General features: G+C 41.1%; 3 protein-coding genes and 1 non-coding gene across 6 annotated transcripts; 3 read left to right on the top strand and 1 right to left on the bottom strand.

Annotated features, from left to right (window-relative positions):
• Positions 1–34,541: 34,541 nt before the first annotated feature.
• On the top strand, positions 34,542–34,612 carry TRNAG-CCC. The gene has a single exon. It is a non-coding gene; the product is annotated as a tRNA-Gly (tRNA).
• A 2,564-nt stretch (positions 34,613–37,176) lies between these two features.
• Positions 37,177–45,743, top strand: PSMC1 (proteasome 26S subunit, ATPase 1). The gene is made up of 11 exons (XM_035327753.1): positions 37,177–37,281; positions 37,691–37,744; positions 38,518–38,614; positions 38,999–39,123; positions 39,677–39,862; positions 40,061–40,189; positions 40,808–40,904; positions 41,045–41,234; positions 42,748–42,899; positions 44,671–44,825; positions 45,433–45,743. Exons 1-11 carry the CDS (start codon positions 37,279–37,281, stop codon positions 45,565–45,567), a joined length of 1,323 nt encoding a protein of 440 aa, XP_035183644.1. The 5' UTR covers positions 37,177–37,278; the 3' UTR covers positions 45,568–45,743.
• A 2,328-nt stretch (positions 45,744–48,071) lies between these two features.
• NRDE2 (NRDE-2, necessary for RNA interference, domain containing) lies at positions 48,072–78,688 on the bottom strand. 3 transcript variants are annotated; one of them, XM_035327751.1, is made up of 14 exons: positions 78,308–78,686; positions 71,359–71,467; positions 69,265–69,489; positions 67,130–67,279; positions 65,238–65,700; positions 64,642–65,044; positions 61,233–61,366; positions 59,420–59,543; positions 57,036–57,211; positions 55,996–56,382; positions 54,003–54,931; positions 51,664–51,802; positions 49,589–49,660; positions 48,072–48,941 (listed from the first exon to the last, which is right to left on the bottom strand). In XM_035327751.1, exons 1-14 carry the CDS (start codon positions 78,384–78,386, stop codon positions 48,816–48,818), a joined length of 3,516 nt encoding a protein of 1,171 aa, XP_035183642.1. In that variant the 5' UTR covers positions 78,387–78,686; the 3' UTR covers positions 48,072–48,815. The 3 variants fall into 3 exon arrangements, 2 of the variants coding, with proteins under 2 accessions (XP_035183642.1, XP_035183643.1); XM_035327752.1 differs by having other exon boundaries at positions 69,265–69,486; positions 78,308–78,683; XR_004751278.1 differs by lacking the exon at positions 48,072–48,941 and having other exon boundaries at positions 49,646–49,660; positions 51,664–51,797; positions 78,308–78,688.
• Positions 78,689–111,117: 32,429 nt separating this feature from the next.
• CALM1 (calmodulin 1) lies at positions 111,118–122,395 on the top strand. The gene is made up of 6 exons (XM_035326928.1): positions 111,118–111,339; positions 113,942–113,972; positions 114,868–115,011; positions 117,103–117,209; positions 118,648–118,783; positions 119,018–122,395. Exons 1-6 carry the CDS (start codon positions 111,337–111,339, stop codon positions 119,044–119,046), a joined length of 450 nt encoding a protein of 149 aa, XP_035182819.1. The 5' UTR covers positions 111,118–111,336; the 3' UTR covers positions 119,047–122,395.
• Positions 122,396–144,179: the final 21,784 nt, after the last annotated feature.

Below are 144,179 nucleotides of genomic sequence, written 5' to 3' on the forward strand. Positions count from 1 at the left end.
GATGGTAGCCAAATGCTAAAAGAAAGATAATACTTCATAGATTAAATGGCAGCACTATGTAAGGCAATGCTTTTTTCATATCATATCTGTAACGGTCTGGGAAATTAGATTGAACTGAAATCCCCAGTAAAACTCCATAGCCCAGACTGTGCAAGAGGAGTGACTGAGATACGTCCCAGAGACATATTCAGTTAAACATCCTATGAAAAACACATTTTTATTTTGTTTGTGTGCATGCACCTGGTATGAGCTCTAAACAAATTTTAATGTGTTTGGTTTGCCTAATCCTTTTTCATGCTTTCACCATTGTTACTTCTATGCCGTTCTCCTCCCAGTTTTCAGAACTGTTTGCCTTGTGGTAGCAGACAAGTATTTTTGTAAAAATATTTAAAATTATCATTTCATCTGCTGGAGATAGATGTAGCAGAAGTATCTGTAGTAGGAAAAGGAGGGACAGTTTAATTTAACTGTCATCCTGTTAACAAACCCATGTCCAACTAGCACTTTGTGGTTATCACCACACAGCATGTCATGGTCACCTGAAAACTCACTGACAGTGGACAAAAATCTGATCACTCAACTCCAAGAGCAACTTAGTTTTTTTTTTTTTTTAAGAAATAGGAGTTAATTCTGCTCCAGCTTTAGCAATGTAATGCACATTCAAGCAATTCCATTTGCAGCAAAAAGAACAACCCCATCGCATTTTCCAATGTTACATGAATACCTGTATTAAGTATCTAGTCAGACATTCCTATTGTACTTGTACAATTATCCCTAAAGCAGCACTACTTTAGGCATGCATTTTGTTAAAATAGCTTTGATCTATAATAAGTCTAATACTCTGAGGATATGTCACAAAGCTGCAAAGTAATTTAGTTATTCTGGTTCTTGACAAGTTGGTTTAGACACCTTACTAGCACTTGCTGTAATAAAGCACCACAGTGCAGGTGGTTCCCTGCTGTATTTAAGACATTTTCCTTTGTTGTCACTAGTGATTATCTTCATGAATCTCCTCTGAGAACATTGGTTTCCAGTTCTCTTTACCTCATGCTTCTGGAGGAGGAGGATTAAATTTAACTATATGCAGTAATGAGTTACATCCATACTGGGATAAAGTATATTAAGTGTTTTGCATTTACATCATACTTACTGGTGTTTCTTTGGAGTGAGCTGTGTTCAGATTTGGTAAGGAACCATTCAAGCCAACTAACTGATCAGAGAGAAGTAGAAATTCTATCACACTTGTTCATTTCTAGCAGATATACTGAACTTGGGCTATGGGTAGGGGCACTGGACAGGGCTCTGGGTGTTGGCTTGTGAAGAGGGAAAAGGAGAATCCTTCTAGGACACTGAAAATAAAGGTCACTGCTGCAAGAATCGGAACTCAAAATGTCCACATGGCTCTGCACTAATTGTTACCCTAGTGCAAATGTTGTGGTAAAGACAGAGCCCAGTTAAACATCCATAGGCCTTGCCAGGCCATCTGTTCCGAGTATGAAACAAGTAAAATTCAGATCTATATTTACTAGTGAAACGTTTTGAAGCCAATGAGCTATGGAAATTATTTTTTCCCAGCAGCCTGGACTACCTTTGCTTATCAAAGTAAGATCCTCCAATTTCTGTTCACCAAGTACAGCAGCTGCATCTCTTCAGGACAAGACTCAGAAATCTCATCAATCTCAAGTGGCTTGGCTGAATGTTTTATTGGCAAAAATTATCTGGGTCCAGAGGAAAAGACACAATGGTACTTTGAGCCTTCAGAGAGCAGGCTGGCTCTGACAATTACAAAATGGGGTCCATAAGGGGAAAGAGGTAATTCCACTTCTCACTACATCACTCATTTGTGTTCTCTGTTCCTCATGTAAACACTTCAGAAGGAAACTGTTACTTCACTCATCCTCTTGTCTGTGAATGCCCTATTAACTAACAGGACTTTGCAAATATGCATTCATAGAGAGGCAACAGAAACATGGAGGTGAGTGCTGCATTGCCTATAGTTGGCACACAGTACCTGAAGATATGGAAATCTGTTTTACTGTGCTATAACATTTCTTCTCTGATGTCACTTGAAGACAACTTCTGTTATTTGTGGTAAAAGAGCAGCAGCTGTAAGCTTCCATGCCATTTTTTTTCCAAGGGCTAGGCATGCCCTCTCCTCTCCTTCAAGTGCTCTGTGTTTGTCCCAGTGTTTTGTAATGGATGTGAAACAACTCTGCAGTGTTTGGGCTCAGTGAGACATTTCTGAGGCTGGGATTATGCAGAAGTAAACAAATGTTTCCTGGCCTTACCAGCTACAGACAAGATCTGCAAAAGCACTTTACTCCAGCTCTGTTCTCACCGTATCACTCCCAGTCCTTTCTCTGTTACTCCCCATATGGCTATGGCAGGCCTAGGTGTCATGGTTGGACGAGATGATCTTGAAGGTCTTTTCCAACCTTAATGATTCCATGATTCTATGTTCACAGTTGTGTAGGTGTGCTACACTGCCTTTATTTCTCATGTGCAGCCTCCAGCCCTGCCAGCTTTGTTGCCCATTTGGGCACTTGTGCTGCTTCTTTCTGCACTCCCTGCACAGCTCCACCTGGGTGCGATGTTCTTCCTGAGCCTGCCTCTGCTTCAAGCCAGCTCCTGATTTCTTGCTTGGCACTTTGATTTTTTCCTTAATTATCTCCTCAGATAATGGAAGTTTAACAGAACAGTACACTGACAAGAAAAAAAAAGTTTTAATTGTCTCAGTCATAAAATTCAGATGTTGGCCGAATTTAACAGCAGAGCAATAAATAAACTTCTTATTACTAGCCTGGATACTGGTCTTATAGCTCCTATGGTTGCAGTATATGCTTAGTTTGCAACAGATCTAGCTTCAACTTGCACCTGTACCTGAGTGCTCAAGCTGGTCTCTTCCTTCTCCCAAGCAGTATCGAAGCTGTTGCACTGTAACTGTTTAAATATCTATACAAATATTGATATGTAATACATCTGCAATAAAAGAGAGGAAGGAAAAGACCTACCCTAGAGTAGCTTGTCATCTGGTAATCAGACTATGCTCCAACAGATGGGATATCTCAGGCTTCTGATTCTTCAGAACCTGTAACTCTTTCTGAAGTTCCTCATTTGGTTACCAAAAGGCATGAAAAACAGATTTACAGTTTCTTTTTTCTTTTCTTTCATTCATTCCTGGGCATGATGGGATCATAGATAAAGGAATGCAGTTTGATTCTGGAATCCACTACCAATTCCAGCATTGCCATCACAGTAGTAACCCCAATCCCCCTCAGTCCAGTGAGTTTGAATAACAACTTCAGTGTAAACATTGTGGCATACCCTAGGTACAAAGGTTAATATCAAATTTTTCTGGCAGGCTTCTACAGTCAGTGCTGGTGCCTGCCATGGATTTGCTTCTGTTGTTACTCAATTAAGCTGTATAAAGACATCCTGGGCATGGTGATGCCATCCAGCTCTGACATACATGGGTCTGGCTCCAAAATCTGTATTCAAGTCACTCTCTCTTTTGAAATAATGCCTTCTAAAACGAGTATTTTCAAGTCTGCATAGGCAAAGTGCTATCACAATGCAATCCTATTCTTTTGATGAACTTAAATTCGAAATTCCAATGCCTTTAAGGCTGGCATCACTTTGGATGTACTTATACATATATTTTTTTTCCTGAAGTGAAGTTAATATCTTTAAAGCATTTGTGTTTTAAAAGTAATACATTTGATGTTAAGAAGTAGTAGGGAGCATCCTGGGTCAAAAAGTTCAAAAACATAAATCCTCTAACTCTTTGTCTCATTCCATACACCGACCCACCCCCAAAATCCCAGAATAAACAACTAGGACTTTATTTATCTTTATGGGAAGAGAAGAATATAATACCGGATCACATGAATTGTGTATTCAAATCTTTATCTGCAAGTAGCCAGGGCAAGATGCCTTAGGGAAGACTGCCTGAATTCTGTTAATGGAGGATTATGAAATGATCTGCCTATCTGGGAAAGTTCTCTCTAATGTCTTTCACTTAACTTGTAGCTTACGTCCAGAAATAGTACAGTTCATATTGCTTAAAAAACTAGCATGTCTAATATTGAGTGTTCCTGTCCAGATGGACATTATTTTCTCACTTTGTTCTGTGTAAAAGTGATCATGTTGTAGACTTTCATAAGTTGATTGTAATATTTTAAACATCTACAAAAAGAGCACAAGAGAAAAGCAGTAAAGAATCAGGCCAATGGTATTAAAACTGGGATGTTTCTCAAGAAAAGTTTCCTAATCAAAACTCTCAAAGACCTTCAGTGCTGACCTATCTTCACCACCTTCACCATCTTCACTCTCATCATAAAATATTCTACCTGACCCAGAAAAGTCTCACTGGCTTGCCTGTTCCCCATCCTTCCAAATTTATAGGGAAAATACGTTTTTCACTTCTAATAAATTGCTCTCTAGTGCACCTATTTAAACACTTAGATCTCTTTCAGCTACACAGTTTGCGAAGTTGGTGGAAAAGTACTCATTTTTCTTGCAAAGTAAGGTGACATATGACACTGCTGCAATAAAATGACAATAGCAGTAGTAAAAAGAGCAAAGCTATTTTTGTCTTCTGATAAAGCATTCTTCATATGAAAAACTACCTAAGATTAGTTAGCTCTGACTAAATTATTAATCATTTCATTTTAAAGTGTCTGACTGTACAGTGGATTTCAGTTACTGCTTTGTTTTCTCGTATAATAGATCCACATCCTTCATCCAAATGATAGTTTTATTGCTTTGAAGCAGTCTTTTTTTTTTTTTTTCCCCCATTCTGCCCCACCTCGGCTCACTGAGAGGTGTTAGCAGGCCTAGAATGAGTTGCACAGAGGACATTAAACTGTGAGATCCAAGTATAAGGGCAGTATACTGGTCAGCAATATACTGATGTGTGGAATTTCACAGGCGGCTAGGGAAAGCTAGGACTTGATTTTGGTGTGTATACGCATTCTGCATGTCTTGTTTTATGGTTTGGTTTCTTGGTGGCAATCGCCACCACAGTGTTTGAGAGGGTAACGAAGAATCCTCCTCCACCGCTGTGAACAGGGCCTTCAGTGCGCTGGTGAGCCCGGTCGCAGCAACCGGAGGCTAACAAGACTTGAATGTGAAAAATATTGAGCTTAAAAGCTGTTCTTTGCATTACAAAACTGTATGGCAAATCCATACATTGAGTAACAGTAGGATATATCTACCTGCATACAGAAAGGGTGCAGGTGGCCCATTCAGAGGGATGTGAAGGTGTCTACTGCTCCTGGAGGAACTTACGTGTAACCTGACAAAGATCAAAAGCCAAGGTTTCCCAATATTACTCTGAAATAGTTTTTATATTTTATTTTATTACTAAGTAGCTTCTGAGCAGTATTAACAGGTACAGAAATGTGTCAGTTCTCCTGGAATACATTGTATGGGTGATTTGAGGTCTGAAAGGCTGACACTGTAGGATGAGACACTCCGAGGCACCATGGGATCGCTTTGGAAATTGTCTGCCTCCAGCAGGTTCTTGCTGTGTAGGTGTGCTCTAGTCAGTCTGATATCAGTACTTGGTTTCAGGCAAGCTTTCTCAGCTTAGGATCTTGTTCTGAAAAGTTCTTAACAGAAATACTAGTAGATCAATACTGCATTATTGGTTCTGTGCTATTAACACTCCTTATATTACTGCCCTAACTGCACACACAGTCCAAAATTTGGCTCACGGGTGATAAAATCGACAGATGACTAATGGAAGGAGAACAGGGAGAATTTAAGCTCATGGGGAAAAGACGTAGTGTTATATATTCCCCCCGAGTGCCAGCAGTGATATAGTCAGTGCTTATCGCTTCAGCTTTCTGTTTTTAACATGAGGGAAGGGGGAGGTTTTGGCACTTCTTCATTAAAATTTAGTCCCATGTTTGCCATATGTTGTAGTTTACTGTAGGCAAAATGATAGAGTGAGAAGTGTTAATGAGCATCATTAGTGTTACAGACTGTTACTCTGGACTTCTACTCCTTAATTTTACACCAGGGGTTCCCAAACTGGATTTGCTGTACACCACCAAGAACAGAAGCTCTGTGGCGTGGGGCCAGCCGTGTACCACTGTGAAGTGTTCTGCACACTTTATAATGTTACATGCACAGCTCGCTGTACATCATAAACTTGGCACTCCAAAATGGTACTAGGATACCGCTCGATGATCTCACCTAATTTTAAGATCTTTGGATAGGTTCCAACCCCCTAAGCTTATGGAATTTAGTTACATAAAATATCAGATATGTTTTTGAAGCCGGATGGAGGAAAATTAGGTTGAAAATTCATTCCATTTAATCAGTAATGCAGCTAGATCAGTGAGCTGCTCTGAATCCCTTTGAATCATTGATCTGACCTAATCATTCATGTAATTAACATAACCACTCCTGATATCTGATGCACACATTTTCTTATATTCAAAGAAAGGTGTAAACTAATGGTCCTGCAATTACTTCTGCAATGCGGGTCTGTCCTGTATGAGCAGCAGCTCCCTTTGCTCTCAGTAAGATGGAAACCCTCACGGTGTCCTTTCCAGAGAGCTTAATATTTGCACCCTTCTTTGTGCCTCTACCCTCAGCTCGTGCCTTCTTCTGCCATGCACTCTTCAGAAACATCCCATGACATCCGTGTGACTCATCCCAAGAAAATCATGACCTGTTTACTAATTCTGACCTGTTCACTGGTGAAAATACAGAATAATACCAAGCCTTTATTTATTTTTTTTTCTTTTTTTTTTTTTTCTTTTTTTGGGCCTGTTGTCATTTTTTTACAATGAACTATAGTTTCTGACAGTTTTCAGTCAGTTCTGATTCACCTTTAACCAGTTTCATTTATGCCATATTGCCCTGGATTGCCTATGAAAATACTGTGGAAAGATGTCATCAGAACTTTAAAAGGAGAAGATGTACGATCTCTACATCTTCTCCCTTAGCTAGAAGCTACATCTTCTCCTCCACAGCTTAGGCATTTTTAAATTTCATTACAAGGAAATTGCATTGCCCTGAAGGGACATGTAGCGCTGTCCCCAGACTAAATTGGTGAGCAAACACCTCCAGAGCCCCCTCCAGCTCTGGCTGGCAAGGCAAGCCGGTTGCTGTGCTCCACAGCCCCACGGGGGGTCCTTCCCCATTCTGCTGCACCCAGCGCAGAGGCAACCAGAGACAGCCCTGCTGCACAGGCACCCTGTCCCAGCGGCAGACAGCCCATGGAGGACGTATGGCAAGAAGTAATTGACCGGGGCCATGCAGCAGGTGAGTCCCAGCGGGCAGTACCTGGCTCTCCTGGCTCCTGGACCACTGCCCTCCCTGCTCTGCTGCCGTGCCAGAAACCGCCCTGCTGTCTCGGGCACGTTGTGACTGAAAGATGAAGATGAGAAAGACTTTCAGAGAGCCCTGGGGCAACCTTTGTCCAGCTGCAGATGATGCTTACAATGATTTCCTTCTGAGTCTACAAAGTGAACTATTCACCCTGCGAGGTGTGAATAAACAGGACAAGTGGTTTTTACACCAGGAAGTATTTTGATTTGAGTCGAGAAGCTGTTAATTTAAGGAAGGCAAGTGGGAAGGTCCAGAGACAGAAAATCGCTTTAGTTGTTTGTTGGATACTTATCCAATAAAATTACTTTTCCCTGCTGTAGCTTTATTATCCTATTTTATTTTTTTAAATATATATATATTTTATTTTAATTTTTTAAATATATATTTTATTTTTTTTTAAATATATATATATTGCTTCCCTAGGGTTAACTGGTGAAAGAACCAGATTTAAGAAAGAGCACACCTTTCCTCTGCAGCCCAATTATACCAGCCCTTCCTGGGAGGGGGGCAGAGAATGGATTTTCACTTTTTGCTAGCAATAGCCAGGCTTCTACAGGGGATGTAGCTGCAGTTGAATTGGATTTTGAATAAAACACTATAGAAAGCTGTAGAAAACACTGGTTTCAGCCCCCCTCCCTCCCTAACAGAAGAGTTAGGAAATGAATTAATCCAAAATCGAAGTTACTTTCTGCTCTGTTTCATCATCCTGCATAAATTTAACATTAATTATTCCTCAAATCATAATGTAAACTGTTTCAAAGCATCTTTTTCCTATGTATTTTAAATACAATGATGATTTAAAAAAAAAAAAAAAGTGCAGGAAAGAAGCCAGAGTTTGTGCATACTCAGGATTAGTGATGAGCAAGTCTTTCAGTGCTAAGCAAGCAATTGGGGGCCCAGCCCTGTAAATCAGTTATGCAGGGATTTATACAACTCAGCAGCTGTACACCTCAGTAACCACTTGTGCTATAAAATGCACATGACTCTTAGGAGCCAGATCCTGCTACTCAGTCATGCTATTGGCTTTTTGTCCTGTGCGTCACCGATCCTGAGGCTGACATGGTGTTGCCCTGTGAGCAGCAGACAGCTTCACGCCTGGACTGCTGGATGTATTTGGGCAGGCACAGATGCAAATAGGAGCTCACAAATCCCCCTCGGCACCCACTGCCCTAATGTTTTTTTGTCAGCCTTGTCTTAAAAGTTAGATTTGGTTGCGTCAGGAGCTGCCCAGGAGCAGCCCCAGGTTCGAATCATGCAGAGCTGACATTTCAGTGCAGCCGCAACAGCAGCTGGTGAGGAGAGCAGGAATTACCAGGGCTTAGCCCCTCAGAAACACCAGCCAGTGCCTCGGGAGTGCTTGGCTGTTTTGGTGTTGATGTTTCCATATGCTTTACAGCTTGTGTTAAGTACGCTCATACAGGATGTAGGAAATCTTTATGGAGACTGCTCAAAGCACTGCACAAAAAGGATGGCACAACGTTTTCCAAAACACATGCTGTTTTGACATTTTAATGCTAAGAAGCTTGCTGGAGGAACCCCAGAGTCTCCCACAACGTACTCACTGATTTAGGGTCCCTGAGGCTGTAGGGAACGCACCACACCTGCTTCTCCTTATGGCTTCCAGACATGTTGCTTCATTACAAGATGCCTCACGTTCAGTCTTGATTCGTAATCTTGATAGTGTGGATGAAGAAAACGACATGCACAGACACCTCTGCCTCTGCTCTCTGCTCCCTTCTCACTGACGTCAAGGGCTATCACTGGCACTAGGGAAGGTACATAGCCTTCGTGATATTACCAGTCATCACAGGCAGTCCCTCTCACATCAGGGATCAGCTAGTTTAGACATTATCTCTTCCTATCACACAGGATGGCTAAGACTGGCTGAGACGTTTGTGCTGTCAATACAGAGCACTAAAACTCACGATATCAACAGCTGGAAGTTGCCAGCTGAAATATGAATCACTCCTGGTGAAACGTGGCCCAGTCTCTCGGGATTTGGGGCTCGTCTGTCTGCCGATTTTTAAGCTGATGGTGAGGTGCTCAGATGACTTGGCAGTGGGCAACCTGCCATGCAAGCAACTGAAGCAGCTAAATAAAGGGTGAGTCAAAGATTCTCAATAAAAATGAAACATAATGGCTTAAATCAAATTTAACATCCAAATACTTCCTGCGAGCTGGAGCAATTGAAGCATGACACAGAAACAGGAATGACTTTGTCGGATATGGGATGTATCAGGTCCTGAAACTACACAGGCTGGACTGTAGGCAGCTAATGAGGCAACGCAGGTGAAAGCTATGTGAGGCTGGCAAGAAGCAAGTCTTCCCCTTGCCTCCAAAACCTCTGGTTTTGTGCAGGCTGCTCTATGAATATTTGGAAAAGGGGAAGACTTCTTAGACAAATGCATCAGAGTGCCCTGTACTGGTCGCAGCAGTGCCCTGTTCCCTTCAGAGGTGCTCCGACCAGGTCCATTCCCTGCCATACACCCACCCCTACTTGCTGGAGTCCTTTTCTGACTCTTAGCTGTGGAAGATGTCTCCTAAAATATACAATAAATGCAAAATCAAAGCTGATGGCCCCAGAAGTACACAGACTCCTGGGTTGAGTGAGGTGGAGTGTGAAGGTGATCTGCGACACTGGGGGAGATCTTGTATAACAGAGGTGTGCAGGAAGGGAGGCAGCAGGAGCAGGTGCCAGATTGCACAGGTCAGATCACATCGTGCTGGTGAAGGGTTCAAGGGCAACAGCTTCCTCATGTGGGCCAGGTGAGAGGCCAAGGTGCTGCAGATGTGTTCATCTTGTGCGAAAAACTTAGTTGATGCAAAAAGCAAGTGTCCTTGGGCTTCTGAGAAGTGGGACAATGAGGCTTGCTGGCAGCAGGTACGGTAGGAGGAAGGAGGTTTTGAGAGAGCTCATTCTGTTCTGCTAGCTTTAATCAGGGTGCTGGTGTGGGGAGATGAGGCTCTAGCCACTGTTTAAATATAGAATAATTACGGAACGTACCCAGTGATATAATGGCTGATGCATTGATCCAAACCACTGGGCCTGTCTGGGCAATTATTTCCTACAATACCAATAATACTGGATGTTCTTTAAACAGAAAGGTTCAATTTTTTCCTAACAAATAGACAAATGAGTCACCCGTTGGGTCCCATTTTATGAGCCTCAGAATCCTCTTCTCAGCATCTATATTTGGGCATACCCATGACTGAGCCGAGATTTTATTGGGACTGACAGAACTAATCTCCAATTGTAAAAACAAGTGTTGCCCAACAAGATGTCTCTAATCAAGCCAATATCCTTGGAATTGACATCTTATTTAGGTAGCCAAAACATATTTATCTGGTCAGCTCTCTCTGTATCTCCACCTTGTCAACTCTCTTGGTACCTCCATCTTCCACATTTACCACTGAGGAAAAAGCGACGTGTCTGGCCAGCAGCAATGGGCAGCTGTCCCACCATCAGCACACGCTCCAGCTTGTGCAGAAATTAGTTGGTTAGCTGGTTTGTTGCCTGTGCAGAAGAAGAAAGCAACCCTACTTGCTTTCCACTCGCTGTTGTACTTTGCAAAGGTTCGCTGTAATTGTGGGATTCTTGACCCCTCACCATCAGAGCAATATTCAGAAACAAAACTCCCTGCCATCTGTTCAAGTGAGCCATATGCAGTAAACAATTTCAAACAAGTGCAGAAATGATAACACTGAATACAAGAATATATCAGACTATTTCAGCAACTAAAGATCACAGCTAATATTTCCCTTCAGCAATTTAAGGCTACCATGGTTTGTTTGAAAAGCAAGAATAATATAATGTAATCCCCAATTAGTCATCAGAGAATATGATCATGATTAATTATAGCTTTGCTGACTGACAATGGCTTTTACACCTCCCTTGAAGTACACTGACTCTTTTGAGTCTATAGCTTGCTATGTATGAGCTGTGAATAGACTTCTAATGAGGCTTGTTGTGCTCGAGATTTGGAAGTAGATGAGTATTTATCTTCCCACCATACAATGAATAAATCAGTGTACGTTTTGACTATGTGGCTTTTCCATGGTTCTCTTTTATGAGTTAATTGAGTTCTGTCCTCAGTGAGGGTGAAACAGTATGTTACATTTTTTGTGGTTATCTGAGTTCATAATAGCTCTCCTAGTTGAACAGCTCAGCTGTTAAATAACCTTTACTGAGCAACTGGAAGAGGCTGGAGGAAGCATTCTTGTGATCAAACCCACCATCATTGCCTGTGAACACCAGATCCATATACCTCACAAACATACTTCAGCCCTGGACTGACCGAGACATGTAAGGCTTGGGAGGGTGGGCTCCAAATGGAGATGTGAAATTTGTGTCTTGGGGCACAGTTCTACTGCTTTTCTACATGTGATTAGTACGTCATGCACTACGGTGTATCAGATACAGAATGATGAAGCCTGGATTTTATCTAGGTGATGTTACTTCAGAACAGAGGTTTGAGAATGTTACTTAAGCTCTCTATAATTCAGTTTCTCCATCTGTAGAATGGTCTGCAATGCCTTATTTTGTAGGATTCACTGAGACCTACAGAATAAAAGCACTGGTAATAAACAGCATTTATGCACTAAGCATTAAGTGCTTTTGATTTATCTTTATGGACCTGAAAGTAATTACAAATTCTGGGACAGGGAAATTATCTTCCTAAATGAGTATAACTGTTAAGACAGTATAGTCACTTCTACTCCCTTCCCGTGTGTTCTGCACTTTTGCCTGGTGATTTGAAGACTTTGAGTCTCTTAAAACAAATACAAAAGCTGAAGAGAGTAGACAATAGAGGTGTTTTTTTCAGGAGAAACTCTGGTAATAGAGCCCAACATGACTCGATAGCAGAGTACATTTCACTTTGGAATGAACATGCTGAGCTGTTGAAGCACTGGAGGCACAAACTCTACTCATTTCAGCTGTTATTTTAATGATAGTTTTGAAAGGCCCTGGACAAAACCAAAAACCATCCAGAAAGGGTTGTTCTGATCTTCAGGAGCAGGACGCTGGCGCGCTGGTTATAACCTAACAGAAGTCAGAGCACTTTGCTCCCAAACAGGGACTCCCAAATGAACCTTGCTGCTTTGGTGGCACTGTGTCAGGGCTCCTCTCTTTACAAAGTGCTCTGATTCATCAAATGAGGGGAATTAAGTCAGACCGATGAAGCCAAGACCTGTGAAAGGCTCACGGTGAAGTCCAAATGACAAGACTTTTTTCCCTAAATTTGCCTCTGGCATGATTCCTTTGAGAGTTTTATGTATCAAGAACCTCTGCAAGCTGTGGGAGCACTTGGTGTCTTTGCAGGATCTGGCTCAGGACACAGTATGTTAAATAAGCATCTTGTGCATCTGGCTGTAATCTTCAAGGCACAAGCACACTTGTATGGGAAACAGGCTCACAAAGCACACTGCGATCCTTGGAGCTGAGAGAATTTTACAGGAGAGGTCAAGCTGAGACCCATAGGGATGAAATCATGGACCAGTGTTTGGTCTGCTTCTATGACCATACTAGTAACTTCGTGAACTGAAAAAAGTAGTTTCCTTTTCTTGATAGAATATTTGCCCATGGTCTCAAGAACTTAGGGACATCTAACCAAATATAAGCTGATTCTGTAATGCTCTGCTAGTACAGGACCTGCTGGCAAATTTGAGAGAAGAGTGATGAAAGGAAGAAGGAAGGAAGGAAGGAAGGAAGGAAGGAAGGAAGGAAGGAAGGAAGGAAGGAAGGAAGGAAGGAAGACAAACAAAGCAAAAACCATTCTGCTCCTGCTCTCTGAAGACCACTTTTGTTGTCTCTTCTCTCTGATCTGAAGGGAAGAATTGCAGAGAGATCAGGTGTGAGACCTGGTAGTTCCCAGCTTGCTCCCAGGACACAAGCACCACACTTGTTCCTTCCCAGCTCAGCCGTGCAGAAGATGCAGATCACCGGGGAGCGCTGGGGTGCCAGTGTGCCACCGTTTGGCTCTCCGCCCCAGCTTCCATGTTGTAAACTTGCATGGCGTCTTGCTTTTCAGTAACTCATCCACAATGTAGAAGAGGAATTTGGGGATTTTAATTTGATGATAGCATTTTAGTCTCCTGAAGTTTACCGACTGAAAGGTATTGAATAAGTACCAAGGATTTTAACTGTTAATAAGCAGTGAGTTAATTTGGCTGGCATAACTGAATGTCTTACAGCTTGCCACAGCCAGATGTAGGGTTCGGATGGCATTTGCTACCTTTTGGCACGGAGGAGGATTTGCACACCTTGCCAGTCCCCATCTGATCCCCTGCACCCTGAGTTGCGGGGGTACACCTCGCTTGGGCAGTGCCAAAAGTGTCTCTGAGCGGCTCTCCTTTCTTCCTTCAAAACAGAAAGCCAGCGAGGCAAGTGTTTTTCTGAAAAATGTGTTAAGATTGTCTGCCGTAAGGTAGGCGTGAGCTGCTACGGCTCTGCGGGGCTCCTGCAGCTCCCGGGGAGGGGAGCAGCCACACGGCCCCGGGGGGCTGTGGTGGGAGGCGGCAGCGGCAGCTGGCGTGCGCCTTCATCTCCGGGTCATCACTTACCTGCAGCGGGACCTCTGCAGGTGCTCTCTCTGCCCTTTAGGAACATGAACCAAATGAAGATGCTGCTGACTCTTGCAGCATCCCCAACTCCTGTGGCGAGCAGCTGTGTAAGGCTTGTACAATAAGCAGCCTTGCCGGAGGCGTGGCGTGGCTCTCCTGCGGAAAGGTGCAGCGATGCTGCCTTCATCCAGCTGAGCTCCTCTGGGTCCTGCCCTGACACAGCAGTGCACCATGCTGAAGCACATGCTGGGTCCCGGTGACCCCCTAGGCCATTAGCATGGGCTTAAATGCTCTGTTGAGCCGGGACCAAAATGATGTCATTGAGATACAAAATGCTGTCTCTTCCTGATGGGTATCGAAATGAACGAGCCCCGAGTGATAGATGCACGGCAGCGATGCGGAGCTGCTCTGTAACAACCAGGCGTTATGGGAGTTGTGGTCTGTGAAATGAATCGAACGGTTTGCAAGCCTGATAAATGGAGAAATTGAAAATGGGATTTGTAATTCAGAAAATAACTGCATTAATTAAAGAGGCACGTACAACTGGAGATTCCTTGAGTAGTAAGGAACAGAGCAGAGACTGACAACCATAACAGAAGAGAGGGGAAAAGCTGACTGGCGGTCACATTACCATCTGTTGTTCCAAAAGTTACTTGAGCAGTGTGGTGAAAAAATGCACCAAGAAAAGAGTAACTACAGCGAGCCATGGTACAAACCCGGGCAGTAGCTATGTTATTTCCTCCAAAACCAGTCCCAGATTATGAGATTTGATTCCAGCTGCTCAGCTCTGGCAGATTACCAGAGGCTAATGTCTATTTTGTATTTACTTTGGGGTGTTTCCTGCCCCGTACCAACATCACTACTGATCCGCACACGTACATGGCACTAAAAGCAAGGCCACAGCTGCTAACTGGGCTATGAGTGGGACTTTGATCTAGGGGAGTAGCAACATATCCATCATCTGCAGACCACAAACACCAGGATTCTGGGTAACTTTGGTGAGAAACTGTTTTTAGCTGTTCTTACCCTACCTTTTCCTCTGTGAATAGAAGAAATATCTGCTTGTGGGCAGATAAAGACCAGGCCACACAGGGCAAACCTGAGTTAACAGCACGTGTAGCAGGTGCTGCACCACAGGAGGAAGGGTAGCTGGCTGTTCCCAGGTCCGTTCTGTCCAGAGTCCAAACTGGTATGCTCCCAAAACACCTGCAGGCCAAGCAGCAGCATCCAGATGCCCCATGGCATTAACCAAGCTGCGCAGCCAAAAAGCGGCTGCTGCTGACCCACTTTGAGGAGGCCACCGTGGAAATGACTCCAGGCACCTTCAGGGCTGGGCAGCGACTGTGTTTAAAGCTCGGTGTCTCAGACTTTCTGTATGGACATGCCATGGGTATCTGCGTGACGCTGGGCATGTGAATACTTTGAGGCCTGAGAGGAAAATTGGGACCAGAGGGCCTGTGTGAGCAAGACACCCTTCAGTGGGGGGCAGAAGTAAGGGTCAGACCTCATTCGGTTGTGAGATTCTGGGGCGGGGGTGGGGGGGGCAGAGTGAGACCCTGACCATGTGTAAGGGGAAGGAGGGCCATTTTTCAGAATTTTAAAATTCAGAACTTTGGGGAGAGAAGCTGTTTTGCCAGGAAGGTTAATTCTACCAAACCCTCACAACAAAGGCTCTGATATTATGCCATGTGTAATGGCATGGTGCTTGAAGGAAAGCCAAACTCCAGAGGAGAGAAGAGGCAGCTAGAGAAGTGCTAGCAGGATGCCAGCCACTCTGCCCTGCTCACCTGCCCCAGGGAATTCATGTAAATATCCATCCCATGCTCACTTTTGCAATGCACAAAATAACCACAGTTCTGTGATTAGCCTGGAGCTTTCCTCTCCATCCCGTGAGGCTGCTGCAATGCACAATGTGTGTCTCTCTCCTCCCACTGCTGTAAGACTATTTTATTTCAGCAGAAGTCATGCATTCAGCTCCATTAAACATAATGGCATCAGATTGACATGAATGCTCTTTTTAGTTATCTAAGTAAGTGCTAATGCCTTTGAGCAGGGAAACCCTCTCTCTAAAAGCCTCCCTTCTCCACGTTGTGCCAATGGATGGCACCATTAGCTACAGATTGCCATGTAGCTACAGTCTGGGGGGGCAACTGTGCCCTCCTGATCCCTTTTTGGCATTCCTGTCCCCACCCAGCTCCAGAGCTCTGCAGCATGTAAAACTTCCTCCAACTCTTAAGAAGGAGACCTACAAGCTTGGTAATATTATAGAAGACACAGCTATCTTTCCAGCATCAGTCACCTATTCTTTGAGCTCTTTATCTCTGCAAAAATAGAGCAATAAAAATCGACACCACAGCGTGTTGTGAGAATTAACAGATGTTGCAGAGCGGCTGGGGGCCTCGGGTGCAAGATGTTCGCAGCACGGTTGCCCCAGTTGGTGAGTCAGCGCAGTCCTTCCGAGATGCTTCACATCCAACTGCTCTCCCCAGCTGGCATCACAAGTGGTGGCAGCACGCACGCCTGCTGGGATGTACTTGTGCTGACTTCTTGGAGCGATCTGTGGAGGTGTGAAAAAGACATAAGGTGTTTCACTGCGGTTAACCCCGAAGTGCTCTCACATCTCCCACCTACGGACATCTTGTGCTACAAAATCCTGGAAGCAGCTGCGCTGCATCATGCGCCTTCCTTCGTGCCTCTCTCCATACTGGAGGCTGGGAGGTTTTTGCTAGGGGAAGGAGTTATTCCTCCAGCTTCTGTCTCAAGTTCATACCTTGGTGCTAGGACAGCAGCAGCATCTGCTGCAAAGTCAGGAGACAGCAAAACACACAAGTCCTGGTGTTAGCACAGCTGTGCTTTTCTTCCTAACCAGAAGACACCCAGCTGCTGCGGTGGGATGCCACCTGCCTGGCCCCAGCTTAGGAAAGAGAGCGCTACCTGGCGAGCTCAGGCTGATCTCTGCAGGGCAGTGTACAAAGCAGAAAGGCAACTGGAAGGTTGGGAGCTTTAGTGCTGCCCTTGTCATGCTGTATCACTGTCTTACGGCTTCTTTTGGGTGCTCAGCCATACAGACACTGCTGGTCACAGGCTCTCTGCCCTCCCTGCACATGCCTTCTAGCTAGGCCCTTGCCAAAAACCAGCATCAGCTGCCTGTGCAATGGGTGCCCCTGGGGTTTGCTTGCCGTGCTGAAGGAGCTGGGGCTGATGCTCATCTGCCCATCACTTGGCCTCGGCACAGGTCAGTTCCCTCCAGACAGACTTCAGACTCGCTCTGTGCCGTGGCTTAGACGTGCTGCATGCACTCGAGATGAATCAATAGGAATAATGGACTGTTGAGTGCAACAAAGGACCTCAGAGTATCTTTGACATTTGCTTTAATTTTAATTTTCCCTTTTCTAAAAAAGAACCAGTGTAGTTTCCATTTGTTATCCTGGGCAAATTTAGAGCAGAGTGCAACATGTGGCCACTTGTGCTGGGAGCTTAGGCTTGGTATGATAAATTGGCAAGGCATTAATTAGCAGCACAACCCTGTTCTCTCATCTGGGGATGTGGTTTCTGGCTGTGGCTTCATGTGAGAAATCCAAATTAAATGTAAGTAAAATATCTGGAATTTGCAATCCGAAGTGCTTGAGTAAGAAGCTGTTAGGCACAACCAGAGGCAAAAAGAGGGCACCAGGCATGCTGCAGTAACAAAACCACCCAGGCAGTTTGCAGAGAGAAAACAACCACTGAAATTCCTTGTCCCCAAAGGGTAAAAGGAAGGCTCTGCAGATTGAAACACAAACTGCAGGCTAGCTGAGCTGCTGCCAGCTTCTAGATCAGATGGGCATGTTTCCCCACCAAAGCCCCACTGCTGCTCCGGTGACTGCAGTGACTCTTTGCATCTCCTGTGCCTTTTTGCTTGGCGTGTTAGTCTTGTGTATTTTTGGTGTTGTGTACAACAGAGGTTACACCTATCAGAAGCTATGGGGAATATCCCCATCACAGAGCTCTGGCTCTGGAGGATGCAGTGGGTTAAATGCCCCTTGTGTGGCTGCCTGGGATTGTAGGGACCAGGTTCCACGACCCAAACAACCCCTTCCAGCTTTTCAGACTTTTTGGAATACATGATTGCGTGGGAGCTCTTTGATTTTCATACAGAAGGAGAAGTTTTGTTTGGCTCCAGAGCTAAAATTTCATGAGGACAGAGGCAGCTGAGCCCCAGCTGTGCCTGGCCTGGGCTGACAGGTGCTGCAGCTGCCCGCCAGGGTGGCTGTGCTTGGTGCAGGCCTTCACAGCTCTGGGGAGTGTGTGCCTCACCAGTGCTAGCAGGGAAGGATTGCATCACTGTAGCCCCTTCTCTTCCCCCTCATGAACCTGCATGACACGGGCAGGTGGTGTTTTCCCTCTTTCCTTGTGCATTAGGACTTCCTGTAGGAAACCAAGCCATCACTCACATTTCCACAAATGTGCTTGTCTCCTGCAAACCAAAGGCCTCTCGAGGCAGAATTTGATTGTTCCGAGTTTCACTAAACAGGTAATGCTCAGACAGGGATCTTTGCTGTCTGATTTAGCCTGCCAAAACCAAGCTGCCAATCGAACAAAAAAGGCTTCTTCATTACGTAGTGTTATGCTTCTTGTGGCTAGAAATGAGCTTTCATCTCTCAAGGAGCACAAAGGAATAGATGCGAGCGTCTTGTGGCTGTTCTACCTGCTAATTTCAACATTTTTCTGTATACACACTGTCCTCTATATTGGAACATGCTAGAAGGTAATTAAAAAGCACTCAAGGAAAAAGCCTTAATGAAGCTGTACCAGATCAGATCAAGTAAAAGCCCTGACGCTTCTAGCAGAAGTCCAGGGGACTTCATGCAACAGTATTTCTGTGCAGCCTTTCAGCCTCTAGTGATTTTTCTGCTTAAGGATTCCCCACACCAACTGTGAGGGAAGAGAAACCACAAAGAGACACCCTGTGTCCCTGTAATCAGGAAAAGTAGCAAAGAAGTGGAGCCCAACAGCGTAACTTAGAGGGCAGTGAGCAGTGGAAAGGCAAGTGTCAAATGCTATCTGCTGGCTCACACATCAACCTCAGTCTTGCAAATCCCCCTATACTTCCAAACATTGTCATCTTGCAGTTAGGAGACACACTTGTGTTGCTGCTAAATGAATCCAGTCTCAAAGCTAACGTGGTGTTTTCATTCTCTGGGGAGGCTGCTAATGAGGGTACTCGCTGTGCTAGTGTTTGCCAAGCAGCACCAGGCTGGTTGCAGTGAAAGCAGGGCTGTGTGCTGGGAAGTAATATCTAGCACCTTGCAAGATGGGGTCACCACTGTTTGCTTCCAGCTGCAGAGAACAGGGCAGGCAATCCAGGCAAGTAAATTAATGACCTTTCCTTAACAAACTACCCCAGCTGAACTCCTGAAGCAATTTACACATTAGGTGTATAGCAGTGGGGAAGTAGAATTTCAGACTATCTATGTATAAGGGTTAAAATAGTAGGATAGTAGGGGATTTGTAGCAAAATATGACTTAGTAATTAGATAGGAAATTAATAACTGAGCTAAAGGCAGAGTTCAGACAATGAACTGAAATATGTTTAAAGAGGATTTTATCTATATGGCTGGTTGTGACAATAGCTGTCCGATAACATAATCTTCAGGCAGCATAAAATGCTTCTGGTCCCATGCACCTAAGCCTAACAAAAAGAATTTACAGCCATTAACAGGCTTCCACTTTATAAAACAAGGAAACTTGAAATATTTGTTTTAGTGATGCTTCTGGACTCTCATCAGATCTCTCAGCCCTGGACACAGCTTACTGCAGGCAGGGCTCTTACAGTCAGCCCTGGTGTAGATTTACTTTCACCAGACTTAATTAACCTAATGGCTAAAACCTGTTTTGGTCCTGAGCATTGCATTCATGCTCAGGCAGTGGTAGTTTCTTTTCAATTAACCTGTGCAGACAAAGGACTTGAGAGCTTCTCCGCTGTACCAGGGATAACACAGAGATGGCCAAAACCAGTGAGTTGTCAGTCTGTGGCCAGCTCCTCTGGGGCTGATGCTCCTGCCCTGGGGTACTTTGCAGGTGGGATGCTTGGCTACCATGTGCACTGAGGGTAGAGTTTAAAGAGAGATGCGGTCAAGGAAACTGAGCTCTTCTGAGTGTTTGGAAGTGTATCCCTCCCCTAAGGTGGACAGGTAAGGATGAAATCCAGGCTGTCCTTGGCATGTATAGAAATTTTCAGTCACCAGGTTGTCAGCGGGTATCTCCAGCCATCATGCATGGGGAATGGAAAGGAGAAGGAAGAAAGAAGCCTTCCTGGTCCTCCTGACCACTTGGCCTCTCAGGTTGCTGTGTAATACTGTCCTTCAGGGGCCAGCAGTGAGCTCTCAGTAGGCCCGAGTCTCTGGGAAGCCTGGCTAGGCTGGTCCATAAGACACATGGCATTATCAGGATATATCACCATAGAAATGAAACTCGGGGGTTTGTTTTCCTCCCTTACATCTCTTTTACCATGGAAGGAATAGAACAGTTTACAAACCCAAGACACTATAATCTGAGTTAAGGTTAAGGGTTCTCCCTGAAATTTTATCCTCCTCCAAGGAGTCTGGCAGCACAGCCAGAGACATCATATTCCTGCTCATTTCGGTTTTAATTGAGGACGTGTCAGACCCAACACTCCTTTTTTTAGTTTGTAGTGTATGTAAACTGTGACTTGCCAATGTTCTTAACACAAGCTAACGATGAAAAAGAAATGATTGTCCCATCTTCTTCTATTCACTCTTACACACCTCCAGACTCTCGCTGTCCCCTTCTGGAAATCCCTTCTCTGGCTATAAGTGACAGGAATCAGCTGAAATCCATTTGTATGTCAGCCAGCAGCCAGGCAGCAGGCTACTGGGAAGCTCTGCTCCCCCTACTCTCCCTTCATCACTTCAGCTATTGCCACCATCCATCCAGCCAAAATGTTCTTACTGTTTTATCGTTGCCTTACAAGGTCCCCAGTTTGCTCCTGGAGTGAGCAATACTCCTTGTCGCTGTCAGCACTGTTAGTTTTATTGGAGTATTGAGGATATTGAAAACTTTCCTTGGAAGTCTCAGTCCCTGCATTGCTGTGATCCAGGAGCACCTGAGCTTCCTTTTATAAAAGACAGTATGCCATCATGGTCACAAAGGAAAGCCTGAACACAAGGTTCAGGTGCACTCTGTAAAGCAATAAGGCTGAGGGCAGAGAGACCATTAAAATATGTTTTTAAAGTTTATACAAAAGCTCATGATTCTTATTTTGGTGCTTACAGCATGGCTGGAGATTTGGGGTTGGCATTTCTGTGAATGTTGCACACAGGCACTGCAGCCAGCAGTTATTAGCAAGGGGTTGGATTATCAATGGCATCCATAGAAAAATCATCAGGAGAAGATAGCAGAAAGCTTTGAGAACAACCTCTTAAAAGGGGTTTAGCATCCCTAACGGGAGAGTGTTTGGACTCTGCACCAGCAGGAATGGAAGGTACCCAATGCGATGAACACACAGAGCCTCAAGTGAAGGGTGCTGGCTGCCTTTCCCAGCAGCTGCACTGCCTTTGTCCAGAATCTTTGCCTGCTTGGCCTGGGATGTCAGTGACTTCTAGATACTGCAATTCAGATCTGGCTGCTGCCCAGAACTGTGCTCACATCAGTCTCCCGCTGCTTGTCCAGTACCCGAGCGAGTTGCCCTGCTCCAGAATCAGTGGAGGTGCCTCACCTAGGAGCAATACAGCCCTGCCTCTCTACCTGCCAGGTCTGGATTGCTCTCTGAACCTGGCTGTCATTCCGCAGTGCCCAAGTCTACAGAACAAACTGCCAGGGGAACATCACACATTGACCTATTCAGAGAAAGAAAAACAGATGAAATGATAGTTTTCTTGGAACTGCTATTTCAGGATGCCTTGTGGCCTTTTCGTTTGACAAGCTTAATAAAGAATGCTTATGTCGTACAGGAAATCTGGTTAGTCTCCATGAGTGGACTTCTCAATTGTTAATCTCATTTGTGCCAGAGACTAAAATCTGGCTACCATGATTATTGTCAGCCTGTTGATCTAATATTCGTAATCATATCCGTAATTATATAGCCAATCACTTTTTAACTGGCAGTAAGATCGCTGGAAAATACATCTGGTTGGAGTAGTAAATCCACCTGCTTTAGAGATTCCTGCTTCTAGTTTGTCTTTCAGTTGATGTTGAACTACTTGCAGACTTTCAATGAAGTCCACACAAGCCATAATTGGCAGTGCTGCCATACACTGTACAGATTTGTCATTTGCCTACCAGTTGTTCTGATACTATTTATCCTGCTGTGATATAGCCGATAACCCAGTCATGAACTGAAAGGCAGATCAGCCACTCCAATTACCCTGGGGAGACGCAGTTTGCAGTTAGTCAATAAAAAGAGAGACAGTCTCCTTACAAGGCAATGAGTCATATTAACTTCTTTCAGGATTTCGTTGTATTTTAAAGTCAGTATAATAATAGTTTAGTGTCTAGTATAAGTGAAAAAGACAGCAGCTATACAGGCTACAGAATATTCTGGCTAAAAAAAAAAAAAAAAAAAAAAAAAAAGATTCTATATTAAGAGTTTTAGCTAATTATCATAATTATTTACAATAACATGTCCAGTTCTCCTCTACCTGGGTATGGTTCATATTGGTACAGGGCAGTTTTTAGTTACCGTAGGGGTGAAGGCCATGAATTTAGATCCACAAATGGGTAAATGCTCAGCAGGGATTCAGACACCCACCAAAATCATCAGGAATCGCATGGCTGTGTATTGTTTCTCTTGTCATCTGTCAGAAATCATGACCCTGAACTGAGCCCTGCATGGGCTCCCTTGGGAAACACATGGAGAAATTGAGGATCTTGGAAAAAGCTTCACAGGTGTTCTGCTGTGTTTGAGATACGCTGTGTCTTATCTGTTAGCCGAGAAGTGTGGCATCATTAAAGAACAGACCAGATAAAAAACTGTAGAAGCTTTCACTCTCTTTGATCAGAGCTGGTTATTGAGGATATCTGGCTTTCTGGAAACACACTGTTGGTGCCTAGGTTTCAGACATTCTTAGCCACCTCTGGTGTGAAATCAGTTTGCATGTAGATAATAAGGTTTGCATTTATCTGAGCCCCAGATTATGCCTTTGCTGGGATGATCGCTTCTAAGGGCCCAGGAGTTGCTCCAGAGGAACAAAACTTATATCAGGGAAAAAAATATATACAGATGTAGTGAAGAGATAGATGAATGCAATTTGTCACCTATATTGTAAAGAAGAAAACCATTCCATCTCCATGCCAAGTCCTACTTTCAGAGCAGAGTGGAGGTGGAGTAACAGTGGAAATCAAAACCAATGGGAGAGAGCTCTTGTCTAGCTTGTGAGGAAACCCTGATACTTCCCATTTAACTGCTACAACACAAATTTGACAGTGCTTCTAATTTATAAAGTAGTAACCGGGCTCTGGTATGACCAGCGAAAAGCCTGGACTTGTGTCCAGGAAAATGCCCTGAAGTCCTGAAGCTTCAAAGCTTAGGTTGAACAGAACAAAGTATGAAACAGGTTTCCAGAGCTGCCAAGGAACAGACAGAAAAATCCGTAGGTTCACCTGGAGTGTTTTCTCTAACCCTACCGCAAGAAGCCAGCAAGATTCTGCCCCCAGCAGAGCTGCTGCATAGGCAGAGACAACGCTGACCAGATGGGCAGGGACTCTCGGGCCATGGCCCTACACACATAGGCCTTGTTGCCAGGCCTTGCTGGAGGAACAGTGCCTCAAGGGGGACTCAGGAGATCTGTGTAAACAAAATAACACCAGCCCTTGACAGCTCCATGTCTGGCAGGTCTTCATGCATGTATTCTGCATCCCATGTGAACCTGAAAGCATGTCTGTTTAGTCTGGAGAAGAGGAAGCTGAGGGGAGACCTTATTGCTCTCTACAACTAGGAGAGGTTGTAGAGTGGTGGGTGTTGGTCTCTTTTCTCAGGTGATAACTGGTAGAACACAAGGAATTGGCCTCAGGTTGTGCCAGGGGAGGTTTAGATCGGATATCAGGATGAATTTCTTCATGGAGAGGCTGGTCAAGCATTGGAACGGGCTGCACAGGGCGGTGGTGGAGTCCCCACCGCTGGAGGTATTCCGGAGATGTGTGGATGTGGCACTAAGGGACACAGTTTAGCGATGGGACTCAGAAGGTCAAGTTGACAGTTGGACTTGGAGATCTTGAAGAACTTCTCCGACCCAGATGATTCTCTGATTCTTATGTCTGGAATCAGTTAGAGCAGAGGGACCCTACAGGCAACAGGAGGAGGGATCTGCATGCTCAGAATATAGAACTTTAATATAGTATCAACAGCTTCCTCTAACCATCTACATGCAGAAAAGGGAGAGGGGGAACTCTGAGACTGTGAGACCTAAACCTTGCAGTGTTCTCGCCTATTGGAAGGTGAACGGAATTTATTTCACTGAATTTATTTTATTTATTTTTGAAATACATCCTCTTTTGAACCTTATTCGTACTTTATGACCCAGTTCTTCATTTACAGAAGGACCATCCTGAGCTAAAACGACCACAAAGTAATTCTTCTTGATGTGGGAGTCCCAACAAAGCAGGCTTTGGCAGAAGGAAACAAGGTGACACACGCTGCTGGGAATTAGAAATGCACACCATGGCCTGGCGTACAGAAACACTCAGTGCCATGGTGAGACATTGCCAATAGCATGTGCCCAAATATTTGCCTCATTGTTTTTCCAGATGTATTTAGAATTTAAATTTCCAAAACTCTGTCTAGAAAGATACTCCACAAACCACAAAGTCACCTCTACCTAGGTGTTATTTGGGCACCTGCCATGCGCGGGGGGGGGGGCAGGAAGATTGTATTCTGCTTCCTTCTGTCATTCTGGTATTCCTAATTACATACTGCCTGGACCTTCCCAGTGGTTACATTCTTCAAGTGTTTACAAATTACTGTACTGTTCTTCCCAAGCCCTGCCAAATATATGCCCTGATATGTGTTTGGATGTTGCTTAGCTATTTTTTCTTTTCTGTTTATAATTGGTTTTGCAATGGTAAATATTTCCCCGTTGGCAATTTGCATTAACACATCCCATTCTGTTATTGTTTAGCTCTCACTTTATCATGTAGCTAGGGTGGAGCTAAATTGGCCTATATTTTATAAGTGTCTCGCTTATTTTTCTCTGTAACTGTGACCTTTCTGTTTAGGGAGACAGTTGACTTAGATTGTATGACCACTGCATAGATATGCACCATAAATAAGAGCAACAGCAAACAATAAATGAGTAATACTGGGGAAAACCATGAAAACCTACAGCAAAGTGCATCTCTTCATGATGACAAAAGCACACATAGACCTCTGCTGGCAAGCTCTATTTGAGAATCACTGAAATGAGAAAAAGCATCTAAAAATGGTCAACTCTTTAATGAATTTTATTTCTAAATGTAAGACCTCACTTGTGTGTCTGTGGAGGAATATTGTCATGTTGTCACGGCACTCTTTCTCACAACGCATGATTTGTTTTTAATTTGTATTTCCTACCAAATATACTACTACTGAAAAGCCTAGGTGGCTGTTTTCCACTACTTTCCTTGCAATCCATAGACTGGTCATTGGTAGCCTTTCCCTCAGCTTTTCCTGCCATAAGCCCCTCTCAAATCCCATCCCTGGACTCACAGTTGAACAGTTACGTTATACTTTGCACATACGTGCACGCATACGTAGCACGCTTAGGTGAACTGAGTTGTTAATCTTTGTTCAAATAAAGCAGTTTATCATCATAATTGTCTTTAGCATGCTAAAAGTATGTTAAACAATGTTGTTGTCTTTCAGCTCTACCTGGTGAAGGTATAAAATTAATCTTAAAGGCAGGTCCTGTTCTTGATACTTCCAGATATTGGTGGGTTTTTGTTTTTGTTTGTTTTGTTTTTGTTTTGTTTATTTGTTTGTTTTCTACAGCATAAACAGAAAATATATTCTGGGTCAGGTAAGACTTTCATGACAGACGGGGTTTGAGAGAGAAGTAGAGAAATATGCTACTTGTTTTACTTTTAGCCCTGAGTTGAGTTCGGAGCCATATCTCCAGGAAATCATGAGAAACAACTCTACAATTTTTGAACTTGCAATTGTTTTTCTACTCTGAATTCTTCATCACTAGGTTGGCAATATATGGTAAACATGCTACCTCTAAAACTGATCTCAGGGAAGCACGGGTGGATATAGCACATGCACTCACAAAAACAGATATTGATAATAAATAGATACAGATAGACATTGGTTATATCTATTGAATAAATAGATATTATAGATATTGATACCATTGGTGATGGGAAGACATTAATTTCTCAAATTAAATTGTACTCTTAGATCCAATGATAGCTACAGTTCTGCATGATATTGCCAGTGGTGCAACACATGTCTAACACACCGTTTTAGCTGGAGTTCTTTTAGTTTCACAAAAGGACCATTGTTCCTCTGAGTGGACATCCGCTTTTTTCATCCTCAGGCTGGGAAGGTGGTTTGCCATAAGCTGACATGCTTTTGAGAGCTGATAGCAGAATATGTTGACATTGCTGTTTCACATCCCTGCTTCATATCTGATTAACTGCAACACTTCCTCAGCTTCCACTTCCATGAGGTGCCTGCAGCCACAATCGTGCCCATCCCATGCCATGTCATGTATAAACGCATGGGGTCTGGGTCAATATTTGGATGTGAGACCTTGGCAGCAACATACTGCCACTGCAGAGAGTTGTATCTAGGTGTTCAAAGCATGATGAAAGCAGGAAAATAATGGAACAGAAGACTTTGTACCTTGCTGTTGATCCACATATAGCCTGTGTCAGTAGTGGATGAAACACTTCACAAATGGATGCTGGCTTGAAATCAGTTATAATATACATTCCCCACTGTCAAGATAAGAACAACAGCCTACTGCAACAAGCTCTGACTGGAGAAATGTAGCCTGTAGCTACGGTGTACTGTAGGTATGTAAGCTCCAGAGATAGGTCATCTCATAGGTTACACCAGCTTCTGCAGATTGAGAAGCTTATTCTGCAAAAAGTAAAGTCTCTTCTACCTCTAACTTGTATAATTTTACAAATCTTTGGCTTAAGCCCTGCTCTTGTGTTAGCAGAGGCATAGACAAGTCCTACCAAATGCTCACAGCACAGTTGCAGTCGGTACACTGATGCAGTGTAATACTTCTGACATGAAGAACTCTTCACATCAGCCTGTTTCCAAAGGATTACAACCTCTTCATGTTACCATTCAAGAAATTATTAACACAGATGATTGTATGTTTCAAGTACAGATAAAAGTAAATTGCATACCTTCTAAAACAAAAGATTGTGAAAGAAGAGGTGACATCCAAAATGTTAGACTATGACCCCAGAGCAGTTTGATGTTAATGGAAAACAGTATAATCCTAAAACTTAGCCCTACATGTCTCTAAACACTTCACATGAAATTATGGAATATATTATCCTGATAGATGTAACATTACAGTATGAGGGAAACTGCAGTAAGTAAAAAGAAGGAAACTGAAGAGGAGAGCTATTTTTTACAGCAGAGAATATGGACAGTGACACTACCTGTAAACCCGGATCTGAAAACCTTTGCCAAGGTTGACTATATATGAGATCGCTATAGGGGAGCATTTGTATCAGAGGGACAGATGCTTTTCAATAGGCTTCAACAGAAGATAAAATACAGTTTCAGAGCCACAGCACCACCATACCTGCTTCTGTTTCTCTTAAGCTTTTCCAGAGGAGACTGGCACCTCCAAATAGTCCTGGATTCATCACCCTGCCCATTTGTTCAGAAAGGCCCATATAAAAGAATATCCAAACAGGAATTCATGCACTTCTCATTTCTCACACCACATGCCAGAACCACACTCACCCCATTGTATTTAGGGCCTTCTCTTTTTTTTTTTTTTTTTTTTATTGTTTTTTTTGTATTTTGTTTTAAATTTTATTTTTTTTGGATAGACAAGAGTTCTGCACAGCCTATATAATAAGTGCTGACACTTCCACAGCAGGGCTTTGGCTCTTATTTTCAGCTATCTTTCAATAAGGGTATCCTTTGTGTGAGTGAGCATAGGAGAATTAGAAAAAACAGTCTCTCAGCAGCTGAAGAAATCATCTGCAGATACTCTTTCTTGCAAGTGAGGATGACTGATTTGAATAACTCAACAGATTCAATTTGCGTTATTAGCAGTAAACATAATTACATAGGTATATCAACCATACCTCCAGATAGTGCTGCAATTAGAGGCTGATTGAGCAGACTATGCATCACGGAACTGAAGCCACAATTATTCAATAGAGGATGTGAACATGGTGAGACGCTTGTGCAGCATTAGATTACGGGGCTGCAGGAAATGACAGAGAGGAGTGATTACATTAGAGCCAACAGATTAATGCAGAACCAGTACTTCAGTGAGAAGCAATTAAAACCAACATATCTTCATCTTAATTACAGTGGCAAGGTGGTGAAGCTAGTGACTCCTGGGTTATTAGGGACATTAGGACTTTTCCGCTTGTTTTTCTTGTGTCTCAGTGACTTCCCGTTCTCATACACCGACAATAGCTCTCTCTGCTCTCTCCTCTTTCTGCTTCCCTTTAATGGTCTGGTGCATTCAGTCCACTTAGGCTTTCATTGTTAGATTCAGCCTTTCTTTCTGTCCACTTCAGTGGTCTCCAGGACTGTCCCTAACTGCTTTCCAACTTCAAGCCTCTCCTCCAAGCTACTGCCTTTAATGAATCCTTCACTGGCACCCCTGCGCTGATGGGCTTTGCCCTCCAGCCTCCCTCCTGCATGGCATGGGCTGTGAGGAGAGGAGCCCTGCAGAAGAGGCACGGAGCTTCTTTTGGGTTGTGTAAAGCATAAGCACTCACAGCTAATTATAACAACTCGGCCTTTCCATGGGGAAAAACACACAAATCACCAGCAGTTACTAACTGGATGGAGCACACAGCCTTGGCAAACATCTAATGCTGTCTAAGAATATCACACTGACACCCTGAGTAGTCAATACAATTTTTAGGAAGTATTTTTATGTGTCACTAGAAACATTACTGACTGTCTGAGGAATGAGAGGAAAAGCCTGTTTCATGTTTTCCTCTTTCCGTGAAAATGATTTCAGTGTTTCTTCATCAACTGACTGAATCCTGCAGAGTGGCTCTGAACAAACTTAATTTATGTCAATGTTGATGGAATTAATGATAAAGTATTCAGTTTGTTAAAACCATCCTAGACTATTAGCATATCAATAGATTGAATCTGAAGAGTGTTGGGTGATTGTATCTTTCCAACATCAGGAACTATTGGTAGGTCAGGTGAAGATCCCTGTATCCCATTCAGACAACTTATCTCCATATTTCATCCCTTCCCTTTTTGTCGTTCCCCCAAATTTAGTAATTTCCTCATCAGGCAGTCTGCTGTATTCACTTTCACAAAGCTACCAGAAGCCCTGCAAAATACAGACTGGCTAGTACGTTAGCCCTTACAAACACATCAACTAATTATTATATTTGCCTGCCACACAGCAAAACGTCCCCATAGCAACTTCACTCTTTGCTTGCTGCTGAATTACTAAAGGATCTTTTCTTACAGAAACAGGAGGACCAACAAGCCACGCAGTGCCTTGTATTTTGCCAACCACTGTTTCAAAAGCAGGGAGAAAAGACATTTTCTTCTTCCACTCACTTTCATCTGGGTTTAGGATGCCACTTTCCTTTTACACAGCTGTCACTCACTGGAGCCCTCTGGGCCGGACTCAGCTATCACTCTGGGGAATGTATTTGCCACCAGAGCCGATGAGGTGAATCTGATGCTGCTTACACTAAGGGAGAAGTGAGTTCCCTTCAGCTGCTGGATGATAAGCCTGAGGCAGTCTCCTCCACCTACTGCCTGCCTACTAGACTCTGAGATTTAGCCGAGGACAATGGTGTGTTTCTCTGAGACTTCCAAATGAGACCATATGAAGACACAGTGTATTACAAACATTACTTTCAACGTAATGACTTGTTCTGCTGTGTTCCAAAACCATGTATAAGCAATTCTTCAGGCAAGTAACACTGAAAAATTCCTAAAGTTTTTATTATCAAAATTTTCAAAAGTACACATAGACCTCAGATGCTTTGATTTCTGCTTCTCCAGCTCCAAAAAATTCCTGCCCCAAGAAGTCTGGCCTTTGGTGGCACTCTGAAACAACACAACACAGATCAGTGGGAGCTGTTGCACAGAGGAATGAGTACCTGAGTATAAAGTGGTGCAGGTGAGTCCATGGCTGGATGCTCAAGTGAGCTATCTGCATGAATAGATACTGCAGAAAAATAAGTTTAAACACAACAGTTGTGTCACTAATCAACACAGCCAGCAGGGAAATGGGTTGGGACAGATATTTTACAACATGCCATCACGCCTCAACTCCTAGAACAAAAAGGGGCAATCAAAATTACGGCATCCTGTTTACACTGCTAGTAAGTGTGGTGTAATTAATCAGGGTCCTGAGGGTGAACATTTGCTGCACTGCTCAGATATCTCCTCTTAAGCTAAAAACGAAACACATATTTATATTTGAAATCCTGCTATTCAGCTGTTGATAATTTTTCCTCATTTCCTGATTTCCCTCTCCCAAATGTACACATGTAAGTGGAACACCTTCCAACTATGATGCGTTGGAATGAACTGTCCCCTCTGCAGATTAGAAATTCTTTCCTCTACTTGATTCAACTTGGCTTCAAGTAGGTGCTGCCCTTCAAATAAATCTTTGATGTATTAAATTTATTTGGGGGGGTTGCTACTGGATCAAAACCCAGCATTGCTTAACTTTATTTAAAGGTATTGTTGATCTGGAAAAACAAGAAACTAGTAAATTAGGGAAAACTAGTAAACTAGTAAATATCTGGTTAGATATTTTTCTTTGGAAAGTGTATTTTTTTTTTCCAAAAGTAAGACAGCAGAAAGGGTTTATTACTTTACTCAATAAAAGTTTTGGGGAAAAGTTTCAACATTGTCAACCCATTCCACTTGTCTTTTTAAAATAAGAAGGGTTTTGTTATTGTCTTTGTATTTCTAAATTTTACTTAACTTATACTTTAAAAAGTTTTTTTTTAAAAAAAAAAAAAAAGTAAAAATGAAATAAATGCTTCAGAATTTTTCTAAATTTCCATTTAAAATTTTATAATTTATTCTCTATCATTGGTTTTGTTAGAAACAGGAAATAATCTGAAACCTCTCATATTTCAAAAGCATAAGTACCCTGGAAATTTAAATTTTAACTAGATCTTTAGACTTCATAACAACATGAAATAGATTTTCTTTGACTAATAAGTGTTTAAAAAATGGTTTAAAACTTCCTAATGAAGAGGAATTTTTGATTAGCTGGTAACCTCTTAATCTAAAAGAATGAGACAGATTAAAGCATGCTCTCAGGCAATTTGGGTAGCACAAAGAATTTTTTTGAATAACAAATGCAAAGACTAACAAATGAAGTCTGATGGTGAGAGTGGAAATAACTTTAATGGGTTAGGAAGCCTTCCCCAGAGAGTTGCTGGGTATGTGTGCCTGCCTTGCCTGCTCAAGTTAGGAGGGAGGAAAGGTCAGTCTGGTAATTATTATAAGAGACCCTGCTGTAAGCAGCAGCATGTCAGGACAGGAAAACCAGCTGCAGGTGCAAGGGGCGTCCCCAAGCTCCTGGGGGAAAGCGAGCAGGTACCAGGGAATGTGCTGGCAGCTGCTGCAGTTTGTTCACTGCAGTGCATGAGTTAACCTGGCTGCTGACAGCACCTCAGCCTGCGCCAGGCAGAAGGACCCTGCTTAGGTCATGGCCCTGCCTATGCTCACTTGCCCCTCTTGACTTCCATAGACCTGGTCCAAGGTGTTTTTCACAATCTGTTTAGATGCTGGTGAAATTTAACGGTCTGTTAGGTAGCCCTGTAGCCCTTCATGACACTCCCTCCTAGTGGAGAGTTAAGATTCATGTGCCCAGTACGATACCTCCTTTCCTCGAGGATTAAAAGAAGCTTAGTTCTGTCTTCACATAAAATTTTATAGAATACTCCCAGCTTAAATAATAAGTTTCTAAGTTGGTTGTTGCAAAAAATAAGTGCATAAAACCTTACTAGCCACTTTTAAAGAATGCTTCCTGTAACATTTCTTAGGTGTCCTTCTTTTAAACAGAACATCAGTAATCAAAAATTCAAATCAAGACTATACGTAATGGTGTCAAAACATTTTCTTTTTAGTATATCTAAACATTCCTTTATTGCAGGTGCAGCCAAGAAATCAAATTTCACAACAGTAAACTAAGCATAAGGTTGTTTATGAATACAGTAACCATCAACTGAGGTTGTGTGAACAGAGGGCTTCATGTTCAAGGACATGAAGTTCACCCAGATTATTCCCAACCATGCAGAGAAATTGTGGTTTTCCAGTTCTTCTGGAAGTCACACTGCCGGGGATTTCTCTTCATCTCCTTTCCATCATGTAGCATAATCTATCCACTTCGGATACTTCAACTGGAGCAGGTAAACGTTCTCACAGGAGTCTTTGGGACCACTGGTGGGAACGTGTTTTGATGTTTCAGAGGGCTAAGCCTATAGCTGCAGCCTAACCCTCCATTCTCTGACAGCTGCTTGATGTTAATCAGCTGCTTGATGTTAATTCACGCAACATAAAGCTGCTCTAAAGCTGGGGAGCCATCTCGGGGCTCTCCACTCAAACGAGCTATCTGCAGGTGGCTGTGAGCTGCAGTTTAGTCTTTCCTCCTGAGTAATAGCGTGGTGATTATATGTAGGGAAAGAAAGGCAGGGCAAGAGCTCCTGACACCTTGGGGATGCAGCAGTCCCTGCAGACCAGAGCAGGCTGAGAGCTGCTCTCACCCACGCTGAGAGCAAGGCAGCTGCAGAATATCCCAGGGATGGGGAACGCACAAGGACCACCACCATTAGCGGCTTGAAAACACAATGCTGTGGCAAGGAAGAGCACAGACGTTCTGACTAACGAGACAAGTCATGGAAGACTGAGGGAATCTTTTCTAAGGGAATGCTATCTTCATTTGTACATACCCAATAATCCATACCTGATAATTCATACCAAACGGGCTTTAGGATGGGGGTAGGGACAACACTAACAGGCTTCCACTCCTAATTTAAAATTAACAATGTCCAATGAATTGGACATTGCACATGTGTATGTGGATGTCAGGAAAATAATGGCCATGAAGGTGACATTCCCATTTTTTAAATGATAATATTAGCCTTGGTGATGGGAGAAGGACAAGGTAATCATGCTGCCTAACGTAAGGCACTTATGTGAGCAGCTTGGTTTAAAAAAAAACATCTCCCTAGTTCGCTGGATGGGCAATGTCAAGTAAAAGGCTCTAATAGACTCTCCCAGAAGGTGATGGTTCTGAACTGGTGGAGAAAATTCTTGGTTGATTCAGAGGGGAGCCTACAGGGAGTAAGCACCCTGCCTATAACTCCCCTTCATGCAGTCACGTGCCAGTCAGCAAGTGGTGGGAATATCTTCCAAACCCACTGTCGTAGCTGCAATAACAAGACTGATCTTTTTCTTATCTGTAGGTTTGTTTAAATCTATGGAAGCATTTTAAAAAGCTTTAGGTGCCTTGACATGTATTAAGAAACGCAGACTAACCTCAACAGTACAAGCAATCCTAGTGATTTCCTCAATGTACAAAGGGAAAATAAACCTCCTGCTAGCTACTAATCCCTGCCCCAACATTCCCCCAAACCTCTACTGCCCTCTTCTTCCTCAAATGCTTGGGAATAAAGATGCGGGCTTTAAAATATGCCTAGAAAATCAGTGGTAAGTTTATTACAGAATAAAGAGGGAGTAAAAAACACTGTAAGAAAAACACAATGCAAATAAAATAAAATAAGATAAGATAAAATAAAATACCCTCCCAGAACAATGCTCAACATTTTTGATATGAAGGGGCAGCTTGTTGATGCTCCTAAGGCTATGTTCACTTTTAGCAAACAAAGGACTGTATTTTTTTTTGGTTACCCCTGCTTCACTCTTTTTTTCTTTCTAGTGAGGGCAACACAAAAATCAGACTTTGATCATTAAGTGTATTTATTCTTCACATTTTCCTAATTTGACATTATCCATGCTCTGCCTCTAAACCAAAACTCTGGATGTTGATAGCTAAGACATGCAGCCAGGTTACATAAATGTATTTCTATAGCACTCACAGTTAATCAGCACTGACAACCCCAAGAATTCAAAACCATTAACCAGATCACCCCAAACCAGGAAATTGGTTTAAAAAACACAGTATTTCCCTTCTGTGATTCTTGTTTTCTGCCACAACTGTTTCACAGTGTGTTTTTCATTTAATGAGCTGGGTGACAACGTTGACAACATCCTTTTAATGTAACTCTCATATACAATTTTTTATAAAAGCTATAAAAACTCATTGCTATCATAGATGTGTCTTCTGAGTTCAGAAATGCAAACCTGAGCTTTTAGGTTCACCCCACACTCCTACCATACTGGTGAGCTTATGAAATAGTTCTCCCACTTCAAATGACTGCTGGGCTACAAGCCACTAAAATCTGGGTTTTATAAGAAATAGTGACGAGAAACCTGACTCAAAGCTGCACCGCTGGTGTAGTGGTATCATGCAAGATTCCCATTCTTGCGACCCGGGTTCGATTCCCGGGCGGTGCATGGTAATTTTTTGAGTTCAGTTTTGAGCCGCTCAGTACAAGAAGGACATCGAGGCCCTGGGGCATGTCCAGAGAAGGACAACAAAACTGGTGAAGGGCTTGGAACACAGGTCCTGAGAGGAGTGGCTGAGGGAACTGGGGTTGTTTAGTCTGGAGAAGAAGAGGCTCAGGGGAGACCTTCTTGCTCTCTGCAGCTACCTGAAAGGAAGGTGTGGGGAGCTGGGGGTTGGCATCTTCTCACAGGTAACTAGTGATAGGACCAGAGGGAATGGCCTCAAGTTGCGGCAGGGGAGGTTCAGGTTGGCAATGAAGAGACATTTATTCTCCAAAAGAGCAGTCAGGCACTGGGACGGGTTGCCCAGGGAGGTGGTGGCATTGCCATCTCTGGGGGGTGTGCAAGGAAAGGTTGGACCTGGTGCTTAGGGACATGGGTTAGTGGGTGACATTGGTAGTAGGGTGATGGTTGGAGCAGGTGATCTTGGAGGGCTTTTCCAACCTTAATGATTTTATGATTCTGTGAAACCAGTCCTACCTATCACAGGTATAGTTGTAAATAAATATGGGTACACCTGAATCTAAAGTGAGATTGAAGAGAGGACAAGTGTATATATTTTAGTGAGAGGACATTCTTTTATCTATACAGTGTAAGGTTAAATAACTTAATAAATAAACAGATATGATCCTGTAAGACAGTAAATTCTATAACGAATGTGTTACAAAAGCACAGTGATGGCTCCAGCAGAGACGGCAGGCACTTGGGTGCTGCAGGGGACAGGTGGGAAGCAAAGTTGGTGGGCCCGAAACAGGGACGGGGCTGCTGTGCCCAGCTCTGTGCGTGCAAGCGGTGTAAAACAGGCTCATCCCCAAACAGGCGTTTGGTTCTGGGTTGAGCACGTGCTTGTGTTCAGTCTGTGCTTTGCTGTTGAGAATGTCAGTGGAAACACCGAAAGTTACTACAGCTGTTCCCCAGGAATGTTGCAGACAGGCAGTATGTTTACTTGGGGGATTTTCCTTCTGCTTGTAGGAAAAGCAATTCTTACAAGAAAAAAACCTCTGTACTTTTATACTGAGTAGCTGATGGAAGAGATGAAAGGAAGCATCAGGTCTAGAGGAAAAAAAAAAAAAAAAAAAAAAGCCTGCAACTTTGAATACAAATTCAAAGAATATTTACCACTCTTTCTCCTCTGCTGCACTCCCACACAGATCTGCTCACAGCAAGGAGTCCTAACAGAAAATTCACTACAGTGTCTCTTTATTGGCAGTTAAAACTCCTGAAATTTAGATTTCATTCCTAGATGTACATTTAAAAAGCAACTCACTTTCTTTGATTTGTATTTCCATTCTTTCATTACTGATAAGGTTTTCTGCAAATAACTGTAAAACAAGGTTGGATGCCTTCATTTATTTTGAAAACACAGATGGAAAAAATGTTACAGGAAAACAAACTTTTGGAAGAAGAGCTGCTGGGTTTTTATACACAAAGTTAATCCCTGTTTATATTGTTGGAACAATCAAAACACATGGTAGCTCACACTACAGGTGGAGAACAACCAGTACCGGTAGCGCTCTGGAAACATTTGCTGCAGGCAGTACCCAGTGTGCTAGTCCAGACACGGGTTCAGTAGAAGATCCTTCCATTGATATTGCAAAACATTACCACAGTTTATGTTCCTTTTTTGTTATTGTTGTTCCTTCTATGATTCAATTTTTTATTTATTTATGTGGGCAATGGGGAAAAAAATATTTATTTATGGGGAAAAACTCTGGGGACCTAGGAGTTGGACTTGATGATCCTTGCGGGTCCCTTCCAACGTGGATACTCTGTGATTATTTCCATATGTCAGGCTACTCTCTGTAGTGTTCACATATCTGTTTTCACAGTACCAGGCCACACACTGAGAGCAGACTGTGGTATGTCTGCAAAGGCTAAGACATGACTGACGTGTATTTAAAGCACCTCCCGTGGCACCGGCCCGAGCAGGACAGCTTCCCACGCCGCTGTGTGACGGCGGGGGCGAGCTGCCAACACAAGGCTTTCCACCTGTGGCACAACATGACCCGAGTGCTTTGAACTTCCAAGAAAGACCCCTCTTGTCGTGGTTATGTAAGAAGACCAAGACACACTTTTCCAACCCATTCAGAAGATTTAATATAATTTTCTAAGATTTAGTATCATTTTTATGGAGGTTAACGTTGTGGCAGCTGCTTGATGATGAGATGTAACGGGTACCATGAGTTTCTAGTTCTGATGTGAAGTAAAGCGTAGGAATTTCTGAACAATATCTCATGAGGGGAGAGCTGAAAGCTCCTCTGATTTCTGGCACTGAGGGGCAGAGCACACCGCTTCACACGTTTTAATCAAAAGCTGCCGCCCCCAGACTGCTGAAAATGCCACGTCTGTCCGTTACAGGATGTTTCTTCTGTTAAGAAAGCCAGAAGGCGTTACTGAGCGGCAGTGCCTACACGGGCTGCCGGGAGGAGCCCAGCGCCCTCCAGGCGGGCACCACACGCCCCGCTCCCGCCGGCGGCGGGCAGGCAAACGGCGGCCCCGCCCCGCCCGCTCCGCCTGCAGCTTCTGACCCTCGCCGCGCACCGTAGCGCCGCCGCCGCCCCGTCCCCTGCCGGCTGCCGTCGGGCGCGGCGCTTCCGGTGTGGCGCGGAGGGAAGATGGTGAGGGGGGGACGGGGCCGGGGACCGCTGGGCCGCGGCGGGGCCGGGACGGGGGCGGGCGGTGAGGGGGGGCCGGGCCCTCAGCGCCCCGGCGGGACTCCGGAGCCCTCCCGAGCCCCTCGGAGCCCTCAGCGCGTTTTGCCGAGTCACGGCGCTGTGAGGGGGGCAGCGCGGAGGGGCCGGCCCCGGTGCGGTGCTGTGCTGTGAGGGTCAGGGCCGCCCGTAACGGCGGCCTGCCCTGCCGCCTGCAGCCTCTGGCTGGCCGTGACAGGCGGCTGGAGGTTTGTTTATGTGGGGGGGTCTGAGCGGGCCTTCTGCTTACACGGAGCTGTGCTTAGGCTTCAGGATTGCCGTGTTTCTACGTTTATTTGGCCCTTGTGATTTTATTGTTCTATTTTATTTTATTTAGGGTCAGAGTCAAAGTGGTGGACACGGTCCTGGTGGCGGCAAGAAGGATGACAAGGTAACTAAACCCAAATAAATGCATTTTCTTACAGATGTGCTGCTGCAGAGACTGGCTGCCCGGGATTTTGTCCAAAATATGGTTCTGTTTGGATGAAATGTTTTGGCTTTTCTGGATGCACACAGGAAAAAATAGGTTGCTATTCAAAAATAGAAAAGGGGACTTCGCTGTAACAGAAAAGTGAAAATATTTGGTAGTAGAAATTTACTTAAAAAATAAAAAATAAAAGCCCTGTACATCTGCCTGGGTTAGGAAAGCCTTTAAGGTGGAAGTAGCTGGTTTTGATTTGAAAATGGCACCGTGCGGGTACTTGCATGAGGTCTTTATGTAACATTGTGGAACCTTAGAGGTCGGTTTCCTTAGGAAATAGTAGTTGTGCATATGGTGAGCTGTATACAAGCTGGCAAACTGAAGGCATGTTATGTATAGATTAAAACACAACAGAAGTGTTCAGCTTCAATGTTTTCCTCCTCCTCTTGTGTATGAGTTGTTTGTGATTTAGTTCAGGTTTCAGCCTTCTGTGTTCTATATTCACTAGAAATGGCAGAAATCTAAAATAATATAAGCAGTAGACAAAATTTTAAAATCTTCCTGAAAATAAGATTAATGCTTCTTTTGGGCTTGTCTCTCTATACTGTAAAGGAAACAATTTTGTTACGTAGTCGTTCAGTTGAAGTTGAGCTCTCAGTCTGTGTACCTAACCTCTGTGTGCGTTTTTTCATTGATTTTATTCTGATTATTTTTTTTCCCATGAAATTCCCTTTATGGATAAGGACAAGAAGAAGAAATATGAACCTCCAGTTCCAACCAGAGTGGGGAAAAAGAAGAAGAAGACAAAGGGACCAGATGCTGCCAGCAAACTCCCTCTAGGTGAGCATTCTACCTGTCCTGGCAGTCCTGTCCCCGAGATGGGGGACAGCCCAAGACAAATGGTTAAACCACAAGGCCGAATGTAGTTTTATTTCATATAAACTTAAAAATACAAAATAAAATTATTGTTATGCAAGATGCATTCCAGGGATTCCCATTTAAGAGACAGACATTGAAATTAGGAGAAAAGTAGGGGAAATATCATTTGACAGAGTTTTTGACTGAGAACTAGGGGAGCAAGATTCACTTAGTGATGTTACTTACTGATTTCTGACAATGCTTTCTCTACAAACAGCAAATAAAGCAGAAATACTGGTAACGAGTTAATGGTTCACACCATGTCAATCCTGACCTAAAATGTTGTGATTCTACTTCTGATTGCAGTGACTCCTCACACACAGTGCAGACTCAAACTGTTGAAATTAGAGAGGATTAAGGATTACCTGTTAATGGAGGAAGAGTTTATCAGAAATCAAGAACAAATGAAACCTTTGGAGGAGAAACAAGAGGTGAGCTCTGAGTGAACTGTTAATACAAAATGAGTGCTCCAATGTAATCTACTTTATACAGAAGCAATGGAAAGAAAGTATCGTGAATGTGTAAGTCAATCTAAATACATGTATTAAAATCCTTCAGTGCATCTCAATTACTGTTCGGAAAGTAGGGTATTTTTCTAGTGGGTTAGTGCTTTTAGTCCAAGCATAGATTATTACAGATGAGACAGCAGTGATTTTTGCTTCTTAGTGGTCTGTGAAAGTACAGCTCCCAAATGAGAAAGAATATTTTAGCTAGGTATATCCATATGCTAATGTCCATAGAACTAAAATAGCAGTGAATTATGTACTGGCTGGTGCTTTTATGCCTTTTGGGCCAGTGAAACAATAGCAAAAAATGTTTCTGTTGTTTGGCTTGTAAAGTGAACTGAGAAATATAATGAATCTCCCAAATGTGCTGTCTGCTTTTAACTGTGTTGTACTTTAGCTGAAGGTAACACAACCAGAAATTAATTAATAGTAATGTTTTTGCCTGTGTTCTTGTTTTTTGCATCCTCCTTGACAACAGGAAGAAAGATCAAAGGTGGATGATCTGAGGGGAACACCGATGTCTGTGGGTACCTTGGAGGAGATCATTGATGATAACCATGCTATTGTGTCCACCTCAGTGGGATCAGAACACTACGTCAGTATTCTGTCTTTTGTGGACAAGGATTTGCTGGAGCCTGGCTGCTCTGTTCTTCTAAATCATAAGGTGAGTTATGCGAGATGATAAAAGAAGCACATGCTCTTCTGCAGTTTTAACTGGTCTCTGTTCTGAGGATCGCAGGATCACAGGGTCTGAGGCTAGTGCCATTTATTTCACGCATTTAACTGCATGGATGTTGGGTTTTGGTTTGATCTTGCATCAACGCTGCTTGCTGTCTTTAAGAACTCTTAATGCTTGCATTAGGTTCATGCTGTGATAGGAGTCCTGATGGATGACACGGATCCTCTAGTTACAGTGATGAAAGTTGAGAAAGCTCCTCAAGAAACATACGCTGACATTGGTGGCCTTGACAACCAGATTCAGGAAATCAAGGTATTTTGTTGTGCTAATTTGTGCTGTTAAGTAAACTGTAAGCATAGCTGTTAGGCCAGGAGCCTGAAGGAGCAACAGCAGAACCAACTGATTCTGCTGTTGCAGGATACAGTTGGCTTTCTGGGCTGCAAGTGCACATTGCTGGCTCATGTTGAGCTTCTCATCAACCAACGCCTTCTATCAAACAACCAACTCAACTCTTTTGCTTTGGATACACATCCAAAATCATGAATGCACTTAAAACATTCATCCATAGCATCTGGTAGCTCATACTGGAAAGCATCCTTTAAGGAAAGCCTCCCCCCTGAAGTACTCCATGAGTGTTTGGGAACCAGGAACTCCTGAATTCAGCATGTTGTGTTTAGGTTGAAGGAGGAGGGACTCACTGTTTCAGCTTCACATGTGGAAGAGAAGCAATAGGAAGACCTGTTTAGGTAGAATAGTTGCCTGCCTTAGAATTGCAGGCAACCAAGATGCACGTTTTGAAGGTCTGCATTGCAATTATTTGCATTCTTTTTGCCTATTACTTTTATTAATGCAGTCCTGAAGAACCCCACAGATCTTCTCTGGAGAGTGCTCACTGTTTATAAAAACACGTTTGTTTTTGTAATGACACAGGAGTCTGTGGAGCTTCCCCTCACCCATCCTGAATACTACGAAGAGATGGGGATAAAGCCGCCCAAAGGAGTCATTCTGTATGGCCCGCCTGGCACAGGTACATTAGAGTTCTGTACTGAGCTAGCACAAGAAAAATAAATTATACTTGGGTAGTGTTAAACCACTGCCAAGTCTGTCACAAATTTGATGTTTTTTTTTTTTGCCTGCAGACTACTTACAGTATTTCTTTGTAATTAGGTAAAACTTTACTGGCCAAAGCAGTAGCAAACCAAACTTCGGCAACCTTCCTGCGAGTTGTTGGTTCAGAACTTATACAGAAATACTTGGGTGATGGTCCAAAGCTCGTGCGCGAACTGTTCCGTGTGGCTGAAGAGCATGCTCCGTCCATTGTCTTCATTGATGAAATCGATGCCATTGGTACAAAGAGGTACCGTGTTCTAGCTTCCTATTCTGTACTTCACGCAGAGGTATTATCATAGAATAGAATCAGAATAGCCCGAGTTGGAAGGGACCCATAAGGATCATCAAGTCTAACTCCTGACACCGCACAGGTCTACCCAAAATTTTAGACCATGTGACTAAGTGCACAGTCCAATCGCTTCTTACATTCAAGCAGGCTGGGTGCAGTGACTAGTATTGCCAAGGATGATAAAAGGCTTACTGGAAAGTCATCTTTTGCAACCATATTGATACCCTGTTTCTTAGCTCTGCTACCATTTCTGTAATACTTTTGATTTAAGCAATTTTTTACAGGAAGTCAAATATTCAGACATAAAACATATTAACATGGAAACGATGTGGTGTATAGGTATGACCAGAGACTTAACCTCTTTTCTCTTGCAACCTGTTTCCATGACATAGTGTCTTGCATAGGAAGAGGCACCGTGCAAGTGTGTATGGCATGCTTTCAGTGCAAGTGCAAACACCGGAACTGGCTTTAGGGATTCAACAGTAAAGCAGTGTATTTAACACTGAGTACGCCCATGTGTTCTTTGACTTCTTACATAGCTAGCTGAACAGTTTTAACAGTGTTTAGAACGTTCTGTGGGAAGTTATGGAGTGTAATGCCATGGATGTGGAACTTGATCAGCATTGCTTATGTCAAGCTAAGCTGTTGTTCAGCCTGTAGCCAAGCTGTATTTGAAGACTCCTTAGGCTGCTTGGAGCTGTCCAATTGTCTTTAAAGCAGTCCCATGTTCTCCTTTAAATAAACAAAATGATGCTCATATATTACTACACAGCTGCCAGCCTGAATCTCCAGTATAAAGGAGCTTCTGCCTCCTGTATTTCAGCATATGTAGAACAGATGGGACAGATGGGGAAGTGTGTAACACTCAGAATTCTTCATAAATGCTACGCTGATTCAAACTGTTCCTAAACATGGGTGAGGCTTTTTGGAGGCAAAGTACCTAGTCTGGTATTTGCAAAGTGAAGTGACTAAAGCACAAAGCACACACTGCATCCCCTTGTACCTGTGTTTTAGGAAGGGCAGAGTAAAACCAGGAGCCACACTAGTAAGGCTGAAAGGCACACAGTTGTACCTGTGCGTGTAAGGGAAAAAACAACTGTCAGGCTTTATGTTCTTCCAAGCTGGGTGCGTGTCCCCTTAAGAACTAGTTTTTTTCTTTTATATTTTTGTTCATCTGGTAAGGATAAAAGAGATTTCCCAATATATTACAGACACTTGAAAAGAACAGACTTCCCTCATGTAATTGCTGTTATTTTCCACAGCTACAAGAATAGTTCAGTGCCTCTGTACTTACCTAGATGTCACAATTAGATTCTGAAAGCCTGCTTTTTGCTTTCTATAGGCAAATTTTTAAAATTCTGTAGTAACATGGGCGTTTTTAAAAGACTGTTTTGTATATTTGTGGCAGTTAATGTGAAGTATGTTCTTAAGTTTGTGCAGTGCTTTTTCTGACTATTTTGTTGTCTTAAAGGTATGACTCAAATTCAGGTGGTGAGAGAGAGATCCAGCGGACAATGCTGGAGCTGCTGAACCAGCTGGATGGGTTTGACTCTCGTGGGGACGTTAAAGTTATCATGGCCACAAACAGAATAGAAACACTGGATCCAGCTCTAATTAGGCCAGGTAAGAAACTTCCCAGTGTGTATGCTTAATGCACTTCCCCCTGTGAAAGGACTTGTCACACAGCTTATTAAACAAATGGGATGGTCAAAAGAATTCATGTTAGTGGTTTGTCTGTATTCACTATCTCACCTGTGCTGCTAAAATCAGAACCCATTCACAAATTTTTTAAATGGAAGAAAAATCTAGGTAAGAGACATGTGTTGACTCTTCTTATACGTATAAATAATTAAAATATTCTTCCTTTATAACAACGTGGCACAGGTATTTTCTTAAGTGATTGTTAAGGTGGGTACGTAGTGGAGCAGCAGCATTTTGTTAACACCTTCAGCAGCTGGGTGTTACCATTTGAATTCAATAGGTGAGACCTTAAGCTGAACACTGGGTGGATTTTGATGCACTGAAACCAGTCTACTTCTTTACTGACCTGTCATTTGTGGGATGAGTGAGGGAGAAACAGTACCTTATTTTTATATAAGTGTTACATGTTGAGCCAAGAGCTTGAACAGATAAATTTTTACTGGCCATTTAAAAACAGTATTTGTACCAAAACCTGCGTAGATACATGTGGTGTCTTTTATACGAAGTTCAAAAGCAACAGAGAGATCAAGGGAATAAGCTAAGCTTCCTGGTAGAGTCCTTGAGTAAATCTTAAGTATTGAAGGAGCTGTAAAGATACTTTTCTTCTTAGGTAACACAAGTAAAGTAGAGAGCAAAGATAATTCTAGATTAATCTGATAGAGAATAGATCTGAGTGGGCAATAGACTGTATGGAACCAAGGAGCTTATAAAAAAACCTCCCCAGTATGAAGTTGCAGAGGTGAGATTTTTCAATAAGCTGGTTTTGTCCCCCTCTTAGGCTTATCCCTCCAAATCAAAAACAGTTGTTTGAGAACTGAGCAGAAAATACTGTACTGACGTTAAAAGCCAAGTTAGGATGGTCTGAAATTAAATGAAACGAAACCTTTTACGCTTATCATGCATTTAAATTACCAGTGTTTCTGCAAATGTGGCACTTCTGGCAGCTTGGTAAACTCTGTTACCATTGTGTGTGTTAGTCTGGAATACTGTATGTGGTACCATCAACCCCTATTAGTAAAGACTGTAAAACTAGAGAAGAACAAGCATGTTCTGGAGATGGAAAATATCTTTAAAAGAAATGCTTATTACGTTGGAACCATAGGAGCTGGAACAGCTTTCTGGCAGTAGGGACTTCAGGAAATATCTGGTAGGAACTTCCAGCAGAAATTATACAAAGCCTTCTTTCTTCATATAGGTTTTACAGTACTACATAACGCTTTTCTTTTTGAGAAGTTAATTATATAGGAAGGGTTCATGTTGCCACAGTAACTTACTACTTTTGGTGTGTATGTGGCAGAAAATTAAACTCCATGCTTCAGAGCTAAATGTAATCTCAGAGTAAAATGAAATGTGTTACAACAATATAGGTTTTAGATTAACACTTCTCTGTGGTATGATGAATTATTCTTATATTTAAATGATTCAAGGAAGCTATAGTTTTTCATGCCTCCTAGACAACATACCTTTTACTTGCAGTTATGCAGGCTTTTACAAAGCAGCAGTGCATCTCTTTTGAGTTCCACCTTTATGTTCATAACAAACAGAACAGTCTGATCTCACCTTCTACTCTAAAACATGATTGATTGTGGCAGGTACCATCAGTATAAATTTGCAATGTTCTTCCTGCTCTTTTTCCAATGGACGAATGCAACAAAAACATCAACAATTAAGCATGAACTTTTCTTTTGTGCAGGACGTATCGACAGGAAAATAGAGTTCCCTCTACCTGATGAGAAGACCAAGAAACGAATCTTTCAGATTCACACAAGCAGGATGACGCTGGCAGACGATGTGACTTTGGATGAGCTGATTATGGCAAAAGATGATCTCAGTGGTGCAGATATTAAGGTGCGTACACCACCATTGTTCATAATTCAAAACCTAAATCCCAACTTTAACTGTCTCCAAAACTTTGTAAATTAGAAAAGGAATATGGAATCATGTGGAAGCATCCAAGATATTGTTAATCATGCAAAAGTCCAGGATAAGAAGCATTTTTAGAGACAATGTTGCACACAGATAAAAATACAATTCTAGATTAGGAAGCTTCAGACAAGCAGACTACTAGGTCTGAAGTAAACAGAGGTCTTGCTAGAGTTAACACACGGCATTAACTTTCCTTTGTTACCCCACTGCAAAAGTGTAACAGTGCTGCTAAGAACTGGATGCCTTTGTCCTGTGGGGAGCGGGAAATGGAATTATTGTGAAGCTGCCTTTCTTTTGTCATGGAAACACGACTTTATGGAAAGACATCTGGCTTTATCCAGGTTGTGTTACATGCTTCAGCACTACTAAACAGTATCAAAAACTTAATTTTAAATTTGCTAACAGTCTTCCACTGCTACAGTGCTATCTTCCAGCCTGAGCAGAATTTTCATATAGCTCTAGCTGTCTTCTGAGGCAGTGGCTGAAATAACTGCAGATCAATAACTTATTTTTGCTTTCTCTGTTGTAGGCAATTTGTACAGAAGCTGGGTTGATGGCATTGAGGGAACGGCGAATGAAAGTAACAAATGAAGACTTCAAAAAATCAAAAGAGAATGTCCTCTATAAGAAGCAGGAGGGAACCCCAGAGGGACTGTATCTTTAAGTCATCTCTGCCTATTCAGGAACTTTTGGGAACTCTTTCCTGGTTGAGATGACTGTTGTGTGTAAAACCACCTAGTCTAGCTAATTCTCGTTCCTGAAGAGGTTAAATTCTGGTGGATCGTGGTTTTCAGTCAGTGTAACACTTTGTTTCCCAATAAAACATTTATTTGAACTGAACTGCTTTGGTGATAATTAAAGAGTTACTTACACTGTTGTTGTGTCCACCAAGATGTGCTGGCACACCTCTGTATGTAGTGAAGAGCACATCAGTAGGTTCCCCACCGCTCAGTCCTTGTTAGGCAGGGCCCTCTTGTACAGGCACTGCGAATTGCCTCTATCCTTAGAAATAAAATACCTTTTTTTTTCCCTGGGGTGGTGGGGGGCAGATCATGCCTAACTAACTAGTACAAAAGTCACCTAAGTACCACACTTTCCTAGGTAATATATACATAAGAATTAATGAAAAGAATAAACCCTTGAAGTGTATCTGTTACTGAAAAGTACCCTGTAGGTAGCATTTGTGCTTCCAAGAAACAAGATAAATTACTCTGTGATCTTAGTGTAAAGACCTAAATATATTTGGGTAACGTACTTAGAAGTGCCCTTTGTTAATGTTACAACTCATTAATTTCCAAACACTATATGCTTGATTTTAAAAGTTGTTTGTTTTTTATATAAAACCTGTATGTTTGGTATACAAAATGCAATTAAGTAGTGCACAGTCTTTGCTGTGGAAACTTTCAGTGGGAAGAAAATCTGGACAGTAACAGAAATTTGGAAGTTACATATAAAGCAATCCCTTTGATAACTGCCAGTGCTGTTAACAACAATGGCAGCAGCAAGGCCAAGAGATGTTGTTTTTCCATTTTAAAATTGTGGTTCATTGTTAAAAACAAATCCTACATATGAAGGGAATGTTTATCTGGATGACAGGAACCCTGAAATAGATCTGGTTTTCATCTGGAGAAAGGAAAAAAACAGCAACATTTATTACCCATTCCTGTAAGTCTTATGAGATCTGTCTCCCTGGAAAAGTCACAAAAAGCCAGCACTTTTTTAGACAAGCACTTTCTAATCATGACAGTGGGCCTCATCTGCTTGATGCGCTCAAGAGCTTTAGAACATGCAGTAAACAAGGCTTTCTTTTTTACCTGGGACACGGCTGGTAAGGCAGGCTAGAAGCAACAGCCACAGAGAGGCTGGTGGAACAGAAGGAAAGCTGCAAGGTATTAAACAAGATCAAGAACTGTGTTCTGGTATACTGACTACCACAAAGTTAACTGAAGAAACATTTGACAAATGTTTAGCTTTTACAGCAGAATTTAACTTCTGCCACCTTCTCCAACATTTCTAAAATAAAAAAAAAAAAAAAAACGAAGACAAAAGCAATGGAGCCAACTTATTCACCATAGAGAGAAAAATCTTGTGGGGTATGAATTAAAAGGCAAGACTTACTCCAGGAGAACTACTAGGTGAGCAGCCCCTGACCACCACAAGTGAAGGAAGCAGCAGGAGTGATGCACTGGGAAAAGCTGTGCAAAAGAGAAAGAGAGGAAAGGCCCCAGAGGAGGGATCACATGGAACACAAAGGTGATTGAAGAAGAGACACACACACAGGAGCACAAACATGCTGCCCCTCATCCCTACCTCCATGTCCCTTCCAGGTCTTTAGAGGAAATGGCATTCTGCTTTGACAGGAGAGCAAAAGCAAATTAAAAAAAAAAAAAATCACTTCTTGATGTCACCATTCAATACACAAAGTAACTCCTACCTCCAATTCAGAAGGTCTCTCATATTGGAAAGAAGCATGGATTTTAAAGATAGTAATCTTCGGAAAAAAAAAAAAGTTATTATGTAGCAAAAACAGCATCACCTACAATCACCAGGATATTATAAGGCTCTTAAAACATGCTCTATTACCATTTAAAAATTTTGCATATTGCCTGTAACATTTAAAATACTGTAACAAAGATGAATAAATGAAGTGCAGCCTAAACTAACATGTATCTTGTGCTATGCTGCTATTAGGCAAAAATGAGCTAGAGGTTGTGTGACTTTCCCCAACCACAGTTTTCCATGTAATCACATCTCACCAGCTGGATGACCCACAACTGTTTTAGTGCTGTTAGTGACAGTTGTTTGTTTTCTTCTAAAAAACAAACCAAAACAAAAACCTCTGAAACAGTTCCAGGTACTCAGTAGCTCTGTTTCAGATGAGGATCTAGTTTTTGAGTTCTTGGGTGTCTTGAGTAGGAACACTAAATGAAGTCTTTTACATATTTCAGTATCTTGTTTTACAAAATAAATATACAACAATTATATTGCTAAATTGTTACCATATTTCATGTTATTTCTCTAGAAGCTGGCCTAAAGATTCTTGGAATTGAAGCTACTAATGAAAGAGTCATGCTTTGACTATCCCGCCTTCTTTGGCGAGGATTAAATACAGAACAGACCTCTACTTCTCTCATGATGATTGCCTATATTTGGGTCAAAAGAGAGTAATCAATTACAAAAACTTTTTTTTAAATAGGCTGCTTAGAGATGCACTATGGATAAAGTTTCATCATTGATATGTTAACAATCTTATTAAATTAAGAAAGAAAATAATTCAAGTTCCATTTGAATTTTTAAAATGAAGGTATATTTTTCATAAATATTCATATTAAAATGGTCATCTGTCAAAACATACAAATACAAGTCCAAAATAGGTGCCTGCACAAGCAAAGATTTGGCCTTCACTGTTTATGAACAGATGTAACTGTTGTTTGACTCGGTAGTTATATATACACACACATACCAAGCTGAAGGAAATTACTGAAGTCTGCCAGCTGGAGGACAGTGGAGCATCCACTTGGCAGATGTTTATTTCCTGTGCTGTTCACCAAACCATAATTGGCATGTACTGAATCTCTATTGAACTCCAGGGAATGTAATTTCAAACAATAGAATAAGAAATGTGGGCAACATTCAACAGGAGGGTATTTGCAGGAGGGTATCCTTCTGTGGGAGCCAGCAATACTTCAGAGAAATGGATGCATTTCTGTGGGCAAAATGCAGTACTTGATCCCAGAATACTCACAGCTCGTAGAACTCCATTTTGATAGCAATTTGTATAAAAGCTTTTAAAAAAAAAAAAAAGTACATAGTACTCAAGTCCCAACAGAGCTCCAGCTTGCAGAAAGACAGATCTAAGTGTTAGTTTTGGAACTAGCTTGTGTACTTTCTTCACTCTTACACAATCTTCTTTTAAACTTCTAACAGTAGATCCAGCTCTTCCATAGGTACCCGCACTCTTAATTCTTTTTCAGTCATTAGATCAAGTGTCTCTTGCAGCTGATCAGGGAAGTACTCTATTGCATCCATATACAGTACCTGGAAAGGCAACGTTAAAGCACAATTTTTCTATCACAGCAAGACATATAACAAAGAGTATGTAGATATGCAAACAACACTGCAGCAAGAACACAGGAAATATCATGCCCTTCTTAAAAATAATACAAACAGAACTAGTACATTCAAACAGTAACGCAGATGTGTAACCAAGCCTTTTCCAACTGTTACTAAATAATTGTATTCAAAAAGATAAAACTCATAAATCAAGAGGAAGAGGTGCTGGAGCATTTGCAGCATACTCAGCCATCACTTGGGAAGTTGTGTGCTCCTAAATAACTTCTCTTATCATTAAACACATCCAACTTGCCTGTATATTTCTGCTACCAACACACTGATGATGAAATATGGTCTGCAAGGCACAACTACTTCTAGATACATGAATTCAGCATCTCCTTTTTTCATGCAACGTAACACCTTTCTGTTCTGAAATGCAAACAGCACTGACCACTATGTTTGTCTCCATTTCAGATTTTTTTTTTTTTCAGAAAATATTATAGTTGCTTTTTGGAAAGCTCTAATTTCATGTAACTTATTATGATAACTACTAAATTATAACTTTTTTTTGTTTAATACAGAACTTCAAAAATTACAGTACCGATGACAGGCTTATTTTTTTCAATGCTTACCTTTGTCCAAGGACAATTCTGAATGGCTTTATAAAACAATCCTTTACTTTTTTCTTTTTTTCCTACTGAAACCTGTGTGAGAAAAAAATGTTCATATTTCAATACAGTAATAGCTGAAATAATAAACAACTGTATCTGAGAAAAAGGAATTCCCGATGAAAAGCTCAGTGTTCCTGTGCTGAGGAGTCCTTCCTATAATAATATCCTGTGATGGCTATATGTTTGATAGGTTACGCTGATGATCACCTGTGTAATCAAAGAGATGTCCTTAGGGGGTTTCAGGGATTTACTCCCAAGACAAGTAGAATAAAGAGCAGCAGAAGGAGCTTCTACTGAATATTTCAGCTGAAGCCAGCACTTTTGCCTTTATTTGACAGTAATACCACAATGGGCAAGAGTGTGAAGCACTACCCAAAACTTAACACCATACAAGAGTATCTTTAGTACCGTGAAGGTGATATTATTTTTGTGCACTGAAGAGACTATACACATATGCTTTCTCACTCAGGATAAACTTGTTAAGGTTGGATCCTCTTATATACAGAAATGGACATCTCAAATTAGCATCCATCCCTTCCAATCCCTAGAGTTCTGTGATTCTGTGATTCTCCCTCAAAGTACTCATTCAACCATTTGAAAAAAGTACAGAGCACACAGCTATCAACGTTAAAAAAAAAAAAAAAAAAAAAGGAGGGGTAGCAGAGGTCGGAGTGCTGAAAAGTCTGCTTAGCTTCAGTCATCCCAGTTATGTATAAAAGTATCTACCATTTCTGGTGAAGAAATCTTTTGAATCAGGTTGCTTTAAAAAACTTTACAAACACGGGATTTCACAGTCACTCCAAAAAAGCAGTAATTCCAAGATACCAAAAATATATTAAATGTGTCGAGATGTGTGGAGAAGAAGAGATCTTCAACCACAAATTCACATTTTCTCTTGTTCTGACCATTGCTAAAAATCAGCAAGTTCCCTTGTCAGTTCTTAAAATCCAAAAATTCTTTTTCATATTATTGTGATATTGGCTGTAGAAACTGTTTCAGTGTCCTGATCTCCCTTTGCTGAACCGCGATACATCTCACTTACTGGAACCCCCCCATTAGAGCTGTGCTGAAATTTGGCTCAGCGCTGGTGAGGCCACACCTGGAGTACTGCATCCAGGTCTGGGCTCCCCTGACCCGGAGAGGCACAGACAGAGTGAAGGAAGTGCAACGAAGGAGCACAAAGATGGTTAAGAGACTGGAGCATTGTTCCTATGAGGAGAGGCTGAGAGAGCTGGGACTGTTCAGCTGGGAGCAGTGCCCTGTGCCAGGACAAGAGGCAAGGGGCACAATCTGGAACACAGGAGGTTTCATCTGAACATCAGGAAGGACTTCACTGTTTGGGTGACTAAGCACTGGCACAGGTTGCCCAAAGAGGCTGCAGAGTCTCCCTCCCAGGAGATCTTCAGAAGCCATCTGGGCATGGTCCTGGGCAGCCTGCTCTGGCAAGTCCTGCAGGAGCAGGGGGGCTGGACCAGATGGCCTCCAGAGGTGCCTTCCAACCTCAGCCATTCTGTGATCCCATGAAGTTACAAAAAAAACAGGATCTAGCTTTGACTGAAATATCAGAGTCCTTACAATTTCCATACAGAATACTGAAGTAGGTCTAAAACATGAGTACAAGTCATCACCTATTTACATAAAAATCATAAAATCCTAAGTCCCTTCCTTAGATTTGCTTCCTTTTTTCTTAAATTTTGCTCCCTTGCCCACTTGCCTTTATATTGTAAGACAGACCAGAGGAAATCCATCTATTGATATCTCACAACCTAATTTTTATCTGTGCAAGACGGCAGCCACAGTAACTTAGGTGTACCTGTATTAAAACCACACTGTCAGAAGCTATCACTCCTTCTGATCCGCATGAATTACATTTTCTCTAATATTCCAAAAAATAAGCAGCATTACAATTCACAAATGTATCACCTTGAAAATCATATAGCTATGACACCATTTAGTGTTTCTTTTTTAATACAGCATTGTAGCTGTGCTCATAAGAAGTTCCAGGTATGGTAGTAAAACTGATACACTCTTCTTACCAGAAAGTTCAAATACATCCTCCACAGCAGCGGACAATGGGTACCATTTTCACTCTGAATTGCATGTTCAAATAGAGCAATAATCCTATTTGTTAACCCAGTTTCAGGAATAGTGGAATATATTTCACCAACATCTGCCCTGAAACAGAGAGGGGAAAAAAGAAAAACAAAATCACTTAAACACAAGATAAAAGACCACATTCAGATGCAAGAGGGTAAAGACCAACATGCTGTCTTCTGCCCACACAGCACTGTACATAGGCAATTTTGCATTTCATGCTGCTAACTCTGAATGTTATAAAACTGATTTTTAGCACTTCCTAATCTAATCAACAGTTTTCTAAATAGTAAATTCCATTAGAAGTACATAAATGAGATATTTTGTGGAAATTACAGCATGTTGAAAAATTAACCCTGTTCAACTGGAGGAGATTATTTTTCTGCTATCATATGATCTTAAAACACTTATCTTAGTGTTTTCCAGACACTGTATCATGCAAAACTTGGCAAAGCAGCTCAAACCAAATGTGAGTCTAGATCAGGAAGCCTTCTTTTGGTACCCAGGCAAGTCTGCTTAAATTTACCCCTGGCACCTTTGTATGTCTTGTACCAAGCCCTAGGTTACAGCTCTGGATGTCAACTGTGACTGGAACAGAAAACCATTTTATGTTTGACCCAGAGTTTCAAATCCCACAAGTTCCAGGCACAACACAAAATGAGGTGCATATTCTTCACTGAAGCATTACTTGCTATCTACAGCTGATACAGACCAGCTTATTTTTGATGCTTGTGTTGGAAGAAAGAGCCTGGAGCACTCATGGCAGCATCACCTCTGTCTCTGCATTTTCCTACCCTGCCAGCTTGCTTCGCTCAGGCTCAGTGCTCCTAATTTGTGTCTTTCTTCAAGGGTCATGTTTCCTTTCACCATAACCTTAGCCATGGCAGAATATGACGTAATGTACTCTCCATGGAGTCAGACATTTGGAGCATTGTATCTCACCTTGATTTATATATGCTACTGTTTTACCCTTGATGCTCATTTCTTTAATGCATTCCATGCATTTAAAAATACAGAAATAAGAAGCAGAATAGGAAAGTCACACATACTACAGACCTTTGCTTAGTTTGTCACAACATTATAAAACATTATTTTTAATTCATGACTCACAGGCCATTTATCTCCTTTGCAGTAATTCAGCTGCACTCTTGCAACATCCAGCTTGTCCCTATACAAATGTAATTTACAGGAACAGCCATGCTAGCAGAAAACAATCTGGAAAGGAGCTAAATGTCACAGAGAAAATCACCACTCTGGAATTTTAACATGGGTTTCCTGTAACAAGAATGAAAACCCATCATATTGTCAGTCTGTAATTAACAGTAAATCAAATCACAATCCTCCTTTATATTTGATGGCAGTATAATTTTTATTACAATTTAGGATCACAAACCCTGACAGCTCAGGAATGTCCCTGCTATGAGTGCATGCCTGCTGCCAGACTGTGACGATCAAAGCGGTGGGCATATCATCATTTTAAAGTATACTGATAATTTCATAAAGTGCTATTATAGTACGTTTATAGCTATGTAAAGCCTCCAGATAACATTTTCCTAGAAATCTCTGTTGCTATGTGCAGACACAAAGAACCAGGATGCCAATATTGTAGATATGTAGGTAGCACTGCATAGGTAGCTCCTAGCAATGGGTTGACAAGAGACTGAGGTTTAAGAATAAACACATCTCTATTCCTCATATCTCTTACCCCTTTTTCCTTTCCTGGGAGCATAATACCTCAGCCTGGACCACACCACAAATTCAGGAAGTTTCCAGCCTCTTGTACCTAGCAACAGCCCCATATAAAAACCAAACCCTCAAGTACTCACTATGGAAACAGATCTGCCACCCCTGTATTCTGCAACACAGGAGTAAAGTAGGGCAGTGAGCTCAGCCAGAAACTGATATAGCTCTGTTTTACACTCCTTTTTGCTGTACATATTAATATGCAGCAGTTTCTAAGCTCATCATGTCTACTCTGGCCATCTAAGCAGGCTCTTAGTCATTTAAAAATCATGTAAAGAAGCATGTACCATCCTGATGTCAGAGCCGAGCAATCAAACACAAGCAACACACAATTTGAGCCTGCAGAAAGGACATGAGACTATAACCTAGGCCTTTAATTTTGTTCAGGATTCTGTCACCACCTCACTGTCCGGTCTCGAACAAATAACCCTCCCTAGTCATAGCATCTTCATCTGCAAAATAAGAACAACAGCATTTTCTCTCCTCTGTTAAGTGATCAGACAGAAAAGGGTCATCATAAGGAGCTGCAAGATATTACCTCTGGACATGCTCAGTAAGTTTTTTTCTCATCTGCTCTGCTTGGATTGCAAACAGCCACGGCTCTAAAGAGCTGGTAGACCTTGTGACACCGTCAAAAAACCTTCGTGCTTTGCTAGCACTGTGAGACTTCCTTTGGACGTGGACGTACGACCTCCAGAGGGACTGGTTGCTAGGATATCGCCTCAGTGCCTCCGTTAGGGCCTCTCGCAAAGGATTCAAAGGATAAACGCTAATTTTCACGTGGAACCTGAGTAAATTTGTGTGCAGCAGTGTGACAGCTTCAAGAGCACTGGGAAGATTTTGAATGCCAGAATTTGCTCCGGTATTTTCACATTTCTCTGGAGCAGGAACCTGAAGCTTTTCCGAAGCCTGTGTATATATTAATACCGCAGCATCAATCCCAACAGTCAAGTACTGGAACACTGCATAACAACCAACCAAGTTAACCAGCTGGTTAGACTCACCAACCTGATCCCGATCAGAAACCGGTGTTTTACTTAAATAATCTTGCACTGCATGCTCATAAGTCTTACGAGCTTTCAAGACATTAACAGATAACACTTGTCCTTTATAGGGCACATATGGTCCACTTTCAGTCAATTTAGTCAATATATGAACAGCGCGTGATGTGACAGCTCCTTCCAGGCTTTCCAGTAGTTCCACTTCCAGCTGAGCATAAAGCAGACTGAGGCTGCACAGCTTGGGACTCTTCAATCCTCCTGTCTCTGCTGTGCTCAGAGCTGTGTCAAATACCTTCCTAGCATCATCGATGTTGCCAAGCAGCCATTCTAGGTAGGCATACAGTTTCCAGAGAGAAAGGTCATTTCGGTTGTCAGGTGCTTTAAGGAGATTCTTGGCCAATTTTTTACTTTTCCTCCCTTGTGCTTTCAGCTTCTTCTTGTTTTTTGTTTGGAGACACTGAACTACCTGCAAGGAAGAATAAATAGAACACATTTCTTTTTTCTGACCTCTCTCAAAAAGAAAGGGAAAAAAAAAAAGAAAAAAGCCAAGCCTCACAGCATTTTGATTTCATTACTGCCTTTGTTTTCAAATTGTTCCATATTTCACCACTGGCCAGAGCTGTTGCTACTGAGTACCGTAAGCTGTCAGAGCTGCCTGTTGTCAGCTTCTTCCAACATACCCAAATTACACAGGGTTATCATCCTCATGCCTGGCACTGACATTAAATAGTATCAAATTGCACTTGTTTTAAAGGCCAACTGATCCAAAAATGGAGTTGCTAAGCTGTAATGGTTGAGAAGTACTAAATAAAAATTCTTATCTAGCTAGATGCAGCTTATGACCAGCACAATTAAACCTCCAAGTAGCTTTCACAGCAGAAATCTGCTGGGGAGAAAAATCTGCAGATTTCACAGATCTTCTGATCAGGTGGTGTTTGGGCAAAAGGCAGGGAACTTTTCCATACGGAAACACAACACTAAACTTTCTGAAGTGCTAAGACAAACTTCAAGTCTTGTGGGCATCTATTAGAACAGTTTCACTTAAATCCAGATTCAAGTGATAAGGTGTTATTTCCTTCAATAACACTGCAAAAGTACCTTGTAAAGGAAGCAGTGGGTTTCTTGATAAGGTGCTCATATTATGATATGGGAGATTATGTGCTTTCTAGAGTACTTTGATGAAAGTTCTTGGCTCACTCACTTTACCTTGTAAAAAAAGTGACTTGCATCCATTCCTGTCTAGCATATGAAGTATCACACAGTAGTGGACAATATGTTAACATTTATCTAAGACTATCTAAGAAATACTTTACTACATGAAAATATGCTTCTATATAAAATGTACTGAAGAACAGGGTTTGTTTTTTTACCTTTTTTTCTTTTGCCCCCAGGGCAATCTTAATTGACACTTACTGCTTTGAACACTCAGTCCTGTAGGACATAATTTTTCTGAGAAGTTATTCTAATTAAACATAAAGACACAAGAAAGTCACACATCACAAAAGCAGATATATGCAGACTTCTCATTACCTTAGATATTTCATACTGTAACCAACAAATGGACAGGTTAGATTTTTCCTTTCCTGAAAACAGCAGGTATAGAGCATGAAAAACATTCTGTATGAACTCCTCTCCATCTTTATAGTGGCCGATATGCTGTCTGCCTCTTAGCATCGTGTCCATGTGACCAATAGTGTTGAATCCAGACAGTGGCACATCAATAGAAGTCAGTGGCTTTTCATCGGAAAGTACATTGTCAAAGATGTTATTTTCATCCATGGCAATATAGAGGTTGGGAGGAAAGAGCTTACTTATACATGGCACTCCTAGGAATTGCAAAAATGAGTACAGTAGTTGATGTTGAAGGTCTGGATTAGAAAGCTGGATCATGGATGGTCCGAGATCATCAAATAACACCTTTAAGACAAAAAAAAAAATCAAAACTCAATTTGTGCAATCAAGTAAAATGAACAAACCTATGTAACTAAAGAAGCTTTCGAAGTTAATAAAGATAATTGCTATTAAATATTAAGGGAAAAGCAATGCATTTTCCCAGTCAGATGGTAAATTTGCTTTCGAGAGATTTCTTTGCTCTAGATTATCAGAGACCCATACAGAAAACTTACACAATAAAAGTCTAAAAAGATATCATTGATTTTTCAAATAAAAATGTGTTAAAAGGGCCAATCAATATCTGACTTGACCTATCTCCCAAGGAAAAAAAAAGTCTAAATATCTGACTTGAAGATAAATTCAGGCAACAAAACCTTTGTTTATTTAATGCGGATATCATCTTAAACACAGCCTGTGATATTTCCATATATAGATGAGAGAAATCATAGAACAGCAAGGATAGGCTATTCACCTATAGCCCTTTCACCTACAGCCCTTTCCAAAGTTTACCATGAGGTTCCTATGGATTTCAGCAGTCTCAGCACAAAACCTCAGGTGAATTTTGAATTCCAAACAAATGCAAACAAGAATTACTCCTCTGAAAATATCTGCTGGCAATGAATCCAAACATAAAGGTAATTTTATTATCTCCCCCTGTTTTATTATATTAGAGTGACCTGTCTTTCTGGATCTTCACAGTCTTCTTCAGTTTGCTTTTTGGTTTTGTCTGGCCTCCAAGGTAACCAATGTCTTGCTTCACGAGAATATTCAATATCCAGCCAAATGTGCCACTTGGGAAGAGTTTTATCCTTTATTTCTTCATCTTCATCTATCTCTTCTTCATCATCATCATCTAAAAACAGATCAAAACACCCATACACACTATTATTAAAGAAAAATTAATCTACCACATCCAAAGACTAGACTTTACATATAATTTAACTATTTTTAAAATGTCTGTTTTTATTAATATTGCATCTGTTTACAAAACAGCTGAAAATTTCCACATCATAGTTCTGGGTTTCAACATCATCTCTGTAAGTGCAGGTTTCCAAACTGTTTGAACCAGTGAATCGGTGTCAGCACCCAAACTTTATCACAGAAGAAAAAGTAAATCCTCACCAGGCTGTGGGGCACTTAACAACAGCAGTTTACAAGCCACAGCCAAGAGCCAGCAGCTACCTTTTTATGCAGTTTAGTTTCTTCACTTCATATCTGGGCACGGTATCTCAAATCTGCTCTATGAACATTCATATGCATAAAAGATTTTATTTACGACATTCTTCTGAAAAAGTATTATCACAATGTTTAAACATTGCAAACTACGATTGACAATGCTGCTTTAGAACATCTGGTATTTTTCAAAATTTTAAGCAACACGCAACAGAAACAACTAATGTAGTTAGACACATACAAAAATAAGTGTTTAATCTCATCCTACTTTTCTGATAATCCTTTTTGAAACTTAGATGTTATTAGCGTATGTTTCCTGTGACAGCTATATATTAATTCCTTGCTGTAACTGATAAGCCCTTCTAAGTTAATGTTTAGGGAAAGATTGTAGAGACTTCCTTGTGGCTCAGAAAAAATATAAATCATCAAAATGTATGGTTACCTGCACTATTTTTTTCATGCCATTTTTACACCATCTCCAAAATCTTGTTCCTGACATTTGTCATTAACTATATGAATCGTTCCCAATTCACAATATATAAATTTCAGGTAAAATAAACTGCTGGCACCAATGTTTTTACTCACTGTGCTTTTTTTTTCCCCTGGTGATTTATAGCCATTCATTTAGCCAACTCCTCTATGAAAAGTGACAGCATTTCCACAATCTAACCAATGATTCAGCTGTAATCTTTTATTAGGTCTGTAAGACTGTCAGTTTGGTGTTTTTTTTTTCAAACCTCTGAGCTAGATACCAAGGGGAAAAGCACTGATATCACAGAATCAGAATCATTTATGTTGGAAGAGGACCCCCCAAGATCACCTAGTTCAACCTGTGACCTAACACTAACAAGTCCTCCACTAAACTATATCACTAAGCTCTACATCTAAACATCTTTTATTATCGTACATGCTGGACCTGCCCAAGACCGACAACTCTTCTCTATAATGAGTCTTCTCAGTTTGTGAGCAAAATGGCCACAGTCACCAGCAGTGGAAGTGCTGACCTCAGTTTAGGGGCAGGTAAATTCCATCTTAACCCAGGGACATGGGAAGCACAGGGTCATTTCTCACTTCCTTTATTAAAAGCAGAGCCAAACTTGCTTCATTAGCAAGGAGCTTCAGCAGGAGCAGCAAAACAGGGCCAGCTCATCTTTGGTCAGACCTTGTTTCAACCCCCTGCTTCCCTTCAAGTTGCATTTGTTTGAGAACTAGTTCTTGATATTAGGGGAAGCATTGTAGAAGAGAGGACAGGGTGGCACTAAACAGCAAGGAGGTGTTTTCTGCATCACTTGCTGAGACAACTGCCTTCAGTTTTGCATGTTCTCTATCCAAGAAGCACTCCAGCCAGATGAAGAAGCAATTCCTTCATTCTGTGTCAAGAATGAGAGAAAGGGAAAGTTTTCCTCTCACTGTTACTGTATTATTTGCTATAAGAAACTGAACTCTTTCAGATATATGCTCCCAGAAACAGAATTATTAAGTTTGGAAACTTTTAGGCAACTATCATCTAAATACTACAATCCCACCTGCTGTATCAATACGCAGAAAGAGTCTTAAGGAAGGTAGCTTCCTTCCACTTCAATACATGGGTATGGGTCTCAACCAAGTACTCACACCTGTAGCCCTTCCAGAGCAGGGTGGAGGATGTGCCATCCTCTCCCTCAATTCTAATCCCTAGGAAAGGCTATAGTATTCCATAAACAACATGGCACATAGAACACTCAAACACATTTTTCCCTGTCAAGTGTGATATAGTTCTCCTTGATCTTGGTAAATATTTTAGAAAACTTGTATGCAAAAACATGAGAATAAACAGCTTCTATCATTCGAAACAAACTGGTTAGAAGAATACATGGATATAAAACTACACATATTGACACGGGCATACCAGGTTTGTCAACAGCAATCCAGCCACCCTTTTCTTGTTGGTGCATCCATGCCCTCCAGCCTCTTGCTCCTTTTTCTCCAATTCGTGGTTCTCCACTATCCCAAAAAGGCTCAAAGAACTCCACCTGTTGTTTTTCAGAAGGGGAAACCAAAACAAAACATATTTAGAATAATTTTTACTGTTGTACAGACAGTGACTGAATCAATACTGGTTTTCCACACCCCTACAATCACTTACTGGGGAGCAGCTTCCGTATCTAAAGATTTTGTTAGATGCTACTTCAGAAGCTGCAGCAACACCTGAGTACTTTGGTTATGCTTGTGGCACAGCACAAGTGTCATCAGTTCTTCTCATTAACATAAAGATTGTTTTTAAAACAAACAAAAATTAAAATTGTATTAAGCTTTTACAGAATGCAGAAGACTCTTGTGCCAAATATCCTATACAGATTCTTCAAGGTAAGGATCTGAAGTTCCCAATAGTGTGGCTTTCAGAACCCAATTCTCCCTTCCTCCCATCTTTTCTGGGACCATGAAGAATTTCATTAACTGAATGATGATTCAGACAGTCATACTCCTATAATCAAATCAAAATGCTACACTTGGACATAATCGTGAGTGGACTGAGGACAAGAGGTAAAGATCAGTAAGGCCTTTTATTTCTCAGATTTCAGATGATCGACAACTTCAGGGCACCTTCCAGTGAATCAGAAGTTCAAGGTTCTAGTCCTGACTTTGTCACTGCCTTTATACAATCTATCATCTTTAGATTTATCAATTCCTCCCCTGCTTTATGTATACTTCACTCTAATAACCATTTCTCTCCTACTTTATGCTTCTGCTGTGTACCAAACCTTGGCTTGGACATTGAGATGTGACTCAAATACAAATATTAACAACAAAATTTACTCTAAGAAAAATCAGCATCACTGTATGAGAAAATGCAGGGTTTACAGCAACTGCAAAATCTAATTCTACTCCTTATGGATTTATTCTTTACACAAAGTGAGAAAGTAAACTGTGAAAACAGTATGGAAACAACAAATTCAAAACTGAGTCATGATTCTATAAGAGGGAAGAATTAAAGATGTTCCACCAGCTGTAAATCTGGCATCTTATTATTTTCAAGAACTGCACTTTCCAACTAGACTTTGTCCTTTTAATTTAGGTTCCTTTCCATCCTGCCTTCTTAATAGATTTAAACACTACAGGTAATCTTACACTTCCAATCATTTGAAAAGACTGTAGCACCGTGTGCTTTTTTGTTGTTGTTGTTTTGTTTTTGTGTAACTATGCCAAGTCTTCCATCCTGCATGATAATTATAATTAAAGTCTACACTTTTGGCATTTTAAGAGGACATTGATATTAAACTACAAGATTGCTCCACTGGCGGGCAACAGCATCTAGAGGGCATAAAACAGTGTCTTAGTAATGGATGCTGGAGAAGGTGGGGATAACAAAAGGATTTTTAATATTGGGGAAAACTTTTAACTTTGGGGAAAAGAAGCAGGAAAGCACTAACTACCAAGACTTTGGTGAGCCAGCTGAATTTTCTCTGCCATTTTAGTAAGAAAGAAAACAAGAAATGACTGGTCATTGCACTTCCATTATACACAGAAGCAGCAGCAATTTGGCATGTAGTTCCACAGGACCCACAACTATTTTTCCAATGCAGGCACCACCTTGAAGAGCCACAAAGTCAGTTGCAATTCAAAATATTTTCCTTATGTCCTTAAAATTCATCAATATTTTTCTGCTGCAGCATTCTCTGTAATGCACAAGGACATAAACCCATTTAAATGGAAATTGCTACCTGTCCCTTTGTTGGCAGATCTTTTACACTGTCAGGTTTAAAGAAGGTGAAGTCAATCAGAGCCTGAAACAAAGACACCGCTTTCTCAGAATGGCCAGCCTGCCTCAGAAAGTGGCATTGCTGAATAAATATAGCTGTAAAGAAAAGGAAGAAGTTTTATTATTTCAAAGAAATTTTGTTGTTAAGTATTTTAATAAAGCCCACAAATATACAAAAGACATACATGAAGTGCCATGGAGTATAATTGTTCTGGAACAGTGTTAAAATCCCAGACATAGGCGTAACTGACATAAAAGCATGTCAAAATTATTGTAGTCTGTAGATAACTTCAAGTCCTCCCACTTTAAATGTGCCAAACAGATGCCATTTTATTTTCCTTTATGAACGTCTGGTCTTTTGGCCAAAGCATTACTGCCTGAGATTAGAAAATCATCCTGTCCCTTGCTCTTCAACAAATTATTTCTGTAATCAGGTATGTCATAGCCCTACTACACACTGAGCCTCAAATCCCAGCTTATGCAGAAAAGAATAACCTCAGATTTTCTATTAATATGTTCGCAATGACAATTTTAGGACAAAACAAAAGAGCTAGAGAAATAACTTATTAAAAAAACAAACTCTAATACTAGACAATGCAAGGACATTTCAGGGATATTCCATTACTCCAAGTGTTAACAGAACAGCGGCTGTTTGACAAAGTGCTTTAAATTATAACCTTAATTTTTGCAACAAATAAGACTTAGATAATTCATTGATAGTTTTGAAAATAGTTACTCAAATGCTGCTTTGTTTTGGTTTTGAAGGTTTTTAAACAAAGTATGTATGTGTCTAGATATACACATGCAACTACATAGGGTTATATCAATTGATTATAATGATTTTATCTCTTTACATTGAGTGGCAAACACTTCACTCCTCATATTCAGATTTACATCAGATATGCGCACACAAAAACTTGAATTCAGCTAAGATATACAAACTAAGCGTTTGATTAATCTTCCTGCACCGTCATTCCTTCTGACACCAAAGACTTAAATACCTTCAGAAATCTCATTAAACAACAAGAAGTGTGCTAAGTGCCTAATAGAATCTTCCAAAGTATTTTAATCAGTTTAGGCACTTATTCCATCAATTTTGGTATCCAATTGCCACTGAAAAAAATTGTTGCTTCCCAGTTCATCAGCTTCTAACTAATGAACATTGATTAAAATGTTCTGAATGAAGAGAGTATCTCATCAGGACTTGCTGTCAAACTGGGGCCAAAAATAATTAATAGCATAAGACTTTCTGCATGACAAAAAAAGAAAACTATCTGAAGAAATGCAAAGATCAGTGTTTTCTTTGTGATATAAAAGCTGAAAACAACATGCATACATATTTTATTTGGTCCTTGATCTTAGGACACCTCTAGAACTGAACCTAGAAGGTATGGACCTTTCTGCCCAACCGGTATGTATAATTTGAAAAACAGGACTGCCTTTCCACAGCAGAAGTAGAGAATGCTTATTTTCACTTGCTTTACATTAACAGATCCTAGTAAATTTAAAATATTACAAAATAAAAATGTTTGAAGACTGATCTATTATTTTAAATACATTTTTACCAACTTTCTTAAACTTAATATTTAAAAAAATATATTGATACTGTTTTGAAGCAGATAGTATCATGCACATAATTGAACACTAGATGGCACAGTCCACCACTAAAACTTAGCTCTTACACTTGATCATTATCAAAGGTTGATGATAGGAGCCTACAAACATCTACAGTGCTACCCCTAATTTGTGAAACTCTTAGTAAATTTATGTTAACAAAAAAAAGTAATTTTCTTAGTTCAAACTTACCTCAAGAATTACAAATAGTTGAGGAACTAAAATAAATAATTAAAAAAAAATCAGACCAAGAAGACCTCCCTGGAAGTTTCTCCACTCCTATTATTTGAATTCTAAAGTGTGGGTGGGGTGGAGAAAGATACGATAGAAAAACAAGAAAAAAAAAGTTCTTGACAGTGCTTCTAAACAATTCACTATAGTGCTAATACAGGACAAGAAGAAATTAGGAGTGAACAGAAACAGAGGAAAAGTTGAGTTGTTTTTTCAACCACCTATATAGGTAGACTTGCCAACAAGCATGTTTTCTGAAAATTGTCTATCAATGTAACGCATTAAACTAGATAAAGGGACCCTACTGAAAAATGATTTTTTCAGAAAACATTTAACAAGTAAATACGTTCTGTGCAGAAAAAAAAAATTATCCTGAGAAACATCCATTGTGGTTGAGTGGTTGATGTACAAAGTGGTTGAAGTATTAGAAGTCAAAGACAGTAATTAGAAGATACCAGGCAGTACAACAGCCACCTGCCAGTAGGGGACTTCTCCTTTACGGAACATTTTCCAGTGCTGAATCCAAAATGAATCAGAAGACCACTATAAGAGATCTGAACAACTGAAATTATTTTGTAACCCAGCATCGGCATCATAATCTTAAAAGTGAGACTGGATGTTGCTTAACAGATAGCATTATTGCTCCAACAGCACTTTCAAGATTTGAACAAAAATAGAAATTTCTTGGACTATGCCACAGATGAATAAGCATGAACTACAGCATAACAGTCTCTTCTAGCTTTAAAATGTATTTTAAAAGAAAAATAATCCAGATTCATAGTGACACTAATATTTTCCTCCTCAGCGTATCCATAGATTAATGATCACAATGACCCTTTGAGGCAGAGGAGCATAATTGAAACGGGATATGGCTTTCATTTGGCTCCAAATAAATTGAAAGCCTGTGCCAGAACTGAGCACAAACCTGTTTCTTGCCTGGATCCTGTCCAGCATCCTAACCATCTGACTAACTTTCCTTCCAGGCGTAATTATATAATAAATTTTAACTTGCAGATAAATGCATACAATAAATGCAAATGGCACAATTGTATAGTATTATAGTTTAGAATTCTGAATACATTAATGGTGACTCTCACGAAAATTCCACATTACCCTTTTCTTTTCTAGATAAAAGTAATTAAAAATAAAACGTTTGAACAAGAGATAATTTCTATCACAACCAAACTTTTTTTTTTTTTTTGAAAACACTTTTTCAAAGCTAAAAGCACCTCTCTTGGCTGCAGGCTTCAATTCTTAAGCCTTGCCATTTGTACTGTAAACCACTCAGGACATTACACTTGGATGGTGTATCACAAACTCATCTGGGGAAGGGAAGCATCTGCTGCATCCATATTTGGTTGGAATGTCTGCTTCAATTCTCAGCTAAGAAAACTAGATGCCAGCATTCTGAAGAGAAAAAAAAATTCCTATAACAGATAGGAAAGTCTGTTCTTACAGAGAATGCAGTCAACTCGTACGAAGACCTTTCTGACCATACCACAAAAGAGAGAAAGAATCTTTCTTACCTAGCATAGCTTCTTCTGTGCCTGGCAGTGGAGGATGTGATACCATGCTGCCATCCTGTACAGCTGCCAGTGTAGTCAAGCATTTTCCGTAGAGCCCATTGATTTTTGAAACAGAAAAGGTACTGAACTGACTTTGACAGAACAGAAGATATTTCTTCCACAGCTCTGGGTTATTGGGATGTATGAAAATTAGCTTCTGCCATTCTTTGATCAAAGCTGGCGGTTCCCAGAATTCTGTGCAAACCTTCAACCTGGCAAGTTTCAGGTCAACATTACTTGGATTGCTTTCAATTGCCCTCTCTAAAATAGCTAGTTTCTTTTCTAAGATTAACTTCAGGGATTTTCTTCTTACTTCCTGCTCTCCCATACTTGCATAGGGGCTAGGTCCTCTCATTAATTCATCCTTTAAACAAAACAAAGATCATAACAACATTAGGAACAATCATCATGAGAAGAATGCTGACATTTCAAAAAATGAATTAACAGTTCATTCTTTTCCAGTAAAAGATATGTAGTCCTAAAAAAAGGAAACTGAAATATAATGTTTGTGTATTTATTACTTAATAATGAGCAATCGTGTCTGTCAAAAAACATACCTGAAAAGAAACAAATTCCATCCAAGCATTAATATCTCTTGGGTTTTCTCTGACTTTCTTGTTATATTCTTCCACTTTTGTCATTAGAATGGGGTTAACATTTATCCCAGACTCCTGAAATGCCTGCTGGGTATTTTCAGGCTCATGTTCTGAACCTTTGTATCCTTTTCCTTGTAGCCACACTGTAGTTGATGGATCATAAATCCCAAGAGGGTTTACCTCTGTTGTGTCAGAAGGATCACTGCTTTCCACTTGGAAAACTGGTATAAAAGCAGCTGAGTCAGATGGAGAACTTTTACTGCAAACAGGAATCCCATCTGTGTTTAACGTCTTCACATTGTTCTTTGAAAAGTAGCGCTCAGGTCGCCTCTGTGATTGCTTCTTTTGGGATGCAGGACTGTCCCAAGTTATACATTGTTTCTTTGCATCTATGCCAAGACAGGACTCTCCTTTCCTTTTATATCTTAAAAGGAGAAATACAATTAAACATATTCTAAAATACATGTAGGAAATAACTCCTTTTTGAAAGTATGAAACTATGAAACAAGTACTTTAATTCAAACTGACCCAAATAGCATATGCAGAGAGCTTCAGAAGTTTAAGAAATTGGGATATTTCTCTTTAAGTCTTTAATTTATTTATTTTTGCAGTGCCATCAGAACTTCTATCATTTTAAACTTTCTCTAAGTTCAACGATGGCCGTCCTACTTCCAGAAGAAAAATTATTTTTTCCTCCTATCGCTTTAAACCATGTAGACATGCCTGGACAAAGATCAACAGACAACATTATTTAATGCTATTTAGATTAGATTATTCTAAAGTGAATAATTAGACAACAGCTGTTCATCTGGTAATTTAGAAGGGGAAAAAAACAGGTTCATGAAGGCCACAATAATCCTGTGGACTAACAAAGAAAAATACAATTTTAAAATATTACCAAGAATGTCGTTTCAGTGGCAGAGGCAGTGATGTGCAATGCTGAAATAACATTTTTCATCTCAAACAATAGCTGACAACCCAAAGTTGGCAGAAAAGTGGAATGGATTGTAACCAGGCAATTTTACTGCACAGGTATACATACTACAAAAATAAAACCCATAAATCCCTCTTCCTCCACAAATAATTACAGTATGCACAGTAAACACTTTTCCTTGAGAAAATGAAGAAGAAGGTGTGCATGCATAATACATAAGCCCAGCGTGAACTCCCTTGGATGGACTTCTCTGTTAATGCTGGGAAAAGCTCTGAAGGGTTAGCATAATACCAGTAACCCACTAAAGATGTTGAACATGCAATTTCATCTATAGCAATGTGACATGTAGCAATGCATCAAACAGACACCCTTTGGTATCACGTCTGTGCAATCTAAGACAGAATCCATTTGCTAAGAAAGTATTCGCACTTTTTGCAAAAATCTCAAACTAATCAAGTAAGTAGATCTCTTGACATTTCTAATATGGAAAACACAGTACCTTCATTTCCCTTTTACACACAGGGAAAGATCCATAAAGAGATCAAAACGTATAATGACCCAGAGATCATCTGGAACAGAACCTGGGATTTCTGACCTTGAAGCTATGCTTTTGCATCTGCCCCTTTTGCATGATGCCACCTCCAGATGGCAGTTCTACAAGTTCCCATGCCTGTGGTCTACTACGTAAAGAATGTTTTTAAAAAGTACTTTATTCCCATTATTTCATGGCATCTTCTGTCTTCAATGACATTTCCATCCAGTGCAAAGCTTAATTTTGAAATAAGCTATTCAGATATTTTCTCATCTTCTTCATAAAAATGTGAAATATCAACCATTTCACAACCAGTCTCAATTTAATGAATCTTGAATTAGTGATTCCATGATAGCTTGAAAACCAATACAAACCGACATATTGTACCTTGCAATGTCCCCTCGATACAGGGATTTGTAGGCCCAGTTTGCAGGATCTGATTTCTTGTCTATTCTGAAGGTTTCTGCTGTGAAAGCCTGGATATCATCAAGCCAAACAAAGCGGTTGTTGGTAAGATTTGATGTTTTATCACCTAGACTGAAGAAAACGCGAAGTACATTCTAATTATTTGTGCATATTCAGCATTTACAAAACCATGAAAAACTGTATTTCTGTAGTTCATAATAATTGAATTTACTCAAAGTCATGGTACACGATCTGTTATTGCAAAGTTAGTCAAACACTGGGAAAGAAACAACTGGAAATAGCCCAATAGGGCCATCAAAATAGAACACAAACACTCCTTGCATTTCCAAGAATTGGACTGAAAGACAATAACCAGGTTTAACCAATTAATTTCTTGATAAACTATAATTTAAAAACAATATATTACTTCTAAAAAAATTTGCTCATCTTAGTAAGATGCCATATTTAAGAAAGAAGATGATCTGTAAGAGGGTTAGGTTGATTTGCTGTAATTATAACCATGCATTTGATAAAACTATGTGCACTATGTGCAGTTACATAAATGAACTTAAGCAGAAATTGCCACCTACATGAGAACTGCATGTAACTATGAATTTCCAAGCTGAAACTTAGCGGTTGAGAAGCCTTGAGAAGCTTTCAAAAATTTCACAAGACCTATTGCACTTGGCAACTTTGTGGTTCAGTTTCCAGAAACATTTTCCCAAAAACTCAGTACTACCTCAGGATTAACAATTTATGGAGAGAAGTGAAAATAGGCACCCTGAAAGAACATCAGCCCTTTTGTTTGTGCAAAGCGCTGGAAAGTCAACCTAGTCTAAGAAACAGCCAACAGACCAGGTTCAGCACAAGTCCATCCCATACAGCCTGCACACCCTTCCAGCACGGTCAAGAGTGGCTGATTGTGCAGAGCAAAATTGTCTTAGCATCCCTATGATTTTTACTGTGCTTCCTTATAGTTATGTAAACTTTAGCTGCCAAAAGCCAACAACAATCTTCGTACGGGTGGAGACAATTGTGGTAAGAGGCATCAGAAATTCCTAAGGTACCACCGCTGCTTTTCCACGGGGAACCAGTAGTATTATGAGGCCATAGCATATGGAGGTGCTTATGAACCTGTGCTCTCAGCTCTTGCAATATCTGCCTTGGAAAAGTAGAAAATACAGGAAAAGTCAAAGATGGCCTGGAGTACACCCAGCTTTAACAATAGTTCTTCAATGTCACCACATCCTCATTCCTTCCACAGGAGCAGCTGCAGAATCAGAGAGAGGCAAAATGGCTGCTCAAGCTGACAAACATGATGAGAAACAGGGAAAGGTGACTTACACAGCCGGTTAGATTGAGCCACTTTGACTGAAAAGATCAAAAACCCAGAGACTGAGAAAAACACATGACTATGTATGTGGTTTGCCAAAACAGAATACTCAATGTGTTCGTAGAACCTCTTTTACTGCTCAAGGATCATGCTAGTTACTAGACACCTATTATTTCCTGTAAAAATGATACCTCCAGTAATTACACTATACTTTAGAGCTCCTAGAACTAACAAAAAAAGATCTAGTAAAACAATTCCCATTGTTCAAATACTCACCCAGATACACTATGAGTAAGAAGTATGAAGCACATGGCATATAGCAATAAATCAATGGACATTAAAGAAATATTAAACTAATATAAGCTTTGTCTTAATATGAAGAAAAAAGGAAATGTGAACTCTGAGGAAGAAGTTATATTACAAGACAAATACAGCTGTATTATTGCACTAATTAAGAATAATGTTTAATGCAAGCCCTACCCAAACTCTACAAGTAAAGCAAAGATCTATGATAGGAAACAAGATGCTTACAAGTACTCAAAATACTTTTAAAGTATTTAATTATACCCACAACACGTTTTGTTCTGAAGAACAGTATTTTGCAGAATATTTTAGTCACAGCTTCTCAGAACTGATTTAACAGTTCATCATCTGAAGCTTAGAAAAACACACCAGGGGCAAGAATCTCATTCATAAAGTTGAAGAGCCAAGTAGAAAAAAAAAAAACAAAAAAAAAAACACACACAACAAATTTACATTTTGCATAGTATTAATAAGTACATACTTTGCTGCTGCTTCCTTTTCGCGATTTCTGCCACTTGCTGTCGCTTTGTCCTTGACGTGCTTAGTGTCCAAGTCTGGTTCGCTGCTACTGGAGTCCCCTTTGGCTTTCTTTTTTGTCTTATAGTGGTGATGCTTTTTCTTTTTCTTTTTCCTTTTCTTACTTGACTTTTTCAGATTCTCATCTGAATCACTTTCCCCTGACAGCTCTGATCTTGAAGAAGTCCTGCTTGGAAACAAGTATATCTATCTATATATACTTAGATATATGAGTAGTAGAACTGTAAAAAGGTATTACTGTAAGAAAGCTCATAAACATTTTACCCTTTACTTTTACCTTGCCTGTCTTTCTGGACAAGAGAGTTAACAGCAACCCATAAAATGTAATATATAGTAGAACTGCACAGTGAATACCAACTATATTTTTCTCAGCTTCCAGAACTGCTGAAAAACAGTCTTAAATTTTTAATTGTCAAAGACATTTTGATGTGGGATCTGTGCAAGTATCCGTTATCACCACCAAATTAAAGAAAATAAATGAGCTGATAAAATTTTGTAACAATTTTGTGGAGACAACTTAGGTCAAGCTAAAAAAATGGTCACCTTTCATGATGACCTGCAAAGAAAAAAAAAAATCTGTACCTTTTCCTTGTTTCATTATGATTCACATAAAAAAAGTATTTTCAGAATCACTTCCAGCTTAGAAATTCAAATCCTACTTCTTAAGGAACAATTTTTGGTGACTACTGAATTAATGCTATCGTATAATAAAATGTAGTAACATTATATAAATATCATATAATAAAAAGTAATAACAAACACTACATGTGACAGACAAGTGACTTATTCAGAGATCACACTAAGAGTGGAACAACAAGGCTCTGTGTTCTTAATGAGTCAATAAAAGGAAATGCATTGTTTCAGAAGCAAAGCACCTCTAAAAAGAACACAAACCAGTGCCTTTATATAAAAGTATGAAGAAAAAAGAATGCTTGGGAGAACCCATTAAAATGTCTTAAAAACAAGCAAAAGTGAAAAAAAACCACAATCAACTATCTTAACTATATTAATTAGTTTTTATTGAAATGAGAGTGTACCCCAGTAATAGGAAAGAAAGAATTTTTGACATTCTTTTTCAAAAGTTAATTAAATACGATGGGTTTATTAGATCATTCTATCTGAAGGGTAATTTGTAAATTCCTTAGTGACAATAAAAGTAGAATATATGAATGATAAATAGAACAGTCATGGCATTTCATTTAAACAATATATGTAAATGTAAACGTAAGTATATGAAACAATGTATTCAACTATGATTTTTATTATAAAGACATCCTGTCTTGCTGCCACCAACAGTCAACATAAACACTGGAGCTTATTTCAATTTAAACATGACTAAGTTTTCAAACTTGGCAACTGCAACTGGATTATATTAATTATTCAGTTTTAGTTATAGTCTAGATATGTCAAGTACAGCAACTGTTCTAGTGAAGGTATTAAAATCAACCAGTTCTTCAGCAAATGTGGTGCTCAGAACATTTGTAAAATTGAATATTTTTAAATTTGTGAAAAGAATATAAGCAGCCTCTTCAGTGATCAGCACGTTCTACACTGCTGCAAAACTTGATACAGGTATTATCTCATTAATTCACGTCTTCAAATAGTTTTTAAAAAGTAAAAAAAAAAAAAAAATCCTGTACTTGGCTGCAAAATGGTTGACATAAATGGTTTTCACAGAGAAATCACAAAGATGATGCTTAATCTTTACATTATTTCAAGGGTCACTAAGGACATTCAAAAGCTAATGAAGAATCATCATCACTCAGCTCCATTTCCCTGCCAAAATAACAATGATTTAAATGTAGCTGTGAGAAAAAGAAAATTTGAATGTAATTATATAAGTATAATTTCTCATTATTTTAAGTTAAAGGACATGGAAGCATTATTCATACTTTTATATATGACTCAGCTCAGGCCTTTATAAATAGTGAACAGTGGAATGAAAAGCAGCACTAAAAGCTCCTGATTTTACTCTCACATAACAAAAGATAAGCAGGACATAAAAAAGAAGCTAAACAGATATTGAAGTATATTCTACCTTATTAGTGGTGATTTTCCAGGGGTAGAATTTGCAATTTCTGTTGTGCGTTGATGCACTAACAGTGCATCTTCTGTAGAGAAGCTTGGGTTACTCAGCCAGTCCAGGTCTGCAGGTGAAGAGAAGTGTGAGACCAGTACAAATAAGCTTGCTGTATTTTTTAAAGTTAGGTGTTAATCTAGTCAGCAGACAGTTAAATTTGCAGCAAATGTCACTGAGTCATCTAAGAATTGAGCACACTGGAGAGCAGTCCATGAAATTTCCATTTAGCAGAACAATAGGTTTCAACTGGGTAAAATATTTAAGAGCTGGGATTTTCCTGTGACATCAATATAAGCTTTTAAGACACTGTGTAGCAATACTTAGAAGTTCATTCTGAAAGCAGGTAATACGTTTCATATACTGCTATATACTTTTTTTTACTAAAGTTTCTTTCCAATATTAATTTTTTAACATATAAGGACTCTAACTTAGTATAACTGAAAAAAATACAGGACATAACTACTTAAGAAACATAGGTAATGAATGAAATGCAACATATGTAAATTTAGAAATTACAAAATGTACTTTACTTGCTGCATGGAAAATATTTTAAACACGATTTTATTGATAGGGACACCCATTACTGATAAGAATAGTCAAGTGTTTTATACAAGGTCAAAACGCAGCACTGGATTCTCAGTTCTCTAACCACTGAGATACCATTACTCTTGGATGCAGCATGAGAAAAGGCTAATTGATGCTCATGTTGATGCGTTAATCAGCATTTAGCATCGAGATGACAACCATTTCAGCTATCAGATGAGGTCAGATGTTGACAGGCTGTAGAAAGTGGACTTTTTGACCTAATTTTACCAATATTAAAACTTTTATGAAAGAATTCTAGAAATGAAATCTCTATGAAAACTTAAGTGTGTGAACTTTTCTTACATTAAACAGAAATTGTTACTTTGCATAAGCACAGAATTTATCAGCAGCCTCTCTGGTGCCATTCCATGGGAGATAACAAAAGAAACAAATTTTGTCTCCCTGCCCATTCTCCATGCTCTTCACAACCGTTTTTGCCTCACTGTTCTTCCTGTCACATTCTTGTCTTTGTGCTTTTGACCACGCTGACCTCTAATCCTTAAATAGCATGAACTCATTGTCTGCCAAGCCATACATCTCTCCTCCTTCAAAAGTATTTCTTTCAGAAATATCTCTTCATACCAAAATTCTTTCTTCTGTCTCGTGTCTCTGTTGTCCACAAAAGGATTTAAAATGGAGCAGGCTGTAGAACAGTTTGCTAACCTAAGATAAACTCATCAAGTACATATAATCAAGCAAAGCTCCAGTTGTCACTTCCCAAGAGCTGGCCCTAGCCAGCAAAGAACAAGCACCCCTGGGGAGGGCTGCCCTCGCTGGGCCATGCCTCCATCTCTGCACAGAGAAGAGCTCGAGGCAGCACACTGCAGAGCACCGCCAGGCATCATGCTTCCATTACCAAAATGTAAGATGTAGAGGGAAAGATAAAAATTCATCTGTCTAATCTGTATGCATATGATTGTATCCGTGTGCCTGGCAATGGAATCACCACACCTATGCTAAATGCTACCACACAGAGTTGCAAATCTGCACCAGAATCTTTTTATTTTTTCCTTCCAGGGAAATACTTAAAATACATGAATGCAAGTTACAATAACAATCAAGACCTTAAAACCATTATTCTTACTTATTTAAAACATGATAAAAACCTATTATTTAATTCAGTTGAATTTAAATTAATCCACTGTGGCACAAGCCCCTTCATCTTAAATATGTGTGTCTGATTCTAAACCTATAAATCCACCACAAAGCATTCAACCAAAACTTTTGGTGAGCTTAAAGGGGAAAGATTTATACTGGCTAATATCCAAGCAACATGTGACTTGCCTATCAAAATCATTATTCCCCCTACTGGGGAATAAAGCGTTCTGCAATAATAAGTTCGCATTTCAATCCTGCAAGACATGTATTAAGAAACAACCAAGAATCAGAATTACTTCTTACAAGAATTTTATTTAGCTTTTTTCATGAAATCCCAAAACGTTTCTCAGGGATAATTCTGTAACCATACCATATGCGAAACACACAAGACTTATGTAACTTCCTACACCTGATAACTGCATAATTGAGTTAATTCAATAAATGTCACATGCTAGGGTGCTGCCTTATGTTTATTAAATATGATGCTGATTTAAAAATGGCTATCTTCCATATATTTAATTATTTCTGCTCATTTTGGTTTTGAAGAAGCGATGTAAAGGAATGCGGGAATAAACTGTAACCCTACCACACCTTTCTACTGGTTACGCTCCATCTTCCTTATACCCAAACAAATTCAGAGATTAATCAGTCCCAAGCACTCCAGATTCAGGTAAATACAACCAATCTGTGCATAAGGCTTTTTATTCATTTACAGAAATAAAGGAGAAATTCAATACCCTTACAAAAATATCTTTGTTTTCATTTGCATAGTATCACCCATAAGCCTTTGAGCTTTTTTGATAAATTACTGTTTCACTTTGCAATGTGTAATAAGTCATTTACTAGCGTTATTTATTTTGGCAGAAATTAATTTGTTGTAAGGTAGTTCTGTATTGATTTGAATGAAGAACTATGCTTCAAAACCACTTGAAATACATTAATACCAATACTCGTGACATTTCTTAATAAAACACTGGCTTAAGCTTTTCAGAAAAAAAGACTAAGCTAAGGCAGAATGGTTAAATAAATTGTTTTAAGCATACAGAGTTGTTGGTGATGAAATTCAGATTTAAAGACTTAGGAGATCCAGACCATTAGTTTCTAAGACATGTTTAAGATCTTGACCTAACATCTTCTAACATGCTGTACATCTCAAAATAGGTTTTTCGTCAATTTCAAGAGCATAGTATCTGGTCCTCCAAAGATTAATGCAGATAATGCATTTTACAATATTACTTGACCATGTAAACACTTTAGATACAGAGCAGCCCAAAATAGGAAAAAAAACGTCTGCATACAACAAGTATGCTAAATTTTATAACCTCGAGCGTTAAGGCACTACATTCCAAGCAACTTCCAAATGAAGATATGGATCTTTAGCAGGACTAGGAGCTTCAGTCTTAAGAATTGAAAAATAAAAACCCACAGAGACATTACTTTTTAAAATGGCATTATTGATTACATTGACAAAATGAACAGAGAAGAAATTAAACAAAGAAAGTAGTAAAGCTTCAGCTGCTTTAGAAGACAATAAAAACAGGGGCTGATCAAGCATACAAATTTCCCCGAGGCACAAAACATGCTTGGAGTCTACAAGTCAGTTCAAACAGAGCTTATACTTGATTTGGCAGAAGAGTAGGAAGTGGTTATATTTATATTGCTCTGCTTTAAAGGCTGATCTAAGACAGGAACCACATTTTTAAATAAAGAGGGAGTTGGCAAAATTTTCACTTTCCTCCCTCAAAAGAAGTCAATAAATTAATCTCACAGCTTACAAAAGAATGAAGCCTGGATTTCTGAGTTGTCCCCTAAATCCTTTACACTCTCTCCCACTGCCGCAGCTTCAGGAACTATCAGAGTTCTCCAGTCCCTGCTGCTTTCCCACATCCCCTCACCATCAGCTGGGCAAGAGGCAGCCTGTGCTGTATCAGTGTGATCTGTGAAGATGCTTATTAGTTGGCTAACATGCATATGCTCAGTGCCAAGTAGTTCAATTCACGTTACAGCCTCTCTCAACAGTGCCACTTGCCTAGATTTATGTTTTCTAAGCAAGTGCAGATTTTAACAGACCCCTATTTTTGTGACTTTTCTCTCCCATTCACAATGAATTTTATTGAAAGGGTTAAAACTCCTGAGGGGGAAGAGAGATATTGAGGAAGCAGGCTGGCAGATAGGTGCACGGCAAGCATGCACGAGAATGATTTCCATAGGAAATTTGCATTAAATATAGCAAAATAACATGTACTATCACCATTAACTTTTATTAACAAACTTCTAAGATTTTATTTTGACTTAACTTCACCTGCAAGTATCTGTTATTCCCCTACAGATGTGAAGTCCCTCACTAAACCTGGTACAGTATGCTTATGGCAGTAAGCACAAGCAGAGTAACGTTTATTTTTAAGTTCAAATTATTGTTTTAGTGCCTCACAGGAAATCTCACCTTGAGAACTGAAGTCATAAACATTAATCCCCTGATGGCCTAAGCTTGGTTCTACTTGAGCAGATGAAATCAAATTGCATTTTTAAAATATTGAAAAATCACACTGCAAGAACAAACCCCCCTAGCACAGCCAATATGCCTCTGTGGACACACCAGTGCAATGTTTAGAATTCTCCAACTACAGTGTTTTCTGAACAATTTAATCAAACTGACCTGATACTCTGGAAAGAACTGAACAAATTTTTCCATTATGCAATATGCAAGTCCAAATCTCCTTGCAAAGCTCCAGTGAATCAGTCAGGTGGAGACAAATATCAAAATAGATTCCAAACTTTAAAATTCTACCATTTTGTTCTTTTTTCTTGTCAGACATCTAAGAAGTTTACTATTTTCACAGACCAGATCTATGTTTCTTACAGAAAATAAAATACATTTTTTTGGTAATAATATGCATGCACATATTCTTCCATTCTTCCATCTGTATTAATGAGCACAAGAGTAGAAGTAAACTGATGGCACTTTTTTAAACCTTCCCAAGTTATATATATATATATATATATATAAATATTATATATATATAAGTATATATAGTGCATATCTAAGGGCCATTTTTAAGAGTTTTATGAAGACCTTCAGTTGCCTTTCCAAATGTTGAAAATGTGCTTTTGGCTAAAATCACTGTATCACATTAACTACAGAATACTTTAGATCGTAGGCAATGCTGTGCTGTGCATAATGCTTCCTACTGTCAGGGGGATTAATTATTACCATTGCTCTGTTCAGTATGGCTAATGACAAATTTGTCATCTATCTTTTACCAAAAAGTAATTAAACCTGATAATATCACTGTAAGAAACTATACACAAAATTACTTTGCGCTCTAGAGATGGCTGCAGCTCAGCATTCTAGCAGGATAGAATGAGTGTACTGCAATACTTCTGTTTCAGACAGCACATATATTTATAAATGATTTATTAAAGTTTGTAAGAATATTAGACAGAGGTCAGAAGAATTAAATATGACAAGAGCGTTTACATTATTACCGAAAATTTTATGATAAACCTACAAAGCTGTCCTGAACAACTGCTCAAGGCACCCCAGTCTTGCATATCCTGTTAAAAAACACATATTCGGTAATCTCTGTATTATGATGGACTTCGGCTTCATCTCAGCTCTGAGGAAAGAGAGTCATCTATCAGACAGATACCAAAGTTGTCCATCAAGTTCTCACAAGCTGAACGTGTGAAATTTGATATATGCCACCATTAATGTGGTTCTGAGTTAATACTTAATTTTTATAACTTATGCAATAGTTAAACTACAAAATTGCGTAAAACAAATTGAACAAAAGGTGGTCCTTAAAGTTTTGTCAATAATTCTGAAATAAAAAGCTTCTAGTAGACCAAAACATATCTCATAAACAATGCTAAAACTGCAATCTAAATCTGAAAGTACATCTTAACATCTTTTTCTGTGTAACTTGATCTTCCAGACAGATGGTCTGTGGTGACACAGACTGCATAACAAACCTGAAGGCTCTACTTCCAGTTTTAAAATGTAAGCAAAGGCCTCGCTACTAGAGCAACATTACTGTACACCTGCTCGGCACAGCAGCTCCTCTTCCTAGAAGCTGTAATTTGGGATATTATTATGTCCACTGTTCCCTGTACCAAGTGCCGTTACCAGAAAGGCTCCCCAACATGGCTAAAGCATCTCTGTACTGGCACGCTGAGTATCAACAGGTGCAATGCCATCAGGGCAAAATGCACAACTTGCTAGGAGGTGGGAAGAATATACCCCAGCGTGTATTCCTAAAAGCTTCTAAAACTCACCATAACGACTGGACCAAACACACAAGAAATTTATGCCAGAAATTATCTTGGAGTTTTCTGTTGCTGTGATGTCTAGAGGACAGGCAAGGGCAGTGGAAGCTGGTAAGCAAAAAACATAGTTCAAAACACCTCCCAGTAGAATTAATGCATGTTGTGACTGAGTGCATACTTTACAGAGTTTCTCAATACACCACGTAGCATTCTTTGCTCATTTAATAAAAGCATAACTCATTACACAGCAACCATGGCAGTCAAAAGATCAAGCTGAATCATATTTTCAGTCATAAAGTTCCCAAAATTATCTTTTACAACTATAACTTGACTTAATACGGAAATTGAGAAAACTCTATTCTTTTCTAAGTTATATAAGGCTCCGGGGGGGGGGGAGGGTTGGAGAGAGAGAATAAGAGAATAATAATAATTTACTGCATGAAATAAACCCCACCTTCCCCACCACACCCGTGGCCGTGCACACCCTTCCCCAGGACGAGCGTTTCCACAGCCACGCCTCCAGCAGACAGCTGGAAACAAACCCGCGCACACCCCGCCCACACCTCAGGCGTCCCTACTTCAGGTTCTCTCCAAATTTACACCGCAAAAAAAGGCACTTTGTTCAGCAATACGATAACTTTATTGGAAGCGGCAGCGCGTACTAAGTTTCTCTCAGCCTCCCCTCGAACCGCGCAGCCTCACGCAGGGGAGGGAGGAGCTGGCGGTGAGGGCACTCCGCCCCGTGCAGCAGCGCGCCCAGAGGCGGGCCTAGCAGGCGGGGACCTCCTGTGCCGTGTCTCCGGCTCCCCGGGGACCCTACACCCAGCCCAGCCCCGCCAGGGTGCCGCTCACGGCCGGGCCTGTGGTCGGGGCAGGAAGCTCCGTGCGGCGGCCACTGGAAGCGGAAGGGCTTCCCCGCGGAGCGCTGCCGGGAGGAAGGGTTCCCTGAAGGTTTTACCTTTTCTGGAGCCTTCGCTGCTGCCGGCTGAGGTCTCCCCAGGCTCCGCGGCACCGGCAAAGGCCGGGAACAGCGCCATAGCCCCGCTCACCGCCCGCGCTGGCTGCCCGAACTGCCCCGCGGAGCGAAGGGGCAAGATGGCGCCGCGGCGCCGGGCCTGCTGGGAGATGTAGTTCGTCTGCCTTGGCTCCCAAAATGGCGGCCGGACCGGCGTGGGTGCTGGGCGCGGAAAGTGTCTGTGGTGGGGGCGTCGCGCATTCTCCGGGCCTCCGCTGATGGGACTGAAGGAGGGGATTACTGTTCAGCCCGCGGGGAGGAGCCGAGGATGGAGTTTCCATAGCCAGAGGCAGCTTTTCCTTCCTCGTCATCCCATTTTCCCTCATGTAGCACGCTGGGTGCGAAGCCCCAACTGAAGGTCCAACTGGCCAGTGAACCTGCCTCACATGGCGGTAGTTCAGGCTTAAGGAAGAAATGAACTCCCGCAATCAGCAATTTATAAGTCCCCTGACCAGTGGGGACATCATTCACATTTAATAACATCATTGAATATTCCCTCCGTAAAGGAACTGGGAAAATAACGTACAGTTCTATGGTTTTGACTACTTGGGCAGGATGTTACACTTGAGTTGCATATTGTATAAAATAGTATTTCCTTTTTTTCCCATTAGGCTTCATTCTGGCATCGTAAGAAACAAAACAAACAAAAAAAACCTGCAGTCTTACACACCATTATGATAACTCACCTCAGTTTTCATACTTCAGTCATCTGAGGAGACAAGTTTGTTTTTTTTCTTTGCATACCAAAACCATTCCACAATGACCTCATTGAATTTTTCTAGTTTTTCTAACTGATACAATAGTACCACTGCATGGCCAGAATTTCATGTAGTAATCAAGCGTACAAACGATGTACACTTGTACATTGTTGTCTGTACACGTTGTAGTGTACAAGCAATACAAGTATTGTATTACTTGAAATTATAATGATTCTGGTTTTGGCTCCTTTCCCAATGCCTTATACCAATTCTGTTTTTCTTTTGGACTCTTTTGAGCTACAATATCTTTTAAGAGCCTATTCCTTAGTGGCAAAAGATTCTCTGTTACCGTATGTATCGCTATTAGGATTAGTTTCCTACCAACACTAGACACAAGCACTTTGCACTAAGCTATTTTTTTCTGTAATTTTATAATTTATTTGTGCAATACTTCAGCAACCTTCCTCAGTCAGCTTTCCAGCTGATTATCCTGAATACTTTGTGCCATCTGCAGACTTCGTCAACTCTACATTCACTGCCTTTTGCGCCTTTTTGTAACGTTGAACTGTCAGATCCCACAGAATTCTCTGAGTGACTTCTTCCTTTGGAAAACTAGAAAACTCTTTCTTAATCGTTGTTTCCTACCTTTGATTTATTTTTAATCTATAAAGTATTATTCATTTTCTAACAACAGAAGGGAAGAATGTGACGCAGAGGGAGAAGAGGATTCAGAACAAAATAGTAGTCATCATCACTGATAGTCTGGAAGTCATCAAACGTGTGTGGTTAAGAAGAGCAGGGCCTGACTGCCAGCTTGGAAAGAACTGACTTTAAAATTTATGTTCACATAATGATGTTTAGCAATGCTTTTGTTCAAGTGTGTTAACATCTGTCACGTTTTGAAGTAAAACATTAGAATGTGCAAATGCAGTGAGTAATATATAGAAACATATATCTGCCTAAAACCGATACAGAAGATAGAAGGAAAAATCTAAAATAATTACATTACCAATTTGTGACTAAACTCTGAAGAGACAATTTCAAAAAGAATTATTTTGTCACGTGCAATTTCTAGTCCTTTTCCTGAGAAAAGAAAGCCTATGTAATTATGCTACTTGAACAAGCATTTGTCCTTCTGTCTGCCTGGCACAATTTCTCCAGGTAGTTTAGAACTCATAACCAATTTCAACCAAATTTAACAGAATGTGACAGATTATTACATTACTGCAAATTGCATGACAACAGGTGGCAATCTAGAGCAGGGTTTTAAGTGGTAGGAAAACTCCAATGTGCACAGAGTTCTTAATGTGAGTCTAAGCTACTGGAAAAGTTCAGTCAGAACTCTCCTGCTCATGGAAATATTTGTTATAATCTTATTTGGATAGGTAATGAAATATGTAAAAATTGACTCTGTAAACTTCAGAACTAGGAAAACTAAGTACTTAGGTTTTTGTGGAGAAACCAACCAAAACACCTCTTGATATTGAACACCTAAAATAAAAAGTTACTTGAGCCACTCAGGATTGTTATTTCAGTTCTATCCCAGTAACAACAGATCAGCAAACTTTTTACAACATAGACAAAAACACAGCAGGTGTCCTCACCAAGAGTTCCTTGTTAGTAACTAACTAACTAGAGGAATTAGTAAGTTCCTCTTTGTATTTTCAGTCTGCTTTTTACATTGTGCCCATCTATTTAACATATTGGAGTGTGGTATAGTTAATGCTTTTATTAATATAACTTTTTAAGGGTTTTTATTATAATTATTTGAAAAGCCTTATGGTGGGTAATGTACTGAGATGCCAAAGAGATGTGACAGTTTTCAGTAGATTTGGATTTTGAGTTCTTTTGTATATTTTGACAAAAATCATAACATTTAAGGGAAACAACTCTCATCATCTCCATAATATTTTCATTATTCCAGTAAGTTTGTAATAGATATTTGTAATTCTGACTTCTGGAAAATGGGTGCCATGTGAAGCAGTAGTTCAGAGCCCCTCACCAGGGCCTGGAAGGCCACAGCAGGCCAGTTTGGTTCTTGGCTTCACATATTCACAGTTTGCTCTGTCACACTCTCCACACTCTAACTTTATCGTCTGTGACATCATTTCTCTTATATCTTTCATATTTTCTGTTGCTTTCTCTATGCTTTCTGCTTCCTCTATAGTAAACCCTGTGGTTAGTTCTTCCTTCCACCCTGATGACTGAGGAATCCCTGTAAGGATTAGGTTAATCTCTCTAGGCAACACACAGAGACCGTTCTCTTTACAGAGGCGAGTTTGTTCCCATATGTAAAAACGTACAGAACAAGCCTTAGAGTACAGCACTATAAACAGTGTAATTTAAAGCACACCCAGTGGGTATCTTGAATAAAAGCATTAGAAATAAAGCCAACCATTTGGAATAAAGGCCACCCTGCACTGATTTAAAGAAATAAACATCCCTAAAATACTGTAAAATTTTCTAAGACTGTAAGAGCAGAGGTCAAATTAGGGAGGACACAAAATGAATTCTGACCAGAGTGAGAGGGATAATTGGATTTATTTATATGCACTCTCTTCACCTTCCCTGAATGACTCCTGCATTAATAGACTAGCAGCTTCCAGCTCTGTGCTCCAGCAGCCTTCCCAAACCTCATTTACACAGCACTGAGTTCTGCTAGCATCGTGTGATCACGCACTTCTATCATTGTAAGGATGCTCATGCAGTTTACTTCAGTAAGAAAATGCCTGGTTTTAATGACACTTTTACAATTTTCCAACAGTGAGAGAAACAGGGTGAATGTAAAACAAGGGTGTTTTAATTGTTTCTCTCTGCAGGGAGACCTATGGAACACAGTGAGGTTTCTAATAACACAAGTTCCTTTTCTGATGATGTGCCAAGTTTCCAGCCTTCCTCTACATTTTCCCAATCTCTTCTCAGGTTTCTTTCACTGAGAAATCCTTTTGTCTATGCCAACACTACTCAGATGTATGGAGAAGCACTGCGTATTTTTACCAAGGGATGATTTTTTATTGAGACACACCCAGCATGCAGGAATGCAACAGCTCCCATTTCAGCTCTGCCAGGTGCTGTGCACAGCCACCGGGCTATGACCCCAGCACCATCCCGTGGCGGGTCTTGCCAGGAGAACAAGATGGAAGAGATCACCTCCTGCAGGAGCATCACGTGTTTGGGACTTGAGTGATGTCCTGATAAGGTCCCTGTAGCTATTTTATTTCCTCTGGGAGCGCACTCTGTCTGCCCTTCTCTCTGGGTGCTGTGTGGGCTGGGAGCCATGGGGGCCACCTGGGGTGCAGAGCAGGGCCTGGCAGCCAGGGCCTGTCCCACTGCCCCAGCCAGGAGCAGGGCAGCTGGGGGCACTGGGAACAAGACATCTCCCTGGGGACAGGATGGGCTGGGGACAGGCCGGGATGTGGGCACACGGGTGGGCCTGGCTCAGCCGTGTCCAAGGCCGGGCAGGGCTGGGCTGTGGGGAGCTGGAGCCTGGCCCTGCTGTGGCCTTGCTGGGGCAGGGGCTGTCAGCCATGTGTGGAGTGATGTGGGGTCCTGGGACAGGGGCCAGTAGGAGAGCCCCGCTGGGGATAAGCAGGGGTAGTGAGGCTTCGCGGTGCCCTCCGGCCCCTAACACTTTCACCCCACCCCATTCCCCTTCAAAGCTGCTGTCATACTTCCCACCTTCTTGCTGCCTCTCCTGGCTGCTCACACGAAGGGGGTGAGCACTGGAGTTCCATGAGCCTGGATGCAGCCTGGCAGCAGCCAGCCCTCCTCCCCACCCATTTCTTTCCCGGGTAACCCAACTCCTGCCGTCAGCATCCTGCAGCTCTCACATCTCACACTGGTTTTTAATGGTGACAGCTCCAGAAGACATCTTATAGGAAGTAATTCTTCTTAAATGTTTTGATATTATTCTTCCAGTCCCCAAAACTGACACATCAAAACTGTAGTTTGATGCAAAGGCATAATAATTTTACATCTTTCAGAAACACTTTTACTGTATTTTTAAAAGAGCTGACTCATGTTTAGCAACAGATTCCAATTATTAACTTTCTCTTCAGATTTTAATTATATAGTGTGTTATGTGTGCAGTTAGTATCCTAGGTGAGAATATTTCATACTACTGTTATTAAATTTGATGTACCATATTTTAACCACAAAATACCTATTTTGCAGGTCAGTATGTATATGCTTTTTAGAGTCTTTTATACACAGATTTTAAAAATCATGCTATTGCTCATTAAAAATATACAATTCTACCACCTTTTCCTCTTACAATGAATTCAATAATACATGAATAAAATCTTAGCAGTTTACATTATTAATAGAGCAGAGATATAAAATTACATGGAAGCGGTACAAACATTTTTCCTTCAACAGAGAAAATTAAATAGAAAATAGGCACATATAAGTTGATCTTATTCATACACACATTATTGCTAATATTTATACAAAGGCTGTCAGGCCATCTTTCTAATGCTTTATTTTAACAAATCTGGTGATTTATATATTTACTCTTCCAGATTTTTCTATGTTTCTATTCTACTGTTACAGATTTTTCTATCTGTAAAATCTTCAGTTATGATAAGCATTGTTATCAAATGCCTGCTTGGGTAAATCAGCTTTAAAAGGTATGTTTGTGATAATTGGATCAGTGCAGTAGTACATTCTCATTCTACTCTTAAAAACCCTAAATGAGGCTTTTGCATGTGATTATTCAAGTTGCAAAGCTGTGCTGGCGCTGAGCTCTGAACTAATGCCATGGTCAGACTGACCCTGTATGCATATATGAAATATATATACAGTGTTACATCATACAAAACAAAAATAGCAACCAAATTAAGCTGAAAAACTTCTATTTCAAAGCCATACTCTAAAAAGGCCCACTAGGTTTTTAGGCATAAACGTCAGACTTGTCAAGTTGTAAGTGCACATATGCATATGTGAATATAAATCTGTATTTCTAAATAGATTACAAAAGATTAGGGTCTTGATATCATTCCCTCTACATTTACTGATAATTTTGTTGTGAAAAAAACTATGCCCAGAAGAAGATGGAGGTATTTTGCACACACAAGCAGAGCATTCTACTTGTGAGCATTTTATACAAGCTTTCTCAAGGTGAAGACTGGAGGACTAGGTTCAATTCTTCCTATAGAGTCAAAGACAGGCAGTTTTATCCATTTTCCTTTTATAGAGAAACAGAGGCAAGGAGTTTGATTCCTGAAAAAAAATCCATTGGGGGTGGTTGGGTATTTTTCTACATTGTACCCTGGAGGCCCACTATCCTTCTTTCTAAAACGGCAGAGCTATAGATCTTGCTGTAAGAAAAATGCATTTCACATACTTTTTTTTTGTTGTTGTTATTCTCAAATCAAAACAAATAAGTGTCACATGCCATGCAGACAGAAAACATCCAGCTTATTGCAGCATTTTGAGGTGGCTTTGTGGCTTTCACAGATGAAGCTTCCAGTTATTGAAATGGTTTGTTTGGTTGGTTGGTTAGTTGTTTTTATTTGTTGTTGTTTATTTCTTTTTGGTGTCTTGGAATCATAGGATCAGATTTTTTAATTTGAGGGAGTGGTAATATCCCTGATGGACTATTCAAAATGCAGCCTACAAAACAATTAGCATGCTTAAATAGTCAATATTTTAAAAATAAAGAAGCTACACTGTCTACATGAAGGGATTTCCATGTTCTGTTATCCATTCCTTCGGAAGCAGTTTGCAGTTCTTTAAGATTACTCATGGGTTTTGTGATTTCTCAGGTAAATTCCTTGCTAATTTGTCGTTAGCCTGTCCCCCCAGACAAAATTGATCTGGCCATTTATCTCTTGTCTCTAACCTTTTGTGAACATATGTGTGGAAGGCATCATCTAAGTCACTGAGTTCAACTGCAGAAATCCCTACCTTTTAAGTCTGTTCTTGGATTCCACCTTGAAATTTGGGCTTTTTCTACCCACAACTCCTGTTGCAAGACCGTTCCAGAACCTTGATTTTCTGATGCTTAGACACATCCTGATTTCCTGTGCAGTCTCATTCATGCTCTGTTTATATCCATCTGCTTCTGGGCCAGCATTGTGCTATGTCTTAAAATAACTCTTCCTTCACCAGGGTGCTAACCTGGGTGTAATTTATGCACAGACAGTAATCATATGCCACTCAGCCTTTCTTCCTTTAAGCATTTTTTTAAATCTATCTTCATAAGATTGGTTGTTCAGTCCACTTTTTGCACACCATGACCAATTACTACACTTGGGCATTTCAAACCTATCACTTCCTCTGGATAAATCCCCTATTATACCAGAAAATCTTGTTATTAATCCCTAAGAATATGGCCTTGTATTTTATATTAAACTTAATGTTACATCTATTACTCCAGCCTGCTAGGCCACCTGTTTTCTAGGAATGGTATTCTTGATACAGCTCTTTTTGAGCAAGGCCTCTCAGTTTTTTTAATCAGCAAGTTTAATTAGCATATGCTTATTTTTGTGCCACTGCCTTTATTAAATAAGATTGAGCCAAATGCTGGTATAAAGATCCCCACTTGAAATTTCTCTCTGGTTTCATAGGGCCCTTTTCAGCACAGAGCTATTGTCATCCTTCTTTTAGCAGTTCTTTATCTAAGTTACATTTCTTGTGCTATTTCCCATTTCAGCTAAGAATGTAACAAGTACTGCATTTTCAAGTGCTTTACTGAGAAGGAAATCCATTGGATCTACAAGGTTTCTGTTCATAAAAATTCAGCTGTTATTAAAGTACACTCCTGATCTATCTTTAGTAAACTTGGACTACATCTTATCCTGTCTTCCCTTTATATTCATATTGTTCACTTTTTCAAATTTTGTTTAAAGCATTTTGTGTTATTGTGGACTAACAAAATAACTGCAAAGTGAAGCTTGCTGTATAGAACCACCACATTGCAACAGATGGATGGAAATTTCTGCCACAAGCCATAAAATTTCAAGTACAGGTTCTTTCATTAGTCAATTATACTTCCCCAGCTGAGCAAATTCACCTCATAGTTTAGTTTCTGTCTCATGGTTCTTTTCATTTGTGTCTATGCTCATCTAAAAGCACTTTTATCTTTGACCTTACTTTCTACATCTTTGTCCCTCCTGAAAACTGCAAAACGTACTCTTTAGGTTGGGAAATGTAGCTAGATTATATGTAACCTCAGTGCTTTGGGGATTTCCTTTATTCTTGTGCTAGTTATGATGTGCTATCTGCATTGCTAAATAGTCCTTTGGTTTTTTCTTTACTCTTTGGAAAGATCTAGCCTTGGGTTAGGTTTGGTGAATCCTTTATTCCTGTACCTCCAAGCCTCCCACTCATAGATTTTTTACATTCATTTCATTTCCCTTCTCCACCCCATATAGACCCTTCCCTTGTTTTTACCCTCACTGCTGAGGTGGTTGCTCATCCAGCCTCCATACATGGAATGTAAATTCCAGACGGTTTTTGCATCTCTGAGTTAGATAAATTCCAGATCTCTGTCATATTTAAGCCACTGATTTATTCAGTCCATACAAATACCTCTACAAATTACCAAAAAATGTTGTTCTGGTATTAAAAAAGCCCTCAAAAACTGTAATCATTGAAACAGCTTTGTTTATTCTTCCATTCTATTTGGACTTTTCAAGCAGACGGGGATGGAGAGGAGACTGTTCTGTTTTTACTTCAAATGCAACCAGCTCTCTCCACAACGTTACTACCTACCTAAAATTAATCTGCAATAGCACCAGTTTGTGCACAGTAAAAAATTGATTGGTTGCCACTCACACAAACATCTGGTCTGCACTGGTATTAGTAGTGCATGTTTTCTATTGTACATCTTCATTTTTGTATCTCTTTTCAACCTCATCAGAAATATCCCTCATCCCCATGTTTCACCAGCCACTGAACTGTGATATTTGCAGGAGATTTTCTGTTCTCCAGTTTCCATTTGTGCTGCAAAATCCAATTAATTTACCTGCCAGCAAGATGCAAACTTTTCTCCAGACTTTTCCACAAAACTTCAATTTCTAAATAATTTCACATAGGTGTCCGTTATTGGTATTGCAAAGTTTTATCACCAGACAATATGTATAATGCTCGAGCTGTATGCAATGCCACCTCTCTGACAGAATGCTGACTGCCGTCACTAGAAAATCAATACAACCAGAATCGAAACTGGTTGATATACACACAGTAAAAACAATCTACAGTGTAATGAACTGAAATCCCGCTGTCCTGAACTATTACAGTGCTCTTTCAGCACACTGAGGCTTATTATGCCTACAAAAACAGCAGCTTAACATACCTACGTTATGGATATCATCACTAAGTCACAATAATATATTAACTGGGACTAATCAACTATATATTTATTAAAATGAAAAACTCTATTTTATAAGCAGATAAAGTCTTTTTATACAAACTGCAATTATTCTACTGAAGTGTTGTTACTTTTGACCTGAAAAACAGCAATATGCTGTACAACCTTGAGAAGAGAATGCATAGGCAAATACACCCAGTAAGCACTATAACAGCATTAGGAAATCTAATTTTCATGTAGAGAAGAAAGGACATTAATTTTATTTTATGGTCCTCCTTCAAGGGTACAACCATGCTTCTTCCATACAATTCTTTTTCACCTTACCTGTCCTTCAGTGTTTTTCTACACCCATTAAATTACATAAAAGAAGCTCTTTTGGCTTAGAAGGCTAGGAAAAAACAAACAAACAAACAAACATACACACAAAAACAAACAGCTGTATATGCATTAAATGTACTAAGAGGAGAAGTAACGGTGATGGTAATTCAAGCCTAGTTCTTAGGGCGACAAAATAATCTAGGACAGAATGACATGAATATGCATGTATCTTCATCAGGGTATGAGTGGAAATGTATGTCTATACAATTTTGTATTTGATAGCTTATTTTATACACACATACATGAGTACAGCAGTTTGAATTTTGCAGATTTACAAGAAAATTAATGATGTCAAAAATCTGCCACTCAGTCTGTACCACAAACCTGTATGTACACAACTTCATCATAATGTTTGTCACAGTCTTCTTCCCTACATGAGCAGGAGACCGGAGCAGCTTCGGAAGCTGCTTCCAATCTGACTTGTGCTACAATCCAGTATGTATTCTCTCTCCCTCCAGAATTTTCTCTCTCACACACTATTTCATATCCAAACATGCACAAAAATGGAAGATAATCCTTTGTCAAATAGCTTGCAGTATAAATCTGTCTCCCATATATACATGTGTCCTTTTTGGTACACAAACTCTGGATGGCCATCACCACACATGACCAGTTGCTTACAGATGCCCAGTCACATGGGTTCTCTTTCTTTTTCCACTTACTCAGCATTGTACAATGCTCATTTACCTCACTTTCCATCCCACATACTCTCTTCCCCCTCAATAAATGTTACTTTCTTTTTTTCCTCCCCTCAGATTCATCATCAGTTTCTCTCAGCTCATCAATTTTGTTCAAAGCTGCTGGGCTTCCATGAAGCCTGAGACTATATTCACAAGTGCACCCATTATCTGAAATGCTCTTTACCTTTCTGGCCATAAGTAAGTCCTTTTTGGTCAGAGGACTTCTCACCTATTTTTATGACTTCACTTTTGGCAGCATATGAAATCCACCCCCAGAAATACAAGGTTGGACTTATCACTGGGATGGAACTAAGGGATTACTGAGACAAAGGAAACCACCACTTGAGCAGTACAGGCTAGACCTTACACAAGAAGCACTACATGTACGTCAGATGGGTGAGGGAATGTGATAAATACACAGAATGTGAAAGGGTATCTTATTCTTCATTTGCATCTGTCTATCAGTCTGGCTCTGTTTACTTTGCTTCCCAAATACTGTGTGCCTCTCTGCAAAAGGAGCAAGGTGGGAGACGTTCGAATTGGCCTTGAGAGATAAGACCTCTCTAAGTATGTAATCATTCCTGAGAGGTCAAGCAGTGGAAACTTAAAGCCCATAGCCAACAAAGAAGTGTAGCAGATCTTGTAATGAGTGACTCCATGAATGAAGAAGCCAGATGATTGATGTCTATACTAGTGTTGTTTACTTAAAAATGGCTTTAAGTTATACTTCAAGTAATGTGGATCATTCTTACTCAAATTCTGCTAAGTCAATGTGTCTTAAATACATCAAGCATACTGCTGACCCATCTCTAATAAGTCTCAGTTGTGTTTCGAGGTGACTGGAGTGGTTCTAGCATTTCTTTTCCCAGTATAGATTAAAACACAATCCATATTTCCTCTTCGATTTACTGTGCTGGTCTCGTTTGTTAACAAATTTAGGATACAAAGTGGTAGATCCAACCTCCAGCATTTATTATGCACTTAAGTGGAAAAGAACATAAGCAGAAAGGCCCAACTGTCTTCTAGATTGTCTGTAAAGGTCCCTCCTAACCCAAACCATTATTTGACTGTATGATTTACAGATCATATTAACAAACTAAATATTAAAAACAAAACAAAAACTAAGCAAACAAACAAACAAAACACCATTCTTCTGTAATATACAATTACATGTATAGTGTGATTTGTTGTAGCTTTTTCTAAACACGTAGCTTGCAGGCAGCACACTCCCTGCAAGACTGACATTGCTCAAGGCCTTAAAAAACTGCCTTCACTATGGTCCAGGCTGATAGAGAACAGAACAAGTGTTACCCATAGAATATTAGTTGACATTGGAGAACAACACTTAGATAGCAAAGCTTAGGCACACAGTCCATTTTGTTGTCCTCCACTGTTGATTTTCATTGTTGATGTTGTTTTCATATGTTATTTTGCTCCTGACTAAAAATTTGAAGAAAAATAGGTCATTTTGCTATTTGAGATGTTATACTGGGTATAGGTTAAAATGCAAAAGGAAGGAAACAGTAAAATTTACTCTATTACAGTTTAAAAACCTCTGAAAACCTATGAGGCTTGATCCCAGATTGTTATAGGACTGAAATTTTTCATGTTTTAGACTACTAGACCAGAAAAATAATGTAAAGGTCCTTTTAGTATTGGCTCTATTTTCTTTTTTAAACAAATGAAAAGCTTTGCTTTTCTGAGGAAGAAGTACTGGGAAAATTACCCAGTAAATTCACAGTACCCCAAGTATATTATTCCTCTTGATCATAAGTCACCAGAGAAAGAATTGGGTTGTGAGGGGCACGTAGAAATTGTGAGAAAGTGAGACTATGTGAAAACTAATCACAGCACAGAAAAGAGTAAAAGTCAGAAAAATGTAAAAATCAACTGCATTATTTATACTGTATAATTTAGTATTATTTGTCCAAAATATCTTGTACCATTGGAAGGATATCATTTAAATACAGAAAACCTCTAAAATGTTTCTATGACAGTTTATTATTCTTCTTATTTTACTTTGATAAGCAGCCATAGTCCATTAATTTCTATCTGCTCTTTTCATTATGATCTGTACTACGTATGAGCTGTTCTCTGTATAATTTAGCCTAGCAATTACATTAGGTGGTTACTCCAAAATAGAAATCTGATATATTAAAGAAAATGAAAAAATCCATACACAACTAAGTAGAAATTCAGCTAACGCTGAAATACTTAGCTGACCATATTTAAGCAATTTATTAATGACTAAGAAATTATTATTACTGTTTATCAGTATATCCAGAACAACTTCATTAACCTTTAAAGCGTAGCCAGCCATGGCAGACAAGCTTTGCACTTGAGTCATTGTATCTCCCAGGACTCATACCCTTTGATTCCTAATATTTAGGACTGCCCAAAGTCATTATATCCAAATAACACTGAAACAGTATTGCACCACCTTTGCTATCCAAAGGGTGACAGTGAGTTTTAGAATGAAGTACTCCTTTTGAGCTAAGCGCAATGCCATTCTATTGAAGAAAGTGCAGTGCATGCTCACATCAAAAGCTTTCTGGCACCTGCACAGTGAAACAGGGAAGCTGCACTCCACCCCAAACTACGTTAGGGCCCTTGGCGAGCTGTGTAGTCTCATATGAACCTAGGAATCTCTAAACACTGTCAAAGCAGCCCTCATTTGGGAAGAGCTGCAAAGCAGGCTCTGTGAAGTTCATCCTAGTTAGTTTATAGAAAAATTACACCTCGGGGTTTTGAGTTGGTATCCCAAATTTCTTAGCAAACAAATCAGTAGCAATATACCGGAGAGGAAAAAACTCCAATGTTTTCATTACAGACGTGCTTGAACAGCCGTAATCATTAACAGAGGCCACACTGTATTAGAGTAACACCACTCAAATATGAGTCCCGAAGAGTTTAAGACCTAGACCAGAAAACACTCTATTTTAAAATGCTAAGATCAGGGTTTTTCTTCAGCAGCTAGAAGTAATTACTTTTTATTGCTACTCAGTAAATAACTATTTGAGAAAGGTAAATTAATAGGATTAGCAGTTGCAGACAAGCCTGGAGATAAGCACATGCAGATAATCAGCACGCTATGCGCTGTGAGTTGTCGGGAACACAGACAAGTTGGGGGGAGCAGGGAGAAACTAAAGAGGAGGAACGAGAGGGAGGAAAGCAATAGGAAGGGCTAGAGTTAGAAAATGAGAGCTGCTGAATGCCATTTGTAAATTAATAGCTGTAGCCCAGCAGAGAGTTTCCTGGTAATAGAATTTGTTCTTCTCAGGTCAGGAGAAATACGATCTTTTCAGGTGATCTCTGTTGCTCAGGGATCTCTTTCCCTGGGGTTGCCAGCTGTGTTTTGATAGCCAGATTGGCTGGGAGATGTCTCCAGTGGCAGAGATATCTTTCTGACATCTTTTTTCCCTGTCTAGGAAACAGCTTGACAGCCATCAGTTCCTCTACTTGTCAAGGGAATTTCTTTGCTCCTTGGCAAAGTGCCTGCTCTCTATTTATTCCCTTTGTTTGGATTTCTTTCCTTTTTTTTTTTTTTTCTTTTTTTTTTTTTTTTTTTTAATGAAGTTTTCTGCACACAAGCATTCTCACCCTCTAAAACAAAATCACCGTTAAAGCTATCATATGCCACTCCTAGAATTGACTTTGGAAATAACCTTTCTCCCTCCCACCCCTGAATACCATTTTTCCCCCTCACAAGGGTACTAGATCAAGAGGAGGCACCAGCAAGGACAAAGCAGGGATATCTCTGCAATTTCTAGCCTTCTGACACTGTGGCTGTGGGACAGAGAGGCCCCTAAGGCCATTTTGTTTGTAGGCTTTTCCTCATTGAAGGCACTGACAAAGGTCCCTGGGACCCCTAAGGCTCTATTGTTTCCCATTCCAAACGCGCCATGAAGTGTATGGCCTCATGTGGCTTGATGAAGCCACTTCGTTTTCACAGTGCTGTGTGGTTTGTAATTTTGCAACCCTGAAGTATTATTCTAAGTGGTGATTAAGTACTAAAACAAAAAGATTATAGTTTTCATGTGCTAAAATGAAATCATTCTATTTGTTAATGCTATTCCTAAAATATTTTATTTGCAGGGGAGAGAAAGCATTCCCTCAAATCTCCACTTAACCTGCCACCATTTTTTGTTTTTTAACATTTCACATTCTAATAGCAAAGGCGTTTGGTGGTCTTGGAGGCATTGCTTTTACTTCAGATTACTCCTAATTTACAATGGTATAGCTATTAGTGGAATTAGAGGAGTATAGCTGCCCTGTGGCTGCTGTTTCACAATAAAAAATTGCAATAGTAGCTTAAAGCCTCCTAATACTCCCTCTGCTCTTCAGCTGTGGAAACATAATGGTTTTGGGGCTTCTTAAATAAGGCTCATTAAAAAGGTGTCAGCACTAAGCAAGGGAACTAATTGTATTTTTAAAAAATTACTGCTTTTGACAAGGTATGCTAGCACAACTGAATGGGTGGCATACCACAGACCAAAGAGGAAGCAAAAAAAAGGAAGCAGGAATACCTCAAGCTGACACCGCTGCTTGAAGAGCAGTAAAATCACAGGCCAAGTGAGATCAAAAGCAAGAGCAGGCTTGTAATACCCACGGAGCCAATACTCAATTCTCTGTGATTAGATTATGTGCGTTGCAGATTAACCACGCCACAGACGTGAAAGCACCTCACATCTAGCACAGTTATTAGCTGAGGCCCAGCACGATACAAATGCTGCTCTCATTTGTCCCTGGTGCAGAAACAATACAGGCACCTCCGTGCAGGACAACGCCAGGGAGGATAAATCCAGCTGAACCAAAGCTGCCTCCGTGAAGAAACAGCTGAGGCTTCTCCACAGCACATCCCCAGACTGAGGAGTGACAGACAGCGTGCTGCAGGCACACCTCGCTGCTTCCCCTCACAAACAGCTCAAATCCAGCCGGGCTTCAGGCCAGCTGCAGCCGACTTCACGGGGAGACAGCTGAAATGAGCCCCAGCACGCGGGACTGTGGGAGGCCTTGGAGGTCAGGTGAATATGATACATGCGCACGGATCCAGTTTGGATATCTGACCCTACAAACTCTCCTACAGGGAAGGAAGGAGATAGCACTGAAACATCAGCAACAAGAAGCCCAGCCAGTTTCTGGAGGAAAGTATGGGAGCAGAATGAAAAGGCCAAAATGTCATAGGTGACACCATTAGTGAGGCATTTACACTGCAAAGTATTACTTGCAAAAGAAAACAGGAAACGTGGCAATTACGAGTAGGATGTTCAGAAGCATTCCCTCTGTGGCTCAGCTCCAACCCTACCGAGCTCAATGACACAGAGGGTCCGGCTTGAAGCTATTTTTTTGTTGTCTGTTCTAGTGCTTACACAAAGCCTGCAAGTACAGCAGCTTTCTGCAAACTATGATGAAACAATCAATTCTTGGTGAAGTACATTTTTGCACCAAATAGTAGCTTTACAGCTGATTGTTCTGTATTATTTATATTGCACCATAAATGTGCTTACCTTTTGGGATCATTTTAAAGGAGTATAAATTGCCATAGAAAAGCTAGCCAACTTCCAGGTGAACAGAAGTATTTTTAATGTAATAGCTATCATATTGCCTTTAATAGCTCATCAGAAGTTCAAAACTAATGATTTTAATTCTTCACAAATACTCAGAAAAGGTGTACAATTCTAATTAAACCATTAGCTTTGGGACTTTCACTTTTGTGTGTATTTTGTCTGCCTCATATAAGCAATACCAACAAAGCCAAACAGGCTTCTGGTCTGTTCCTATGTTGCAATCTTGTGTCATATTATATTGTCTAATAATACCAATTCTTTTTGGCCCAGAGTTGCCCAGTTTTCCACATCTTTACGGTTGTTTCCACTAGAAAAATAATGCAATTCGGTACAATCACCTTTACTCCTGAAGAATGGGCACAGCATCCTGCTTTATGGAGCACAAAGGAATTCAGATGAGTAGGAGAAATTTATCTACCTGTAGTCCCCAGACTCTCTGTAGGCAGCTTTATTCAAAAAATCTTCCTTCCAGCGTTTCTGATGCCACACAGACAGACTTATAACTGCTTTCAGATCACTCCCTCAGTTCTGAAGTTATTTGTAAATCCTCAGAAAACCACTTCAACTGTCTGACCCTCCTATTGTCTGCACCTACATGTAACCCAGTGCTAGTACAGCACTTTATTTTGCCTCTGTCTAAATTGAAGTAAATTTTATTTTTTCCTTGTATATTCTGGATGGAACAAAATGGTTGAACTGTCCAACGCCCAACACAGTGGTATGTTCTTCAGACTTCATTTTTTTGTATTGTCAAACAAATCCCCTTGGAACTGCACAGAATCTCTTGGCTTAGCCAGATATCACAGGCAATCCCATGTGGCCATCCACTGAAGCCAAGAGAATTACTGCAGGGATGGATTTGGCAGTATAGCATTTTGAACTGAGTTCCCTTAAGCAAGAAATCAGCACAAATGTACAAATCTGGCTGTGTTTGAAGGCTCTGTTTTGCAGCCATCTGTGCAGGCTTCTATTGTTAAACAGGAGTAAAACAAATTCTGGACTAAATGATACTCATTTATACATGATACTCATTTATACACGCATCTAGGTAAAAAATAAAAAACCCCACAGAATTAGAAAAGATAAAAATAACAAGAAAAATCTGTTTTGAATTATTAGAAAATCCACAAAACAATACTTGAGTAAAACACCAAGCGCACAGCTTAAGACACATTGACACTGCAAATTAACATTGGAATCCCAATATGATTTCTTAAGCTAAAATATGCAGTCAGCTGAAGGCAGTTTATTGTGTGTTGGTTTTTTAGACAAAACATTAAAAAGCTGAAACATTGTCCCTTTGTAATGGTACACAAAATCTTGTACATTTTTGTAGAAGTAATGTACTTGATTACTGTTTGCCAAATCAATGAGTAATTACATGGTGAAACATACTGCTACAGAAACCCACTGAGGTCAAGAACAAAATAAATTCTAAAAATGTACATGAATAACAAACTACTTCGAGCTGCAGTTGTTAACAATAATTCTGGAAGCATTATTACATTTCATGCTTAAAGTTTAAGCAAATCACTTACTGTTTAAATCTCTGCAGTTAGAGGGGTATTTAAAATACCACTTTGTACACAAACTTGATCCAGACTCTGCTCTCACTCCTATGTGGGACCAGCTTCTGATCAATTTAAGCAGGGAAACACAGTGAGTGTATAAGCAGTGAGTGTTCTCAGATTCAGACATGATCAATAATGCTGTTGACTAGCATTAAACATACTTAACCACTATTTTTGCTTTTTAACGCTCTTTAACTTGCAAAGAATGACAGAAGTGGCAGAGACATACTGGAGCTGTGGAGCAATCCCCACCAAAAAAGCAGTTTCAAGCAGTCTCTAGCCACTCCTACTGCAAAGCCTCCCTGTGTCTCCAGGACAGTCTGGCATAGTGCAGTTACTCTGGACCAACAAGTGTAACCCAGGGGTAAGCTACTTTACACCCGGAGCAGCGTAACACTAGCAGCTAACAGCAGCCAAGACGGGCAGTGACTTGCTGCTGTCCAGGCCAGCAGCTGTTGCCTCTCCAGCGTCAGCACCCCTGCTGCAGGAACCTAGTGAGGGCCACTTTTCCTAGACTCTGGCAGAAAGATAAGGTAGGAAATGTGACGTGGGTGGAGTGGAGATGGGTGAGGGAATGGAATGGGCCTCTTATTGTGGAGATAAGAGAAGCAAAGTTAAAGTTCAGGGATGGGGCTTCAATACATGGTGGACATAGGTCCAGAAGTGGCATAAGCCACTATGTAGGCAAGGGTGGGGTAGCCTGTATCTTCCTGTACATCCACGTAGATTGGCCTGGGGACAGAAATCTGATGCTACTCATTGCACCAAAGGCTTGCCCCTGTCCAATGAGTTAAACCTGCTCTGTCACAGTCTGTGTTGTTGTCATGGAATCTGTGCCAGGACTGATAACAAACAAGTTGTAATTTACACCCAGGAAGTTAGTCATTTGTTGTGGCCAACCAACACACCCCCACAATGGAAGAAGGTTTAGAACCATCAGCTCCTGCCATAAAACTTGTGACAGAATTAGTCAAGCCATTAGAGCAATGGGGTGTAACAAAAAAAAAGCCACCCACCACATAGCAGCCTGGTCTTCTTGAAACCAGGCAGGACCTGGCACACGACTCCTGACCATAGGGCATTAAATAAAGCAACTGGCCTTTTAGCAGCCCCTGTTGCCAGCATGGTAGATAGGAACATGATTGTCCATGGATGGGAGTGTTACTTATAAAAGGCATGTTCTTTATGGTCCTGATACAAGAGCAAGAAAAAGCACAGCTTGCATTTACTTGGAGTGGAAGACAATACACGCTTTATCACTTACACCAAGGTTTTAAATATGGCCCCACTACTGTCCTTGTCATGCTAGCTAAAGAGCTAAAATCAATCATTCTCCCATCTGAAGCAACAATTTTACAATATATAGATGTTATTCCAGTTGGAGGACCAGAGGAGAAAATAGTTTACCAGAGTATGAATGCTATCATCCAGCATGTGCTAGAATTGAATATCAGCATACCTGACTTTAAACAGCCAGGACCAAGTCAAGAAGCTACATTTTCAGGTACACAGTGGATAGGAGGACAGAAAACTGTTCCAGAATCTGTATTAATTGAGATGGAAAGCATTCAAGCACCTCCTGATAAAAAGGAGTTATGAGCTTTATTAGGAACTTTGGGGGCTTGGAAGTCATACACTCCTAGATTCCGTATTTTAGAGAGATTTCTCTATAATTTGCTGAAGAAAAACACAGTGTGGGATTGGGAACAAAATCATCATGAAACACTAAATGCTTTAAATAATGAAATTTTACTTACCAGCCAATGGGACCCATTCACCCCCTATGCTCCTTTACACTTCGTAAAGATATAAGTGATGAGGGATGAGGGATATCAGTGGGGGTTATGGCAACAAAATGTGCAAGGTAAAAAAGATTCCTATTACTTTTGGCTCTAAATTGTGGCAAGGCTCCTAACTACACTGAATTTGAGAAAGTGCTGTTAGCTGAACAAGAAGGGTGCTAACTGCCGAGCTCTTAACTCAAGAAAAGGAAATCAAGTTACTTGCACCCATTCCTATTTTAAAACCAATTATAACTACCCTTTGTGGTAGCACAGGAAACTGCTGTGCAGTAATGGATTTTGTATATACGTCACTGCGTGACACGAGATGGGCCAAATGATTCTGTGAGTCTGTGAGTCTATCAGAGAGCAAAGAGCAAATCACATAAAGAACATCTTTTGCTTGTATTCTTAACGACCACTGTACAGTTACTCGTTGTAACCTTGATATTGATCTGTTACCTTAAAAACTGAATAGCACACATGACTGAAACATGAACTCAAATCACATACTAAGCTTATAAATAATGATTTTCCCATATACGTATATGCTCTCACCCTCCCCTTGCACAGGCAGAGGGCTAGTCATTCATATAATGTATGTATTATGCTCACTCGTAACACCAGCAATTGTTGAATGCTGGTCAGAGCCAATGGGTGGAATGTGACTGACCAACACACCCCCACAATGGAACAAGGCTCAGAGGAGATGAGGAAAAAAAATAATTACCTCAGGGCAGAACATAAAGTATGACCACCAATTATCATAAAGAAAGCCAAACTTATCTCAATACAAAGGGGACCGGAGGGTAAGCTTTGTTTTACAGATACAACTGTACCAGTGGGTCATCAGGTTGTATAAACAGCCTTCCCTGAGATAACTCAGGGAAGAGAGTAATGTCTTCCTGAGCTAGCCAAGCAAACATGGCACAGGGGAAGTGCATATGTGGCTCAGCCAAACATAGAATATAAACACTCAACCAACATAATGAACTTTGGAGAAAACAATGGGCTGGAGCTGGCTTCAAACCACATATTCCTTCCCGCTGACTGGGGATGCCCAGCGCTGTGATGATGAACATGCAGAGACTGAAAACAGGAGTCGTGTCTTTATTGGGATCCATCTGCATATTGCAACTGCAGCTTTATCCTTGTGTTGTGATTTCAGTACATTGCTATACCACTCTTCTAAATCAAAATCCCACATAACACCAAGTATATCAAATAAGTGGATTTAGGAGGAGAGGAGAGGAGAGGTTTTATAAGTGGTAGGAGGAGTTTTTATAAGTGGTATATAACTGAAAAGGTGAAGGCTCAGTTTGTTCTTACACAAAATCAATTATGCTAAGATTTTTATTGTGGTGGTAGGTAGTATTTCACATTATCACATGCAGTTAACAGTAATCTAAATAGCAGTTTGTGCTCAGTGTCCGTTCCTAGCAAAACTATCAGGATCGATGTGAATGTTTGCAAACGAGACTGAATGCAGAAAAAAAATAATAGAGTTCTTCCTATCACAGGTACATGAAAGTAAAGTCAGACATCTTCCTTAGTTTCCGGGTTCTACCAGTTTTTCCAGCAACTAGAAAAACTCTGTGAAACTTCATTGAGTGCTGGACAGTTTGATTACCTTAAGTGCTCAACTACAATATCAGATGGTATCACTGTAACTTCGAACAACCACTTTCCAAACTCACCTCAAACTTTTCAAAAGCAAAGTAACGAGGTCTTCCTGAGGAATCCTTTTCAATCTAAAAATAAATTTGCACCAGTTAAAGAGAAAATAATGTATAATAATACATACTTGATGTACTAATTATAACACGAGAAGCATTTGTTCTTGGCTGTCCCAAAAGTCACTTATCAAGTTTATGACATCAGCTTTTATAGAAACAGAAAATAAAAACAGATCATTTTAGCAGCTTTAATAGCTTTGCCAAACTTTAATCACTCGGGCTGAAAATTTCCATGATGATTGTCTGCCTTGGCCTGTATAAAGTTCAATCAAAATTGTTCATAATAATACTCTAATAATAACAGATACAGGAAAGTTCATATAGCAATTAATAATTTTGCCTTCAGAATGGGGCTTGACTAGGTCGCAGCACATACAGCAGAGTCACACTCCAAACAATGAGGCTAAAGCAAAATTCTGAATAGCTATTTACCAGACAGCATCTTCTAACCTGAACACTGAATCAGACAAGGGTCTGAGGGAAAAAATAGCATATGATGATGTTGTCCAAGGCTGTCATATAATGTAAACATCCAGCCTCAACTTGAGTGCTTCTCAGTTTTTCCATGCTTGCACTTGCAACTGCAATGCCTTTATTTCACTGTGGGTGTTTATATGTGTACACCTTCATACATACATAAATGCGGCAAATATACATATCAAAAAGAAACAATAAGTCAAAATGGTGCAAGTTTTACAAGAAATAACACATTACTTGAAAAGGAAAAAAATCAAACTATTTTCCTAATATGAACATGTAGTTCCATATTCTGCTATTTGGCAGTACCATTCAGGCTCCATAAGATGGCAGACCTGCATATATTTAACAGATGTTAGTGTAATGACACTGCTGTAAATACATTGATTTAAAATGGTTGATCTAAATGGATGGTGCATGCTTTTATTCAGACGGTTTTGACTGTGATATATTTAGAATTACAATTGAGCGTTGGTTATTATGCTGTATTACCTTTGCCATAATTATTGATGGCTTTGGATACGACCCACACATGCAAAAGAAAGGTACCACCATCACCCAGAGTTGGTTTATTTGAAATTACCTGAACTTGCTCACTGTAACTCTTCCTAATAAACATGTAATTGTTACTTATTCCAGTGATTCATTCTAGCAACCTGTGCTCAAAGTAAACTAATTCTTGGAATATAATTACTGTCCTGAACACACTAAAGCTTGAGTTTATCTTCTGAATAGTTACCTTCACAAGAGACTGAGGCAACAATGATTTACATGTCAACCTTGAAATTGGTATTTTTATTCCCCATGAAATGATCATGTCACTTTAAAAAACTTTTTTCAGGTTCTCTGACATTAATGTAGTTCTATTATTTGTACAGTCATTATAATAAATTAATACTACAAATTCGTTTTATGACTAATATGCAATGTTTAAGGTTGTTCTGGAGCATACTGTGTCATCACACTTTACCAGTGCTTTCTACCCGTTTCCTTTCCATTTGTTAAGACCTCAAACTGTTTTAGAACTCAGATTTTCAAAAATGATTTATTTTTTTTTTCAAAAATGCTAGCATAAATGACCAGGTAAGAAATGGAATGAGCTTGCAATCTCGCTTTTATGTTTCACTTTAGCAAACCCTCAATCATAAATGTTATAATTATAATTACATAAGCATATAATTTTCCCATAAAGGTTTCATTCCAGTTGTTCCACTTGGCTGGGACTACAAGTAAAAGTGCCTAGATTGTTTCTAATATTTTGAAAGAATTATTTTGGAAAAAGACAGTAAGAAGTGTTCATGCTAGCAGGAAGGCAGTTTGTACTCAGCAAGGCTGTGAAAAGGAAATCATGGTAATTTTAAAATAAAAAGTGTTCTACTTTCTAGTGAGCAAATGGAATAAAGGAAACAAATTAACATGGACTTCAACTCAACATTCTTCCAATAGCACATCAGGAATGTTATCCTGAAAACTGTAGTTAGGAAGAAAACTTTAGCTAGAGTCAAGAAATTGGGCCATTATGTTCATATTCAAATCTGCAAATTTTCATATGTAAACATGTTCTTTAATAATTGCTTAGCAATGAAACCTTATTTAAAATACTGTTCCCTGACACATTCACAGACTTCTTGCTGACTCACTCTTCAAGAATGGGATTTTGAAAGAGAGCAACGAAACACTCCAGTAACAAAAAATGAAGAATTTAGATAGCATTATGAGCGTCTGTAACCTACTTCCACGTTTAGATGGTTATTGTATCTAGCCCTGCAGATGTGCCAGGAATCTTTTGCCTAGTTTGAAACACCCATCATTTTTAAAGCGGTCTTGTAAGCCTCCTATTCATGCAGAGAAGGCTTTGCTGTTCATTCGCTTGGGTTTGGTGTATTGATTCTTATTTCAATTACACACGAACAGAAATCCCACCCGAGTGGTGACAGTGTGTCCGCCCCAGACTGCAGCTTGTGAGGCAAGCAGGCTGAGGGGCTCCTGGCCAGGGCTGAGGGGCTCCTGCCAAAAGCTCAGGGGCTCCTGGCCAAAGCTGAGGGGCTCCTGGCCAAAGCTGAGGGGCTCCTGGCCAAGGCTGAGGAGCCCAAAGCACCCAGCAGCATCCAGAAGTCTCAGGTGGAGGCAGGGCAACGCCACATGCCCCTGCACAGCTCTTCACTTCGGGTCTAATTTTACAGAAGCATCTCCTTGTGTTGAAAGATTTTGCAGCGTTTCAGCAAGATATTTAAGAGATCACTCGTCACTTTATCGTGCATATCCTCCTCCAACTGTCACTCAAACTGTCGCTTTGAGCAGCAGGCCAAGAAACACTTCTTGTACTGATAGTGGAAGGGCAGAATAAGCAAATTTGTTCTGCCGCGTTTTCTACCTCTGGCACCCTGTGTGCCAGAGAAGCAACAAGAAATGAGGCTTTGTCTTTCTGCTGCCTTTTGATACAGAAAGCCGGCCCTGAAGAGATAACCGACTGAGGAAAAGCGCCTTCCTGCCAGTTCTGGCTCAGCTGAGCCAAGCAAGGACTATTGCTGCGGGTAGCAGCAGCAGGAACAGGCAGGAAACGTAGCGCTAGGGCTGCCGATACTGCCAGGGAGGGTGGAAAGCGCCACGGGCCTCGCAGGGCTCTGGGACTGGGACTGAGGCTGGGACACTGACAGGGCAAGCTGCGGGCGGCCGCCGCCATTCCCGCCGCCGCTCCCCCAGAAGCCCGCCAGTCCACGCACTCCAGCTTCTTCACTTGACGCATTGCAGGTACAGCGCGACCAATCGGAGGGCTCGACTCTTCCCAGCTAACCATTGCAGAGCCCCGCTAGCCAATCGGGCATCCCCTGACAAACTGCTGCCTCGGGAGCCTCAGCACCGCTTCCGTCGGGAGCCGCCGTGCCGCAGGGTGGTAACCTTCCGCGGAAGGATATAGGCCGTGCCGCCGGGGAGGGCGCGGGGAGTGGCTGGTCGTGGCCGCCTGCCCGATGCCCCCGGAGCCAGCCCCGGCCGTCCTGGCGTTGCTCCCGGTGCCGTGGCCGCTGCCTCTCCCTGCCTGGCGCTGTGGGAGCCGGCAGGGCGTGGGGTGCTGCCGCCGGGCCGGCAGCCCTCTTTCCCCCGGGCAGCTAACGCCCTGTGCCCCGGCACAGAGCCCTTCCCGCTGTCTGCAGGGAGAAAAAAAAAAAAAAAAAAAAAAAGTAAAAAAAAAAAAAAATCCTCACAATTCCACTCGGGAGGTTGCAGGGCGATTTGGAAAAAGCAAAGGGTGCTGCGCTGTGCTGCCCGGGCCCCTGCTGCGGGCTGAATTGCTGACGGCCAGCGGCAGTCCCCGTGTGGAGATGGGGAGCCCCCAGTACCGAGCCAAGCCTCCCTTCAGACAAATTTTAACGCTGCCGGTGCCAGCCGGCAAAGGGCACGTTGTGGGGAGGCAGCTGAGAGCCCTGCAGTTAAACTCCACACACCGGGCACAGCACCTCTGGGCAGGGCCTGCCGTGGTCCCCTCACACCGGGCAGGTGCTGAGGGACCTCCGATGCCTCTGGTCGCCTGCAGCATGTGTAAGTCCCCCGAACATCCGCCGTTTCTCCTCTGTAGCCTTCCTTTGGGGTGTCTGGTTAAAAATCCAGCCCCCTCCCCATACCCGCAGCTCAAATAATGAAACGGCTGTATTTTGATGCACACGTTCAGATGCAGCTGAGCCTCCGTGCCAGCGCAACGCTGCGGTTGTGGCCTCGATGGTGGTGCCAGGCCCCTGATAACCTGCACAACACGTACAGGAACTCGCACAAGGGCCTAGTGGGGCCTAAAGGGGCTCTCTCCCTGCACGACCCTCCTGGCCATGCTGGAGGCTGAGGGAGCGATACAAGGATCTCGGGACAGCCCAAATTCTAACGATAACGTTTTTGCGAGAATTAAGCTAGATGAATACTTGGCACCCATGGACCCATCGCAGAACAGAGTTCATTTCTTTTTTTTTGCAGAAGCCTGTGGGCCAGCAGTACGTCCCTGAGGAGAGAACAAGATGAGACAAACTAAAGAAAGAAGTGGGAGGAGGAGTAGGAAGATATCTATGTTTAAGTGATTTAACCCCATAATAATAATAACAAAATAGTCTATTTTGAGGCTTTTGGTTTTTTGCTTATTTGATGCTGAATATCTTGTTTCAGTTGCATATTAGTTAAGGAGATTGGTGCTCTGTAAGCACCTAAAATAGAATATGGAGATAGAGACAGCAGAAGCAGAGTGGATGCCAAAGTGAAATGATCTGGAGTGCTGAGCACTGCATCAGCCCACACACAGGCCCACCCCAAGGATAGTGATGCAGAGAAGTCTTAGATGGTGCTCCCTGCTTGGAAAAATGATGTCAGTATTGGCAGACCCAAAACTAAACTGAAGGCTAACCAAAATAAACTCATTAAATGTACTTCCCTTCTATATAGCATAAAAATCCCATTCTCGGTGCAATGCACCTTTGTGTTAGGCTTGTGCTCTCCAACAACGCTGCTGACAGCTTCACAGCCAGCACGTAACAGTGCACTTACTAAATATAAGTACTTCATTAGCATCTAGCATACTTCTGCTACCACAGAAATAATAACAAATATCCATACTGGGGGAAGGCCAATGCCGCTTGCCAGGAAAGGTGTGCACACAGTGCAGACCTGGGACAGACCACAGTTTTAGGCATATTCTTATTTCACAAAAGCTGACGGCCTCAGAATAAGGCAGGCAGAACAGCGATTTAATTAGGCAGCTGATGTGAACTGTGCCCTCACAAACACGTTGGGAAGAACAGCAGGCCCCATGACACAGCTCAGTTTTGCTGGCTTACAAAGAAAAACAGGCCTTCTCTTTTGGTACCATTACCTGGAATTTCAGCGATGAGCTGGGGCCCTTTAGGATGGAGGCTCATGCATACTTTGAGGATCAGACATCTTAGGATGCTGGACTTCACATGTGCTAATGCCCCCAAATGTAGAACCCCAAGTTCTAGAAATAGAACTGAATTAAGGGGAAGTATCAAAGAAAAACCTTAACATGGAAGAAAGAGCCTGCATTCTGGAGGCATCATATATTCCTGCCATTTTAAAAATTCTCTTAATTAAAAGACTTTAAAGAAAATGAGCCTGCAGAGCTTGCAGCAGAGGATTTCCTAGGCCATGCCAGGTTCCCAGGGGAGAGGCAGTCTGTTGGCTCTCCAGCAATAGGTTGCGGAGATTAGAATTTATTTTTTGTGGTTTCTCAGAACTGGTAGTAGAAATACATTTTCTCTTCAAGGTTCTTGAAAAATGTTGTTCTTTCTTCCCCCTAAAAATAATGACTGATCAGTTGGAGAAGTCATTTCATTATCAGGTGGGTTTATTAGTGATGCAGGCACAAACAACATAAAATAGTTATCCAAAGAAGTGTAGTGTTTCCACAGCTTTCTCCATGTACTTAAACAAATGAAGAGTACACTTGTCAAGGATGCCGGCTTCCAGCATCTGCCTTTGAGGAGGTATGTATAATACTTCTCACCTTAAGCCAGCTCCATGCTGTGGTGAATGACAACACTGGGCATCTCTTGGATGGCAGTATCTGACATCCTTAAGGCAGGTGGGTTTGATCTCATAGATGCTTAACGCAAGGAGTCTGACAAACTGTGTTTCAGATGCGTGAAAGAAAGGAAAGGAGGAATAAAATCCCTAACTGATGTGAATTAACACAGATATATTAATCTCAGGGCGTGTTTGCAGTTGCTGAAAATCCGTACTGGAAACTACAATTCTGATCACCCTTGAACTCTGTATTTGCAGTTATTGATTTTTTTACTCCAGCTGTGGCCATGAAGGTGTGTAACCACCTGTATGTCAGATAGGTGTGTCCCATCTGACCCAAAGAAAATGTATTGGCATAGAGCTACTACAGAAGTATGATTTGGGGTTAAGTAAGGGAGACGTGGCCATCAGAAGTATCTGTGGATTTTACATACTTGTCTGCCTGTGCCATCTATCTTTGTACTTGTTTACCAGCAAAGATCAGAAACAACCAAAATTTAAAATAACACTTTTGCTTACTGCTTCAGAATCCCGGGGCCTGATTCTGCAACTGTTTAGTTATATATCGATGCTAAATATTTTCTGAAAGTTTTTTAAATACTCCTATTATATTTAAGCAAAATTGTTTGCTAAATTTAGTTGCAAAATTAATGTCCCAGCTTGCCCCATGGGAATATTCAGATGAAAATAAATTACTCATGAACAAAAGAGAGGTGTAAAGAGCATCTGATCATCTCTGTTATGAAAAAAAAGCAATCTCAAGTAACTTTGAAGGTTTTTTGTTTTGTTTTGTTTCTTGTTGTTGTTGTCATGTGTTAAATAGAACAAACTGAAATGAGAAAGGTAGGTATGGCAGTTGAACAAACTGATTTCCAGCCTTTCCTCAGGCCTTAAGTTTTGAAATGTACTTGCTTATCACTGTTTATAATGGCATGTTAACCTATATATTGGTTCAAATTCTGTACCTAGCAGCAACAACTGTTTGGCTTTTATCTATTAGTTTTAGCAGAAATCTGATCTTATAACGTAAATCAGGTTTTGGCTCACTCAGTTTTTCAGCTTGTTCTTCAGAAACTAAATGCAAGCTCAGGCCATTCCTAGGAAGGTTTGACTAAGAATTGTTTTACTGTGTGTTATATTTTCATTTAAAATTTTGAGTAATTCGTGTCTACTGAAATTAGAATTTTTCCTGTCATTAGAATGACTGTTCCCATACATATCTTTCCATACAGGATATTTCTAAATATATTTGCGGGTTAAAAAAAAAAATCACATTTCTTTGGCAGATATATCAACTACAATCGTTGTCAGGGACTAGTTCATATAAAGGTAACCAACATAGAAGAAACATTACCTAGGAAATGTGTTATAATATATTTGACAGTGTTACGTAAAAATACAAAATTCTTATCAAACATGCATTTATAAATATATAAATATGTCCTCTTCTGCATTTGATTGTTGAAAAATAGCAAATACAGTTTGGCTTTTATCCATAAAAATGCAAACAATAACAAAACATAAACAATAGAACAAATGGAACGAGTAACTTCTGTTTATATCATGAATCATCCAAATGTTTACCTTTCTATGAAACTGGCAATTACAAAACCTGAGAAGGAAAATCCTGTTTTCAGATACTGTTTCTAGCAAACTCTTCATAGGGCTATGAAGAAAGGTTTTTTTTTTAAAGACTGTGTGAAAACGTTTTTCTGTTGTTGTTGTTGTTGTTTCATTCCTTTTACATATCAAATGTAAGAAGTAGGGAAAAATACTTTGGTTTAAAATAATTATTTTATAATGTTTAATCTGCAAAATACATGGCTGAATTTATGTATGGGAGCAGCTCTGTAATTCCCATCTGTGCAAATCTTTTTAAGATAGGATCTTTATGGTTTCCCACTCAAACTGCCCTAAGTTTAGAACATGAACCTTCTCAAATTATTGGGCCCCGAGGGTGCCAATTTACATAGCTACGTAGACAAGTACTCACTAATTTAATTACAATGTGTAAATAATTTAGTTCTAACCAACGGCTAAATCAGTTTTATATCACCATCTAAAACTTTACAAGACAATGAACTCTCAATGTAAGGAGCAACTACTAGTATTCAATTATACAGATGGCCTTTTGACTTAATGCTCAGAGGAGATCCGTATTATATATGATTTTAATATATGCCAGTGGGAATGAGGCAAATATAAAGAAATTATGAACATATAAAATATTGGGGAGTCCCCCCCCCTTTCAGAAAAGAAACAGTAACCTACAGGAATATGTATGTTTCCATTGAAAAGAGCTACCAGGCCTGGAAACTTAAATGTTAAGATTAAAGCAATTTTTATTTTTACATCTCGCATAAACGTGGTCAAATTCAACTCTGTTCTAGCTTTTTATTTCAATGGAGTTCCACCCACTTATTTGCAATCTTAGTGAAGCTTATGGAGTATTTTTATAAAGATACTGGCTCAGTGTTTCACAGCTGCCAATGGCATTTAGAAACATTAATTTTGCAGAAAATGGTCTCCCAAAGAAACGTCGACTATCTGAGCAGAATTTTAGAGAGGGTACAAAAACTCTTTTCTGATACACCAACAGAATTCCAATTGACTTGAAAAGGAATACAAAAAATTCAGCACCAGTTTAGGTAGCTTAAACATATAACTGGTAATGTTATATCAGTAAAAACTTATTTTGAATTTGTTCCGGATGCACAGGTATATGCACAGGCTCTTATATACTTGATTTTGAGTTTTTATACTTCAAAATGATTATATCCTGGTTATCTATCCTTATCGCCTTAATAACAGCCTCCCAGCTGAGCATCCTATCGCAAACTTGTGCCTGTTCTCACAGCCTTTTTCCAAGAGCAGATGCTTGTGAATTGTTTTTATTTTGATTTTTGTTAAATTATGTATGTATGAGAAAACAAATTATATGTGTGAACCCACTTTCATCAGTACATACGTTAACTAACCAAGGCTGAAAAACACACCTTACATGTAAGTGGTAAGGTTTATTATATTTACGAGTTCCTAATAGAATTCTTTATCTTAGGCTACTGCCAAAGAACAGACATACACATCTCTACAGAAACAGAGACCAATAGAGACCTTAAGATCGTATTAAGACAAATTTCTGAGGTGTAATACTTGGTAGAATGGCTGCAAGTCTTTGACTGGGCCTAATAAATTTGTAAACTAATCTTTTGTTAATATTACAGCTTAAACACAAGTTGACAAAAACATGCTTAGTGATACAGAGTTAATTATTTTAGAACAGTAAACCTTAACCAGTCAGAAACACTGGGTTAGAATTTCATCTCAATAGCTATTGCGTAGCCCTCTGTTCACAGAAAAACTCGGTAGCAATGGGATGGCCAACTCGTACGGTTTCAGGCACAACTACTGAGTAATTCCATGGCCGAGTCCAGCTCCCACTGAGATCCAGGAGATTTTGAATGAGACATTGTATAAGTACCTGGCAAATCATTTGACACTGTATGTCATTGGAATGACAGGGGCATTTCTTGCCTGCCCACAAGTGAATGTAAATTTTAAGTGAACAAAGAATACCAATCAAACTCAGGCTGTACATCTGAGTGAAAGCAAGCTTACAAGGAGCATGGAGATGCCAGTTTAGATGAGGTTTTCCACATTAAATAAGCAGAAAAGCCTTAGTGTTCCATTTTGTTTACATTTATCATTACCATATGTCAAATCAGGAAAAAAAATCCCCTTAGTCAGAATGTTATTTTGGAGTAGTAGCTGTGAAATACTTTCAAATCCAGAATGACGCAATTCAACAGAAACTACTGCAGAACCTATCTGTGGTATCTCATTTGGCCATCTTGGAACTTTTCTGAAATAAAGTGAGACTATATTGCAAGATACTCAAAAAGCAATTTTATTTTAAAATTCCATTTATATAGATAAATGATTTATTAGCGTAAACCAATAAGAATTATAATAGTAGTCACACCCACCCACCAAAACAACAATTAAAGAAATAGGAAAAAGCATATAGCAAACCTTCTACTCAAAGGTCCCGTTAATCTTTGACAACCTTTGTTCAGTGTGACCATGAGGATTTTTACCTCACATTTCCAAGTTTCTTCACATATGTACAAACATTGTAATGATGGTATTTTGTAAAAGAATCTCCATGAAGTTTAATTACGTGCCTCATAGTCTCTCCTCAACAGATATAATCTAATCCCTTCACTTTTTAACGAGTCAAAGCTTTGTATCAATGCAAGAATGTATTACAGGTACTGGAAAATAAGCACTCACATTCTAAATTGTCGCACTGAAGCGCTGGTGAGATTATTCTCCTGGTAATACCTTCAGCCTTCCACATTAGAAACATTTTGGCCAAAGACCATGAGATTGCGTTAGCTATTTATCTTTGTGAGATAACTGTATAAATTTGTTAGCCCAATATTTGTATAGAGCTCTCATTTCAATAATGAGATCTTCACTTGTGTGAGGCCAGCGCAATGAAGTGAATGATTTGCACATGAACATTCTTCAGACATCCCCGTGAGACTCGGGGAGTTCCAAGATTCACTTATCCAAGCAAAAGCTCTTGTAGCCCACATCAATCAAGCACTGTGTCATGTTTTCTGGAAAGAAATTAAGCTGGGAAACTAAGAGCTTAAAATTGTTGGTCTGGTTTGAAAACAAAAGATCGATTTGCATGTTCTTCTATGCAAAAAAACAAAGAAATCCAACCTCACTGCTTTGTATTTAAATATATATACATTTGATATAGGAGGTGAAGCATTCTGCATCTAAAATGGAAGCTGTCCATAAACCTATCCCTTGCAGACCAGCCAGCTGCAAATTGGTTTTCTGACACCATTTCAGACACTACTTCTTACACAAACATTGCAACAGTTTTGGGACCCAGCTGTGACATGTGGAATATGCTATAGCTCGCTATGAGAAGTATTTATAGATTGGAAATAGATAATAGTTGTGTTTGCCAACCTATCTTTGTGTTCCGGAAAGGCAAGCGAATGAATTGTTAACTTCACTGGTAGAGCTATTGAAATGGTTAAATAAACAGAACCTCACCCATTTAGGCCTTTATTTCAAACACTGAAAGTATGCAAAAATTTTCAAAAATGGAAGAATAGAAAAATGCATTTAAAAAGATTTAGTGCTACGCTGCAGCAAGATCATCAGAATTACGACCACAACGGAAATACCGCTAACCTTCCAATCCGGAGAGGCCCAAATTACAACCTTAACTAAAAATACCATGAGCTACAAGGAAGCTCAGCATCTAAGGGTTCCTGTCACAAACGGAAGCAAAATTCTTGGTTCTAGTGTAGGTCCATGTTTGTATGCTTCTGTACCCGTTAAAAGAGGTACGACATGAGCGCTGCGGTATTTACCTGGGTCATCATCGGTTGGTGGCCCAAATCCCCAAACCCTGGGAGGCAGAGGAGGGACGACGGAGGAACATCAGGCCCTGCTCCCCCTCACTTGGGGACTACAGCGGCTGTGCTGAGAAGGGGCCGAAGTGACATGTCAGTTGTAGACCTTCTGATTCTGGACTGAATTTTACCGTGAGCTAGATTTTGGCGCTTAACAAAAGCCCTAAAGATTAAAGATTAAAGGCAAGGGTGCTCACTTCAGAGCTCTCCAGCCTCTGTCGTGCCCCCCTGCTCGCCCAGGTTTCCCCAAAAACCCGCTTGGGCAACGCACCCCCGGCACCCAGCTGCTGCCCCCGGGGATGGGGAAAACGGGGAAAAACGGCCCCGGGCCGCCGGGACCCTCGGGGGGCGACGGGCGGGGAAGGGGGCTCTGGGTCCGCGGGCTGCCCGCAAAATGGCCCCGGGGCAGCGCGGGCAGGGCCCCCGCAGCGGGGCCGCTCTTACCTCAGGGGCGTGAGGGGTGCGGGGACGGGGCGGGGGGGTCTGGGGGCGCCCCCTCCGTGCCCCGTCTCCCGCAGCGGGCGGGCGGGGCGGGGAGGGGCGGGCGGCGGAGGGGGCAGGGCCGCTCGCCGCAGTCACCCTCACCCAGAGCGCGCCGGGGAGGGGAGAAAAAGGCCCCGCTCCGGCGGAGGGATACAGCGCTCCATATATAGCGGCACGGCGCAGCCTCGCACCCCCAGCACTCCTCGCCGCCGCCGCGCAGGGCAGCAGCAGCAGCAGCAGCCGCAGCCGGAGGAGCAGCAGCAGCAGGCAGCGCAGGCAGCAGCCGCCGCTCGTGGTCGCGCAGTTCGTGCCGCCGCCGCCGCGCCATGGTAGGTAGCGCGGCCAGCCGCAGCACCGGGGGCTGGCTGAGGAGAGGGGCGGCCGAGCCGGGCTCTCCCCGGGGAGGGCTGCGGCGCGGGGGCGGCGGGAGGCCGCAGAGCTAACGGCCGTGCCGGGCACCCCTTCCTTCCCTTCCCTTTTCTCCCCCTCCGTCCCTTCCCTTCTCCCTGCCGCCGCTTCCTTCTCCCCGCGGCGCCGCCCGCCCCGCCTCGCCCTCCGGAAAGGGCCGGGAGCCGCTCCCCGGGGCCGCGGCTCTGCCCCGCTGCGCCCCGGCCCCGGCCGCAGTGCGCACCCGGGGGGGGGGGGGGGGGACCCCGCGGCGGGGGGGGCGCCCCCAGCGCCCCCCCCCCCCCCCCCCCCCATTCCTCCCCGGTGCCGTCCCCAAAAACGCAGCCGGGCTACCCGCATTACATCATGTCTCCTCCTCTTCCTCCCTGCCTCCCGCCGCCTGGCCCCCGGCCGCGGGGGTTGGGGGGGGGGGGCAGCCGAGCCTATCCCCCCTCCCACTCCCCAGCCCCCGGGGGCAGGGGATGGGGGGAGATCGGGGAAGGGGATGGGGGACGGGGGCAGGGGGAGCCGCTGCCTTCCCCGCCCGGAGGAGGGAGGGGAGGGGGAGGGGAAGGGAAGCGGGGCCGCAGTGCAGCACTGACCGCCGGGCAGGGCGCCTGTTGCGCCCGGCGCTGCCCGCCTGCCCCCCGGCCCCGGGGATGGCAGCCTGGGGTTGGGGGGCTTCGCGGGCAGCCCCCCGCCGAGGAGGGAAGGGCTGCGGTTTCTATTTTTTATTATTATGTTTTTTTGGGGGGGGAGCAGGCTGCCCTCCAGCCGCTTTCTGGCTATCCGGGTGTCGCTCCGCGCTGCCTGTCCGTCTCCCCTCCCCGCCGGGGCAGGCTGACACCCCCGGGACACGGCTTGGTGGCGGGGCAGGGCGGGATGGCAGCCCCAGGCACCTTTGTCCCCCGGCACAGCGCTGACGGCCGCCTGCGGCGAGCCGAGCCCCAAGGACAACCCCGGCACTGTCGTTTCTTGATGTGACGCTGCTTTTTGCAGGCATTCGGAGCCCCGAGACACGGGGCAGAAAGCTGGTGCTGCTGGTTGAGGGTTTTGCTGAGGTGTGGCTCCGCTTCCTGTTCTGCAGGGCATTTGGTCTGTTATGTAAATTGCTTAGACGATCTTTAAGGGAAGCCTCATCTTTGCTGGAAAATCGCTAAGAGTGGGAGGTCAAGCTGGATTTTTGAAGACGTTTTCTACAGGCATTTAACGTGACTTAAGAAATGTGAATTTGGTTTTTAACTGCAAGTATATTTCCACTATTTTCTTACCCCTGATACATGTGGGGAGCCATTTAATCACTACTTACAGACATAAAGCACTAAAGTCGGCACCTGAATACTGATGATGTCTGTATGTCACTTAACACATCCAACAAGCTTCCAACCCTGTTGTTCACCTGTGCGGGGCTTGACAGATCATGTAGCCTGTTAATTCTGCATTGCTTGCGTTGCCCTTTGTTGTAGTTACCTGGCTTTTATGCCAGAGATTAATGGTATTTTAGGACAAAAGGGTTGCAAGATGCCTGCTTTCTTTGACCAACAGCCTTTTTTATTGGTAAAAGCTTTTCAATAAAGTGAGTCTTATAGCTGTTGACATGGATATTTGAGAATATAAGGTGTCTAGGCAACTAAAATTCAATTTTAGGCTTGTTTTCTTCTTAATGACAAGAGAAATGCATGATTTCTGTGAAGAACCAGCTATCTTAGTCTGATCAGAAGAGGTTTTTGTGATGCCCTATCCATACAGAAAGGGGAGACTTCTGGAAGGATGCGGTCGGCACAGCTGAGCTCTGGAGGAGTGCATTCAGTTGCCTGCTGTGCGGTGCATCTCTGGGTGCAGCACTGGCCTCCTGATGTGCAGAAGGTCACAAGCGAGCGCTTTAAATCTTGGCATTAGAAGGATGTGCGCTGTGGTTTGTGCCTCACTGGGAGGCAACTTAGGGTGCTTGGCTGAATGGAGGAATTACGGGACACTTAAACTGGTGTTTTCTTGTCGGATGGTGGAAATCTCTAATATTGAGCAGCATTTCCTCCTGTTACGGCGTGGTCCTCTGTGTTAAGCTTACTGTAGTCCGCTGGTTGGACTGCGTCGTGGGGTTGGACTGCTGTGGTGTTAGATCACTAGGTGGCACGCTTGCCGTTAGCCCACTGATGTGCAAATACCCCCACGCTCGATTAGGGTCACTGTACTTCTGGAAGTGACATCTGATGTGATGTGAGACTAAGCATGTCATTAAGGATTTCATGCCCTTCTGATCAATTACAAGGAGCCTGCCTTGTGTCCTTCGCTCGACCAAATTGGGTTCTTTGAGTCAAAGGATGGCATATAGTTCTGAATGGGCAGTTCTGGAACATGCTAGTTCTGTGTTTTAGGAACGGCTGCATTGTGTAGGTGAGTGGAATCCCTTGCAGAGGGAGAATTCCAGGGGTTGCAAGTGTCTTTGTAATGGTAATAATCTCTACTGAAGTTTGCGGGAAGGGCCTTGTGGCTTGACACAGCTAGAGGTAAACATTATTCTAAAATATTCTATTCTTCATGTAGGCTGATCAGCTGACTGAAGAACAGATTGCTGGTAAGTGTCTTAATGATACATACTTTTTGGCTAGTTCCTTGTGACTGAAAGAAAATATCTCAAACATAATGGGATAATTCTTCTATGATTTCAAATCTATACTAACTCTTCTTTTAAAAATAAATGAACAACAAAACCCAAAAGCACTCCCTCTTTAAAAGTTCTGGAAGGTTACTTGTATGTTCCATTTCCATGTAGACTGCGTGTTCAGTGGAGTGCAGATTACTTGAGCCAAGTGTTTCTACATTTCTTGCAAACAAGTAATTGCTAGAATTTTCAGTGAACTTCTTGGAGCCGAAGCAGAGTTAAGTATTCTTTTCTTCAGGTGAAAATAAATCTGAAGTGAAATAATAAGTGAAAAAATAAACCTACAACTGATTTATTACCTATTAACACAAGCAAGCAGTTTTTAAATAACTTCTAACAGTGTCTAACTCAATCTGGTTGAGAGTGTAGTATATGACCTTGTGGAGACCAGTCACACCCTCTTGAGGTTGACACCATTCTTGTTGTCTTTTGACTTGTGTTGCCATTTACTGTTTATTTTTATTTCTGTAAGTTTGTTAATGGTGAATGGGTGAACTTTTGGGTTCTACTGGCTTATCCCAAACAGCCGCAATTTGTGCTGCAACAGTAACTCAAGCAACAAGATGTTGGAATGCATTTGCATTGCAATATGATGTTAGTATATTGAAACTTACGTCATGTGGTTATACAGACTTTATTGGTACTGTAACTATTTTTATTAATATTTGAAAACACAAATTCTGCCAATACACAGGCAAGTTAAATCTTTCCCAAAATCTTACCGGTCATTTTTCATTGGAATGCATTTTTGTATGCAATTTTCTTAGCTGGTGATGTCACTAAACAATGGCACTGTTTCTGCCTCTAGAGTTCAAGGAAGCCTTTTCCCTATTTGACAAAGATGGTGATGGTACTATCACAACAAAAGAACTGGGAACTGTCATGAGGTCGTTGGGTCAAAATCCAACAGAAGCAGAATTGCAGGATATGATCAACGAGGTAGATGCTGATGGTAAGTGTTAGAAAGAGTTCTTAGTGCTGTAAATCATTTTGTGTATGCCTTCCACGCTACATAAAGAAGATGTTATGATGATTTGCTCAAAGCAAAGTTTAGAAATATTGGATAGAAACTATACTCGGGGGCAACTGTTATTTTACTTGTTCTCTGCATGACAAAGATGTGTCTAAGTGAGAATCTTAAAGTAAAAAGATGGGCAGAGACAAAGTTATGCTGTTTGTCTTTAATATTTTATGGGTTCCAGGCTTCCTATTGCTATTCAGCTTACCCTGACCTGCATTTAACCTGTTTCTACCTAGCTTTTCCATGCATGTTTTGTCAGCCCTTGCTGTTCTTAATAGCTGTATTAATGTCTGGTTCTGTTTAAGGTTGAAGACGTGATTACAATGGAATAACGCTAAACTCAAGAGTTGGAAATGCAACATGGAGAGCATGCATAGTCTATTGTAGTGTATTAGTTCACTGATAGATAGGGGGAGCAATTGGAGGCTGTCACTTGGAAAAGCAGGAGAGCCTTCTTGCATCGAAGTTGACCAGAATGGTTCATGTGAATGCCAGAAAGGATGTATGCAGTTTTTCTCTGGGACTCTGCTCAGGCTAGCAGTTACAGAAAGGAAAAGCTTACTCTGCTTGGTGGTGTCAAGGTTTTGATCTCTTACATTGGTGGATAGTGACTTTTCTGCAATATTCTGAAGAATGAAAAGTATATTGGCAAGGCTGTGGATTATCAGTTTATGTTAATCAAAACTACTTTCCTGAAAGTAAGTTAAACTTAATTGCCAACTCTTTTGGATGCAGGTACTGAAGCTTCTTGATACTCAGGGTTTGCAGTGATACATAGAGGTTGTGTATAGTGGCTTCTCCAGGCTGTTCTGCAGTGTTCATAGAATCACAGAATAGTTTGGGTTGGAAGGGACCTTAAAGATCATCCAGTTCCAACCCCCTTGCTGTGGGCAGGGTCACCTCCCACCAGACCAGGTTGCTCAAAGCCCTATCTAGGCTGGCCTTGAACACCTCCAGGGCTGGAGCATCCTCTTCTCTGGGCAACCTGTTCCAGTGCCTCACCACCCTCAGAGCAAAGAGTTTCTTCCTTTATATCTAATACAAATCTACTTCCATTCAGTTTAAAGCCATGTTGCACTGCTAGGTTAAAATTGAAAGTAGAGTGAGGCCTTCAAATGAGTATGTCCTGCCCATATGTTTAAATTTGTTTTGCAGCAGGATGCTTTGCTAATTATATTCCACATGTTCATAGAGAATTTTCTGAAGCTCTGTGTAAGACCTGTGTTCTGACTTAGCTGGTAGATGAAGTTGGACATGATGATAAATAGCTCCGTGTGTCTTAATCTGGAATCCCTAAACTGCAAAGGTTTTCTTAAAGCAGTTAAATGAATGCAGTTTAAATTTCATCAATGAGGGATGAGGCCTGAACACTGGTGGGGATTTTCAGTTTTGCAGTGCAAAACACTTACTATGGCTATCAGAAATAACAAATAACAGTTTTTTCTAATATCAGTTGTTTGCAGATACTTGTTGGATCTTAAAATTGTGTATTACCTCTGTGGTATACAATGTAGGCTGATAAAGTTGATTTTGAACAAGGAAACAAGTATTTATGAACAGTGAAGAAGAACTTTCTTACATTTTAGATGTCATGGAGTTGCAGTGCCAGCTTTAATATTTACTTTTGGAATCTCCCACAGTATTTGGGAGATTGTAAACAAGCGAAATGATTAATTTTGGAGACTGGTTTTAAGTAAAGGTGAATCTTACCTGTTAACCTTGGAATATCAGACTGATATTGTACATGCAACTTGGGTGGGCAATGGTATGGCTTGATTTGGAAAGAAGGCTACAGTTGACTTTGTGCTGAAAGACTAGGGTAGAAGTGGCTGTTGCAAACTAAAAGCAAAAAGGCAATGGTAACTATTTAAGGAAAACATCAGGTTCTTCTGTAGGAATAGTTTAGACTGATTTAGTCTGATTCTTGTCACTGGCTAAATTAAATGCCAGTTTTATTTATTAAATGCTAGACTTATTTAACAAGCATGGGAGTTTAATTTTTGGAAGTTTGTTTTTATTAAGGCAATGGCACTATCGACTTTCCTGAATTCTTAACCATGATGGCCAGAAAAATGAAGGACACAGACAGCGAGGAAGAAATCCGTGAGGCATTCCGAGTCTTTGACAAGGTATTCCTAGATCTTCAAATATTCTTTAGATGCAGTAATGGTGTTTCTTTTCCTCAGTGTTCTCTAATCTTGTCTGAAAGGAAAACCTCTAGTAGTAGAGGCAGGAGAATTTGTAGCAGAGCAGGCCCTGTTCTGTTGCAGATCTGGCTGGTTGTATCTGCTTACACAGCAGTGCTAAGCCTAAGGCTTTTCTAGGAAGAAAACTTTTTGGCCTTTTAAGAGCAGAGATGAACAGAACTTGATACTTGGGGGGTGAAGGGGTCTTGTATTCTTGTAATCTTCTGTACCTTTTGATTTTTGGGGAGTTGGGGAACTGTTTTCATGGATATGTGAGACTTTATGAAAGCTTTTGAAGCTAAGATGTCGCCAGTATTTACAGGTACAAGAAGTGCATGTAATAGACAAGGCATCATGTTGTCTTAAAGACTCAGGCTTTGAAGTTACTTTCAGGAAAACTTAAGCTCAACTTCCACCTTCATTAAAGATAACCTGGGCACACATGATAAAATTTCTGACAAGCTATTTTTAGAACAGGGGTTCCCCTCTTTGGTTTGTTTGGGTATGACAGTTAACTACAAGAGAATTGTGCTGTACAGTGGCTGGTGCAGCTGCTAAGCTAATGCATATGCATGCATGGAAGGTCTCTTTCCCATTTTTGTGGGAAAAGAGCCAGTCTCTGGTCCTTTGGAAGGTGTTCTAGAGCAGATGTTTTGATTGTTTACTTAGTACTTACTTCCCCCAGGTTTATTTCTGCAGACTAGGTTGTGGTGAGTGGTGGCAGATGTGACATCATCTAAGGTCCTGCTCTAAGTCAGTGCGTTTTTATTGTAGACAGAAGACAATTCCTGAAATGGCTAGATAAATGCTCTAAGTTTTCATGTAACTGATGGAATGTTGACTTAAAATTGTTGTTCTTTTTGCCACTATTCTTGTCACAACTGCTTATGAGTGAAATTAAAATGTTTTCTTTGAAGGTGTGATTTGTTCTAGATCTTACATAAGAAGCCTAACTTAGCTGCCCACAGTCTGATTATAGAAGCAGTGTTTTCACGGAATAGAAATCTTATTTTATACTTTATACTTGCTGGTGGGGAAACTGGCCTTTTGGTTGCTTAGGCAGCAGAGAAACTAAAATGCTTTTTCTTGACTTTCATTTTTGAAAGATTGTTAGAAGCATTAAAACACCTTATGACAGCTGCAAATCCAGCATGCAGTTACTCTTACAGTACAGTAATTAGAGAAGATTATGGTGGGAAGCATGCTTCATAAGGTGATGGGACTGATCCACACTGTGGGGGTACGCAGTGTACTGGATTTGTGTGTCTGTCCTATGTGCTATAAGGCTAGTTTAAAAGCAGTCTCTAGAAACCTAGGTGTAGTTTCAGAGTAGATTACTGTCAGGATTGTTGATCATAATAGTGTGAAACTTTCCCCACAGGATGGCAATGGTTATATCAGTGCGGCAGAGCTACGTCATGTTATGACAAACTTAGGAGAAAAGCTAACAGATGAAGAAGTAGATGAAATGATCAGAGAAGCAGACATTGATGGGGATGGGCAAGTCAACTATGAAGGTAAACCAGCTTATCTTGACTCATACTCATTACTCAGGTTGAGTGAAGGTGTACTGAATAGGCCATTATTTTCTAGTATTTGGAGATACAGTTTATTCAGTTGTCTACTTGTGTGGAGGAAAAACCAACTTTCACTGTATCTAATGTTTTTTTTTATGCCAAGTATGTTTAAGATCTATATGGTGGTTGAAAGCACTCTGGAGACAATAAATCAGTGACCTTTTGTCTTTTCAGAATTCGTACAGATGATGACTGCAAAGTGAAGAGACCTCCTTTACACCTTTTTTCCTCTAGAAGAATCAAATTGAATCTTTTACTTACCTCTTGCAAAAAAATGTTCATTTATTCATTCTGTTTCTGTATAGCAAAACTGAATGTCAAAATACCTTCTGTCCACAAACTGCATGTAATGGTTGGTGGTCCTGTCCCCAAAAGATAAAGTTAAACATCAGTTTTACAATATAAATAATTGTACTACCTTGAAAATAAAAAAAAAAAAGGAAGCACTTAGTGAACTCAAAAGTTCCATTTGCTAATGACTATTACACTGTTTGGGCTGGCCAGTTTTTCATGCATGCAGCTTGACAATTGAGCACAGTCAGACATTTGTATAAAAAGGAAAAAACAACCTAAAAGATCCACTCTTTTGTTCAACAGTGGATTCTAGATCAATTTGTAGTATAAATTGTCATAGCTGGTTTACTTTAAAATTGGTTTATACCTCAGGATGGTATGCAGCAAAAATGGTTGAAGGATGCAAAACTTAGAGAAAATGCCCTAAAGGTTGAATGGTTCTCCTGTACGTAGCAGTGTGCTCCAAAAAATACGATGATCTTAACTATGGATGGCATGTCTGTTAAAATATTGGTTTAACATTGTCTGCATTGCACTATAGTGAAACGGGTGTCGGGCTGTTACCGTTCACAAAATTTTTAAAAGAAACCTTCACCAAGGGAGCATCTTTGGACTCTCATATTTTTAAAACCTTCTGTACCATGACTTGGAGCTGGCGGAGTAGCCTGTGGACTTCAGCACAACTATCAACATTGCTGTTCAAGACATTACAATTTATGTCCATTCCAAGTTGTAAATGCTAGTCTTTTTTTCCAATAAAAGACCATTAACTTAAAGATGGTGTTAAATGCTTTGTAAAGCTAAAATATATATATAATTGAGATAATAAACCAAAAAAGCAGTAGGAGGGAAGCGTTTCTATGAATGACTTGCTGCTAAATTATAATGCACATGTATGCAATAAGTTATCCCCTATCTTTTCGAGATGGCAAGAACTGACCTCCTGTAACCCAAGACCTTTGCTATAAATAAATGAACTTGTGCTTGCCTTTCATATTACGACAATGTTAATTTAGTTGGTCTCAAAGTCGTGTAATGCTGACTCGTCAACTATCAGCAGAGAAGTAACACCTCATTTCACTAAAGTGGAGAGCTCTCAGCATGCATGTCGATACTGGGGGAACATGGATAGATTGCTATGTTTTTTTTGACAGGTTATAGAAACCAGTTGGAGCACTTAAACAGCATGGACTTCATAGATATCTATGATTCTCAAACATGCCAAAAATGCATTTCTCTACCCACAGAAAGAAATGGACATTTCTCTTACAACGTTTAAAAAACAAAAGCCTTTTTGGAAACTGGGGCTATTATGTCTTGACTATCTTCTCAAACACTTGCATGAATTTTATGGGGTGGAGAAGAGGACTAGGGTTAATTTAAAAACAGTCTTGTTACTTCTGCTTTGCATGCACTAGCGATGCTTAGTCATTCCAGGTCTTTGAGTAAGTGTTCTCTGATCCTTCAGCTTCCCCATGAATGAGTAGCAAAGCAGCTGTGTTCACTCTTCTTTGTTTTGGAAGAATGCTTTTTTTTTTTTTAATAGCAGAGCCTCCATGTGGAAGGCTTTTATGCTTGGGAGGGAGGGATTACAGCTTTGTTACTTGACTGTAAGTCTGTTTCCAAATATAACTGGAGCTGCAAACCTTAATTGCTTAATTGCCTTTGGTTTTGGAGAGTATTGATACTATCTCTTGAGAGAGATGCAAGTCTCCATTCATCCTGTCTAACTGAGGTGCCTGTGTTAAGAACTTAGTTGCTTGAAAAGCAGCCTCACTCAGTGGGGGTAAAGAGATGCCTCCAGAAGGCAATCGAGACTTATCTGCCTTCAGTGGTTTATTTTTTTATTTTTTATCCTTGGTTGTTGCTAGGGGGGAGCTCTGGGTGACTAGGTACCCAGACACCTTAACCAAGTGCCTGAAAGTTAGATGGGCTGAATCTAGGCAGTTGTTTAGATCTCTAGTTGTAAAAGCTTTTGCTATGGCTGCGTATGCTGTCATAACAAATGGGCTGCTGCGATGAGAATGCCTGACTGCCACTTGAAAGTAGAGCCTTGCATGGCAGCTGCAGACTGCTTCTTTGGCAGTGCCCGAGAGTGGCTGCCTGGAGTCTGTAGACCAGCTTTCAACGAGAATGTACTTGAGAGACAGGCAAGGTAGGAGCAAGGGTTGCTGCTCTGAACTAATTACTTCTGCCTGAGTGTGCAGAGATCTTGTCTAGTAGGTAAATGCTTATTACCATCTATCTGTCATTCACTCACGGTTGGTAGGGTAGTTCATTTAAGAACAGCTGCTTTTAGCTTATTCAGTGTGCTCTGTGCTTGCTAGCAAAGAGACCTCATTCCTGCAAGAGGTTCTTGGCTTGATTAGAAATTGTCTGGCAGTGTGCAGTGTTGGTATGCCCTGTAACTGAATCTGCCTGGAGGTATCTAATTATTAACTGACTTCAGTACCACATCAACCTCGAGTAAATGTATCCTCTGTACAGGACTTTAGCTGTGTTCCTTTCTGCGTAGTGAATATCTAGAGAAATGAAATGGTGTCATCAAGGAGTTTTTTTTTCTTTTTTTTTTTTTGTGGGTGTGTGCGTGTGGCTTTGGCTTTTTCCAATTTTCCAAATGTGAAAGTGTGGGCTGGATACACTTGGTGCATGGCTTAGAAACATGGGACTGGAAAGAACTTCCTGGGTCATCAGATCCAGTCCCCTGCTATTGCAGGCAACCGTGTCATATAATCCTTTTAATAAACTGATCAAGCTTAACCACCTGCTTGTAAGTGGCTTGTTTTCATGGAAGTTCTGTAACTCATGTTGCTCTCAACTGATGCAAGTAATATATGAAATATGAAGTTAATCAAAAGGTCCTCCAGCTTAGCTTCAGGTTTTATCATTACACTTATTTAACTGAATTTCTCAACCACGTTTTTCTTTGCACAACACTCAGGAAAGTGTTGAATATTTACACCCCCTTGTTATGAATAAGAGTTGGTGTGCTTGCTTATTTTTTTTAATGAAAAAGATGGATGTCTGGCTTGTTGAAACTTGTTAGATATGTTAATTGTCAAGGCAAGAAACAATTGAGTTGTATTTGATACATAAATTTAAGGCTAGATTATACATAACCATTTTTAAAATACATCAACTTGCAGTGTAGTTTTATATTTAATACTGAAATTGTACTGCTAAAGTTTAAACTGCTGTTAATCATATTCCTCTTCTGATCATAATGAAAAAATAAAGGGTAAGAAAATGCTTAACATAGATTATTCATTATCATGGTTATTTTATTAACAACTCAGGCACACACATCCTGAAGCGTCTCCAGGTATGGGGCATTTGTTTTGTTTGCTGGGGAGGGATGAAGGGGGGGGGGGGGTTGCTGATGTCATGGAAGACTCATTCCCCCCAAACAGTTGTCCCACGTCTGCAGCTGCAGAAACACTGATGCTGTCAAGAACCGATGAAGAAGTTAGCCTACACCATATTGATGCATTAAATGTGCGTGTGGGTACAGGTCTGACCGGCGGGTACTGCACAGTGCCGCTGCTGACAGTCCCCGTGCCCTGCCCAGCTCGGTGGGAGGGGGAGAGGCTCTATCTTGGTCCCTGTATGGCAGTAAGCCTGATGGGAATGCAGGACCCTGTTCCCAGGTGGCACCAAATTAAACTAAAAACACTTGGGATTTAGAAATAACAGTTGTACAGCTTGCTTTTTCCATACCCTGAAACTAACTGGAACACCTGCCTTACTGCAATCCAATTAGGGGGGTGTTCTGTTTTGTTGTGTTTTGTTTTTTAAGGTTCAGTGACTAACTGAAATTTGACAAAGTACTGTGTCAAGACCATGGTGCATCTTCTAACCATAAGCATCTAGTAGTCAAGTGAAGATAGGTGATAAAGACTGGTGCCGTGTATCTCCTGACTGACGTTTAGGAGAGCAAACGATAAACATTTAAATAGAACAGGTGCACCCTTAAAATCAGTAAGATAAATGTGTGTGATCTTTGTGGATTTTGACAGATAGGATTGCAATTTGCGTATATATTTATATATTTTTTAAAAATCCAAACACTGGATTTTGAAGTAATTAAGTAGATAATGAGATGTGCATGAATTTGGAGCTCCAAAGAGTCCTGATGCTATTTGCTATAACAAATTTGTGCAAAGGCCCAAGCACTTAAAGAGTTGATGTTATATGCTTCTAAGCAGCCCTATCAGCAAGTTTCCCCTATCAGGAAAGCATTCAGAGGATATCTGTAATAGTTAATAATTGATTTAAAGTTTGATATTAATAAATCCAGCTCTGGATGAAGTGGCCAAATATCCCCTATAAATGACAGAGCTGCTCATTAGGTAGAGGCTAAAAGAATCACTTAAAGCCCCTGGATGACTAAGCACAGCCAGTACCTAGTACTAAACGAGTGCCCTTGTTGCTCTCCTTCCTGCTGCTAACAAGCAGGACCAGCACAGAGCCGGCCAGCCTGCCCTGCTCCCATCCCTGCAGCTCCGACCAGGAGCCTCTTCTTGCTTTCCCGAGCATTGCTTTGCTCTGCAGAGGCAAGAACACACTTCAGAAAGCAGTGTGTCTCTTCCTGGCATCAAACTGCTCGAGTCCAGCGGGAGAAAAAAGGCCATTTGCTACAGAAAAGGAGCATACTGCAGCAGGAGGTTAAATTTCACCCAGATCCCTGAGGAGACAGAAGCTGAGTGACACCAGCAATGTATAGTGGTGTTAAAAAAAAAAAGTCCCCCACTATTTCCACCAGAGACTAATAAAGAGGTTGTAAGTTACTCTGTCTGGCATCACTAGAGGTGTTGTGCAAAGCTGGCTGTAGTTGTCCATGAGGACCGCAGCCTTGTACACAGTAATTTCTTGCTCTGGTCTTTCACAGAAACGTCATTGACTGTGAAATCTTGTACAAATCTCAGAAAAGTCACTTTCATCTCAGTTGCCTCAGATGTCAACGTGTGGAGAAATACTGAAAGAATTACTCACAGAACAGCCTTTTCCTGGCAATAACGTATCTCTTAAGATAATTAGTGGTTCAAGTACAATATGAAAACTGAGCTAATCACTTAAAAATGAATCAAAATATGTGCTGAATAGTTCATTTTATTCCTACATCTCTAAATATGAAGTTTGAAAAAAAGATTCTTGAACAAATGTCCCATTTGCCCTACCAGTTGCAGCATTTAGAATGAACACAATATTCCAACAGGAACTAATTCAATGAACCGAGCAAGCCATTAAAATACATGGGATATCATTTCCCTTTTTGCTAGGCTGCAGTGGGATTGGCAATAGCGATGCTGACAGCACACCAGTGCCGTAGTTACTCTGATAAATTGATATGGTGAAGTAAATGGATAGGGCAAGAGAAAAAAAAGGAGCCTACCTGAGTATGGGCCTGCTTTGTGGCCTTGTCTCATGGAGTATTTGTTGCCCACAAAGCTATAAATACTCAACTGTGAGCTCTCTAGAGCATTACATTTTTCTAGCGGTGGTCGTGTCACTCAGTTTGTCCACTTTCTGTAGTGTCCACCCCCCCAAAAAAAAAAACAAATAAAAAAACAACAAGCAGGCAAAAACTCCGCCACCACACGTAGGTCTGTGTACTATGTATACCTGAAAACACAGCCTGGAAGAGCCAGCTGTAAGCCTTTTGCAGTTCAGAACTTGCCAAATGTGCTCTGTTTATTCTGAGCTTTCTTTACAAATACATTAAAAGGAAGAATTTCATCCAGACATCCTGGTAGGAGACAAAACATACCTAGGACTTCAGATGGCTTTTTACTGAATCTCTTGTATTAGGTAAAATACCGTAAGAAAGAATATTTAGCTCCACAGGTATCTATGTGCAACATCAAAATTATCAGGGATTTTGCCATAAAATGTTAGTAATATTTTCAAATAGCCTATTTGTTTCGTTAGACATTAATAGACCAAAAAGTCCTGTATGTGTCCACCAGGTGCCCTGACAATGAGACAGTGAGCATGATGCTGTCTACCCTACACAGCTACATTACAGACAAGTTAGTTCCATCAGTACCTCCAGTCAACAAGTAAAACATCTTTACACCACCAATGAGGATGCCATGTTCTACAGCACAGCTAACACAAGCATAGCTAAAATGTGAAAACTGCCTTTCCAATGTATTTTCTATCAAGTTAACTTACAGAGAGGAAGGTATACAACTTGTTCACTAGCGTAAGTTCTTATTCTTTTGTATATTACACATTTGTACACTGAAAATACTATGACAAGAGAATGGTCTTAAGGCTGCAGAACTAAGCACTTAAAATTTAGAAAATGCCCAGTTAAGGTTATCTGTGAAATGCCAGTTAGGGCTGTTGCAGATGTGATTGCAAAAGATTTAGACGCTGCCTTGGCTTCCAGACGCTCATACTATGCTTCCCACAGGATTTTTGCATGAAGTTTATTAAATACTTCTTTTCAACTTTCCTTCTGAATGCATTATTCCATACTCAAGTTACTTCCCACTGCACAGCTCTCGTTCTGAGGACAGAATTAGTAGTTTCTTCATTTTTTCCAGTGGCACTGAAGTAGCCGAGTGCTTCACAAATACCACTGTCATTTTTATGACACATACTGCTTTCTTTTTTCATGGCTTTTCATGGCACACGGTGAAGTATGGACACCCTCTGACAGAAAGAACCGAGGTACGGTCACTGAAGTCCAAGGGAGCATTATCAGGGAGGCCAGTTAGAGACACTTAAATTTTTCAGTTACAATCTCCAGCTGTGCATGGCACAATCCCATCAGTACCAGCGAGCTTCCCTTATGGCTGAAAATCTGTCTAAGCTTCTGGGTCAGGCAGTTGTCAAATGATGTATGTAGAGGAAGCACCCACCCATACAGAGCTAAGTTCACAAGAAAACAGATCAGCTGCACAGAGCAGCTCCCCTTGTGCCAGGAAAGGGGAAGGAGCTGAAATAAATTACAGGATTTCATGTTAAAACTTTGTAAGGGGGTTGGAAGGGAAGTAGGCAAAGAAAAGTGGTACAGAAACTCAGTTCTGGCACTCCCTAACTCTGAGGCTTAGCATAGCCCTTTCCCTGCTGTTTCAGTCCTGTAATTTACTACTTGCTCACATCAGCGTGAAGGCAGAACCGCGCTGCCAGCACAGGAAACTCCACCGTGTGGCATCCCAGTGACACCCCCTGTGTCACCCTGAGCCTCATGCCGTAGGTTCAGCACAGGCCTGAGGTGACCCAGCCCATGGCTTTTGTAGGCACTCACTGACTGCAGAGCAAGGGTGGCTTCAGTGTCTGTCAGAGCTACTCAGGGCTGCAGGAGACTGGGTGTTTGTGGCCGTAGGCTCCTCTGCTCATCCATGGACACCCTGACCTCATACCAGCTATACCAGCCTCTCCTGCCCCCTCCCTCATCTCAGATTTATTCTCTAACCTCATCAGGGCCAGCTTGTGCCTCTTTTCTTCATTTCCTTGTCCCATGGTCCTTGCCCATTTTTCACCCTATCAGCCAATCTATTTCTCTAAGCAGAGCTGCCAATGACACATCTTCCAGACCTCCGTTCCCACAAGCAGCCACGAAAATTTTCATCCTAACCAGCTGGTTTCTCACCAAGTAACTTTCACCTCTGTGCTGCCTGAGATGGGGCAAGCACTCACATCAGAGTGTAGAAGAAAGCCCCCCCACGATCAGCTCAGCCTGGGTTGTAGACGTTGCCTTGAGCCCCACTTAGCTTGCAGCAGCCAAGAGCTGTGGCTGCAAAACAAGACACAGAGCAATTTCCCCCAGGCTTCAGGCTGGGGGTACGTGGTCCGGGGGCTTCGAGGCTGTTGAACATCTCCATCTCTACTCCTGAGAGCTGCAAGTTGCCTGTTCTGCAAAGAGCACTGAACTGAACTTAACTCTGCCAACAGATAGCTCTAGAGTAGATCAGTTACTATTTACTAAACTGATGCAGCAGTACACCCATGCAAAAACTACAAGTAGGGAGCTCTCAGCTGTAGACATATGCCTGCAGAAAAAGTCACATAATGTCTGATGGCACTATTAAATTATTATGGTTGTTTGAAATTTTATGAAGCAATATTTCTAATAATGCCATTTTAGTACTCTGTACTTAGACACATTAGACCTGCTTCAATACAGTAGGTAGTTACTATATGGGGAAAAATAACCTTTCTTCATCAATGTGGCAAAAAAAAACTTCTTCATATAAAAGCTATTGCCATTAATGAATATGTATAAATGAAAAAGTGAAATCTTATATGTATAGCTGGGTAGATTACATTGCTTACCATGAAATAACGGAACATACTTTAGTGCTTCTACTTTTAACAGGATAGAGAAGAATTCAGATTCTTATTCATGATTAATATCCTTCATATGTAAATGACTTCAAACTGCCAGTCAAATGATGCTATTATGTTAAGGACGAAGTACTGAACTAATCTGTTTGCAGATTTTTTATTACCTATCTCACATGTATCCTAATCTCTCATGTAGCTTTAGTTCTTAGGACACGACCCAAATGTTATAGAATCTATGTGTGTGGCAATGAAGGTATTTTTTAGTGATTTACAGACTTTTAAGATAGTCTAGACCCAATTTCAGATTAAATTAATTTGATCAGTTAAGATGATAACTGGACCAGGCACTAATTGGTCATATTGGCTTGGTATGGTAAGGTTTTTTTTTGTTTGTTTTTTGTTTTAATTTATTTCCAAATATGAAAATATCCATCACTCTTTTCAGTGAAAATCAGCAAAGGCCTCACCCTACAATCTTCTTCTGTTCCAGCACTACCAACTTGGTGCCCGTGAACCGTGGCAATTAAACAGGATTAGCTGAACAAGGCAGATTCATCATTAGCTCAGAATTTCTTTGATTCTGGAGATGTAGGTCAGACCAAATTTTACAAAATGAGGTTTTGTGGTTTCATTTAATTTTTTATTATACCCTTTAATAAAAATTTTAAAAAGGAAAAAAAAAAAAGAAAAAAAAAGAAATGAAAATAAAAAAAAAAAAGGAAAAATGTTTAAAAGGAAAAAAGCGTTGCTGGTATAAGTAAAGGCAGGAAAGCTGGACTGATGGACTCAGGGAAGCATAAAAGATGAGTTTGTTTGGCAAAGCACTCACACAGAAGAGCTCTTCAAAGGATGATGAGAGATTTCTGTGGTGCCAGCTCTGGGAGAATCCCTGCAGAGAAGAGAGGCAAAGCAGGGGCAGAAGTGTTTGAAGGAAGATCTAAAATAGATTAAAAAAAAAAAAAAAAAAAAAAAAAAAAAAAAGGTGAAACATGCAAATGGCCTTGTGAATGCAACCCACTGCATATTACAGTGGCCCTGCCATAGAAACAAAACTGCCAAGACAAGTCTGTGTTAATCTCCCAGACTCTTTTGCTTAGGTTAGAAGGGAAAGAACTGATGCAGAGAAGAAGCTTAAAGGAGTGCTCAGCAGGGACCTGTTCATTGTGGACATTGGGAAAAGGCTATGAAGAGCTGACAGCATTGCTGCTAGGAAAGCTTTTCCCCTGTGCAAGTATTGCCCAGTGCCATGTCTGTTCCCGCCTGTCTGTGAGGTAAGCAGTTGAAGTGCATGTGGTCACTGTCACCAGACTGCCGCTGTGTTCAGTGATCATGCCTTACACCCTCCCAGTCTCCAGGATCCAACTACTTCACTCTGGGGTGCTGAAAGACACCTGCATGGCAAGAGAAGTCAGCGCTCTGAGCCTGCCCTGCAGGGCCATGATGGCCAAGTAGTCCTTTGTGATACAGGGGACAGCTTCTCTCCATCCCCACACAGCTACCCACCTTGTAGAGTAAACGCTACCTGACCACACATGAGCTTGTATTCTCCTTGTAGAGGGGAAATCTACATCCCAAATCTTTGTGTTAGCAAAGCTGGGTTCACAGTAGTGAAGTTGTCAGTGGACCTAAGGCTGGCGTGCAGGCCCACACCCCCTGCCATTAGGCAATGTGTGCTCCCATTGGTGGCTTTGTCCCTACCGGAATTTTTGTTCCTATTTTGCTCGGTGCTGAGTGTAGCAGTTTCACGGTGGCTCATAGCCTTATGCTGTGGGTGTATTCCTGGTCAGGAGGAGATGGTAGAGTCCATTCTCTTATTTCCTGCAAATTTGTGTATGAAGAAATGAGAACTTTTTCAGCTGAGCCTGGTAGGCTCAGTCCAAGGATGTCTGCTGAATTAACACTTGGGACCCTACTGCAGAGATCCCAGGGAGCAGGGGCTATGCTGGTTGTAAATGTTCACACCAAGGAGATTACAGGCACATCCAAGAACTCAGAAACCTCCACTGTAAAAAACAGAGATGCCAATACTCTTCAGGTAGCAACTGAGAAGGGGGTTAGGCTTTAACACATTCCTGGAACAACAGTGAAGGTTCAAAATACAGCAGAATATTTTCTAGCTCCTCTCTTTAGCCTGTGGCCTTAATTCTTTATTTCATCACACCAGTTTTGAAACTAGCAAAAGACTACGGAGAGGGTATAACAGGCCCCAAATTAACACTTAGTAGTGAAATCAAATGTGAACACTTTCCTCATTTTAAGTAGTTTAGCAAATGGTCTAGAAAATAGAGCATGGTACAGAGCCATTCAACATGAGCTCGTTGATTCAGATGCAACCTGCAGAAGTTAACAAAAATTAGTGCTGGCAAATGCCCATTTGGCAGCCTGCAGAAGAGCCTTGTTTATAACTTCATCCCACATAAGTACTTGTGGCTGCTGATTTCCATTCACAGACCCTGCTGTCATGGGGTCAATACTCAGCCCCCTGACCTGGTCCTCAGGTCCTCCAGCTGCTCCGTAGATGTCTTCACTTGCAGTGGGCTGAGGGCCTGAAGCTTGAACCCCTTCCTCTGAGAACAGCCTGGACATGAAGGCTGAGGCCCAGCATGTCTCTGTGTTGCAGTAGTGACACACATCCTCCCTCCTGTCCCCAGAGGCCCTTTGTGGGGACACCATGGTGCCCACATCCCCACCTGGCTGCAAGGCCCTGGGTCGGGCACCTGGGCGCTTGCTGCCTTCCCTGGCAGCTCTGGCAGCCTGTGCCATGCATTTTGCTGCTTCAGCCAGCACCAGTGCCTGACAGACCAGGCCTAAACCAGCTTGGAGAGGCCCACACAATGCTTCAGACGCTGGGGACTGCATCCTCTAAGCCTTCCCCTTTCCTTTCCACATCAGGGAGAAGGGATTTGTGGTATTGTCGGTATCACTATAGGAGAGAATAGGCTGGTATGAGCTCCCTGTTTGCTGCTTTTATTGCCCTCCACAAGGAAGGCAGCCATGGGACTGGGGCTGGCAGCCCAGCCAAACCTTCCCATGCCTACCAGAGTGGACCAGCTGTCAGGCCGGGTCATGTCGATCAGCCTGGAGCTGGCCCCAGTCCAGCACTTGTTTTTATGGCCTGGGGAAGTGTGACAGGATGCTGGCAGCCTGGAAGGACTGGAGGGAGCTGGTCCCAGCTCGGTAGCTCTTGTCGTTGCTGCCATGCATGCAAACACATGGGTTGTCACAGATGGATGTGTGCCATCCACAGCAATCAGCATCAGGCATTTGTATCCCAAGACCCCAAAGCTTTAGGCAAGTTCAAATTTAAACTTTGTAAGGGGCCTCTTTCTTTTAAATTAAACACCTCTGTTCCCCAACACAGCACATTAAAAATTCAGATGCAGATAGAAATTTCATTAAATCTTCTGCCATCCTACTTTTTTTTTTTTTTTTTTTTTTTTTTTTTCTGGATCAATATGAACATCTTGAATGCTTTTATGATTCTCTTCCATAAATATAATCGGGAAAAAATACTAGGAAAGAGGTTAAGCCAAAGGACAATGCCAGCAGAAGAACCAACATGTAGGAATAGGCCCAGGATAAAATTACTTTAGAAATTAAATATCTCCTGGTATTGGACGAGTGTAGCTGTGGAGCCACCTTTCTGTAAGTAGCCATGGAAGAAGTTTTGCTAATTTTTGCTCAAGTCTTAAGGAGAAGAATAGATGGTGGTATTGCCCAAATATCACAACGGTTGACCCCAAGTCTATCTGCTGTCTTCATAGTGGTGCTTACAGTGGAGTTACATAGCCAGGACTGTCTATTAGTGTTTTTCAGAAGTCTTAGGGCAAAAATTGGTGGCTTCCCACTGTTCAGTCAATCTTCCTGACCTGTACAGCTCCTTTCCTGAGGGAAAGTCTCCCTCATTTTATTTGGTTTGCACTGTGCTGTAGAAGAGGAGCTTTCAATCAAAGCCACTGAATTCTGAATATCTTGTGCAGCTCCGTTGTTTTTTTCCTGTTAAAAACCTCCAAGTGCTTTGCATTGATGTTATTAGTAGACTGCCTGCCTGCCTAAAAACAACATTACCACATTATTTCCATGTCTGAATGATTATCTCAGCTTATGACTTCTTCTTTTTATCTTTTTTTCAGATAACTACCAAAGTTTCTTAAGCGTGTACTCAGGTCAGTGGGCTCAAGAGCTAATGGTCAAGCAGAAGGACTTATTGGGAAGTAAGAAGAAGGGCTTAATAGGGATTTATTATCGTGTTTTTGGTGAGGCTCAAGCCTGGTCTGAGGAAATAGTGACAGGTAAGTCATTACCATATGCCAAACATTTAATTTTTCAGCGCAACAAATTTGATAGTGACAATTGACTTCCCAGAGGGCAAGTGGCCTCTTATGAACATTGTCTTCACTGTCAGCCTTGTTGGATGTCTTGAAGGACAGGCTGAGAACTAATTGGAAGCTGGATACTGAAGGGCTCATACATAAGGATGAGCTCTGGGCCATGGATATGTGGGGTAAGGAAACCTGGTGTTACTACTCCCAAGCTATATTTGTAGCTGGGTAATTAGAAGATTTCAATCTTCAGGGGTGCACAAACTCTGTTATCCACCCAGCCATTCTCTGTGAATTATTCACAACTCATTTAAAAAGATAAGGGAATGAAATATAAGATGTATGCACATAAATCATAGCAAGATCTTGCCAGCACCTGCTATGGTCAAGAATGAAAAACAGTTTCCATTATAATCTCTTTTTCTCACGCGTTCCTAACTTAGAAAATAAAATAAAAATAGAAACAACAACTTTGAAGCAAATATATTTGATTTGGTTGCTCCCCAAGGATAATATTTGGGGGAACTTTTATATTTAGGAAAAGACTATCATTTTTTGCCTTCACCCAGAAGTGGTTTATTTTTCCCCTTTAGAAAGAAAACAAACAAAGAAATTAAATGCAGACTGGTCAAGTCAACAAATGCCAGGATATGCAAAAGGGAAGTTTCTAATGGCCTTATTGTCTGACATTGCATTTTGTATTTCTCTCTGTTAGGTTTAATATGAAGTTAAATAAAATAATATATGCAATTTAACTCATACCTTGCAGACTATCCAGGAGGCAAGGTTTTCAAAGTCAACAATAACTCAGTTGAAAAGAGGAAAGGAAATGCAGTGACATCTATTTTTGAATAATCTGGCCTCTTTCTTAGGTAGTCAAGGCTTACCTTGTTGAACAGAGGAAGTATCACTCTCTCAGCAGCTTGCCCCTCAGAATAAAGTTGCTGAGATGGTCTTGCTGCATATTGAGCTTTAAAAATTTTCTACATTGCAGCTTTTTGAAGTTGTGTACGTTTTCTCATTATGATTAGGTAATATGCAGTGCTATGCTGAGGAAAAAAAGAGTGGGAATTGTGCACTCAGAGAATAAAATGATCCATTAAAACAATACATGTATTAATGTGAATTTAAGTGAATATTTAATATAACAAACAAGAATGGCACTTTGAGTTACAATTGACATATACAAGCAATCCCATTGACTGTAATTGAGGGTAAAATTTGCTTCTTCTCTTTCCCTTAACAAATTGTTCATTAAATGGTTGTGAGCTCTCTACTGAACCATGTGGCACTTGAAAAGACCAGTATCTTCATTGCTCATTTATGATTTCTGCTGAAAGTCACCATTAGAGTTGCCATTTTGCCTTACATTTGCAAATGTACTAATGGAATTACCCTCTTCTGAGCCATTTTTTACTTTGCAACAACAGTTTCCATGTTTTGTTTTAATTTTATTTCTGCCCTTTCTACCTGCTTTTCTAATGAGTTTCTCTGTGTGAGGTCAAGGGCTCAGGTGTCTGGATGCTGCAGGAGATGCAGTGCTATTTTGTAAATCCAGCGCTCACCTGGAGTTAGAGGATGCAAGGTCACAGACCAAATGAATTGAGCAAACTTACAGGTGTAGTAATCTCCTCACATTGAAATGCATACAACATATTGTTCCTGTTGAGAAACTAATTAATTAAAGTAAGGAAAACAATTAGAAACGGGTGCAGCAAATGGAGTCATAACATCATAGAAGGATCAGGCTCAGGGATTTGGCTCAGGTCCTATAGTTCACAAAGCTGTGTGTATAGTTTAACAAATTCCAAGCGGTCATAGACAGCAAGACTGGGGGCTTTAATGTCTCTATGTATTTTACAATATGATAATACTGCAAAATCAGTGTACATGTTTTGATCACCATGGCACTGATGGTGATAGTTATATTGATGGCTTGAGAGTGTGCAGCTTTCTTACGCTGGTGAAATAGTAATGGTGTTCACCAGCATTTGGACTAACTCTTACAGATGCTGTATCCCCTTAACCATAATATAAATTAACAGGTGAAATGGACACTGAGTACTTGTAACTGCACTGATGGAGTTGATATTACGAGACTCTCAGTGAGCCTACGAGATGCTTAAAGATTTCTACTGGAGTCAGCGAGAGGCAGAGTGTCAGCTCCTGGCTGGCCTGAGCCATTGCAGAGCACAAATTAGGACTTATCTGCTTCTCTGCACTTCTCCTGAAAATGCCTGCTCTTTTGTGCTGGCTAATTGTTGTTGTTCTTTATTATTGCTTGTGACAAAGTAACACATTAATCAAAGACAGTGTTTTTATAATCATATCAGAGTAGTGATTTAATATGACATTTTTTTGGACGAGGGGGCAGGGAAAGGATTTTAAAAAGCTTTAGTCATCTGGAATGAAAACATAGTAAGAGGTGCAGTCCCCACACCCATTTAAAGGCTGAAATATGCCATGTCATATATAATCTTTGGACAGTTTATTTATTTGGAATAAGCTATAGAGGAATTGGTCCCATTAGAGTAATGTTTGTCCAGAACACCTTTTTTTTTTGGACTTGAGAAGAAAATAGAGTGTTTTCCTTGCTGCTCATTTCTGGACCTTTCTTCCTCTCCTCATATTTTCCTGATCTGCTGGCTTCATTTCATGGCTACCACAAGCCATGCGATTTAAGGAAAGACCTACAGATTGGACTGCTGTATATTTTACTACAGACATATATTCAAACAAAATGAAAGGCAGTGTTTGAGGATAGATGGAGCCTGCTGACTCTTGATTAGACCTGATGGAGGTCTTCGTGAAGGCCTGGAAACCTGTCTAGGCTGAGGGTGGGAATGGGAGGATGCATACATTTTTCCTCCATTCTTTAGTCACATGGAAAACATTAGGGTTTGAGCTTTGTTTGTATCTGATAGTCTTCTTCTGGGTATGTTCCTTGTGTACTAGATGACAGTAGAAGTCCGCATGTTGCTGAAACTCAAGACAATTCTTTAAGAAGATGAGAGTCTATGGAGATGCTACCCTGCTGGCAGCAAGTCCAGTACTGTGCACACAGACCCAGTTCTCGGTGCCTTTTCCAAATTCCTCCTTCTTGTAGCTTCTGCTGCTGTTTTCCTGGCATGTTGCTCTGTGAGTCGCAGCTGCAGTGGAGGTCCTTACTCGATTTCTCAGTGTGGGCTGCAGATGTCCAAAGCTGTGGCAAGAGCAATCCCAGAAGTTTCCTGGGGACTGCACAAACTCAGGGGCTGCTAGCATTTGTCAGGAGAGGGGCTGGGCCTAGGAGTTGGCCAAAGTTTTTTCACCCCTTAGGCACTGCTGGTTCCCATGAAAGTCATGGCAGTTCAGATGTAATATGGTTTTCTTCACATAAAGCTTACTTATATTTGAAGCTTAAGCCTAAATCTATCTCTTTCTGCCATACACAACATGGGGTGAACATAGCACGCTCCCTAAAATGCCAGATGCATTTCTGAAGGGTTACAAAGACCCATGAGATATGTAAATAATAACTGTAAACCTTCTGAGACTTAGTAGTATTTTAACCAGTAGTCCTTCTCCAGGCTAAAGAAAAATCCTGTCTCACCCTGCGACTGCACACATAGCACTGGTGTGATTCATCATGCTTCCCTTCTTTCTCAGAAGATGCCTTCACAGCCGTTTGGTCCTCATATGTTCTTTCAGCGAACTGAATTGGGCATCTTTTCAGAATTACAGAGCAAAATGTTCACACCACAATCACAAGATGGAAGAAGCTGTGTTTTTTTTCCCCCTTTTTTCTTTTTTTTCTTTTTTTTTCTTTTTTTCCTTTTTTTTTTTTTTCTTTTCAGGCACTTGGGCATATTCATTTGTTCTTTACAATGTATTTTCCAGCCTCAGTGGTGGATATGATACTCAAAAAAGAGTTAATGGCTTATCTGCAGTTGCTAGGTAATGCTGTCTTGTCATTGGGACCACTTACTAGTTAGTGACAGCCTTTCTGATGATGTAATGCTTAAATAGTAATTGTGGAGTGCATGAAATTACCTTTTTATTTTTCTTGCTTCCTTTAGAAAGCTAGGAAATGAAACATAAAAGCCTGCAGCATTGTGATATTATGGCTGCATGGATAAATCAACCAAATGCCAGAAAATACAGAAGCTGAACATTAGTCTAAGGAGACATCTTCAGTTCTGAGAGAGGGAGCTCTCTGGATAATGTATTTTAATACAGCTTTTGGTAGAAAGTACAGTTGCTTCATAGTTCTTCAAGCAATGTAGATTGAAATGACTGGTTCAAGTGATGGGTCACTATAATAATAAACATGGAAAATTCAAACGGGCTTTATAGTAGTTAATAAGTCCTTTGCTCGCTTTCATTTTATTTTTCACATTTGTGTTTAATTCAGCAGTCAGAGCCACTCTCATAAAACAACACGCTCTGTTTGGATTTAAATCACTTTTGGACTCAGACCAAACTGCTCAAAAACACATGTGGATGGAGGTGCAGCCAAAACTCATGCAGTCAGGTCAGCTCCAGAGGTGCATTCTTTGGATATCAGATTTGAAGTAATTGCTAATTTGTTCCTAGGTAACAGGAAAACACATTAAAGTGAATAAAACTATTAAACAAACATTTCCTTCTAATTTCTGTTCATCTCATTCAGCCAAGTGATCCAGCCCAGATCCCTCCTTTCCTAGCCCGAGAAGTACTGAAGGAGGGAACTGACACTCACTGGGACCTTGCACCCTTAAAATCTTCAGAGCTGGAGAGATCCATTGACCCTGGCTTTGGGGCACCCACCAGTGCTTGCTCCCTCAGCCTCCTGTGACCCTCTCCTTCAAAGCCACTGCCTGTTCCCAGCTGCATATGGAGCAGGGCTGTTTTGCTGATGTCTTTCCTAAGGTTACACACCCCCAAACAAAGCTGCTTTAAATAGAGCCTCCACCATCATCTCAGACCATGAAATAGCATTGGGAGTCTAGGGACTCGGGGCAATGACAAAGTGTCTGGCTATCTTTTCACGCAAGCAAGGCAAATCCACTTGTGGATGCCATCCCCAAGGCAGGATCCTACCTAGATTAGAAAGTAATCACATAAGGGAGAAGTAGATACTGGTATGGCTGGCACCATGCGAATGGGCAAATGGAGAGAGAAGGTTACTGGTAAACATCGGGCTCCCTTTTTTGGTGTGTGTGTCTTTGTGTGATCATTTAGGAACCCTTTGGTGACCAAACAGCACTGTACTCTCACTCAAACATATACAAGTGTGCTGATGCCAGCAGATTTTCCTGGATGTTGCTGAGATTAGCTGTCTTAACCAACATCAGCAAGCCAGCATCTTTGTGCTTCCCATTTGTCAAACTAAAAGGTCCTATTCCAGGCTCTCCCTTATGTATACTCCTACATTGCCATGCTCAGTGGACACATGCAAGGAGACTTCTTGCTTTCTGAGAAGTGTGTGGGATTCGGTTCCAGGGTAGAACCAGAAGTATGCAGGCTTCAACACCCAGCTTTTTCATGCCACTGAGAAAACTAGCAAGGATAATATATGCAGGCTGAAAGAAAAAGGGAAATAATTGTATCCTTATGGGAGCCCTTCTTTGCATTTTGGGACATGCAGTCATAATAACAGTGGACACTGTGCAGAAAATAATACATGAGATGAGAACATTCTTGTATTCAGATTCAGCACAAATATTATTTACCGGAACTGCAATGTACAGACACTGTTGTAAGGGCAAATCTCACGCAACAGACCACTCAAATGCTTGTGGTAAGTACGGTGGATGCTGCTGTGAAAAAGCAATAGCAGAAAAATAAATGACTCCAGATTGTGAACCACTTTAGACAGATAGAATTTATTATCCTAAAATAAGTTTTAACCTGTATGTAGGTAGTTATAGCAGAATAAGGACAGTGAAGTACTACCATAGCTGTGGATGGCATTACCAGTTACATTTGATTCCCTTTGATTAGATAGGTTTCATCCTACTCACTCATTTGTCTCATCTCAAAAAACAATCCCCTTACGCCGACACCTGATATGCAATGCATCACCCTGGCTGAGAGAGAGAGCAGTGTTTTAGAGTTGTCCCATTTTGCACTTGTGTTTTTCCTGAGACAGAGCAGATGGCAGGAACATGCCCATTACACCACTGAGCCACGTCCCATGGTGTCACATCCATCCCAGAGGGCTGCTAGAGTCTGGTCTACTGCTCGTTTCTTCATGTCTGGACCCATCATCAACATTGGTGCCTTTTTTAATGTACAGGAAGCATCTGAGGCAGTTACAGAAACATTAAAAGCATTAAGGAAAGAAGGTTTAGCCCCACAAATCAAGGCTTGCAGAGACCACTCATTGTCATCCATATAAGTGATAAATTCCCAACAATTCTGATATAGAGCAGTAAGAGATTGCACTGCATTACTAATGAAACTGAACTATCACTTTGGTACTCTTTTAAAACACTTTTCCTTCAATGGATCAGTGTTCTCCACAAACACCAGTTACACCAGCACACGCTTATAACCACATTGACTGAGCTCCCTGCCTGCAGTACCAGCAATCTTTGTTGCCCCTACCTTACAGAGAAAGGACATAGCATACAAACAGGCTGCCTGCCCTCAGCCAACTATAAATCTTGGCACAAAGTGTGGCCCTGAATTACTAACGTGATTTGTGATGCACCTTGAAATTATATCTGATGGTTAACATCTAGTCTTATGGTCCAACCACGAGTAACTACAGTGACCTGGATACCACCTGCAGTGCTCCTGGCAGCGCTGCTCTCAGGGCCCTGTGTGCAGCTCTTGTGTCTAGGTGTCTCCTCTTCAGCTTCCTTTGGCTTGGGAGAGGCAGAACTTTGTCCGTACTCCTTGGCTTTGCTGGAGCCAGATTGGCCTTTGCTTCAGCTAGCACAAGAAATACATAGATCAAAACAAAACAGTGGCATAAACTGATGTATTTCCCAGCCTATGATTCCTAAGAGTTATCTGAGCTTAGGTCAGTGTCTGTTCAAGGTCTTTCAAGCCACTTTGTGGCTTCCACACAGATCCACAAATCTTATACTTTCTTGCAATCATTTCCTTTGACCATGGCTTATTCTGGAAGTGATAAGGTCTTAGCTAATACAAAAGCCTTCCCCAAAGATTCATTTTCTCCATACTCACAGTTTGCCAGGCTAATAACTTCCAGCATCCACATCTGCCATCTGTTTCCAACTGTTGGCATTTTCTGATTTCTGCCATGGCCACTACAGCTGCTCCACCTTACCTCCTGGACAGCACTGAGGAGCCACACCATGACACCATGACACCATGACATCATGACACCATGGCACCATGACACCATGGCACCATGGCACCATGACACCATGGCACCGTGGCACCATGACACCATGGCACCGTGACACCATGGCACCTTGGCACTATGACACAATGACATCATGGCACAGTGACACTGCGACAGCATGGCACTGTGGCACCATGACACCATGACAGCATGGCACCATGGCACCATGACAGCACGGCACGATGGCACCATGACACCATGGCAGCATGGCACCATGACACTATGACACTATGACACCTTGGCACCATGACAGAATGACACCATGGCACCATGACACTATGACAGCATGGCACCGCGGCACCATGACACCATGACACCATGGCACCATGACAGCATGACACCTTGGCACCATGGCACCATGACTGGTGGTGTCCATTTTATATGGGAGACGATGGCAGGCAGGCTCTCCAGGGTCTTGCCTCACTTAACAATTGCTGGGCATAGCCCAGTTGCATCATCCAGGTCTGATTCTAGGTTGGGGGACAAGTGTTTTGCCCTCCTCCCAGTTCAGCAATAGTTTCCTTCATCAAAATCCTCATACAGTAGCTGTGTCTGCATGCTCAGGACTGGGCTTGTGACAGGTTATTTCTATTCCGTACATGTACCAGGACATTCTCATCCACTGGCTGCAAAGGTTGGTTTCTGCCTCTCCCCTCCTCACAAAAACTGTAATTTGGGAAGCAGATTTCATTTTGCTGATTCTGTCTGACTGTTTATTATACTGGATTTCTAAGGCATTTATGCTTGGCTCGGTGATTCCTCAGAAAGGGAATGGTGCCTATTGTGGTTAACCCTGTAAAATGTCTAATGAATAATTAAATAGCATGTTGTCTGTAATTCAGCTTTGTTGGTTTGGTCAGTCAATTGCTGGTTGCTGCTCCTATCAGACAAAAACCTTGCCGTGAAGCTTGTTTAAAATTCAGCATTTGCTAATTAGCATTGTTCCGAATGTAATTCTAAGTGTCACTTCTTCAGGCAATTCAAGAGAGCAATGTAGAACTTCAGTGTCTCTATGGAGACCATCTATAATTTAAAAGACAGAAACAACAGTTTAATGCCTTGTAATACTTTAAAAATCACCAGTAGCTCCTTCCAAAATACCCCAAAAATACAAACAGAAAACGGACCAAGGACTGTACCCCACTAGTATATGAAGCCAATTTGTCGAAGATCACCAAATAGTGACAGAGATGATTCACAGAAACTAGTTGAGGGCTAAGTTAAAGCACCAGGATTAGTCTCAGGGGTTTAAATTAAATACTGAATAAATATTTAAAATGCAAAAGATCAAATCGTTAGGCACATGTGCCAGCTGTAGGAAGGCAAAAGCATTTTGTTGGATTTATGCACAGAAAGACCGAGAAATGAATTCAGCAGCCCTGCTAACCATCTGGCTCACAGGACCGTGAGCCATGACTGATCTTGATTTCCAGGGCAGACGAGAAGAGGGTTTGATCACCCACACCGGGCATCGTGCCTCCAGCAACGCCTGATGATGCTTCAGAGAAAAACAACATCGGGCATGACAGAAAGACAGGGTCTCCTGTAAATAACCAACAACCACACAGGCGAGCTCTGATGAATGAGTAAGATGAGATGCACGCACAAAGCTGCACACAAGTTTTATGGCTGATCAAAAACCCGACCAGGAGCTGGTCAGGGAGAGGAGAGCAGGGGATGGAGATATGTACAGCTCCTGCGTCTCTCCCTGCCTGCAGACAGCACACCAGTGCCTTGCAAGCTTTAACACCATAGGCAGAGCAGAGAGCAGGGCTATGTGTGATGCAGGAAAAACATGCAGAGAGCAAAATCCATGCCAGAGCCTGGTGCACGAGGCAGCAGGTGTGGTGGCACCACCCCAGGCATGGAGAGCGGCCTCAACCCGGGGCAAGGGACTGCAGAGAGGGCACGGGGTGGGTACATGAAATTATCTGGGAGGGTGGCAAAAGTAAACTGGGAAAGGAGGAAGAGACAGGTTAGAGACTGGGCTGGGCTGGGGAGCGAGGACAGCCCATCTCAGAGGTGGGGTGGAGGCATCAGGTACCAGCAGGTCAGCCCCCTATGGATAGGGAAAAAGCAGCATCCCACAAGGTCCAGGACTGTGGCAGGCAAGCTTTGGGCAAAATTGCTGTGTGCCCTGAATTTAGAAGGTAAAGGGGAACACGATGAGTACAAATCTCACTATGTAACCAGTGGGAAGAGGTAGGATAAAAGGTAAGCTGCTCTGTCCAAAAGGTGTAAGCAAAAGCTAAAGAAAACTTCTAAAACCGAGTCTTTATTGATGAAATTTCTCTATACCTTTTTCAAGGTTGCCTTGCAGCTGAGAGCTTCTGCTCTCCTAGTGTGAAATATCCTAAAATAAATAACACTATCTTCTGCAGTGGTGCATTATAATCAGAGTAGGAGGTTTTTAAAAGCCAAGCGGAAATGTGTGGTCTAATTTATAGATGACTTGATCAGAGATCAGTTTTCTTACATCCTTAAAGGTATTTTAATATAGTAGGATTTCTTATTATACCTTGTTAGATCATAGGAAATATTTACTACTCAAAATTCTTAAGGAACACATTTCATCTTATTCATTGCCATGTTTCCTTTGCCCCTTCAGCAATAAGATTCATTAGTGTCTGTAAAAATAGACGTTTAATGAGATGTTTACTTCATTTAATTAAAGTCTAACATTTTCTGCCTGGAATACAATATCGACTCAGTGCTTTTTTTTCCCCTGCATTAGATACATGTTAACTACAGAACTGGATATTAACAGTGAACAGAGATTTTGTTCTTTAACACCAATACTTCTGTTCTTTATTATTCACTCACTATTCCAGCTGATGTCAGTGGAAGGACATATATAGGAAAAGCGCTACCAGGCAGCACAATGTACTTCATATTTCTTGTGCGGCAGCATTTTTTCTTGAAGAAACAAATGCTTTTTGCATGCTAGTTTTAGCATTTGGGTGGCTTATGTGATTTCTTGTCTTGTGGCATCTTCATTTGGATCACTAGGGTAGAAGCAACCATGGGATAAATGGTTTGGAGAAGGCAGTTTTTGGAAGTTCTGCTTGGCCAGGACAAGATTCAGCTGGGAAGAGGGGTGGAGGAGGAATTTTCTCTTCAGGCTTCACTTTTGTGACTGCATTTGCACGGACAGGCATGTGGCTGCACCAGCATGGGCAGCTCCTGCAGCGCTGGGTGGGGAAGGCAGGGACAGCTCGCTGTGCTCCCTGGCCCCATGCTCAGCTCACCTTCATTTCTTTTCTTTCCCCCTTGGTTTTCTTGCTGCCTCGATGTGCACTGCATGACCAGTTATCAGAGCCCTCAGCAAATCTCTTGAGACACAGAATTTGCAGAGGCTGCCGCTGCACACTGTGACCCTACTCTTGCAGGCGGCTGCTTGCTGGTCTCACCAAGGAGCTGTATGCATTAATTGTACACAGCTCATAATATAATTGATTCTGCAATCAAATGTCCCTCTGCTCCAGCAGAGATTCAACCAGCAGTCCATGACTGCAAAGCTGTAGCTTTGACTCTTGCCTTACAACTGTTGGTGACTTAGGGAGCTGGAAGCTCTGTACCTCTCCCTCCCTACAAAAGTATATGGGGGCACTGACAGTCAGACCAAGCCAAACAGCAGAAGAGCTGGATCAAAACAGCTGGCTTTTGGCAAGAACCTTACCCCCAAGTGCTAATCTCTCCAATCTGCCAATGTTTATCCTGAAATTATGCCTCATCAACATAGTCATAACACAGTTAATTTTTTTGTTGTTGATGGTTAGTTGTTTTCTGGTGGATCAGCTTTACTTGACTGGAGAGAAAAAAAATAAAAAGGGCAAAAAAATCCCCCATCAAAAATAATACCTTCTTCCACTGCCAGCAAGGGTTTCATGGGTCCATGCAGCTGGGATCAGCTGGAGCTGTAGTGCAAAGGCATCCTGCCTGCAGCTGAAGAGGCCCCACCTCTCTAATTAGACTTGTGTACATTTTGAAAACAAAAAATTAGGTTCCTTCTTCATTCAATTTTCTTTCCTTTCTGTCTGCTGATATAAATAGATACAGGATATGTCTTAAGAGTCTGCATGATGCCTTCTGACCCACTGGATTGCACTTGAGATAGCTGCTTCAGACCTCTCTTTTAATATGTCTCTTCCACTTCAGACTAAGTCAGCTATTATTTTGTTAAGAATATTAGAAGTGTTTTTTTTTTTTTTTTTTTTTTTAATGTAGTAAATTAAAACTTACCAATTCTTATGTGCCTTTTCTTCCTTTACAATGACATTGTTTGGGCAATACATCAAAAAAAGCCTTGCTACATTGATGTATGGCACCAATCTATCATGAGAGCACTGTATTTTTGGTGATGTATTAGAACAATGCATCATTAAAAACATCATTGATGTAGATATATATTACTCAGCTACTGACTGGCTAGCAACAATATGTATGGGGACTTAGGTTTAATGCATTAAATCAGAAGTGCATGGATTTGAATATAAAATAATAATATCTGAATGCCGCTAAGAATGGTGTGAAATTGTATATTAATAGGTATAATGAGAGTCTCTGCAAGACATTTCAATTAAAAAAAAAAAAAAAAAAAAAAAAGCTGAATTAATGAAGTGGTGGAAGTTGCCCTTCTGCCACCACATTGTTTTCCTGTTCCAGAATGGGCCAGAAAGGAACGAAAAAGGCAGAATGAAAAGATATAGGGCAATAGTCCAAAGGCATAACTGCCTCCCACGGCTTTGATGGGAAACAGGAAAAATAATAAAAGCTAGTGAAAATTTAAATGGAGAGAAGCAATACCATTCTTTCAGGATTTGCTGACGGCTTTTGGTCTTTTTAATATCTCTGACTTTGAAGTCTAAACAGGGTCTCTGATCTTTAATAAACTGAAGTGAGGTGGACCACTAGTGTAGGCACTAATAAAAAGAATGAAAGGGAAGCATGACTCTATGTGATTCATTAGTTTCTAGCAAATTATATGTTTTTGTCCTGGAGCATTTGTTAAATTCCATTTATTTTCTAGAATGATTCAGTTTGCCCAAATCAAAATATGAGGTCACATCTGTTGAGGAAAAAC

Source organism: Oxyura jamaicensis, chromosome 5, assembly GCF_011077185.1.
Source record: "Oxyura jamaicensis isolate SHBP4307 breed ruddy duck chromosome 5, BPBGC_Ojam_1.0, whole genome shotgun sequence".
Taxonomy (NCBI): Eukaryota; Metazoa; Chordata; class Aves; order Anseriformes; family Anatidae; genus Oxyura; species Oxyura jamaicensis.

Excerpts from the sequence above, each read along its gene's own strand:
- NRDE2 (XM_035327751.1), bottom strand. The coding sequence starts at position 78,386 with ATGGCGCTGTTCCCGGCCTTTGCCGGTGCCGCGGAGCCTGGGGAGACC. Across the intron at positions 65,701-67,129 it reads TATCGAGGGGACATTGCAAG|ATATAAAAGGAAAGGAGAGT; the intron begins GTACAATATGTC and ends TCTCCTTTTAAG. Across the intron at positions 54,932-55,995 it reads TACAGTATGAAATATCTAAG|GTAGTTCAGTGTCTCCAAAC; the intron begins GTAATGAGAAGT and ends TCTTCCTTGCAG.
- PSMC1 (XM_035327753.1), top strand. Across the intron at positions 39,124-39,676 it reads CTTTGGAGGAGAAACAAGAG|GAAGAAAGATCAAAGGTGGA; the intron begins GTGAGCTCTGAG and ends CCTTGACAACAG. Across the intron at positions 40,190-40,807 it reads ACCAGATTCAGGAAATCAAG|GAGTCTGTGGAGCTTCCCCT; the intron begins GTATTTTGTTGT and ends GTAATGACACAG.
- CALM1 (XM_035326928.1), top strand. Across the intron at positions 113,973-114,867 it reads GACTGAAGAACAGATTGCTG|AGTTCAAGGAAGCCTTTTCC; the intron begins GTAAGTGTCTTA and ends TTCTGCCTCTAG. Across the intron at positions 115,012-117,102 it reads CAACGAGGTAGATGCTGATG|GCAATGGCACTATCGACTTT; the intron begins GTAAGTGTTAGA and ends GTTTTTATTAAG.